At 40.1% G+C, this 133,392-nt stretch overlaps 3 protein-coding genes across 8 annotated transcripts; 1 reads left to right on the forward strand and 2 right to left on the reverse strand.

The window, feature by feature from the left end:
- The first annotated feature begins 17,848 nt into the window (after window positions 1–17,848).
- LOC121857743 lies at window positions 17,849–118,699 on the forward strand. 5 transcript variants are annotated; one of them, XM_042353867.1, is made up of 11 exons: window positions 17,849–17,995; window positions 18,410–18,598; window positions 94,774–95,047; window positions 105,573–105,719; window positions 107,260–107,955; window positions 109,597–110,028; window positions 112,788–113,036; window positions 113,527–113,688; window positions 114,558–114,656; window positions 115,929–116,860; window positions 117,367–118,699. In XM_042353867.1, exons 3-11 carry the CDS (start codon window positions 94,781–94,783, stop codon window positions 117,518–117,520), a joined length of 3,138 nt encoding a protein of 1,045 aa, XP_042209801.1. In that variant the 5' UTR covers window positions 17,849–17,995; window positions 18,410–18,598; window positions 94,774–94,780; the 3' UTR covers window positions 117,521–118,699. The 5 variants fall into 5 exon arrangements, with proteins under 5 accessions (XP_042209801.1, XP_042209802.1, XP_042209799.1 ...); XM_042353868.1 differs by having other exon boundaries at window positions 18,455–18,598; XM_042353865.1 differs by having other exon boundaries at window positions 17,849–18,598.
- On the reverse strand, window positions 40,093–70,630 carry LOC121857744 (cysteine and histidine-rich protein 1 homolog). 2 transcript variants are annotated; one of them, XM_042353871.1, is made up of 8 exons: window positions 70,051–70,630; window positions 56,677–56,809; window positions 56,045–56,150; window positions 53,334–53,442; window positions 52,912–53,014; window positions 51,917–52,077; window positions 43,423–43,625; window positions 40,093–40,406 (listed from the first exon to the last, which is right to left on the reverse strand). In XM_042353871.1, exons 1-8 carry the CDS (start codon window positions 70,255–70,257, stop codon window positions 40,379–40,381), a joined length of 1,050 nt encoding a protein of 349 aa, XP_042209805.1. In that variant the 5' UTR covers window positions 70,258–70,630; the 3' UTR covers window positions 40,093–40,378. The 2 variants fall into 2 exon arrangements, with proteins under 2 accessions (XP_042209805.1, XP_042209806.1); XM_042353872.1 differs by lacking the exon at window positions 70,051–70,630 and adding an exon at window positions 61,485–61,775.
- LOC121857666 (translation initiation factor IF-2-like) lies at window positions 93,314–94,393 on the reverse strand. The gene has a single exon (XM_042353726.1). It carries the CDS (start codon window positions 94,391–94,393, stop codon window positions 93,314–93,316), a length of 1,080 nt encoding a protein of 359 aa, XP_042209660.1.
- Window positions 118,700–133,392: the final 14,693 nt, after the last annotated feature.

Consider the following 133,392-nt stretch of genomic DNA (forward strand, 5'->3'; position numbering starts at 1 on the left):
GCTCTTATCATGACCATTACACTGTATCTTGCTCTTGTGAGACCACACCTGGATTACGCAGTTCAGTTCTGGTCACCGTATTACAGAATGGATATAGAATCCTTGGAAAGAATTCAGAGGAGAATGACAAGACTAATCCCGGGCATTGGGAACTTTGAGTATAGAGACAGGTTAAAGCATCTTAATTTGCACTCCCTTGAGAGACGTAGAGCTAGGGACTGTTGGTTGGTTGAAAATGTTCAAAGGAGGGCCACCAAACTGGTGCCTGCACTTCGGCATCTCAACTACCCCTGAGAGATTGGAGCGCCTGAACTTGCCTAGCTGATACTACAGACGGGCAAGGGGGGACCTAGTTGAGGTTTATAAGCATCTCAGGGGGCACTACTCAGTTGAGTGTCCTTACTTGGAGCTGGCGGACGCTCGCCCCACAAGGGGTCACAGCTCAAGATTGAAGAAGCCGCAAGTCCGGAAAACCGTGAGGGCAAACTTTTTCGGAGTGAGGGTTGTAAACTCTTGGAACAATCTACCAGAAAGTGTTGTGACGGCACCGAGTGTGAGCTCTTTCAAGAGAAGACTTGACCAACACTGGAGCGGGTTCAGGTACATTCAGGAGCCGGTGCATGCCCAGTATTTGCCAACAGTGCGTGATAGAGACGTGACCGATCGCCCGGGCGGCTAGCGAGCCGACCTTTTGGTGAAGAATATAAAGGAAAAGAGACGTGACCGATCGCCCAAGCGGCTAACAAGCCGATCAGTGGCGAAGAGGATAAAAGTAAAAGATAGAGGTGTATAAGTGGAAGGCAGGGCTAAACAAAGGGGACATTACAAAGGTACTCAAACTATCCAACCAGGAGCGAACTGGTAACAATGGTTTTAAATTAGACAAATTTAGATTTAGGGGTGAAATAGGTAAACACTGGTTTGGAAACAGAGTAGTGGATGAATGGAACAAGTTACCAAATATCATCATTAACTCGAATACGCTGAATTGCTTCAAACATAGGTTGGATGCTCATATGAGCAATAGGGGTTGGGTGTAAACGGGACTGCCCAGTATGGGCCAATAGGCCCGCTGCAGTTTCCTCCATTCTTATGTTCTTATGTTCTTATAAGATTCTTATGTCCTTATGTTCTTATAAGTCTTTCTGTGATACATGATGATTTATACACTTCTAAACTGTTTTCCCAATTATGGGATGATTATTGTTCCTTATATGAACGAACAGTGCACTGGTTTCAGATGCTGTTCTAAAATTGTACTTGTGCTGTTTAATTCTGAGTTGCAATGCTTTCCCAGTCTGACCTACATAATTTTCATTACAATTGTTACATGGAATGCAGTAAACACTTCCATTTACATTCATTTACATTTACATTCGCTGGATAGCTTCAAACAGGTTGGATGGATATATGAGCAATAGGGGTTGGGTGTAAATGGAACTGCCCAGTTTGGGCCAATAGGCCCGCTGCAGTTTCCTCCAGTCTTATGTCTTAACTCTGATACATACTTGAAAAATATCACATCATATTTCAGTGTTATTTTTCATCCAGGAAGATTCCGATAAAAGCTTGCATTAATACCTGATTGAGGTGGTTGTGTGCTGAGAGAGTTGACTGAAGTACATCTTAGACTCTGGAACATTCAACTGAAGACGGATATCAAGTTTCCGTTGAGAAGTAAAACTAAACATTACGCCACTTTTTATATGAGGAAAGTTTGAGTCACTTCCTTGGCGCTGGTGAGACTTGTAAATAAAAGAACAAAGAGAAAGGGGTGTTATTTGCTTCACAATCCATAAAAAAACAAATGAAGAAAGCATTCCGTCAGAAAGTCGTGTTTACTCACAACCTACAGTGACCTGATGACCTGACGTGATAGTCACCACTCACCACATTTGACCTAGCAGTGACCTGAAGTTGACCTGAGGTAAGGAGCCACGCCCAAATGCACTCACTCCACACGTATTACTAGACTTTGAATTTATAATTATAAATTTGTATTTGAAAATTAAGAATACTGTAATATGTAGACTTTTGTTCGCTTGTCTAACGTAAACCTGACATAACGTTAATTTGCATGACGGCTTTACTGAATCTATCTATCTACCAGTCCACATATCTATTTTTCTCCAGGATGTTGCGTCAGTTGGTAAAAACCAAGGATTAGGTTAGGACAGTCACATGATAATTTGTATTTTCCACTCTTTATATGTACTTCCTTTTCTCCATTCAACATTATATATATATATATATATATATATATATATATATATATATATATATATATATATATATATATATATATATATATATATATATATATATATATATATATATATATATATATGCAAGTAAATCACTGTAGGTGCGCGTGATCCAGGCATATGCTGATAACCACAAGGAAAAAGAAAACACGAAGTTCCCAAGCGCTTTCGTGGGATTTCATGTAATTTCACGAAAGCGCTTGGGAACTTCGTGTTTTCTTTTTCCTTGTGGTTATCAGCATACGTTTGGTTCGTGTAGATGCAGTCATAAATCATATATAAAACTGGGCCTGAAAATGTGCCCTACCAAGGTTATTTCACAAGATGATTAACCGATGGACGGAAATAAAGTCCACAGGAAAAAAGTCACAGGACTTGAACACATTGACAACACAATATATATATGATGGCATTGCACGTAGGTTAGGTTAAGTTAGGTTAGGTTAGGTTTTTTCCGTGCCTTTTTATCTGACTTTTTTTCTTGTGACCTTTTTTCCTACAACCGATTAACCGCCCAAACGATAACCTAACTTAACTCTGCTTGGTGAGGAGGGCCCGAGGGTAGGTTAGGTTAATGTTGAGGTGATTAATCTTCAGGTTAATTAAGCTAATTGGGGGGCAACCCTTCAGGTGATTTGAAAAATACAGTATACAAATATTCGTTGGCTGTAGCTACCAAACGTATTATTGCGGCCTTTTGCAGGGGTTAAATAGGAGAGTGGTAACCTGACCTGATTGCCACATTCAGGAGATGCTGGGCCAGGATTCTCAAACAAGACCTCACCTGCTGGCTGCTGATGACCCACGACCTGACTAATACCAATCACCATCTAGCTTTGCCTTATTAGCAAAGAGAAATATGCTTTATTTTCTCTATTCTCTAGTATCCCATTCTCTACCAATCTTTACCCCTATTATAAAGGAAACGACTGTAAAAAAAAAGATGGATTACATTGGATTGGGAAATAATGCTGCTATACGACTCATAGCCCAATAACAAATATGAAATCATTCCGAAGATAAAAGAAAACAGTGTTTACATTTTGAAACACAAGAAGAAGAAAAAGAAGCAGCAGCACAAGAGGTTAAACATCAGGTAAAATAAACTGGGTGCGGAGTGGGCCAATCTTCCCGTGACCCAACAGTTCTTCAGTTTTTATGTGGTGCAATAGGCTAAATGAAGTGTTGCAATGGGCTATATGATATGGTTCAAGAAAATAAGGAGTCTGCAATAGATCGGTTGGCCTGTGCATGGCTGCTCCTGTCGAGAGTTACATAAGAACATAAGAACATAAGAATGGAGGAAACTGCAGCGGGCCTATTGGCCCATACTGGGCAGTCCCGTTTACACCCAACCCCTATTGCTCATATGAGCATCCAACCTATGTTTGAAGCAATTCAGCGTATTCGAGTTAATGATGATATTTGGTAACTTGTTCCATTCATCCACTACTCTGTTTCCAAACCAGTGTTTACCTATTTCACGCCTAAATCTAAATTTGTCTAATTTAAAACCATTGTTACGAGTTCGCTCCTGGTTGGATATTTGAGTACCTTTGTAATGTCCCCTTTGTTTAGCCCTGACTTCCACTTATACACCTCTATCAGGTCGGCCCTCGCTCTACGTCTCTCGAGGGAGTGCAAATTAAGATGCTTTAACCTGTCTCTATACTCAAGGTTCCTAATGCCCGGGATTAGTCTTGTCATTCTCCTCTGAATTCTTTCCAAGGATTCTATATCCATTCTGTAATACGGTGACCAGAACTGAACTGCGTAATCCAGGTGTGGTCTCACAAGAGCAAGATACAGTTTTAGGATGACCTCGCTAGTCTTGTAACTAACACTCCTTTGTATGAACCCAAGTACTTTATTAGCCTTGTTACGAGCAAAAACACATTGTTTACTTGGCTTAAGGTTCCTACTTATCATTACTCCTAAATCTCTCTCGCAGTCGGATTTCTCTATGGCATCGTTGTTCATCTGGTATCTGGTTTCCCTGTTTACATCTCCTATACTGAGTACTTTACATTTGTCCACGTTGAATTTCATCTGCCATTTTTCAGACCATTCGAAAAATTTGTTTAGATCTTCCTGTAGTTTTGCTGAGTCCTCGTCAGATTTAATAACACGTCCTATTTTAGTGTCATCAGCAAATTTACTTATGTTGCTGTCTATGCCGATATCTATGTCGTTTATGTATATAATAAATAATAATGGTCCAAGTACTGAGCCTTGGGGAACTCCACTTGTGACGTTGCTCCAATGGGACTTAGTGCCGTTAATGCTCACTCGCTGTTTCCTGTCCTGTAACCACGCCCTAATCCATTTAAGGATGTTACCTTTGATGCCATGAGCTTCTACCTTTCTAATTAGTCTTTCGTGGGGGACTCTGTCGAAGGCTTTGCTAAAGTCGAGATATACCACATCATAATTGTGCCCCTCGTCCACTGATTCGAAAACTGATGAAAAGAATGTTAATAGATTAGTTAGGCAAGAACGTCCGCTTGTGAAGCCATGCTGGGAATCATTGATCAATCGGTGCTTCTCCAGGTGATTTCGAATAGAGTTTGAAATGATTGCTTCCAGTAATTTGCCTACTATTGATGTTAGACTGATTGGGCGGTAGTTAGAGGATAGTGATCTATCCCCCTTCTTGAAAATCGGTATTACATTCGCTATCCTCCAGGATTCTGGTACTACACCTGTTTTTAAGGACATGTTAAACAACTTTGCTAAGGGCATACTAAGCTCTTCCTTACATTCCTTTAATACTCTGGCAAATATCTCATCGGGACCAGGTGACTTATTAGGCTTTAGTTTGTCTATTTGCTTACTAACATCGTTACTAGTCACTACTATCTCACTTAATTTGTTTACTCCCACTCTCTGTCACCCATGAATCTATCTAGCCACATTTTAAAACTTTCCAGCATTCCAGCACTTACTACAAAGTTGCTAAGCTTGTTCCACTCGTCCACCATCCTATTTGTGAACCAGTTCCTTCCTATCTCCCTCCTAAACCTAAACTTATCCAACTTAAATCCGTTGCTACGAGTCCTATCCTGCTCGGATATTATAAGAACTTTATCTATATCTGCTTTATCGATTCCTTTCACCCACTTAAATACTTCTATCATATCTGCCCACACTCTTCGTCTTTGTAGGGAATGCAAGTTTAGTTTCTTAAATCCATCTTGATATGGAAAGTTTCTAAGTCCCGGAATCATTTTCGTCATTCTTCTCTGCACCGACTCCAGTGAATTGATATCCATTCTATAATAGGGGCACCAGAAATGAACCGCATAATAGAGGTGCGGTCTGACTAGCTCAAGATATACAGTAGTTGCAATATGACCTCCGCACTCTTATTACTTACACTTCTAGATATAAACCTAATACTGCCCAGTATGGGCCAATAGGCCCGCTGCAGTTTCCTCCATTCTTATGTTCTTATGTTCTTACTCTGTTTGCCTTATTTCGAACATTAACGCACTGTTTTCCAGGCTGTAGGTCCGGGCTTACAAGTACCCCTAAGTCTCTTTCACAAGTCGACTTCTCTAGGTTGATGTTGTTAAGGCTGTATACATTGACATATTTGTTCTTCCAATATTAAGTACACTGTACTTACTGGTGTTGAATTTAATTTGCTATTTTTCTGACCGCTCCTGCAGTTTATTTAAATCCTCCTGTAGTGCATTTGCATCCTGCCCTGAATTAATCTACCGCCCTATTTTGGTGGCATCCACAAACTTGCTTATGTCACTGCTGATCACAGTGTCTAGATTTTTATGCAGATTAATTAGTTAGAATTGTTAAACAATGTGTTGCAATCAGTTATATGGAGCTTCAACCACACTTCAGGCTGCCCAGTGGATCGACTGAACTCAAGGCACCCCGGGGTGTGGAGTAAATCAACCTCACAGGTAAAATAAGATACAAAACTAAACACACACGCACACACACCCACAATTTATTGTTAGAATGGAAATACTTATGAGATGAAATAACATATTAACATAAACACAATCATTATTGCGACCCGTGCGAAGCTGCATACTTTTACTAATATTAAATAAAGCATTCGCTACGCTGTACGAGGAATCAGTAGTGCTTATGGCAAAAACTGGATAAAGATTGAAATAAAAAACGACCATAACATATCAAGAGAGTATTTGCCACCGCCATCTACAGTAAGTTGAGATTCGAACCGGGTATCACTAAACTGATAGCACAACGTGATAACCATAGCGCCACTCGGTTCATTGATAATTGTGTTTATACATTTACTTTGAGAATATTAGATTACCTAGATTATTTCACCTGAATATTAAACGCCCGAACGCTACCTGAGGGAGTTAGGTTAGTATAAAGACCTTGGGTTAGAGTACATAAGAACATAAGAACATAAGAAAATATGGAGTCTGCAATAGGCCGGTTGGCCGGTGCATGGCAGCTCCTGTCGAGAGCTACTACCACTCTCCATCATCCATGAATCTATCTAGCCTCCTTTTGAAACTTTCCAGAGTTCCCGCACTTACTACAAAGTTGCTAAGCTTGTTCCACTCGTCCACCACCCTATTTGTGAACCAGTTTCTTCCTATCTCCCTCCTAAACCTAAACTTATCCAACTTGAATCCGTTGCTCCGAGTCCTATCCTGCTCGGATGTTAAAAGAACTTTATCTATATCCCCTTTATTGATTCCTTTCACCCACTTAAATACTTCTATCATATCTCCCCGCACTCTTCGTCTTTCTAGGGAATGCAAGTTCAGTTTCTTTAACCTATCCTGATATGGAAGGTTTCTAAGTCCCGGAATCATTTTTGTCATTCTTCGCTGCACCGACTCTAGTGAATTTATAACCATTCTATAATAGGGGCACCAGAACTGAACCGCATAATCGAGGTGAGGCCTGACTAGCGCAAGATATAGTTGCAATAAGACCTCTGCACTCTTGTTACTTACACTTCTAGATATAAAACCCAATACTCTGTTTGCCTTATTTCGAACATTAACGCACTGTTGTCTAGGCCGTAGGTCTGGGCTTACAAGTACCACTAGGTCTCTTTCACAAGTCGACTTCTCTAGGTTGATGTTGTTAAGGCTGTATACATTATAAGTATTTGTTCTTCCAATATTAAGTACGCTGCACTTGCTGGTGTTGAATTTCATTTGCCATTTTTCAGACCACCCCTGCAGTTTATTTAGATCCTCCTGTAATGCATTTGCATCCTGCCCTGAATTAATTTGCCGCCCTATTTTGGTGTCATCCGCAAACTTGATTATGTCACTGCTGATCCCAGTATCTAAATCGTTTATGTAGATTATGAACAAGAGTGGGCCTAGTACTGACCCCTGGGGAACCCCACTGGTTACACGGCCCCACTCAGATTTAACACCATCTACGCTGACCCTCTGCGTTCTATCGGTGAGCCATGATTTTATCCAATTTAAAACTTTTCCTCGATACCATGAGCCTTAATTTTTCTCAGAAGCCTCTGATGCGGTACTCTGTCAAATGCTTTGCTAAAGTCTAAGTAAATAACATCGTAATTTTCGTCATTATCTACTACCTCGAAGACTTTCCTAAAAAACGTTAGCAGATTTGTTAGACAAGATTTTCCCTTTGTAAACCCATGTTGAGAGTCGTAGATTAATTTGCTTTTCTCTAGATGCGATCGGATGCTATCTGCTATAATTGATTCAAGAAATTTCCTCACTACTGACGTCAAACTGATCGGCCGGTAATTTGACGGTGATGCTCTGTCTCCCTTTTTTAATATGGGTACTACATTTGCCTGTTTCCACAACTCTGGCACAACTCCAGTGTCTAATGATTTTGTAAATAAGTTTACGAGGGGTCCGCTAATCTGTTCCCTACACTCTTTTAAGACTCGAGGAAAAATTTCATCAGGCCCTGGGGATTTTGTATTCTTTAGTTTATTTATCTTCTTAAGAACATCCTCTTTTCTGATAGTGATATTCTTTAATTTCTCTTCTTCCTTTCCCTTAAATATCAGTTCCACCTCCGGAATTTCATCGCAAATTTCTTCTGTGAAAACTGATAAGAAGTAGCTGTTCAATGCTTTGCTTATTTCTTCACTGCCATTTATCAATTCTCCCCTCCCTGACTTTAAAGGCCCAACTTTGTCCTTGACCTTTGTCCTATATACCTGGAAAAATCCCTTGGGATTCGCCTTGGATTCTCTTGCTATTTTGATTTCATAGTCTCTCTTTGCTTTCCTTACATTTTTCTTAACATTCCTAGATAGTTCATTATACCTGTTTCTGAGCTGCTCCTCCCCTCCCTTTAATTTCTTATATATTCCTTTCTTTATTCCCATGTCATGTTTAAGTTTTCTGGTCATCCACCTTGGCTCATTCTTATTTGACCTAATTTTTCTGTGTGGTATATTTTGTTCTTGTGCTTTATGTAGTATACTAGTGAATATATTATAGTCATGATCAATTGTTGTGTCATCTATGACCTCACCCCTTCCTACTGGGAAATGACGTGACTGTTCCCAGGTGACCTCACCTAGGTACCTTCTTAACCCCTGATAATCCGCCAACCGAAAGTTGGCAAGTCTATTTTATTTCTAACGCTCCTACTGTTTGTATAGTATACATTTAAACCTACCCTTCCCTGGTCCTGTTTTACCCCTTGTCCTGAGCAACTAATTTTACTTCCCAGGACCTGCTTGTTTTTTGACTCCCACTTTCCCCGACCTCTCTCTACTGGCGAAACCCCCCCTTCGGAGTGACAATTTCATGCTCCAGGGATGCAGACAACGTCTTTACCCCCTCACGAGACAAGTGTACTCCGTCGCTACAGTACAGGTAGTCGTTGCCATAAAATCGTTGCCAGTTATCAACGAATGCCCAACCATTGTTTGCACAATGTTTTTCCAGTCGGCAATTTATAGCAATTGCCCTGGACAGCCATTCACGACCAATCCCTCTTCTAGGCAAGACATCACATAGTATCGGGATCCCTCCCCTATCTCTAATCTTCCCCAGCGCCTCCCTATACCTTTTGAAAAGTTCCTCACTCCTAACCTTACCTATGTCGTTTCCTCCCACACTAAGACACACTACTGGATTGGTATCCTCCCCTGACAAAACCCTGTCTAACCTCTCGGCTACATGCCCTATCCCAGCCCCAGGAAAACACACCCTAGTCCTACGTTTCCTATCTCTCGCACAAAAAGCCCTATCTACAGAGTAGGTTAGATTAGGTCAGGTTAGGCTAGGTTAAGTTAGGACATGTTAGGTTAAGGTAGGTTATGCTACGTCAGGTTAAGTTAAGTAAGGTTAGGTTACATCAGGTTAAGTAAGGTTCGGACTGTTTCCTAAGTCAACATATAACCGAACCCACCCTGGGTAATAGTATACTTGATTTAGTTCTGTCAAACAGAGAGAACCTCATTAGTAATGTCGAGGTAGGGAACGAACTTGCCAACAGCGATCACAAAGAAATAAGATTTCAATTAGAATTTAATGGCAGTGGCAAGGAAAATTCCATTAAAGTCCCAGATTTCAGGAGGGCAAACTTTGCTAGGTTGAAAAGGCATCTGAGAGAAGGGGTTTCACGTTTGGGGATGGATTACATGACCTCATGTGAGGTGACCTCACACAATGTACCCATGGAGGGCGACCTTACTGTACCTGGAAACCTGACAACGATATCCTCACAAAAGATGATGGTTGAGGATGACTGGATCACGAGATCTGAAGTTGAGGAGTTCCACAACAATTTAAATAACGAGTTACTAAATACACAGAGGCAGAACATACCATACAGTAAACCCAAATCAGACAAAAATGACCCTAAATGTATAAATAATTATTTAAAGAATATTATTGGACAAAGGAAGGCTATAGGTAGAAGAATAAATCGTGGTGAAGTTTACCTCCGAGATTATTATAAGGTATTGGCCAGTAAGACCGAGATAAGAAAAGCAAAGAGGAATAATGAACTGAAGGTAGCAAGGGAGGCGAAGTCAAACCCCAAGGGATTCTTTCAAATGTATCAAACTAAAACATGAGAAAAGATTGGACCAATACAGTCAGATACCGGCGAGCTAACTGATAACGACGGAGAAATGAGCAATAATCTGAATATTTTTCAAAATTTTTCACCACAGAAAATTTAAACATGATACCCGAGGCACCGACTCTATACAGAGATAGTGAAGAAAATGAATTAAGCTAGATAGTAGTGACTAGTAACGATGTAAGTAAGCATATAGACAAACTAAAGCCTAATAAGTCACCAGGTCCTGATGAGATATTTGCCAGAGTATTAAAGGAATGTAAGGAAGAGCTTAGTATGCCTAGCTTATACTACAGACGGGCAAGGGGTGACCTAGTAGAGGTGTATAAGCATCTCAAGGGGCACTACTCAGTCGAGTGTCCTTACTTGGAGCTGGCGGACACTCGCCCCACAAGGGGTCACAGCTCAAGATTGAAGAAGCCGCAAGTTCAGAAAACTGTGAGGGCAAACTTTTTCGGAGTGAGAGTTGTGAACTCTTGGAACAATCTACCAGAAAGTGTTGTGACGGCACCGAGTGTGAGCTCTTTCAAGACAAGACTTGACCAACACTGGAGCGGGTTCAGGTACATTCAGGAGCCGGTGCATACCCAGTACTTGCCAACAGTGCGTAACAGAGACATGACAGATCGCCCAAGAGGCTAACGAGCCGATCAGTGGTGAAGAGGATAAAAGTAAAGTAAAAGTATAAATGGAATTCAGGTTTAAACAAAGGTACTCTAACTATCCAACCAGGAGCGAACTCGTAACAATGGTTTTAAATTAGACAAATTTAGATTTAGACGCGAAATAGGTAAGCATTGGTTTGGAAAAAAGAATAGTGGATGAGTGGAACAAATTACCAAATATCATCATTAACTCGAATACGCTGGATAGCTTCAAACATAGGTTGGATGGATATATGAGCAATAGGGGTTGGGTGTAACTGGGACTGCCCAGTATGGACCAATAGCCCTGCTGCAGTTTCCTCCATTCTTATGTTCTTATGTACCTCGACATTACTAATGAGGTTTTCTCTGTTTGACGGAACTAAATCGAGTATATTATTACCCCGGGTGGGTTCAGTTATATGTTGACTTAGGAAACAGTCCTGAACTGTTTCAAGAAAATCCTCTGATTCTGAGTTACCTGTAAGGTCGATCAAATCTATTTGGCTAAAGTTAAAGTCGCCTACTATGCAGACTTTGCTATGCCTGGATGCCCTGCACATTTCATCTCAAAAATGTCGCTCATTAACTCTATCAAGATTAGGAGGTCTATATATTACTCCTGCGATTATTTTTTCCCTACCATCAATTAATTCTATCCAATTTGTTTCTGTATTCAGTTCAGTTTTTATTTCCTTATCTATTTCACACTTCAGATTATCCCTGACATAGATTGCTATTCACCCTCCTTTCCTAATCTGCCCATCGGTATGGAAGAATTTGTAACCTGCAATTTGGTATTTGATAAGAAACTCTTGTGAGTCCAAGTTTATCCATGTTTCGGTGAATGCTATTATATCGATTTTTTTTAGTACATACCAACGCCCTGATTTCATCCATTTTTTTTTCGTACCCCTACTGTTTGTGTAGTAGACATTTAAGTTAGTCGTGTTCTGAGTCCTCTCTTTGACGCATTTAAGTTTTAACTGCCCGCCTAATTTAGTTTTGTCATCATTCCTAGCACTATTTCCCTGTAACCTTTCACTTTGTTTACCCGCTACCACTCCAGTCCCCTCCACCTCCGTGCCCATATGTTCTCCCTAACAGTTTAAAGACTTACACATCTTTTGAAGTGCCCTCTCAAGAGAGCCAGCCAGCCAGCGTTAGATTATTCAACTTCTTTCGGCAGTTTTTTCCTTAAATAAGAGTGGGGAAATTTAATTATCTCAAAAGAACTGGTCCAATACCATCATCAATTCATCCGGCTATATTTTACACATGTGTTTCGGTTGTCAACAGGCAAATTTTACGCAAGTTTTATGGCTGGATGCCCTTCCTATTGTAAATCCACTGTAATCGAGTATGTTTTAAAGAGTGAGAATTGGGCATTATGACTTCCAAGCTACCCTGAGGAATCAAACATACGCAATTACGCATGTATAATGAAAGGCAAAAGTCGTGTCGTGAAATTTGGTGAAACCATATGCCGAAGGGTTAAAACTTTTGGTGAGCTCTGCCTTGTGGTAGGGCTCTCATAATGTTTCACGAGTTATATTTAATCTTCAGACAAAACCGCGACACGACTTTTTTCTTTGATTGTTACAACACAGTATCTGTGAAGTGAAAGCCCTAATATTTATTATTGGATATTTGGAGCCTGTGAGGATGTTTTCATGTTAATCAAAGTTCTGTTATGGTAATCAAAACACACACTGAGTACCACTGATGCAGTTTATATATATCTAATATACTATAGGACTAGGCATGTGTGTGTGTGTGTGTGTGTCTGCTCTGGGCAGCCGAAATGGCACAATCGTTTTTCATCAGACTTGGTGGAAAAATCGCAAAAGAATCGTACAGTGGAACAAACCTGGTTCCATATCGATGGTTTCTTTAGGAAGTCATTACATAACCATTTTATTTACGCTGGAAAACGATGCAAGTCTACGGACTTGGCGTACCCAGCCCACATTGCAGTTGATTGCAGTTATCGTACGGCTTCCTCCTCCTCCCCCCACTTTTTTTCTTAGCCTACTTTTTTTTAATGTTGTTTGGATTAGTAAAGGAAGGAAGATGAGTAAATAGAAGAATATATAAAGAAGGGGAAACAGAAAATAGTTAGAGATAACAGGTGGGGGGGAGCTGAGTTTCATCATGCCTCTGGATATGCAGTTTCAACGTTACCAGACGACCTTACAGCTACAGTGTATACTTATTCCTGTGGCTCATGGAAAAGGAGAAGAGATAAAAAGATAATAACAGGAATGCATGGAGAAGATGACTACAATAGACACAGGATGAATATAGACAGTGAAACAGACAGGAGGTTGACAAAAATAGACAGATTCATACATGCACAAATAGACAATATGGCAACTAACATGACAGACAGACAGCTGACTGACTGGTTCACATTAGACAAAGAGGCAGACACACGCCAACAACAGATAAGACAGACAGATTTGACGACACAAAGAGTACAGACGGGCTTACATTCAAACACCACGCAGACGAACAGACAGTTGAGATGGCAGTAGACAGGAAGGATAGACTTGAGACAGATTAGAAGGCATTTATAAACAAGAATAACACCAAATTGACCATAGCTGCGTCAGTGAGGGTAGGAGGCCTTACATCCACCAGCGTAAATAATAAGACGTATTGAAAACTAACACCCTCGCGCGGAAAGAACATCGATGGTCGGTCAGTCATGTGAGATCACTAGCGTAGCTAGGGGCGGTCCGCCCCGGGCGGCACTTTTGGGGGCGGCACTTTTGGGTCTGCTCATCACCCATATCTGCAGCTACTGGAGACGTTAATCCATCCCTTTGTATCGGCGGCAAGTTAATCCTTGTCGTGTCTGACCTAACACCTGACCCACATCATCACGGCCGTCATGAGCTACACCCTTGCTATGCGCCCCCCCCCCCCGCCACACACACAACCTGTAACCTGTTGAGGATTAAGGAAACTTATAAAGTTTAAGTATGTTTGGTGTGTATTTAAAGCATACTATATTTGAGTATGTGAAAGTACAGTAATATTATAATGGTACACAAACTATTTAATATATATATATATATATATATATATATATATATATATATATATATATATATATATATATATATATATGTATATAAGAGTGAGTCACTGTGCAATATGTATTTTTGTGGGGGCACGGGGGGGCGACAAACTCAAGGGCCGCCCCGGGCGGCAAACTCAACGGCCGCCTCAGGCGGCACACACTCTAGCTACGCCACTGTGAGATGGGCCTAAAACGGACTATGATGACTTAACACAGGTGATGACTTAAGCAGATGGTGACTAATTTAACCAAAATCAAGGTCACTTCTCTTCATAATATAATTTATCTCGGAATGATCATGGGTGACATAATAATTTTTTTTTATGATTTTAACCTCTCCTTATGGCAAATATTTCTTTAACTAATTATTCTAACCTTTATTCTATTCCTTCTTATAGTATATTAGATACTGTAAGTATCACGACCACGACCATGATTATAACAACCACGACCATGGTTATAACAACCACGGCTATGATTATAACAACCATGACTATGATTATAACAACCACGACCATGATTATAACAACCATGACCATGATTATAACAACCACGACCATGATTATAACAACCACGACCATGATTATAACAACCATGACCATGATTATAACAACCACGACCATGATTATAACAACCACGGCTATGATTCTAACAACCACGACCATGATTATAACAACCACGACTATGATTATAACAAGCACGACCATGAATATAACAACCACGACCATGATTGTAACAACCAAGACCATGATTATAACAACCAAGACTATGATTATAACAATCACGATTATGATTATAACAACCACGACCATGATTATAACAACCAAGACCATGATTATAACAACCAAGACTATGATTATAACAACCACGACCATGATTATAACAACCACGACCATGATTATAACAACCAAGACCATGATTATAACAACCAAGACCATAATTATAACAACCACGACCATCTGGAAACGATGTCGCTGCACCCTGTCAGCAGGACGGCGGTTGAGCGCTAGCCAAGCACGAGCGTTCGAACTTTCACGCCTTGGTAAACTGTACCACCGGACTCGCCATTGGGCACGAAGGGCCCACGATCACTTGTAATTTACTAGTCATGTTAAGTCAGGTAAAAAATATGAGACCTACCAATCATCTATCCTACATCTACCTCAAATGCTTTCAAAGCATTTTTAACCTTGGGCCACTGACAAATAAATTTGTGTAACATATTATCAGTTTTGTACTGACCATCACTATGGATTATAGAATTTTTGTTTTTGACCTGACCTCATGTTTTGTACGGTCATCCTGTGTACATGTCTTGAATAAAGACGAAGCTAAGGTGCTCCATTGTTTTCCCTTTTCCTGTGTGATTTTATATATATATATATATATATTTATATATATATATATATATATATATATATATATACAGTATATATATATATATATATATATATATATATATATATATATATATATATATATATATATATATATATATATATATATATATATATATATATATATATATATATATATATATATATATATATATATATATATAATTAAGTTTATTCAAGACAAGTTTTTCAAATTTCTTATTTCAATTCGTTGGTGTTTATCATATTTTCGACTCCGTGAAACATCAGCCCAAAACCAAAGAAATTTACACTAAACTGTATGTTGGTGACGAGAAATGTATTTATTTCCGAATTGAATAAATTTTCCATCAGTAAATGAAAGTACAGTAGCATGTAATGTAGGACAGATAATATGAGCAATAGAGGTTGAGTGTAAAGTGTAAACGGTGCTGCCTAATATGGTACAATAGGCCAACTGCAGTTTCCTCCATTCCAGGGGCGGATCCACGAATATCGAAAGGGGGAGTCCAAGAAGTTGTGGGTGGCGTAACATGGCGAGCAGTGCGAGCTCACCCAGCTGGGGGTTTTTGGGGGGCACTTAAGCCCCCCCAGATTTTTTGTTTTAAATTTGACCAATATCATGGGCATTTTGAGAACATTTTGAAGCCTGAGTACAATACTGCATTAAAGAAAAAGTGTTAGGATTTTCCGATAAAAATCGGAGTCAGGACCTCCAGGACCCCTCTGGATCCGCCCTTGAAAACCCACAATGTAACACCAACACCCATAATGTAACACCAACACCCATAATGTAACACAAAAACCAATAATGTAACACCAACACTCATAATGTAACACCAACACCAATAATGTAACACCAACACTCATAATGTAACACCAACACCCATAATGTAACACCAACACCCATAATGTAACACCAACACTCATAATGTAACACCAACACCAATAATGTAACACCAACACCCATAATGTAACACCAACACCCATAATGTAACACCAACACCAATAATGTAACACCAACACTCATAATGTAACACCAACACCAATAATGTAACACCAACACCCATAATGTAACACCAACACCCATAATGTAACACCAACACCCATAATGTAACACCAACACTCATAATGTAACACCAACACCCATAATGTAACACCAACACCAATAATGTAACACCAACACTCATAATGTAACACCAACACCAATAATGTAACACCAACACCAATAATGTAACACCAACACCAATAATGTTACAAGTCGATGTTCCTCAGAGATGGTAATTTGTAGAAACCCCCAATGTGTGCGTTAGACTGTTAAGTTAGTTTTATCATGGGTGTAACATTATGAGTGCTACTTTTACAATTTGGTTGATTAAAAACATTAAATTTTTATAAATTTAGGTTACTCTGGGAAGTGGTGTGTGTGTGTGTTTACTGTTACAAACGTTCCTACTTGATGTATCAGGAATTCTGTTTAAAATTTTACAATGATTTGATACTAAGTTTTGATTTTGAAAACTTTACTTGTATTTCACAAAGTTTTAATTCTAACAATGTAACGTTGTAAAATATTTCTGATAACATCGATGAAGTATGTTACTGAGAGAAAAATGTCTAATACAAATAAGTGCTGATGGTGGACCCATTTCCCTTCGGTGTGGGGGAGCCACTGTACATTATGTTGCTGTAAGTATTATTTAACGTTGCCGCTGGAGGGAAGATGGAGACACAATACGGTGAAAGAGAAAACATAAAGCTTAGGTGTGTCTATTGGGTAATGATGCATATTTAAAAGCAAACAGGAAACAGTACATGATGGAGGCTACAATGAAAGAACAAACAATGAGTGGTAGCCGGTGAGTACTTGATGGTCAGGGTCACAGTGCATCCCGCCAGCCACCCCTCTCACCATCACTCTGATTTTCACCAGTCCATCGCTCTACTAGTCCATTCTTACAAAGTTTGCCATGACCATATGCTATGTAAGTTCAGATAAACCACTTCCGTATATGAGTTGAAGAAGGTTTGAGTTGATTGATACTGAAGTGAGGCTACTTTGAACCTCACCTCACGACCGGACGCAATTGTAGTGAAGTCGGCCATATTAATCTTCAATGTCCTCTAACTACTAATTACAAGTTCGATATACGGTATAATATGTGACATCTGTATTTCTTGTCTCTATAACAAACTTTCCATCCATTTTCTAGTCTTTCAGATCTGCTCAGAAGTTACGATGTTGGAAAAACTAGTTTGACATTCTGTGAAGCGTCAACAGCGATTATCAGCCCGGGTAGTCTCGTCCCCGAGTTATCACCTTCCTTTACCGACTTTACCCCTGGCTTACTAAGTGTTGTAACCGGACCATCATACTCTACCACTGGGTACCGGGAGTGAAGGATATTTGTTCGAGGCACGACCGCACGATGTCTGGGACAGTGTAGTGTGGTGTGTGGCGGTGTGCGGACGTGTCACTTCCACAATAACAGCTGGCCAACCATCTCCCCTCCCCTCAACCACCTGGCCTTAAAGCATCCTTCTCAACGCCTGAGACTAGCTCAACAAGTGTGTATTTGCTGGATAGTTTAATAGTGGTGAAAAACACGCGTGTGTCACTGAGTTTAGTAAAAAAAAGTTTTTACTGAAGAACCTTAAATGTTAGGGGGCATTACATTAAATGCGCCCTTAAATATCCTAAGGACATTGACAGCGCCACACCAGATATTTACAAAATAAACCAATAAGTGTAATATTATGTTTCTTCGTAAAATGTTTGAAAGTGTCTGAGAACTCTTTATACTGTAAGTGCATATAAAGTGAACAAGCATGTGGCTACATTGTAGTTTGTTGTATGTTATCGAAAGCCATTAGTAGAATCAATTCTGCAATGCTGCAAACAATATCAAACGTTTAGTAATTTTTGTAAATAGAGCGCTGAGAGGATAGTTATGTAATATAAAATAATAATGTTTTAAGTAGAAATATACAATACACCTTTTCGAAGTACTAAATCTATTCAACAAGGAAAATTGTGCGTCAAAGTTGACGAAAGAATGAGTTAAACTAGTCGCTGGACACTGACAACACCTGCGAACAAGGGCAAGTTCTGTATCGTCTGCATTGATTAAACATCACCACGAGAACATCGGCCTTGAGCTGCATATTGAGGTAAGTGTGTACTGCTCTCCAGGAAGTTTGGTTACGTAAGTAGTTTTGTTTATCATGCTAGCGACTCATCTAATACAAGATGAAACCAGCTTCCTCCTGAAGTGGGGTCGTTTTTTATTAAGTTTTAAATACTTCTCAAGAAACACTTACGACAGGAAAATTATTTATCCATATAGTAATCCCCGGTAAATTTTTACAAGTGGAAAACCATGGATTTTTGTTGAGCATGTTTTTCCGATGGTTTAGACAGTGGTAAGAAACTTTTCTTCAATGACGTTTCCCTAGCAAATGACTTAAATATACCAGCGGAACCCCCCCGGTTAGGAGGTTAGGTTAGGTAATTTTAAGTCATAGAAAAAAAGTGTCTCAACATTGTCAAAACTATTGGAAAAACACACTGATCAACAAAAATCCATGGTTTTCCACTTGTATATCCAACCAGGAGCGAACTTGTAACAATGGTTTTAAATTAGACATTTAGATTTAGGCGCGAAATAGGTAAACATTGGTTTGGAAATAGAGTAGTGGATGAGTGGAACAAGATACCAAACATCATCATTAACTCGAATATGCTGGATAGATTCAAACATAGGTTGGATGGATATATGAGCGATAGGGGTCGGATGTAAATGGGACTGCCCAATAAGCCCGCTGAAGTTTCCTCCATTCTTGTTCTTGTGTAAAAATTTACCTAATCCTCAAATATTTGTATAGTATGTATGTCTCAGACATAATCGTGACACCAAGCCGACTTGTGGTTTCAAAAGGTAATAGACCTTATTATGACTGATCTTTGTTTCTTATTATTAGAGGAAAGGTGTCAGTAATATGTTATAAGACTTGGGAAAGTTATACATTTAAAATAAATCTGGTGATTTATGCCGATAGTATGTGGTGTCTTGCCTAGAAGAGGAGTTAGCGGTGAATGGCTGTCCAGGGCAATTGCTATAAATTGCCGACTGGAAAAACATTGTGCAAGCAATGGCTGGGCGTTCATTGATAACTGGCAACCATTCTATGGCAACGACTACCTGTACATAACCTATCTATCTAACCTATATCCTATTAGTATAATTTCTTATTTAAATAATCCTCATGTTCTAACTAAACTAAGTAGGCCCCATGTTTAAACATTTATTTGCCTAAGACTGAAAAAGCAGTTATATAGGCCCCTATTAATCAAGTTAATTGCAATCCATATTATACACCTAATATCATTTAATTTTGGCTAGCCTATGGAAATTTATAGCCTTTCATGTTATCATACTCTATATACATAAGGAAATAGGCTAAGGCTATTGGTTGAATATTAGAAAAACAAGGCGAAGTCTTGGCAGGAATGTTCACTTGACCTCATATTTGGCTTTCATTACTGAGGGATATTGACGGCTATACAACATTAATAAGTTCTATCTGCAAGTTTACTCAGTCATAAAACATATTTTTACCCTAAGTGTGAACAATACAAACCTTCTATTTTGGTAAGAAATACTTTATAATGTGTAAGAAGACAAAAGATGCGTCTCTTCCAAACTGAGACAAACACTCAAGCCACTTATTATACAACAAAAAAGTTACGAAAAAGACAAAGTGAAATATTATATTTCAGTATGTTGATGTACAAAACATTTTCTTCTTTATTCTATGATAAAACAAGTCTAACAAGCATTATTACAACATATATTATTATTATTTTCTATACAATCGGGAATTAGTCACTACTACATCCGGGTTGAGAGTGTTACACAACCTCGGGAGGTGGTGTAAGTTACTTGCATTAACTTACGGAGTTCGATGTCAAATATTGGTTTTGAGTATACCATCTGTGTTTTGAGTATGCCATCTGTGTTTTGAGTATACCGATCTGAGACTGTAAGTCCAGTTACGGGGTAAACAAAGACATACAGTCCCATAAATGTTTTTGAGTATCCAGCCCATTGTCTGCATCCCTGGAGCGTGAAATTGTCACTCCAAGGGGGGGGTTTCGCCAGTAGAGAGAGGTCAGGGTAAGTGGGAGTAAAAAATAAGCAGGTCCTGGGGAGTAAAATTGGTTACTCAAGACAAGGGGTAAAACAGGGCCAGGGAAAGGTAGGTTTAAATGTATACGATACAAACAGTAGGAGCATTAGAAATAAAATAGACTTGCTGAGAGCGGTTGTATGTACCGAGAATGTAGATGTCATAGCAATCACCGAAACTTGGATGAATCTGGCGAGCAAAAACTTTTTATCAGAGTACCACATGGAAGGGTACAACTTTTTTCACAAGGACAGGGAAGGTAGGAAGGGGGGAGGGGTCGCACTCTTCGTCAGGGATACATTAAAATGGTTTTTTAATAATTCAATAAAGAGTGAAATAGGAACCGAGTCTGTATGGGTAGAAATTGCGGAAGGAAGATACAAACTAATTATGGGAGTGATTTACAGGCCCCCAAGTTTTGGGAAAGAAGCAGCTCAGCCCATATGGCAGGAAATGAGTAGGGCAGCAAAATACATGTGCATTATGGAGGATTTCAACTTCCGAAATATTGACTGGGACAACATTACAGTATAGGTGACCATCAATCTGAAGACTGGCTAGACGCAGTACAGGACATTTTTTTTAAACAACTAATTACAGAACCTACCAGAGGTGACAATATATTAGACCTAGTATTAACAAATAAATTAAATATTATAGAGATATCACAATAGGGGAAGAACTAGGGAACAGTGATCACAGAGAATTCAGGTTCACCCTATATTGGGAAACGAAAGACAATGACAATTGTGGTCAGAGTCCCAGACTTTCGATCGGCGGATTATGAGGGGTTAAGAAGGTACCTAGGTGAGGTCGCCTGGGAACAGTCAGGTCAGTCCCCAGTAGGAACGGGTGAGGTCACCGGCGACACAACAATTGATCATGACTATAATATATTCACTAGTGTACTACGTAAAGCACAGGAACAAAATATACCATACCGAAAAATTAGGCCAAATAAGAATGAGCCAATGTGAATGACCAACAAACTTAAACATGACAGGAATAAAGAAAGGAATTTATAAGAAATTAAAGGGAGGGGAGGAGCATCTCAGAAATAGGTGTAATGAACTATCTAGGAATGTTAAGAAAAATGTAAGGAAGGCAAAGAGGGACTACGAAATCAGGATAGCAAGAGAATCCAAGGCGAATAGCAAGGGATTTTTCCAGGTATATAGGACAAAGGTCAAGGACAAAGTGGGGCCTTTAAAGTCAGAGAGAGGGGAAGTGATGGATGATAGTGAGAAAATAAGCAAAGCATTAATCAGCTAATTTTTATCAGTTTTCACAGAAGAATTCACGAGGAAATGCCAGAGGTGGAACTGATATTTATGGGAAATGAAGAAGATAAATTAAAGAATATCACTATCAGAAAAGATGATGTTCTTAAGAAGATAAACAAATGAAAGAAGACAAAATCCTCAGGGCCGGTGCCATCACAACACTTTCTGGTTGATTGTTCAAGAGTTCACAACTCTCACTCCGAAAAAGTTTACCCTCACAGTTTTCTCGACCTGCGGCTTCTTCAATCTAGAGCTGTGACCCCTTGTGAGGCGAGCATCTGCCAGCTCCAAGTAAGGACACTCGACCAAGTAGTGCCCCTTGAGATGTTTATACACCTTAATTAGGTCGCCCCTTGCCCGTCTGTAGTATAAGCTAGGTAAGTTCAGGAGCTCCAACCTCTCAGGGTAGTTGAGGTGCCGAAGTGCAGGCACCAGTCTGGTGGTCCTCCTTTGACCAGACGGGGTGACAGTACTCCATATGGGGAAGCACTTCATTCTTGAAGATCGTTACGATCGTTATCTGAACGACCTTCTTATAAGACCCAATGATTTATTTGCCTGATTTACCTTCTTCTCACAATAGCCCGAGAACTTCAGCTCATTGTCAACATACACACCTAGGTCCTTCTCACATTAAGTCTCAAATAGTGCAGTTTCTTCATTCCGTTGGGACATATGATACGCCTCCTTTCCGTTGGTATGCCCCAGGTGTATCCTGGACCCACAACTCTTCGACCATTCTTGGAGCTCACAGAGATCCTTCTGCAGCTCTTCACAGTCCGCATGGTTCTTGATTTCCCGAAATAACTTGGCATCATCGGCAAACATTTGTATGGAGGAGTGTACAACGTCAGGCATGTCATTTATGAGACAAACAAACAACAGCGGGCCCAATACACTGCTCTGTGAGACCCCGCTTGTGACACAGTTACAGATAATGATTTTGTGCCATTAATCATCACACACTGCTTGTGGTCACGTAGAAAGTCTAATATCCACGCTTGGACATTTCCCCGAATTCCGTACCCTTCCAGTTTGATTTTCATCCTTTCGTGGGGTACACTGTCGAAAGCCTTGGCAAAATCTAGGTATATATTGTCGATATTACCACCCCGTTCCAGAATATGGGTCCAAATATTCAATACCTTGAGCAATTGTGTTAAGCAGGAGCGCCCTGGCATAAAACCGTGTTGCAATCCTTTATAAGGTTGTTTCGTAGTAGATGTTCCATCGCTGCATTTCTGATAATACTCTCAAGTACTTTACATATTATGCTGGTCAGGCTCACCGGTCTATAGTTGTTCGTGGAGTGATGATCACCCTTCTTGAAGATTGGACACACATAAGCCACTTTCCAATCACTGGGGACCATTTGTTCATCCAGGCATTTACAAAACAGGATCTTCAGGGGTTCGGCAAGTACGTTGCACAACTCTCTTAGCACTCAGGGATGCATCATGTCAGGGCTGGGACTCTTATGTACCTTTATCTTTGACTGTTTATTTCTAATACCCTCTTCTGTGAACACAATGTAGGTCAGTGCTGTGTCGAACCGTTTGTCAAACGCAGGAAGGTTAATCACACCCTCTCTTGTGAACACCAAGGAAAAGAAGCTGTTCGATGCCTCAGCTTTATCCTGGTCAGAATCTGCGTAACTACCATCTTTAAGTCTCAGGTCTGATACTCTTACTCGCGTTTTTAATTTCGACTTTGCATAGCGGTAAAACGCCTTTGGGTTTGACTTGACCTCGCTTGCAACCAGCGTCTGGAACTCTTTTTCAGCCCTTCTACACTCTACCTTTGCTTGGTTTCTGGCTCTTGCATACATCCTCCTGTCCTGCTCATCGTTTGACCCAACCCACGTCTTGGATTTCTGGGTTTTCTTCTTAACTTTGTCGACCGCCGCATGGTTCATGTGTAGGGATCACCTCGTATTCCTAGAGGCACTGGGTTTGGTATTGGGTATATATTTATCGATCTAATGGGTCACTTTACTAGTTATGATATTCAGCTTAGTGTTTGCGTTCGTGTGCCTTATTTTTTTTATCATATTCGCCACTTATCAGCTAACTGGCCGTTTGGACAGTTTATCCAGTGTTAGTCCAGGAATGAGTCAGGCCAGTGGATACCCTTCATCTCTTCCCCCATTCCGTTGTAATTTCCCATGTAATATTGCACCTTGCCCACAACTCTTCAATATTAATCAAAATTTTCTCCATACACGGCCATGATCCGCATATTTGCACAGTCTGTACGTGGGAGAAACTCCCTGATTGGTTGTTAGCTATTCGGGCCACTTGGTCGCTGCTCAAGGCTAATTCCTGATCGAGGTGTTAGCTCTTCCTTCTGAATATTCCATGCGCACAGCTCAAAAGCAGCGTCTTACAATAAACGCCTATAGTCACAAACTGTTACCTACACTAAATAGAACCCCAAAACGTTTACCTACACCAATACTCAGAAAGAATATGGACGAAGTTAGAAGACATAGAGATAGGGCCAATCACAGAATGGATGGAAGTGATATATGAAGAAAGAAGAGAACACACGTGGTTTCCACGCAGTAAATGGAGAGCCCTCGAACCGACACCAACTCCACTCTATTAAAGGCAGAAACACAAGTACCTGCCCTAGACTCCCCACCATTAATTGGCAAGGACACAAGACACTAAAATGTAAGGCATAAACTACTTCACTTGTTAAAAATACAAACACCTAACTGTTAGGACTCCTAACACAAATATAATATCTACGACGAAAATTAGCTGAAACACAAACATGATACAACAGAAGCACTTGGACTTAGTCCCAAGATCTCTTTCCAATTTCCTCACCTTTCTTCTTGCACTATCCACCAACCCCAAGTCCTTCCAAAGTCCACCATCATTCTTCAAGTCCAGTTCCCGTACCACCAATCTACGCATCAGCGGATCAATATCTCTTCACACTTTACTTCGCCCATCGATTCGATTCGCGCCCCCACATGTAAAATTTTGGCCTCACTTTTGTAGTGATGCATCACAGTCCCGTTGATCATAATTAGACGAAATTCAGTGTAAAATCATTTGCCTCAACGGCCGCTCACTCACTTCCCCCCTATCTTCTCAACGTCAGATATGGATTTCCACTTTCTCTTGTCTGCCACTATTTATATGGCGTGTATACCAGTAAAGTCCTCTCCCCCATCACCCTGTCCCTTCCGTCTCAGTCACAACTCACGTCACTCTTCATCATATCACTTCTACTCTGTACAAGGCCCGTTTAGATGAACTTTATCGTCACTCGTCTTCATCTCCGCACTTCTCGTCTATGGACCTCCCCTCTCTAACATCTTGCCATCCATTTTTAACTTAGACAAGTGCCATAGGCTAGTCGGCTCGTAAGGGAGATGTTAATGCCGGATACTGAAAACGAAACCTTCATACAGACGAACACGAAGTAGAAGGCATAACAACAATAAATTCTCCCTTTTTTGGCCGAGTCGGCCGACCACATGTAACTTTTAGAATGAAGTACTGTATGTGCAGTACCTTGAAGGTACTGTACAGTACATACAGTACTACATTCTTTTTACTTTTATGCTCTTCACCACTGATCGGATCGTTGCAGCTTGGGCGATCGGTCACGTCGCTGTAACGCACTGTTGGCAGGTACTGGACATGCACTGGCTCCTGAAAGTACCTGAACCTGCTCCAGTGTTGGTCAAGTCTGGTCTTGAAAGAGCTCACACTCGATGCCGTCACAACACTTTCTGGTAGATTGTTCCAAGAGTTCACAACTCTCACCCCGAAAAAGTTTGCCCTCACAGTTTTCTGGACTTGCGGCTTCTTCAATCTTGAGCTGTGACCCCTTGTGGGGCGAGCGTCCGCCAGCTCCAAGTAAGACACTCCACTGAGTAGTGCCCCTTGAGATGCTTATACACCTCAATTAGGTCACCCCTTGCCCGTCTGTAGTATAAGCTAGGCAAGTTCAGGCGCTCCAATCTCTCAGGGTAGTTGAGGTGCCGAAGTGCAGGCACCAGTCTGGTGGCCCTCCTTTGAACATTTTCAACCAACTAACAATCCCTAGCATATCTCGGGGACCAGACGGAGTGAAAGTACTCCAGATGGGGAAGCAATTCACTCTTGAAGATCATTACGACCTTCTTATAAGACTCAATAATTTATTTGCCTGACATACCCTCTTCTCGCAATGGCCCGAGAACTTCAGCTCATTGTCAACATACACACCTAGGCCCTTCTCACATTCAGTCTCAAATAGTGCAGTTCTTCATTCCGTTGGAACATATGATACGCCTCCTTACCGTTGGTACGCCCCAGGTGCATCCTCTTACACTTCGTGACATTGAATCTCAGCTGCCACTTCTTTGACCATTCTTGGAGCTCACAGAGATCCTTCTGCAGCACTTCACAGTCCTCTTGGTTCTTGATTTCCCGAAATAACTTGGCGTCATCGGCAAACATTTGTATGGAGGAGTGTACAACGTCAGGCATGTCATTTATGAAACAAACAAACAACAGCGGGCCCAACACACTGCCCTGTGGTACTCACACTCGGTGCCGTCACAATACTCTGGCAGATTGTTCCAAGAGTTCACAACTCTCACTCCGAAAAAGTTACCCCTCACAATTTTTTTGGGCCTGTGGCTTCTTCAACCTTGAGCTGCGACCCCTTGTGGTCCGAGCGTCTGCCAGCTCCAGGTAAGGACACTCATCTGAGTAGTGCCACTTAAGATGTTTATATACCTCAAATAGGGTCTCCCTTTGCCCGTCTTTAGTATAAGCAAGGCAAGTTCAGGCGCTCCAATCTCTCAGGGTAGCTGAGGTGCCGAAGTGCAGGCACCAGTCTGGTGCTCCTCCTTTGAACATTTTCAATCAACTGACAGTCCCTAGTATATCTCGGGGACCAGACGGGGTGACAGTACTCCAGATGGTTTATCTCATTTTTGGCCTTCCCTTAAATGTAATTTTTTTACCTTCTCTCTTTTTTTTTATCCTTCCGTTCTTCCTGGGTTTGTTTCCCCTTTTATTATATTTCCAATGTTATTTTCTTCTCCTGTCTAAGCTTCTTTGCTTTCCATTTTCCCTGCCCGTCTTTCTCCTCTTACATTTCCCCTCTTCCTCTAACTTTTCTCCTTCCCCAAAATGAGGATTTTCAAAGAATATTTATAAAATATTTCCTCTTGGCATTTGTCAGCTTATTAGTCGGTCAGGCGGTTTAAATGTTAGTCAGTGACTGAGCTCTGTTGTTAATCATTGTTGGCAAGTACTGGGTGTGTACGGACTCATGAATGCATACCTCAGTATATACTGTACTAGTGTTGGTCAAGTTTGGGACCAAGTTACCAGACACTGATACTTTTGTTTTCTCAGTGGAGAACCTCCCTTCTACTAGAGTTATCTTCCCTTTAATCACAACCAATACAATCACATACTAAGATTGATGAAGATTTTGTGTCGAAGAAGCAATTTTTTAAAACATGATTTAGGATTCAAGATAATGGCTTATTCTGGCACAGTTGACTGGTTTAAGGTCACAGTTGGCTTGGGATCAGGCTAAAAGCAGTCAAGAGCAATGCTGTACTTGCCGTTTATATGTCAGGTGGATGTTGTTTTGACATTAAAGGGATGGAGGCTGTGGCTAGCATGCTGAGGGTCGCCCGCTACGTGTCCATGAACTGGATCCCACCTACCTGCCTGTACTATTCTACGCATTGATATCATTCGTCGCCTGGCAGTTGCATTTGCATATAATATTGTAAAATCAGGTGAAAACATAGATAAACTATACCCGAATGAGGTGCCAGTTCATGTTGGATGATGCCATTTCAGCGTTAGTCTAGGTTAGGTTATGATTGGTGCCCCCCCCCCCCACATTTTTTATGCTTCCAGGTAAGAATTGACGAAAATTTTGGATTCAGTTTCCTCAATATTTGTTGCCTTTCAATGGAAAACGGCAGTAGTAACGTAAAAACGCGTTTTTTTTTAACTTCATGATTCACAACTTGGAAATTGAAAAAACTTTTTTTTAGTATTACCACACATAAAAATATACTATCTCCATTGCATTAAGCATCAAATATTGAGCAAAAAAAGGACAAAATTGTCCGCCAAAGTAGCAACAGAAAAGGTCCAAATATTAGCCACTGCTTTTCCTGTTTGATTGAACATTTACATTATTTTATTAATTACAAAATATTAAGGGACACTGGGACCACTCTAATTTTACATAAACTACAGGAGCTTTGCCTCTTGTTCACTCATCAGTCAACAGCAGGTGATCTCCCTCAAAGTTTAATTAATCCAAGTCAACCCACTTCAAGTCTAAAATTCGGCCTTCGCCGTGCACATCATACGGTCGGATGCCCGGGGGTGGGGGGGAACCTCAGGAGCTGGCAGTCATTTTTTTTTTACTTTTACCTTTTACCAGTCATGGTGTGAAGGTCTGTAATAATGCTTGATAAATGCACCATATCTTAATGCATATCAAATTACTGACTACATGATAGATATTTCATCGACTTCCAAAGGATGAAAAACAAAAAAAAACGTGTTTTTCATTGTGCATGCAGCAAGTATATAGGGTGCAACAGGAGGAAGGGCAATACTTGAGGGCCATTGTCAGGTTTAAATTTAAATTCCCTGAAGTGTAATGTTGAGCTCGGAAACCAGATAAGGGAGAGACAAATACCTTGTTGCTTGAAACTGTTGTATAGCCTATTCATCTGTAATACTGTATATCTAGTGGTCATATTGAAATTGAAAACCTCTACACATATACAGCATACTTAAATTCACTGATTTACTCTAACAGCTTGGGGAGAGAGAATGATGATAATTATAATCATTAATAATTTTTAATATTTTATTTAACTATTTTATTTAATTCTTCTATTCTGTCTGCCCACCCCCCCCCACCCCAATAAATAGCTAGCCCATTTGCCTATGAGTACAGTACTTATTACTTTTACACTGATACTGGCAGCAAAATCATAAGAGTATAAATAAAAGTAAAGAGAGGAAGTAGAGTCTTACTAATAATAATTATGATAAATTTTAATACGAATAGGAAAATTATACAAATTATGATTACAAGAGAAGTTCAAGTGGCTAACTGCTGAAAGATAATGTACTAGATGAGAAAATCAGGAAATGTGGCAAGAATATCTTCTAATACAGTAGGGTAGTCTCACCTCTAATAATATAAAAGTCCTCCCTTACTACCGTTCTTTGACTACAGCCTTATGACGTCACATATTAGCTCCTCCTCCTGTGTGTGGCTTGACTTGGTTTGATTTTGAGTAGACTTTGATCACCCTATTCAAATTGTTATTATGTATTTGACTTGTTGCCATTAAAAAAATCCAGGGAATTTTATAGTTGCAATCAATGATTTTGAAAATTCTAAGACACATTTCTCCAATGGTATTACTGTTTCAATTAAATTCAATTAAATTCAATTTTTTACTTATTTTCATCCTCTTTACCACTGATCGGCTCGTTAGCCGCTTCGGCGATCGGTCACGTCTCTGTTACGCACTGTTGGCAAATACTAGGCATGCACCGGTTCCTGAATGTACCTGAACCCGCTCAAGTGTTGGTCAAGTCTTGTCTTGAAAGAGCTCACACTTGGTGCCGTCACAACACTTTCTGGTAGATTGTTCCAAGAGTTCACAACTCTCACTCCGAAAAGGTTTGCCCTCACAGTTTTCTGGACTTGCGGCTTCTTCAATCTTGAGCTGTGACCCCTTGTGGGTCGAGCGTCCGCCAGCTCCAAGTAAGGACACTCGACTGAGTAGTGCCCCTTGAGATGCTTATACACCTCAATTAGGTCACCCCTTGCCCATCTGTAGTATAGGCTAGGCAAGTTCAGGCGCTCTAATCTCTCTGGGTAGTTGAGGTGCCGAAGTGCATGTACTAGTCTGGTGGCCCTCCTTTGAACACTTTCAACCAACTGAAAGTTCTAGCATATCTCGGGGACCAGACGGGGTGACAGTTCTCTAGATGGGGTAGCACCTCACTCTTGAAGATAGTTACGAGGGATGGACCGTCTAGATATCTGAACGACCTTCTTATAAGACCCAATAATTTATTTGCCTGATTTACCTTCTTCTCTCAATGGCCCGAGAACTTCAGCTCATTGTCAACATACACACCTAGGTCCTTCTCACATTCAGTCTCAAATAGTGCAGTTTCTTCATCCCGTTGGGACATATGATACGCCTCCTTACCGTTGGTATGCCCCAGGTGCATCCTCTTACACTTCGTGATATTGAATCTCAGCAGCCACTTCTTAGAACATTCTTGGAGCTCACAGAGATCCTTCCGCAGCTCTTCACAGTCCGCTTTGTATGGAGGAGTGTACAATGTCAGGTATGTCATTTATGAAACAAACAAACAACAGTGGGCCCAATACAATGCCCTGCGGTCAGAGCCCAGGGCAATTCATACAAAGTAAAAAAAAAATGCAGTAAAGTACACTTACTTTGAAGTGTGTATGTAGAAGGTTCCTGGTTGATGATGATGATGGGAATTAGAAGTGGGGGTGGAGGAGAAGGGAGAAGAGAAGGAAGTGGGGATGGAGGAGAAATCACCTTTCAGGGGACCCATGCTTGATGCAGTCATTTCACCAATAAAATTTTAAGTTCACTAGGTGTAATTCAAGATTATTTTATTTAAATCAACACTGCACTGCTGGTGGCTGAGTCAAGCAGCTGATGGGCACACATAAAACTAGTTCCCTGTACTGCATATATTATCAATATGTTAACTAAATTTTAAAATGACTAATAATCTTAATATAAAAAATGCAAAAATATTAAAGAGCACAACTTTCTTGATATTTACTCCACTGGAAACGAATATAAACATAGAACAGATTACTGAATTGGCAGACTTGCCCATCAGCTGATGCTCACAGCAAAAAGTGTTTGTAAGGATTTCGTTAATCGAAGTTTTATTCGTTAACCGAATTGAAGATCCTTATGGGAGGTAATTCGTAAACCGAAATTTCGTTAATCGAACCGTTCGTTAACTGCGGGACCACTGTATATCTACACATAAGTATCGTAATTAACTCGTTACAATGTACAGAAAAAAATTTGTAAATTATTTATGACATGGGAAGAAGGAATGGAGAATTAATAAAAAATAAACCGTGCTGTATGACATTCTGGCCATAATGGTCGCCAGAACTTAAACACTCACCCCTTTATGTACTGCAATAGACACCGATGCCAGACACCTGCGCCAGGTAGGGTTAAGGCATACACTGTACACCCCCTGCCTCCAAGCTAACAGCACTCGACAGTAATAAAAAAAAAATTATTCGCTATGAGCTTTTAGTGTTCTGTATCAAAACAATGGCAATTTAAAATCAATGGTGTAATTGGAATAATGTAAATAGATAAAATGATTAAAAAACAGACAGATGGATGGAGAAATGAAAATGATCCTTCAAGGAAACCCACATCCAGAGAGGTGTAATAATCAGTGCTGGGGTATGTACTGTGGTAGTCTAGTTGCAGAAACAATGCCAGTTTTCCTACGCTGTCTATGATTACCAGTACCTTTATAATATATTATGTCAATATAGATCACCTGAAGATTAATCACCCTAATTTTACATGGAGGGAGTTAGGATGGTTAAACTTGCCAGGTAAGTAAAATAAGTTGGTGTCTAATCACCAGGTGATCTATCAACATTATTTAGAGATTTACAAGATACACATGATAGACTATATCTTGGATACAATGTTGATGTGATGGGCATGTTGACACATGGACACATATATGAATGGGTATACTTCACCTTTCCATATCTTCCTCTCCTTAAGAGATATCAGACAATAAAGATTAACTCTGTCAGTGATTCCTGGTGCCCCTTGACCTACAATGGTCTCAAACCTTCAATTAAAGGTCAGAAAAAATCAAAGCATGTCCATGTGCAATCAGTTGGTCAGTAACCATATCAAATTTTTAAGTAAAGTGAACAAATTCATAGATAAGAAGAAAATGGGCCATAGGTACATAGCAAGAGCACTATTTAACTCACTCTACTGGTATGTACTGTAGCAGTACACAAAAATGAAGTCTCACATAGTTTGTATAAATAAACTCATGAAATTTTCACACTTTCTGATGTTCAAGGAAAATAACTGAAACTGAATCATTGGGCATAGTTGTTCACGCTTTTAATGGTCAACACATGGACAGCTCAGTCAGGTACAGGGCTAAAGCTTTAAAGGGAAATTGCTCTTTTAAGTTCATTTTACACTATGATTGATTATACTGTATAATAAAGTTGTTATTTACAGAAAGGTAAAATGCATAAGCTGCTAAGGAAATAATTATAATTTTTAAGCTTTTCGAACACATTTAAATATTTAAAACTCGCATAATTACACAATAAAATTATGTTTTCATTATAAAGAGTCATAATGTATCAATTAACAATGTAGAGATCTTTCCTGAAGTTAATGATAAACATAATCTGACACATGTCACTCCATAAATGAACTTAAGTTAGGGTTACCATAAAATATGGTCAAAAGTGCAGTTATAAAATAATGTAATCTAGAATATCTGTACTGTACTGATACATCATATTGTAGTATCTGCCTCTGGCAAATCTACTTCATTTGCAATCAGTAATTTCTATAGTACTTTTGATTTTCACTTTAAACAATATAATTTTATATCTTATTTAAAAGAAATATATCCTCCAATGTTAATCTAACTACATATATCCAATATCAAACTTTTGTACAATAAAAGCTATCTCGTCTCAAAGCTACATGGATAGAGTCTGTGCATTATTCCCTTTATAATGAATAAACCAGAAACATTCCTATATATCTTCACAATTGAAATTGAAATTACAGTTCTCTATATTTCAAAGAGCATTACCATTATTAATTCATAAATAAATTCATAACTTTTTCTACAGTAACATAAATAAAATATAACTGTTAGATCAATGAGATTTTTTTAAATTGAATATTTTTCCAGATACTTGAGTGACTCAGTTATTCATTATTTTTTTTTTAATTATGCAGAACAATTTTGCAATACAGTATCTGTATTATAAAAAAAGCTATACATAAAGCATATTAAGTTGAAATTATTTTGGCAATGATAGAATTTCAAACAATGCCTTAACTTTATCAAAGCAGCTTCATGCAGAGTAAGCTAACAATATTCTTATGACTTAACTGACAAAATGTGAAAAACCAGCCACACAGTTCTATCGGTATGAGTGGGTGAAGCACCCTTCATTTCTTATCATCATACAGCTTTTAATTATCTTGTAGATAAATGAATCTACAATATCTTCAACTGGTAAGCACAATTTAAAGTTTAAATGTTCCTTAATTCAAAAAATATCATAAACATTTAAGAATGACATTCTCCCTTTACTTTTGTTAAAATTAAATGACATACCTTACAGTAATGCATCTTAATACAGCAAAATCCATTCTCTGATAATAATGATGTTAAACAAATGCTGTCCTAAAATAAATCTAAAATGACTTCTCATTGAGAACCTCAAAAACTAAGGCATTACAATACAGTACAGTACTTAAAAATCAGGGAAAGAGAAGATAATTTTCATAGTCTTGAACTATTTCTTCAAATATGTATTCTCTGCCAATGAACTGATGAACTATCTCCTATTAAGTAACTGAGTTTTTACCAATGTTCTGGGCGTTCACAATCTCTTGATATTTGTCTTTATAATCCCATGAAAAGTTACACACTGAAGCATCTATAATTTTCAGCACATAACTGTGTTCTTAACTATATACACTATGACTTAAAATTTTATAGAACATATTATCAGTTGTCTGTCATGTGTTATTTACAATTCTGCTTGTAAATCTTATAAAAATGTCTTAGTAGACATGGTGAAGAAAAGTTATGAGAGAAAATGATGAAGTACTGTACACACTGATGATATATTCTGTATGAGTAACTTCCTCACAGGACTCATTAAACACAAACAGGAAGAGACTTTGTAACTGCCTGCCCTGCATTTGGAAAGTATACAGGCTTGCTGAAAACACACAACTTTTTACTCACAAAGGTGTCATAGTGAATGAAAAAGTAAACTCATTTCATTTTGAGAAGCCAGAAAACTGGTGAAACCCTACTAAAAGGTTCACCATAAGAGTATCATTGTGTATGATACCACATGATAGCTGCATAAGAGAGACTTAGAACATGGAAGAATAATTTAAAAGAATTGTTTCTGGAGGAGAATCATCAACCATATTATGTTTATTATTACAGTATGTACAATAAATTGTTAAGCAACTAAACTGAGAATGTTCAACTACATTAACTTTTAGACAAGACCTTTTCATCCTACAAAATATACTATAATGGATGAAAAAAAAATTAGCTACTGTATTTGTACCAACAAGAAAGAGAGGAAAAAAAGCTGAGCAAGAATCTGTAAATGGGAAGTGAATGAATGAATGAATGAATGTATATGTATATACAATATGTGTGTGTACGTGTGTGTGTGTGTGCTCTCTTTTTTTTAATACAGCATTTTTATAAAAATATAGTACAGTATTAAAATAAAAAGATGTGATGACAGGGGCAACTTGAGATTACTAGTTACGAGAGAGATGCACATATGAAAGTTACAAAAATAAATTAATATGGGCCAGTTTTGTCATCTGTGTTGTAATGTATGGCTGTAATTCAGAGAAAAGTCCACCTAATATTTGTAATTTTGAGATACAGAGTATTATAAATTTAACAATGTTGCAAAACCATAATCAGTACAGTAGTATTACTGTATATTTTTCTTGTGCACGATACAATAGTTACCACAGACTATTTGACCTTTTCTAAATTGAACTTTCCAGTTGTTGCATATATGGGGAGGATTAAGAAATCCTTACCTGATGTTTAAGGGCTAATAGAAGAATTTATGAGACAAATTTCTAAACAGTATCTTAAATTAACATACAGTATTCTCTTTTTTTGTCAACAAAAGTGTCATTTCATTTCTACCCATCACAAATTATTTTGTAAATGAAGAAAAGCACTAAAGCCATATTTGGGAAACAGTATCTACCATGTGTCAACCCTTCAAATGGAGAGGGAATTATACATGCGACATGAAAATTAAAAATACAGTACTGTGGTCCAAATTATAGGGTGAAAATTTGAAAATTGTTTGAACCAAGCAATCACATGGTGCCCTCGTTGCACTTCATGTACACTAGCTTTGTAGAAAATTTGAAGAAAATTGGTTGATATTTTGGGGTCCCGCAAAACGTTTTGTTATTTTAGTCTCATAAAAAATCTAGCTCACCTCAGGGACGATTACAAGGAACTCATTGTCCTGTCATACACCTTCTTGGGGGAAATTCCAGAGGGAGGTGTGAAGATTAGGGCACCTGGGGCCTTCCACCAAGCCAGATGGATGACAAAGGCCATTTATGCTCTTAAGATCTTCCTCTTCAGAGAGCAGTTCACCCTCACTGCTCACGAAATGCGGGACCCCTGAATATTGAGATAAGTAACTGAAATTTTGCCTGAATACATGTTTGGGGTAAAGGTATTAGGGCGACATGTGCCTAAATTAAAATTCCAACTTTTAATTTTTGGACCACCCTACTGTACAGGTATACCATAGTTATATAACTCAAATTAAAGAGTAAAAACTCTGCTAAATTTTACAGCACTTTCTTTATAGTAGCTACAATATATCATTATATTACATTCCTTTTCAAAATTAACCTTTGAGTGTGTATTTATATCAACAGAATTCAAAGCAGTATTTGATGATAAAAATGAGGATCCAATTTGATGTCAACAGTATGTACAGACCTGCCATTATTTGGTGATACACTGTACATCTAAGGAAATTAAAAAAAAAATCTATTCATTGTCATTTTCATAGCAGACCTACAAATACAATAATGGTCAGAAGAATCTAGAAATAGAATGAACATTCATACCACCAGGGTTTTCACAGAGTTTTGAAGTTATTTAAGAAATAATTCAATGGCAAAATATTTAAATAAATTTAAATAAATATAAGTTAATATCTATCCAGAATGTACATTTCCCAACAAATGACCCTTTTTCAAGCTTGGTATACAGCTACAATGCAGAAGTCCAGTATAGTGTACAGGGAGAATAGAAAAAAATTCACAGTACAAAACTGATTGATTTATAGTACCTTTACAGTGTAGGCTACATGTGATACCTGTGGCACTGTTACAGAGACACCTTGAGTGTTTAGTTATAAGTTAATGGAGATCTTGGTAGTGTATCTCATTGAGTTCTTATCAGTTACCAATATGTTTTTAATCACACAGCTAACCAATTATAATTCAGTCTTCTTACTAACAATTCTACTACAATTAATATCATAATACATGTACTGTACTTACCATAATCATAATTACAAAAATAACAATAAAATTATTATCAAATGATATGATAATACAGTGGTTTTTAAATACATAAAACATTCATCCGTGATACATGTAATTTCATAAACAATACATCTCTATGGTAATATACTATAAGGAGCACAACATTACTTACACTGGAGAGAATTCTATGTAAATAAATAAAACATAATAGATACACATTATACCCAGGTGATGCAATCATACTAAGAACATGGGAAATGAAATACTGTACAGTACAGTACCGGTAAAAATAAAGTGTATATAATTCAGACGGAAGAGGAGAACACCAAGAAGGACACCGAAGGATGGGGTGAAGAATTTAACAGGCATGAAGGGCCTGGAAGCTGTTATGTGCTAGAATGTCTAAAGAATATAGTGTAAAGGGTTTTTTGGAGATGAACATGTTGTTGATGGGTGAAGCGAGGTTGTGTAAAGTGATGGGTAAACTAAGTGGATACACAAAGTCTTGTTGTGGAAGAGGACTACCATACGAGAATGCAACTATTACAGCAGTAAAAATGAATAAGTGACAATGATTGAAGAATGAGTCAGTATTTGCCCTTCATTCCAGCTGCTCTGCAATTACAGAGAAAAAAATGTGTTTCATCTACTTATAATAAAAACATGCATAAAGAAATTTGATGCTCAGAAAATATAATAATCAGATTGTTTTAAAGTGACACTTTCATTAACAAAACTATTTATAGGATGAATTGACCAATGCTAAAGTTTAAAACAAGTTTTTGAGTGTTACTGTCTCCCAAAACTACACTGCTGTGTAGTGATAAGATATTCTTACAAATTTTCCTTAAATTTTGTTTGTTAATATTGTCATATACTGATGAAGTGGAAAGTTAAACATTATTTGCTCAAACACATAAATCTGAGTTGTAATCAACATACAAACAAACAGCACATCTTGTTATAAACAACCCAATACATCATCAAGCATTCATGGTAACATGTGTATCTCTCACCAATACGGCATGAGTTCAAGTCCTGCTTGGCTCGGACACACATAGGAAGGGTGTTATCCAGTGTGACCCTACCAAACATCACAGGTTTCCTCCTGTACTAACACTGGACAGACCAACTGCCTGAACAGCTAGTAAGCTCGTAAGTAGTGAAATGATGATGAAAAATAAATAAATTAATAAGTAAAACTTTTCTTGGCTAGATTTAGAAAGAATTCTTTTGGAAATTGACAAAGTAGTTAAGAGTATCATCTTGTCCAAGAACCTTTTGATGAATGAAGGAGTTTTTTGAGTCCTATTAGGTACTGTACTGAACTGCTGTGTGGATATACTTCATGATCTGGGTTCATAACTAAGCATCATGCATCATTAAAGTTAATATTATTATACATATTCTGTTTGAGTATGATGAGGATTTTCATCATAATTGTATGACCATTTTCTATGTTTGCTATACAGTTTCTTGCAGTCAAATTTAATTCATATTCACCTTTGCATCCAAAGCAGTTAATAAATGTAGGTGTTCAATGAAATGAATAGGTAATTTCAGTTGCTTATTACAAGTAAATTCACTTATGCAGCACAAATACTATGTTGCAGTACAGTACTAGGGAGCTCTTGTTATTCACAAAGTAAATTACACAGCCTAAAAACTATTGTACTGTATATCCTTGACTGCATCAAGCTCAAAAATTAATTGGTTACGTACAGTATCATAGGCAATGACCTCTTTATTTTCCTTATACAAAGAAAAATCAATACTTTCCCATACAAGTAAGCAGTAGACAATCTCAACATGCATTCAGTTCATTACCATTCCAGATCATGAAGGATGAGTCATCTTTCTCTCTATTTTTGCATTCATTATATAGTAGGTGGAACACTTGTCTCACAAGCAAATAGTCATGAATTTTATCCCTAACTAGATTGGATGTTTAGGTTTTTTATTTGTACATTGACTTGTGCACTCAACAATGTACAGTATACATTATTCAGTGGATACTATCGCACTCGCTTGCCAATGACAGAACAACCTTTTGGTGGACTAGCATCCTGGCAAGAGGATGGGGTACCCCACTAGCTGTTGAGTGCTAAGGATTAGGGAACAGCACTTATCCAGCTACCCTGCATCACAGCATATATGTTTGAGAAAAATATATAATCACAATTGACATGGACATATCTATGCTTGTGTGTATTTTGTGTCAACAAACACAAATAATATTTGTATGTGTGTATGTAGTAGATATAGCCATACAATACTCAAAATTATATAGTGTGTGAAAGTATAGGAATACTGAGAGCATGTGCCTACTTATACGAGTGTGCACTTGTGTGTACAAGTACAATATTTGAAATTATACCTGTATAGTGTGTGTAATTGTTCCAATGGAGGTACAAATCTGTGTATCTCAGTACAGTACCTAGTAATACCTGCAGTATACTGTATACCACATTTGAAAACAACTCTTATGAAAAACAAATTTCTATTATAATACATAAACATAAGTATGCATGATAATTCATCTCGTGCACAATGAAATATGTTAAATACATAATTTTCTTTTGGATTAAGTTTCCATGTAAAACAGTACAGTATGCTCATACCTCGAAATTATGACCGAGAAAGGTGAAATTATAGACAATACAAAAATACACATCAAAAGCCATATAAATTGTAATTTGTATACAGTATAGTGTGAACTGAAAGTATTATTTTGTTCAGTTAAATGATAAGCAGACTTTTCCCGTTAATTTTGTAGCCCCACTAGTAGACGAGAAAGGGAGAGGAACACTGTGTAGTATTACAAGATATTAATATGTATGAGAAAATGTCTGAACATTCACATTCCCTTAAAATAAAGTGATCTACTGTTTACTGGGATGTTGATGAATAAGGATATGATTGATATCTACCTAATATAGGAGAGTAGCCATAAACTGACTGACACATGTGTGCAGTCCTTAGTTATTTCTTTGTTGAAGATAAGTTTTTCTTTTGTCAAAGAAGAAAACAGATATACAGATAAAGATGTAAATATTGCAGAATTTGTGAGCTATATTCAGCAAACATATCTGCAAACCATAACACACACATCTACAGTACAGTATATATATATATATATAAATATATATATATATATATATATATATATATATATATATATATATATATATATATATATATATATATATATATATATATATATATCATACTTGCAGTCACTAGAGATGAATAGCATGGTTTTTATATAAAATTTAGTTTTTTTTTATAGTACAGTAACAATAACACAGCTGGAATCCACCAAAACTAAACTTGTAAATCAAGCTCTAATTTGCCTAACCCAATTGTAACTTTACCTATAATAGTCATGTTTAGTTAGCAATGGTTAGCATAAGTAACTCTACTCCTTTCACCAAGGTTACACAAAATTTTCATTATTACAGCAAGTAAATTATTTTTTCCTTACCCATTCACAAAGTTTGTTACTGATTAAAGTTAGAGGAATTTTCATATACGTACTTTGCACCATATATATATATAAATATATATAATATATATATATATATATATATATATATATATATATATATATATATATATATATATATATATATATATATATATATATATATATATATATATATATATATATATATATATATATATAAAATAAAACGGGAAAATGGAAACAACGGAGCACCTTAGCTTTCGTCTTTATTCAAGACATCTTCAGAGGCCTCTGAAGATGTCTTGAATAAAGACGAAAGCCAAGGTGCTCCATTGTTTCCCTTTTCCCGTGTGATTTTATCAAGATTTATCTTATCCACGTTTTCATTGTGGATCTACATGAAATATATATATATATATAAAATTTTAGTTGGTTTTACAAAAACCATGATGTTTTAAAACTTAAACAAAACAAATATATCAGTAAATTAAAATGTTGGGAGAAATTGAGCGTACACGTGTTAGGTGAAGATGAGTTTTTCCAATAGCACGAGTAGTGGACAACTTCCTACAATGGTGGTGCTGTGTGCCACACCGAAACACCCTCAACTTTTACTTGGTCACCATCCCCATCATCAACCTGGCAAAAGTGTAAATTAACATCTAACATATGCTTTGGTATAGTTTGATGCTTGCTTTAGAAGTGATTAGTTTTATGAAATATGGGAAACACAAGCCTAGTTCTTTTATCTTGAATGTCTATACAGGGTATGAGGTTGCAGAGTAGTAAGAGTACACTGTACCCTTGTTAATCTGGATCATTATAATTTAGAATTTAGCTTAATTCGTATGTTTGTTTTTCAAATATGAATTAAACGATTTGAATTCGGAATGAATCTGAAATAAGCGAGTGGTTCCAAAAAGTCAATAATTATTATAGGAATATATTATGAAATAGATCAAGATGAATGAATTATAGGAATAGAATTATTAAAATACTTTATAAAACTACATTTGGGTGCGTAGCAGTGGAAAGGAGATGGCGGGTGGTGGAGGAGGAGGGAGCAGAGATCAACTCACCACCTACCACTTGGCAGCCCACAATCCCTTTATAACTGAATGCAATTTCACCCACAATTCTCATATTATTTAGGTTCATTTGGTGTCGGGTTAATAAAACATTATCCAAAAATAATTAAATCCCCCACTCCCCCAAATCCCACACTCAATCCCAGATGAGCTATTGTGCTGTAGTATATTCCTCTCTTGTTTACAGAGCGGTAACAGATGATTGTTCCCGCTGATCCACTCTCCCTAATAATGTGCCAGCACTCCCCATCTCTCAAGCACCATTGTTATTACTGCTCAAGAGGGTTGGTGCTTACCACATGATCTGTCTTGAGCACTTAGTAAATAATATTGTAGAGTATTTATCAGAACTTAATAAATATTATTGTAGTGTATATACCGTTTCCATATGCCCTGGTTTATTCACTGATCGGTTGTCTAAGTACAAAAGTAGCCAATTGAGCCGTCATGTACCAATTAATTTTAAAATTGAAATTCTGAATTATAACGTTATAAGACAATGGTTTAGTAGTGCTGTTAATGTATGTGCTGTGTAAGTGCCTTGTTATTTCACCTAACCTCATCAGCTCACCTCAGTGTTACATTTATTTATTAATGTATTATTTACTTTAATATTACTGTACAGTATGTACATTTAAAAAATAAATATTTATGTTTGCACAGTAATTATAAATAGATTATCTTGTGGCAGCCAAAGCATGGCCTGGTGCAAAAACTGAACAGAAACAAATAATCGAACCCAAACATTCAGAAATTGTCAAATACGTAATGTCAAAATATTCTGAACTAGGTTAATTCAGATTTTTAGGTAATTCGAGTGACCCAGAGCCCCTTTTTTGTTGGTTTAACAAGGGTACAGTGTAATATCAAAAAGTAAAATTGGCAATGAGTTCTTTCAATTGTTTCGAATAACAAATATCCTGTACTCTAACTATTGAGAAAGGAAAAATGCAGAAATACAGTACTATTGAGCTAAAAGATTTTAAATGAGATTGAATCTTTTCTTTACAGAAGCTTGTCTGACAGTTGTAAATGCCTTATGTATTTTCTTATAAATACTGTATGCTGAAAACATTAATTCTCAATCAAAAATAGTGAAAAATGGAAGACAGATTCTGAAATCCTAATATTTTACCAGTTAGTAGCCAGGCAGCAGGCATTGCTGTGCTAGCTAAATTTAGGGTCTCGGCCATCATGCTATATCTCCTGTCCAGAAGGGAAAAGACACAGAAGTCCTATTTTTCATTAAGGCAATTATAGACATGTTGTCAAGAAAGTACAAAATACTCATCTAAAGAAGGTACAGACTCCCCAAGTCAAAAGAATAAAAGAAAAATATGGAATACCTATACTTGGTAATTGAAAGGAATGGAATCTCTTACTATTCTGGCTAGAGAACCCATGCATGTCCATTATTTGGCAACATTAACAGAAAATTGAACTGAGCAATTGCCTGACTGGCAAGTAAGCTGGCCAGTTTGATTCATCTGTTCACCCTGATTAATCATAGTGCTGAAGCAGTCATATCTTGACCTTCCACCATTTCAAGGTAGACTGAAGCCAGGATGGTAAATAGTAGCCTTCAGAGACTGATTTGTTCACAATGACACCAAATTTAAGAAAAAATAGCCCAGTGCAAAATCTATCTTATCTTCAGTTCTCTAAAACTGCCTTTATGAAACAATCCTTCTTGAGAGGAGTAAACATTAATCATCATACAGAAAAAAAAATTTTCAAGTAAGTACAGTCTTCCTTATAGGTCTGCAGTAAACATTACCACTTCAACTCTTGGTCAGAATAAGTCTAAACTTTGCCCAATTCACCAAGAACCCTGCCTGACAAGGAATAATGCCCAACACTATCTCAATAACCCAGTACATTGCTTCTTTAGTAGGACACAAAACTAACCACAGAGACAGAAATAGAGTACTGTAGTTCCTTTTTTTATTAATCAAATTCAAAACTACTCATGATAGTTTTGTGAAGACCTTTGATGTTACCTTCAAATCAAAAGAAGGGCTTTGAGCTGGGTTTTTTGTTTTTTCAAACTGAAAAGTTAAAAACCTAATATTCAATGAGTGGAATGTGCCAATAAGCATCTGTAAAGTTAACTGACACTGGCTGTCTTCAGAGGCTCAACCTTACTAAACGAATCCTGACCATCAAAAACTTCTCATTAGATATACTCATGATACTCTTTCAGCTCTAAACCACTCAACGACCTCCTGAAGCCTTAGGACACAAATTAACTTGGTTCTAACCTCTAAAAAGCCCGCTTTTCTAGTATTTAAGAAACAAAATCTATCAGGACTTCCAAGTTCTGGTGATCCATAACTGATGAATGAGACATCTCCTTTTTCCATTTAAGACCTTTCTGAACCACTTGAAAAAGCAGGATCTCAATTCTATAATTTTTGGAACTAAGATAAAAGTAATTAAAAATACAAACTAACAATGTTTCAAAGTAACGAACTGAAAAAAAGTTCATTTTACAAATTATTATTATTAATGGTGAAGTACAGTATACAGTAACTGAAAAAATCAGGAACAAAAGGTCAAAGACTTACCGGAAATCAATGATGCGTGCAGCCAGAAGTTTATTACATTCGGCACTATCAGGCAATGGCAAGGCAAAAAAGGGACTTTCGGTGCCATTCTCAGTGAATTCAAACTGACATATGTGAGGATCAACTCGCATGTCTCCAAATGGTCCTCGTAAGATCATGAAGTGCACCATCATGGGATTGCTGGGTTTACTCTTCACAATCAACTTGGAAAGAAAAAGATATAATATTAGTCCATCAATTAGTAAGCTGACTTAAGCTATATAATCGTGTATTCAATAAGGAATATAAACTACCAATAGAAACTCTACAATTTCTACTCCTGACTATGTCTAGATTGGTAAAAATTGTGTAGTACATGAATTTTCATTAAGATTGATTGTGTACAATACTTAAAATACTGTAAGCAGTGTTACATTTATTTATTACTGTATTATTTACTTTATTATTACTGTATGTACAGTAGCTAAAACAACTATCTGAATACAGTACATACTTTGTGGGAAACAATATGAGACCATGGACGATAAATATTGGTATATGAGGGCTGTCACTAGTCACACGTAAAATTTCGGAGCATATCGACCCCCCACCTGCACAGATAGTTGTTTTAGCTACTGTACATTAAAAAAAATATTTTTGTTTGCACAGTAATTATAAATAGCTCATTTTGTGGCAGCCAAGGCATGGCCAGGTGTAAAAACTGAACAGAAAATGAACGAATCATCGAACAAAAAAAATTGAAAATTGTCAAATACAGTACAGGTATACTGTACTAACCTGCCAATTTCAATTTTGCAGCATATGCCGGTAAATGCTGAAAATGCCATTAAATATATTTCTTACAAATTTTAAGGTTAGATGTGAATTTCCGTTGTATGGGTTGCTGTTGAATGGAAGCACAACCGGTACTTCACTTGGAGTTAAAACATAATACAGTAAATAGAACTACTGCAGCATAAATTCAGAGTTCAAAAGCACAGCACTATGAGAGGCCAAGTCCCCAGGCAATCTGTATTTTCTGGCAAAACTCCTTGGTACTGGCAACCACTGCATGTTCACTGAGTCTGACCTAAGACCTGTGGTAGCTTCAATTTTATTTATGTTGTGTTGTAAGTGAATGGTAAGGCGGAATCTTGTAATTTAATAGTACAGGTTTGACCTCGTTAGTCCGGGAAGTTTGAGACCATCGAAGCCGAGGTTAAAAAAAGAAAAAATAATGCATCACATGTACTATTACTGGTACCAATACAACTTACATCAGCATACAGTACAAGGTCCGACACAAAAATAACGAGACTGACCCTATAACTTGGGAACCATGAGCGGGAGGGGAGGGACAAAAATATGGTTATCGAAAATGTTCTAACCTGTCACAGTGTGACAAGGCTCAACTCGATCGCTTCACTCAGTACAAGTGGATGCGTGTTGAAGTACAGACGTGTTCTTACGCTCGGTCCGATAATGTCGGACTGCAAAACTGAACGAGTTAACATCAAGTTTCTCGCTAAACTTAAGAGATCCGTGACAAAAACTTTTCAATTATTGACTGAGGCTTACGTTGAAGATTGCACGTCTCATGCACTCTTTCTTGAATGGCACAAACGATTTTCGGAAGGCAGAGAAACCGTGAAAGATGATGACCGCCCAGGCCGTCCACGCACAGCAGTTGCCGATGAAGACAGTAAAAAAATGCGAGTTGTAATTAGAAAAAAATGTAGGTTGGGTGTTCGAGCAATAGCTGAGAAAGTTAATTTAGAAAGGGAAAGTGTTCGACGCATTCTAACGGAAGAACTGAACATGACAAAAGTTTGTGCAAAAATGGTTCCAAAAAAGCTGTCAGATGAACAATAAGCCAGCCCACAACGCTTTGTCTGTGAAGCAGTTTTAGCCAATAAAAACATCACTGTGCTTGAGCGCCCACCCTACTCGCCAGACCTGGCTCCCTGCGACTTTTACCTCTTCTCAAAGATCAAGTCTGTGCTCAAAGGAACCAATTTTTTGTTGGTAGAAGAGGTGAAAGCAAAAACGACGGAGCTCCTCAACAGCCTTACAGACCATGATCTGCGGAATTGCTTTGAACTGTGGCAGCATCGTATGCAGCTGTGTGTCTACTCAGAAGGGAACTACTTTGAAGGCGATAACAGATGATTTTTTTAATTTGGTAAATAAGAAGCGCTACAGCATGTTTCGTTTTATCTATTTTTTTTTTTTTATGATTTATATTTTTGTCGGACCTCATAAACCTAGCCCAGGCTAAATGGACTTCTTTATGACAAAGTGTTAGTGCTATGGCACAAGTTTACTGTATACTGGACCCTTGGTTTATGAGCATTCACGATATGGGAATTTGCATATATGTACAGAACTAAAAAAGGATTTATTTGAAATAGTCCAACATTCAATGCCATAATATCCTGACCACTTGGGTTAATTATACAGACTTTTTCCCTGTGAAAAAGCCACAATTTTGAGCAAAATTACTGTATTCACTTTGTACTCAAATGTACTAAGCTTAAGGACTAAAATTTTTATATCTTGTGCAAGCTATGAGAGGTTCATACTCAAATTAATTGTTATCTTGCAAGGATTTCAGCAATGCAAATTATATTCTGCTAAGTCAAGTCAGTGACTTTTTATAAGAGAAAACTTTAAGCCTAAAACCACCTTTACCCTCTAAAATCCTTAGGCCCTTCTAGCTGGGGGAGGGGGGAGGTGAGGTGTTGACAGCCAGGAAGGGTGATTACTGGGTGTGTAGTTATCAAAGGAGGTGGGAGGGGTCTGGGACTGAGGCTTATACAAAAGAGGGAGTTTAAGTTTTTCGCTTATTAAGTGTCATTGATTTGACGTACCAGAATTCTTGCAAGATAGTGATTAATTTGAGAATGAGCATCCCATAGTTTGCACTAGAGATAAATATTTTAGTCCTTTAGCTGAGTACATTTGAGTACTAAGTGAGTACAGTAATACTGTATGTTGCTCAAAATTATGGCTTTTTATAGAACTTAGTACAGTACATTTGATTACAGGTTGTGATAATTGTAAAGATTTTTCCACAACTTTTATAGCATTACTGTTGACTTTTAGTAGTTGTGGAACATATCCTAATTTTTCCCCATAAGATTAAGTACAGTTGTACCCCACTTAACGCGGTCAATAGAACCCAGAGGGTCCCGTGTTAAGTGAAATCCGCGTTAAGTGAACAACAGAACATATGGGATTAATTCCAATAGAAACCGGCCCGACCCCCAAACTCCACTTTTTGAAGGCACATACCTATGTTGTAGTAAAAATAACATCTTAATTTTATGATGGTACATGCACACAATTAATACTTAAGAGAAATAGAGAAATACAGTCGCCAAGTTAATGTCCATTCAAATAATGGACTCAACTCCCTCCCCCTCTCACACTACACTGCCGGCTCTTCCCTCTCAGAGAAATTTTTGGGGGAAAACCACTAAATTTTAATAAATAATACCTCAAACTAAAGTTAGGATAATACAATTGACATTGCTGGATTCCTTGTAAGACCAGGAATATTTTGAATATAAATGTCATATATTTTGCACAAAAGATAACATAGTTACCTAGAGAAAAAATTTTATCTAAAATTTGTATGTTTAATGCAAAATATATGATGTTTATATTCAAAATGATCACCAAATTATAAGAATTCCAGCAATGTAAATTATATTCTGACCGGGTAATTTGTATGAATTTTATGAGCTAAAACAAATATCTTCAGTTAATAAAAAAAAAAATAATCTTCACAACACTATCTGTCAATCAAAGTACCCCACCTTGCCTCCCCCCCTCTTCCAACCGCGCGGTCAGTCCCAACCCTCCCCCCCACCCCCCACCAATCCTCCCTTCCAGAGTTTTTAACATTTAGTATTAAATAATACCTCAGATTAAAGTTAGGATAATATAATTGACATTGCTGGATTCCTTGTAAGACCAGGAATATTTTGAATATAAATGTCATATATTTTGCACAAAAGATAACATAGTTAATTTGAGAAAAATTTTTATCTAAAATTTGTATGTCTAATGCAAAATATATGATGTTTATATTCAAAATGATCATCAAATTATAAGAATTCCAGCAATGTAAATTATATTCAGACCGGGTAATTTGTATGAATTTTATGAGCTAAAACAAATATCTTCAGTTAATAAAAAAAATAATAATTCTTCACGGGGTAACAGATGGTCGGTCGGTCCCTCCCTCCCCCCCACCCCCCACCAACCGTCCCAAGGAGATGTGTGGGATAACCACTAAATTTTAATAAATAATACCTCAAACTAAAGTTAGGATAATATAATTGACATTGCTGGATTCCTTGTAAGACCAGGAATATTTTGAATATAAATGTCATATATTTTGCACAAAAGATAACATAGTTACTCTGAGAAAATTTTTTATCTAAAATTTGTATGTCTAATGCAAAATATATGATGTTTATATTCAAAATGATCACCAAATTATAAGAATTCCAACAATGTAAATTATATTCTGGCCGGGTAATTTGTATGAATTTTATGAGCTAAAACAGGCAGTCAGGCAGGGTGGCGGGTGGGGCAAATCTAAAAATAGCGTCTCGAGCCAGACACTCACCGCGTATATGTGGAAAAAATCCGTGTTAAGTGAAAGTTCAGCTCTGGCGAGGCACCGCGTATATGATAAAACGCGTTAAGTGAAACCGCGTTAGGCGGGGTAATACTGTATTCACTATATGCGTCCTGAACTAGTGAAGCTGCCGGACTATCAGGTCCCAGATTAGCGAGGTCCAACTTGTACTCTTTTGTCCTTGGCAGCTAAAGTGGATAATCAAATTTTTTTTCTGATACAGGGGCGCATACACAGTCGTCATGCCTGACGGTCAGGTTGACCATCGGGAGCGGTCATTCCAGAACGTGCTTCGGGCACTACGATGGGATGGGATTCCAAGGAATTGGGCAGGGGTACCAACATTTCATAATCGGCTGGATAGTCCACTGTTAACACAACCTAGACGTCAAGTACCCCAATAATATTTCCCTCAAACATAAAAAATGTAACCAACACAAAAAAAAAGTATTAAGAGGATATCAATGGGATATAGAAATGATTTTTCTCTGGTGTTTGTGAGGTTTGTTTTAAAGGTTATATTTCTCCAGGTGATGGCCACACTGGGATGGTTGACAGTTGGCATACAGCGATTCAGCTGACACAACAACACAATGGGAGAAAGTGCAAGAAATATGAATAGTCATGAATGTAGCATACAGCTATCCTTTAACTGCACGGTGCTCTTGTTAGCCTTATTCAAGAGAAGGGCAAAATTATGCAATATCTGGCCTTACCTTTTAGCAAATGGCTATTTAGGAGAGAATTCCTAAACTAACCTCATCACATATATTCTGTAGCTTCGTCAGCATTTCACAAAATTGTTATAGTTTGTAAAAGATTTAATTTTTCAGAATGTTAATACTGTACTGTATTATTACATTCTGTTTTACTTCATTTCTGTTGCCCATCCTTGAATATTGTGCCCCGGTTTGGTTCTCAGCTGCAGTGCCACATAAAAATAATTGATAAGGTTTTGAATAGAGTCACATTCCTCTGTGATAAGGCTGACTCGGTTGATCTTAAACATCAATTATCGTGTACATAAACATGCAGGTGCGTTGACATATCTCTACAAGTAGATTTTTTTTGTTTCTTCTCTAAAATACTGCCTGCAGTTCACAAGTATTTAGTGGCACGGTGTTGGTTACACACGGCTGCACGCTCACGATCAGCTGGGATTATTTAACACTTGTAAATAAGACAATCTTTAAATGTACAGTAGTATATGGAAATAACATTTTCTGTCACCAACAAACCCATTTTCTATCAGTTTTGAATATATATTCTATCTCAATAGATCAAAATTTGGAGGGAGAAAAAGGTTTTTATAATCATCGCCACTGCCATAGGGCGAGTATCCCCTCCCGATGAAATGCTCCAATGATTGTGATAACAAACCCAATCCCCTGGGACTACCTTCGGATCTGGGAAGATATTGGAAGCATAATGTGTTGTCTAATGGTAGATCCTGCTGCCATATGGCATCACGAAAATTGTGACCAGGTTCCAGGTTGCTGATCTGACTTTCTGCTTCATTTACACACAATTGCAGGGTTTCAATTGCTTCTCTTACTTTGGCAACACAACTTACATATATCGTTTCTCACTATTGATCGATTTTTTTATATATTTATTTATGGACCTTTATTATTATTATCATCATCATCATCATTATTATTATTATTATATTGTATTTTTATTAAATAATTTTTTAATTTTGTTTATTAATTTTTATTAATAATTATTATTATATTTTTGCCCCTCAGGCCCTGATGTGGGTCATTAACCTGTGCCCTGGTGGGCTGACCCCATAAAAAAAAAAAAAAAAATGCTGTTCCTGATTGGTAGGGTGGTGTAATGACTGTGAATATGGCCCACAGTGGCCATGCCCAAGGACTGAAAGAGAATGGTTGAAGAAAGCGATTTACACGATGGAGAATGCAAAGGCAGCTGGAAGTTCTGGAATAGTTAAAGATACCCATATACTAAGAGCATCAGATGATGTAGGCATGTTGATGGGGACCAAATTGACTGATGCAATCATGATGGAATGTACTGTTCCAGATGAATGAACATAAGAAAGTGATTGTGAATACCTACAAAGGTAAAGGTGATGCACTCTTAATGTGGGAACTACAGGGGCGTGAAGCTGTTAGATCAGGTTATGAAAATTGTGGAATGAGTGATTGAGAAACTGAAAAGGGAGAGTGAACACTAATGAAAGTTGTTTGGGGACTACAGAGGCAATATTAATGGCTACATATCTACAAGAGAAATATCTGTGGAAGGAGAGAAAGTTGTACTTAGTATATGTAGACTTAAGAGAAGGCATTTGATAGAGCACCATGTGAGGCAGTAAAGTGAACAATGAGAAAGCTAGGGGTTGGGGAGTGTCTTGTTCGAGTGGCTATGGCTTTTTATGAGGGTTAAAAACTGCTGTGAGAGTAAATATCGAAAAAAGTGAAAAAACTACTGTGAAAGTAGGGATTAATCAGGGCCCTCTTCTGTTTACCATGGGGCTAGAGGCAATATCATAGGTCTTTAGAACTGGTTTGTCATGAGAGTTGTTGTATGACTTAGTGCTGACAGTTGATTGTACTGAAGAGGCAGAGGAGAAATTTAAGAAATGGAAGGATGGAATACATACACTGCAGTCAAAGGGCATGACAGCGAAAGTGGCAAAACAAAGGTATTGATTAGTGCCATGGGTGAGGGACCCATGTTGAAAAGTGGAAAATAGTCATGTGCTGTCAGTAAGAAAGGTGTTGGCAGCAACTCAATAAAGTGAAGTGAATTTGGAACGTGGGTACACAGGAGGTGCAGTGAAGTAAATGGCAGACTGTTGGATGTAACTGACTTTAAATGTCCTTCATGTCCAGATAATCATAGGCCTAGCAAGGCTGGAGAAACTCAACATTAAGGATATATCCCTGGACTAAGTTTATGAGTTGTTACCTGGATGACATGATCAATGCTGGAAGGGGTGTTGAAGCTAACTCATTTGCATGAGTCAGAAGTGGTTGGAGGAAGTTTAGGAAACCTTTACCTTTATTGATGGCAAGAGGACCTTCCCTCCGTGTGAAAGTAAAGATGTCTGCATGTCCTGAGAAGTGTGATGTTGTATGGCAATGAAACATGGGTAGTTAAAGAAGATGACATAAGCAGACTTGAGTGAACTGAGAATAGTGAGGTGGATGCGTAATGTAACACTGAAAGACAGGAGATCCAATTCAGAGCTATGAAGTTAGCTAGGTACTGAGAATACAGTATTGGCAAAGTTCTGCACAGAGACAGCTTGAGATAGTTTGGCCATGTGGAGAGAATTAATGAGACCAATTGGGTCAAGAGCCTAAATGTGGAGGGAAGGAGAGTCAGGGGTAGACAAAGAATGACATGGGGAAAATTTGTAAGGAATAACATTAGTTAGGTAAGAACCAAACAAAAGAGACTGTATAGCATGGAGAGCTGCCATCAGGTAACCCACGCAAGCAGGGAAAATGGCCTTAAAATGATGATGATGAGTTTAACTCTCAACAAACTTTTAAGGACCTCTTTATCAGGACTCTAGTGTAACTGGATAGAGTTGTATTGACAACAAAAGCATCTTCATTTGACTAATGTGTTCTTCTACTGAACAATCATTATCCAGAACAATGGTAGGTTGAGTCACAGGATATTCAGCATAGGAGGATCTTATTGATTACTCTCCAAAGAGTATTGCCCACACGGAACCAAATAAATATTAATGTATTTTTTGCCTAATACTGCAAACAATAGCGAAACGCAATACTTCTTTATAATTCTTTAAACGGTATTTTGCCTTTCTTCATGAAATAAAGCTTATGTCAAATTCAATATATTCTGATGAATAAGCATAATTACCTGGTATGTGATGAATCTGTTACACGTCAGGTGTGGATCCTTCTGGTTGTCATTGAGCCGCGCTTTGATCACCCATTGATAGCCGAGAGCCGAGAACCGACTTGTTTCATAGAACAGCTTGTGGATAAACTCATCTGTCCGGTAAGGTTTCAGCTGCAAATCTTTTAAGAAAATGCAATTTATAATTTCTTACTGGTTCTCTAAAATGATAAAACAATAATACCTTCAGTATTTATGAAGATATTTGCAGTACCACTATAACAGGTATTTTTTATTTCTACAATAGTCTAGCAAAATGTAAGCTTTACTCAAGCTGGTAGCATAAAAGCATTAGAGCAATCTTTAAGAAAGTACTGTATCATTAAAAACATGTTTGGTTATAATAATCAGATTTAGAGTTCATATTTAACCCTTAGGCCCCGGGTGACGTTGCAGACCATCTGCCTATTTTCCCGCCAACGATTTTATTTATTTTTATTTTTTGAAAAATTTATTTCTTTTTTATTTATCCCTGCAGGGTGGGAGGGGGGGGGGTGGTTACTGCCAGCAGCACCCTAACCCAGGGCTTAAGGGTTAACTTTGGTTGTTACTTATGTTGGCTTATATTAATGTTTATGGTGCATCTCTATCTCTCTCATACACACATGTATACACACACATACAGTACCTACACATATGCATGTTCAATCTTAAGATAAAGGTCAATGTAGTCTGCATTGATAATCCATATTAATTTTAATTTCACATTTCAGATAGTATTTTGGGTATGTGCACTTGTGTGTGTATTCAAAATGTCTAAAATTTGAAGTTGAAATGTATAAGCACGACTAAATGACCATACTGACTGCTAAACTTTACCTAAAGAACCCTACTTCCTATGGGAATGTAACATACCCAACACTAATATACATCTTAAATCCATACAGTACAAGAAATGGCAGTATGTAAATGTGATTATGAGAAACCTGCAGGTATTCTGGACAACTGGTCCTCACCATTAAAAGTGATCTTTTCAAATGAAAGTACAGACATGATTTGATTGAAGGTCTTGGAGGCCTCCTCTGCAGTTTCTGACTGTCTTTGCAGGTGTGAAAACACCTGCATAACATAAAACATTAGTTTGTCCTACACATTAAAAGATAAGCATAATAAATGGTAATTATTTAATATGTACCACAGTACTAACACTGTTTGACTAATTATCTGCATATGGAAGCATATTCCACATAACTAATGATTTGCAAATACTGTACAGTATTTCTAAAATAAGTTCATACAGATATTGTATTGTATATCACTGCTAGACTTCCATGGAATATAGAAATACATTTTAGTTACAAAATTATGGGTGACTAATGGAGGTTGAGTCGCAACATATTTTACTAAGCGAATTTAGCCACGAACTTGACTTGCTGACCTGTGCTCCAGTATGAGTGGGTTGTTGACACTGTTGCTCATGACTGCTGACATCATGATGTGGCCCGCGCCATCCACAACCCAGGACATTGTACTGGCATCGCACTGGCCTGTAATACACAAAAGCAATTAAACCATGTATAATACAAGATAGTGTAGATATAATATCTTAATAATTTGGTGGTCCAGGTTGTTATATGATTATATACAATACTTATATAAGGAAAAAATACAGAGAAGTGATGGTGCAGTCAGATGAGATACTTCTCCAGGTTAGATAAAGGTTATGGACAGGGAGCTTCTCTCACTATGTCCCCCCCCCCCCTTTATTCCTCATTTGGTTATCTCATGTTAGTTGCAACCATATCTTTTGTGTTTTTTAATGTTTTAAAATCCCTCACCCATACTTTCACCTACATGGGTAGTGTGTGAAACTAATCAGGTTGATAACAAATACAGTAAGTCCGCGCTTAATGTCGTCCTGCTTATCGTTGTTTTGGTACTACGTCGCTAAACTTTAGAGACCAAAAATTCGTTTAACGTCTTGATGATCCGATACTATGTCATTTTGCGTCGTCACAGACTACATTTTATGGTGCATTAACCTCTCTCGTCTGGCCGCACTATGCTCTCTCGGCTTGGCGCAGAGTCTCAGTGACTCACCGCCCTCCTCCGCTCCCGCCATCCGCCTCCTCTGCTTCACTACCCACCACACTCTCGCTCTACCACCTCCGCCCATCGTTAAGTATCAATACAAACTTAGTAGTTGTATAAGTATGCATTATTTTCTATAGAAATGGCAAAGATTTTCTGTATATGTACAGTAATGTATTTCATGGGGCAAAGGGAGGCTCAAGTTAACTCCCGTAGTTTATCTATTTCTTTTGGGGAAAATTGATCAGCTTAACGTTGTTTCGTATAGCGTTGCGTTTTTAGGAATGTAACCTCGACGTTAGGCGAGGACTTACTGTACTGTACAATGAAAATCTGGATTAGATAAATTGCTTATATTTTCTTGTTAATTTTCTTAGGTGTGGCCTTCATAACTGAGAAAGCTTTTATTTAGACTACTGTGGTCCAATCCTAATTATAATATACAATGTTTATAGCTTTACTATTAATTCTTGTGACAATAATTTACAAAGTTATGGATTCAATTTGCAAAAGATAATACATGCACAGGTATTTATTTGCAATACATGCTGATGATTTCAATTTCATATGTTCCTGTACATTATATATCCAACTTGTCTTGATGTCATAAACATCTTCTGATAACTTCTGCATATGGTATTTCAGCCTTGTCAGTGTACAGTACAGTAGTTTGCAAATTATCAACTTCATACTAAGCATCTAAAAAAAAATTCTAGAAATCCCTGTACAGTACATTATTGGATAAATATGCTAATCACATTTGAAAAATAATGGGGCAAGTAAAAGTTGTTACATGAAAGCAGTTAAGCATTCAGGTATGAAAATGATAACTGGAAATCTCTCGACCATTCAGATCGCAGAAAGTTTCTGAAAATCAATGTGCCACAACCACATGCAAATCAGGTGTGGAGGTAATGATTGGAAACTATTGTGAACTATAACTACCTGTAGATGAGCAAAATTGGATGAGTGAAGATTTTAAAAATTATTCTGGGAATTGGTATGTTGTGACTTTGTGACCATATCCCAATAAGATGTGAAGAACCATGGGTTGAGTATACAGTACATAATGATATAATATGAAAGAAACCGAGTCATCACTTTTGTAAAGATAATGACGGTAACTTTTCAAGCAAACAGATGACAGAAAATCCCTCAAAACCAACAAACTCTGACCACAAGTTGATTTTGTCTGAAAGACTATGGAATAAGCATACTATACAAGAAATCTGGCCATCAGTTGTAAAAGCAGTGATGGAAAATTATAGCTAGCATGATATGTAAGCTGTCTAAGCACACAAGGTTGACTTCAGTGATTTCCTACCTCTACAAGGCAAGTTTTGCATTCATTCTCTCCTTTTAGGATGATATCTGTGGTGGAGGGTGATGAGATGAGCCCTTATCAGTCACTTGGGAAGTACAGTAATCTACTGTCTTAAACCCCTAAAATTAGCTGTAACATCAACATGAGCTGTTTGGTAAAGGTGTCAAGGTTCACAAAATTGGATATTGCTTAGACAAAACAATTAAACATGAGCCATTCTACAAAGGAGTTAAATGTAATTACTATTTTTCAATACAATTCTGAACTCTTAAAGATGCAAAGAAACAATGGGGGAAAATCTTCTTTGAGGATACCTCAGTCACCACACTTCCTGTAAAAACCTAGAGGGTCGATGGCCGCATTGTTTAAACCCGCGTAGTTTAAGGGTTTACTGTACAAACTAACAAACCAACTCGATAAGGTCATTTATGTGACAACACCATTTCCTACAGAGATTATGTCTCCCTTGGGGAGACTCTGCTTGCCAATCTAAAACTGTGACTTACATATGATTTAAATAATGCATTCCATGATTAACAGCATCTAACAATTCAGTCTAACACTTACAATTAAGGCTGTGAATGACTACTAAAGGTATTATAATGTTAATACTGTACACTGTTTGACAATAATGGCATATCTATTTTTATAAATGTTTCACCACAATACTGTATAAGCCTGGATAGTTGCATCAGAATACTGGGTAACTAAGAAGAAAGGAGACCAGTTCTTACCTTTCTTCACAAAGTTCTACCTCATGGCGATCGAGGGAATTTCGAGGATACTTCTGTCCACAAAACTGACATTCTGCTGGCAGCTCTGATACAGCTTTCTCTACCGCTATAATGGAATAATTGTCTAATAATTAATAATACTGAAGACACATTTCATATACATTTGTGGAATACAATGAATACTGTACAAAGTCCTGATGAACTTTTTGTCTTTCACTAAGGGAAGAGCAGTAAAATCTACTGAGAAGTGAAAGAAGCAGATTTTTGGTAGCCACCAGTGCTTCAGTTCACTAGAATTTAGCTTTAAAATACTGGTTATTATCATAAAATAATTTTGACTGGAACCTTTGCATAAAACCTGCTTTAAATTGTTAAATGAACAGATCAAAACCAATAAACCAATACATGTACCCAGATTAAGTGACACCTAGAAAATGACATCCTTTGAATAATGTTACCAGAGACTGACATCTATGTCTTGTGTACATCATGGTTTTAAAGTTTGATAATGGATGAGTAATAAAAACAACAAGCAAATTTTATAATGTCAATAACTTTATTAATAATACTCCAGACATTATTGATCCTCTGCTGCTTGTCTCTGGACCCAATTTAGCCAGAATAATTCTTACCCAAATTCCTTGTGGCGAGGGACCGAGATATTTCCACACGGCAGTTGGGGCATGTGGCTGTCTCATCCCGAATGCGGGCATCAGCAAGGAGATGGGTGAAGCATCCAGCACACATGAGATGTCCATTTGAACACTGACAAAGAATAATGCTCTATAACAAAAATCTTTGTGATCCACACTGATGTATGGGATCAGTGCATGCACAGCCTAATGGCCAGGCATACTCAAAGACCAATTCCAATTTGACAGTATCATCTTTATCAAAGAAAATGAAACAATGAATGGGATTATAACTTTAAAAAATTTATATTTATTAATATGTTAAATTTACCATACAGTTAAAATTTTATCTTTGGTTTCTCAATGATTTTGTCTGTACCGGGGTACCCTTCATACAATTTAGTTAGTACAGTACTGTAACATTAAATACCGGTACAGTGGTAACAAAATATCCATATATTGCAATACTGTACAGAAATATATATATATATATATATATATATATATATATATATATATATATATATATATATATATATATATATATATATATATATATATATATATATATATATATATATATATATATATATATATATATATATATATATATATATATATATATATATATATATATATATATATATATATATATATATATATATATATATATATATATATATATATATATATATATATATATATATATATATATATATATATATATATATATGCATTAGTACAAAATCTACAACTTCTGATGAGAGTAAATGCAATAATAATAATAATAATAATAATAATAATAATAATAAAAAAAATGGACCTTGTACCTAAAATTATTTATAGGCATCAATAGATCAAACTGTTGATGAAGGTACATTATGCATTGCAAAACTTTCAGTCAACATTCAATCACAAATAAAATTTTGGTAACCAAGAAGCACTTGATAAGGATCATGATGAGCAAGTATATAAACTTCAGATGTTTACTACTTGTTAGTGTATACTGTATTGTACTGTACTATACTGTATATACAACTTCCCTGGTATACTGTATCAGGCTTTGGTGTGAAGTTTCTAAAATAAAATATGTACATAGTCATTACAAAAAGTTCATGTCTCCATATACACATACAAATGGGAAATATAAATACCATATCAGGAATCTACTTTGAAACTTTGAGATCAGAAGTCACTCCATTCTGAATGCTTATACACTATGTGCAACCTCGACGACCTAGAAGTCTTTGACAGCGTAAAAAAAAAGTTACAAACTATTCTTCACACATCCACATATTAGAAGATCTGTACATACACATTACTATATCCATAATGTTTCTGCCAAATTACTATTTCATAGCATTTAATTTCTGAGGTACTGTAATACTAAAGAGTAAAAATCAATCTAACTTCTCTTAACATTTTTCACTATGGAAGGAACCAGAGTTTTCTCAAAAATCATCTGCAAGTGACATGCATAGAGAAACTGTGTCAGCACTTGAGCAAATAATATTCAGTGTAAATTTACCAACTGCTCTGCACTGAACTTATATGCTTTCATGCATTATGTACACTGTACAAGAGAGTTAAAGGAAGCTAATACCGTACTATATACCAAGGAACTGTGAAAAAGGTAAATATCATCATATTACAAGGGCGAGCCCATTATACATGTATAAAAAAATATATACAAGACACTGTCCTCTAGGACATAAGGTATGGTAATGATACAAATACTGTAGTACAGCACAAGAAAATAGTTTGGATTTCAGACCATCAATGTTCTTCACCGGAAAATGTTACTTGCACCAGCCATAGAAAACAGACCAGTACAAGAGAAAACTGTTTGGTAAATTTACTGACCTGGAGGTGAATGTTATAACAATGCACCAGAAACATTCATTGCATAAATGAGACAAAAAATGGTAGAGGCAATGAATGCATTATGAGTGAAACTGGGTACATCAGAGATGCTAGATAGCTGAATAAAAGCCTCTAGCCTGTTCACCTTAGTATCAATCTGTATTACACAAACAGCTGAAGATCTGAACACAAAAGGTGTGATATCTTCATCCACAATGTACAGAAGTAAGCTATGATGCACAAATTGGAAGGGAGTGAGACAGAAGTGTTGAGGAGAGACAACCATATGTATCCAATAACAAATTATAAAAATACTACATAGAAGAAAAAACTGAAAATAACATGTGGCTGATAAAATTACAGAAATGGTCACTGAGTTTCAAGTAAAGATGAAGAAAATATGGCAAGTAACACAAGAAAAAAAAAAGATTACGGTATTTCTACAATTATGATTCACACTGAGAAAGAATGACAAATCATGCATTATGATGAAATGAAAAAGTGGAAAAGGTCTTAGGTTTAACTACCTATATATTTGAATGGTTAATATCGCTATTGTATATGGATGGTGAATACTTGAACAATAGGACATTGAGCTACCAGTACTATACTGTTTTAGTACATCCCTGGAACTAAAAAAAGAAAAAGAAAAGTGGAGATACAGAAAACTATTGTGGCTATCAAATATACTGTACTACTATTGTGTGTGTGTGGGTAGTAATCTGCAACAGACTAACAGAGTTACAAGCAGATAAAATGAATTTCAAGAGATAAAAGGTAATGAAAACATAGTGAAGAATGGAGAAAGATGTGACAGGACAGATACAGTAATTACTTTATAAATTGAAGATTTTTTTTTATAGGAAAACATGGCTATTTAAGAAAAAAAGAAACTATATGGCATACCAGTTACTGAGGCAAGATACACTATATTAAATAGAAAAAATAGTGAAAGAGCATTTATAAAACAACACAAAAGGTTAACTGTAAGTACAACATGTGGGAACTTGAGGATGTGTGAGTAAGAAGGCCGCCAATATGGGTAACAATAGAGGAGGATCGGTTGGAATGATACACGAAACCTGATGATGTAAACCGAGTGACGGCATACTGAAGGTAAAAAGAAAAGGCAAAAAGCACCAGAATATAAGACAACTTGTGCATTTATAAATAGACGGCAACCACTAAAATATTCCAATATTTATGGTCAAATCTTAGCCATTAAACTATAGGTACCGGTATTAATGTTTTAAGTCATGTCCCAACACCTGGAAAAAATCAAGTTTATGTAGATCAGTTGTCCCATTTATTTAGGAAAAGTTGTGGTTTTTACATAACACAGTATAGTTCAGTACAGTACACTCTGAGTCCCATGGCCGTGAGAGTGGGCTGACTTCAAGGAGCAGCTACACTCGGATGGATGCACAACTCTTGAGAACCAAACCACAATGGATGAACTTCAGTCACTTGTCCTCAGTAATTCCCATAAGATTTTTTAACCTTTTAGCTGCATGTGGCACAAACTGATGAAACAAAATTAACATCTTAAATGCACACAACACAATCTACATTTCTTCTGATGATTACTGTATATCGGAGGTGTTCTGTATCATTTCAACTTGAGCTCACTATTTCACACCTGACCTGAGGAAAGCAATAATGAAAATAACAATACTGGCAGACAAGAAGTTAACATATGTACTAATTAAGTACTGACCACGGAAAGTGAAGTGCAAATAAAATATCCCCACTTGTATGCTTAATCCTCCTTTGCATCCCAATTCCAACATCTCCAATTTTACACCCTTTATCTGAAACCCAAATTTTTACTCTTTTAAACTGATAAAGCAACGACCAAGGCTTGCACTTTTTGCTCATATTTTCATATAAAATAGTTATACCCAATACAGCATTTACACGCATAAACAGATGCATACACAACAGCAAGTATGCATGTGAATGCATATATGTACTGTACAACACACACATGCAACAAAATATTCATTGGATTAGTAAATGAACAGTACCAGTGCCGGATTTAGACCTGTGGAGGCCCCCCTCGTTATAACTACCCAAGAGGGTTGGGTGATGAGTGAAGCGAGCCTAAACATCTGGGAGTTCCGGGGGGCGCTGTAAGCCCCCCGGGAAAATTTTGAAATTTGAACACTTCTTTGGAGAATTTTGAAGCCATATGCAGTTATATTGAGGAAATTAGAACATTGAGAAATTTTTAATTAACTGTATATTTATTGATAGTGTACAAATTCCCAACACACACACACACACACAAACGTGAGACATGACTGGAGTCATTCATGTGGTTTCAAGTCGACCAGCCCTGATATACAGTAGCTACTACCGCACATGTCAAAAATTTTCAAGAGACTTCACAGAAAAGAATATATTATTAGTTATTACAGAGAGATGATTCTTTGCATAATTAATCAGATAAACATGAATTTTAAAGAATGAAAATAAAAATAATCCAAATGAATAAACAAATAAATAAAATATTGTAATATGTGGAGGCCCCCAGATTGTGGAGGCCCCGAGCAGCTGCCCACTTTGCCCACTCCTGAATCCGGCCCTGAACAATACGTATTCATATTCAGAGTTATCAGGGTTGAGGTAGCTAGGGGCTGGGAAGGGATGTCTTACTGGAATGTTTGCATATAAAATACAGGCAGTCCCCAAGTTATGACTGTCCTACTTACAATCATCCGCACTTACGAATGGGATCCCAATACAGTACATTCATCTAAAAAAAAAATAATTAAAATAATTTTTTACATTATTTTTATTATTCTATATTGTTTAACATTACTTTATTTACAGTATTTACATTATTTGTTATGTGTGGGATATTATTGTTGTTCTGTACCGTATAGGCAGAGTTGTGCTTTAACCTTACCATAAACTATAGAATTAACAGTGTTCTAACTTACAATCAGGGTCCAGGAACGTATCCCTGTCGCAGGGCCGGATTCAGGAGTGGGCAAAGTGGACAGCTGCCCAGGGGCCTCCACAATCTGGGGGCCTCCACATATTACAATATTTTATTTATTTGTTTATTCATTTGGATTATTTTTATTTTCATTCTTTAAAATTCATGTTTATCTATTCCATCATGTAAAACTATGTTCAACAAGAAGCATGATAGAAATTAGGCTAGCTACTCCTTGAAATTCATGAATACCTGGTTTTCCTATGAACCGTATATTTTTAATGAATGCTATTGTTTGTGTTGCTAATAATATATTTAGAATTCCACCAACATATATTGATTAAAAATGAACTACATGGAATAACGAAATTGAGATTATAAAAAACAAATAAAATATTTTTTTCATTATCACTTCCATTACGAATGCCATCAGGGCGCTGTGTTTGTTGACAGTCGGTCGGAGGGGGTTGGGTCGTGTAGTATCTGCACATCGGTTGTCATGTGTCTGTCGATTAAAGAGGAGACTTGCATCGCTCACGTATAAAGCTCTCAAAATATTACTCTATTTCTCTAGATTCCACCCCTGATGAAGGCCATATTGATGAACTAACTCTGATAATCAGATACATGGAGCATGACACACCTGTTGAGAGATTTGTGAAATTCTTGCCAAATCAAGGACACAAGGTTCAAGAAATGTTTGAAAGTTTGATGAAGTTTCTTGCAGACATTGACATTCAAAATTGTCGTGGGCAATCTTATGATAATGCAATATCTATGAGTGGGAGGTACAATGGTCTGCAAGCCAACGTTGTAGCTGAAAATCATCATGCAAATTGGATACCATGTGCTGGTCATTCATTAAACTTGGTTGGAAAAGCTGCAGCTGAATGTTGTCAAGAAGCTATCTCATTTTTTTATTTTCTTGAGGCAATTTATGAGTTCTTCTCCACATTGTTATGCAATTCTTAGTGATTTATTGAAAACTGTAGCGTCTGGCCCGGTATCTGTGCCAAAGAGGATTTCCACAACAAGATGATCCTGTCGAGCAGTTGTAGTGAAAGCAGTTGTTCAAAGTTATCTCCCAATCCATGAAGTACTTGCTAAAATAGCTAGAGATGAAAATGAGACGAGCAAAACATGTTATGAAGCTAATGGTCTCCATGATAAGATGTGCAAGTTAGAGACTCCTATTTATGCTGTGTTTTGGCATGACATTCTTGGCAGAGTTGATGCAACAAGCCATGCATTGCAAGATCCTAAACTCGATTTGAACACAGCAGTAGCAATGCTGAAGTCCTTGGGATGTTTTGTATGAGAAAAAAAGAGATTGCTTCCATGTTTATGAGAAGAAGGGAAGGGAAATGTCAGAAACTGGGGATTATTCACAGACACGCAAGCGTCAACGTAATGTACGACTCAACCCATTGGATTATGGACGATCAGAAGAAGCAGCCCTCTCAGTCAGAAAAATTTCGGGTTCAGAATTTCCTTCCAGCAATTGATCGGTTCCTGAGTTCACTGGATCAACGGTTAAAGGCCTATGAGGAAACCTGTTCACTTTTTGGGTTCTTGTCTAAACTGGAGTTCAATGAATTGTGTTGAAATTGAAGCAGCTGCAGCAAAATTGGTTGCTGAGTACAAAAATGATTTGGATCAAACACTTGGAGTTGAACTTGTGCAGTTTACAGCATTCTTCACTCAATTTCTTGAAGACAAAGATGATGAGAAAGGGAGGGCACATTACCTTTACAAGCTGTTGATAGACAAGAAAGTTGTAGATACATTTCCAAATGTTGAAATAATGCTACGGATGTACTTGGTGCTCATGGTCACAAACTGTTCTGGAGAACGTTCTCTCAGTAAAATGAAGTTTATTAAAAACAGACTTCATACTACAATGTGTCATGATAGACTCAGCCACCTGACTTTGATGAGTATCGAACATGACATCCTCAGAGAGATTGACTTCGAAAAGTTGATCAAAAACTTTGCAGCGGCCAGGTCACGTAAAGTGCCTCGTCTGTAAATAAAGGTAATGTTTATTTTCTATTTTGCAATTGATCAATGTTTGTGTTCAATATATCCATTATCCATGGTCGATGGCAGTTATTTTTATTAAAATTCTTGTTTTTTTCCAACATGTTCATACTTTTGTTATAATTTTATTTTCCAACATGTTCAGATTGTTGTTATAATTTTATCAAATTCATTAAATTGTTTATTTGTTTTACTATTGGATGCAAAACTTCAATTTTATTTATAGTTGAGTTAATACTTATTCTGGATCTATCTGACCTTGGACTTAAAGAAGCCTATACATGCATCCTTGGACAGAACCATTATTTGAGTAGAGGTTTATCTGATTAATAATGCAAAGAATCATCTCTCTGTAATAACTAATAATATATTCTTTTCTGTGAAGTCTCTTGAAAATTTTTGACATGTGCGGTAGTAGCTATATCAGGGCTGGTCGACTTGAAACCACATGAATGACTCCAGTCATGTCTCACTTTTGTGTGTGTGTGTGTTGGGAATTTGTACACTATCAATAAATATACAGTTAATTAAAAACTTCTCAATGTTCTAATTTCCTCAATATAACTGCATATGGCTTCAAAATTCTCCAAAGAAGTGTTCAAATTTCAAAATTTTCCCGGGGGGCTGAAGCGCCCCCCGGAACTCCCAGATGTTTAGGCTCGCTTCACTCGCCACCCCACCCTCTTGGGTAGTTATAATGAGGGGGGGGCCTCCACAAAGAGGCTGCTCATGGGCCTCTACAGGTCTAAATCTGGCACTGCCCTGTCGTAAGTCAGGGACTGCCTGTATAATCAATTTTACAAACTAGAGAAATTAATGTTCACCAAAGTATTTCTCCTGAAATTAACAAGATGTGGTTTCCTTAGATCTTAGTCTAACTAAAGGCTTCTTTGGGATGATGTAATATGATGGAGCATGAGCCTCGTAAGTCACTCCTCACTGTACCTGTTTTTACTAGATTCAACCCTGAAACTAAGAACATCATTCACCACCACAGTATTACCCCTTTACTTACCAGTATGTGGACTTTGATGAATCAAAAAGACATAGCATTAATATTTCAGTATTTTTATGAAGTCCTTTGAAGGTAACACAATAATTTATAATTTGAACGAGAAGGACTAGGATGTCAACTTCCCAAACTATAGCTACAGAGTATAATATACTGATAATCCAATCTTCTTTGGTAAAAGAGGGTATGAATGGAAACAGATCATCCACAAGAAATTGTGAACATGCTGAAGAGATATGACTGCAACTGTGCCAGTGTAATACTATATTTTATGACCTTTTAATAGCCTAAACTGAAAAAGTTACTCGTTTCAGTAATAGTTTGACTACAGAAAATATGTTCAAGTTGAGATGGAAAGGGGTAGGTGGGAGGAGGCAACACTAAAATGGTCACAGTAGAAGAATATGACAAAATGTTCATCATCTAAAATAAAACACCTGATGTCATTCAGCTCACAATCCATATTCTACACAACCAATCTAATCATTTTCACAACCAGTCTATCTTTATCAAACATTTCATCCCCCCAAAACCTACATGATAATCCATACAAAGTTTCCCCACAAGATAACTCCACACTTCGTAATGCTAACATCTTTACCCACATAACCCCTATATTAATCCTTCTGTCTTTCAATTCCCTGGCTGTCATCCTGTACTGTATACAGTATTCCATATCTCAAAAAAAAAAAAAATTGGAGAGAGAAAGGGGGAAACAGCAAGGGAAGTGGCACATACTTGGAGCAACACATTATGACACATCTGTTCCATTTTTAAGAAAAGCTGGTTTTGCATCTTGTACAATAATTCCCATTTATGGATATTGGGTGTTTATATGTCTGCAAAAAAGAAGAAAAAAAGAGCTTGATTGGAAGCTCTGTTGATATTTTTTCAAGAAATGAGTAAAAGTTCTTCTAAGTTAAAGAAAGCTATCAAAGTTCAGTTGAGGGAAGAATCAGAATCATTCACGAAACAGATTCAATGAAACCAATGAAATGTATAACAGACTTACACTACTCAAGGTGCTGGAGAAGGTTTTATGATAAGTTTCTATAACTTTTATGAGATGACTGAGGTTAGTGCTGTGGGTCTATAGTTTCACGAGGAGAAAAGTTTTGTTCGGATATACGAGTTATATTTCAGATATTATTTTGGGTAAGAGAAAGTGTGGAGAGAAATGTTGGGGTAAGGATGCAACTTTTAAAGTTGCTGGAATCAGAGATTTGCTTTTCCTGGGATATATTGGTAATTTCCAGGTATATAAGAAGGGGAAATGACCAGCTTGGAAATGTCACAGAAAATATAAATAACCGAGTCAAGGACTGGACAGGTTAGTAACTGCTGAGTTTGCTTGTGGAGAGGTGGTGGTTTTATGCACAGATTTTGTTTTGACTACTAAGATGATGTACAGTACAGTACATAAATTGGCTTTAAACTTTGGTGTATGTCATATGCATGTCTTTGTTGGGGTATGTATCCAGACTTGTTTGTAGTTTGTTTTTATGACTTTCTTGTATGGTATGTAGTTTGAATCATGAAGAAGACAACAGGTATACTGGTAAAAGGAAGATGGGAAATGAATAGTTCCAGTTAAAGAATGATAGTATCAGTAGTGCCTTTGGTTTGACTGAAATCTTTATTGTTGAGATTACAGGAAGCTAATCAATAAACAGTAACTACAAAAAATATATTCCATCAATTTAACTTAGTACTAGATGGTGTGAGTTTTATGTGGGATCATTTGAGACCACACAGTGAAAGGGATGCAAAAAAGATGATGCTGAGAATATCTTACAAGTGGAGATTTAGTAATGGTATAACAGCTTGAACGATTTAAGAAACTGTCTTAGTTATTTACCGTAACTTTAATATCATCAATTTAGTGGGCACAGTCATAAAGATTAGTATGGGAGGAAGGCTTGACCAGTTGCCATTATGAACACTGACATCTCCAATAACAATAAAATTACAGAAGGGTGTGAAGAGAGAATGCGTCCAACTTTGTTGAAAAACAGTAGTAGACCTAGATGGGAGTGGCACCTGGCATGAACTCAGGGTGTTGGTGACAGGTGCACCCATTAGAAATTTCTAGGTCCACTACTGCCATAAAGTGTGGTATTATTTAACATTCCTTATTCTACTCAGTATGTCAATCAACATTTTCACTTCACACTCTATCCAATATCTTTTTTCAACATTCAGACCATAAAACATGCACCGCTAACTACTGTACTGTACTTGCATTCTACCATTAACATAGTAATGCACATCAATCTTTCACTTCCTTAAGTCAAGAGAGAAAGAAACACCTTTATTAATTTACTTCAAGTTAAACTGCCTGTGAAAATTTAGAGATTGTGTACCTAGAATAAATTTCTTTGCAAAGCTGTTAATTACATTTAAAAGAAAAAAATACATATCAATATAATATACTGTATATCTTCATGTATTTGCAACATGTTTAAGGGTAGATAAATCAAGTTCCCATAATGGTACTTGATTAATCTGGGTCTGTAAATTTGGGGGAAGATCATAGGGTAAGGAATATCCCTTAAAACAAGATCCAGTACCTTATGATAAACCTAACCCGTCAATGCTCTCAGCAGTGTCAGTTTAGTCCCTCATCATCAAGTCCAGCATCTAATGTGAGGAATAACCCAGCTAATCATGACCTCCAATGTAAGCACTGGATAATATTTAATATGACGTTCAGTATCTATTGCAGCATGCAATAAATTAACTCTCGGCTTCCAAGTTGGCTTGTCATTACGTGTACCTGAAAAAAAGACGCTGAGATACCGTACTGGTAAACTTCTTCACAATCAGCTTTAGCATTAAACCCAGAACCAACATACATAGTTTTAAAAAAACTATGACTTTTTATTGAGCAACAATTCTTTTTCTTAACTGTAATTATCTTGACATTTTTTCATGTACGTAATTAAATCACCTTCCAGTCAATTCTCTTCTAGGAGTCTGAAGCAAAACCCCAATCTTTACAAATACAATAACATATGTGAGAACTTCCTGTAATGTGAAAACCAAGTGTGAGTACTGAACTGAACTTTGGGGCAATTTTTCAAAGCATGAATATCTCTATTTCAGTTAAGATATTAAACTGTAAGCATTTCATTAGGAGGAGGAGGAGGGAGTGATGATTGGATGGTATGCAGTGTACTGTATCAAGTAATACTTTATCTTCCCCTGCCCGATGAAGAACACAAGCAGTTAGTTCAGTTTTACATATTCAAAATTCTGTACCAGAAGTTAACAGCAACCTAACATAATGTTTCAGAGATTATAAACTATCGTGTTTGTTAAAGTTTGTAGTTTCTTAGGGTCATACCCAGTACTGTTCAGATGTAATACCTGTCTCTTAATACTGCTTGCATACACTATCTTTAAACGTCAATAAAAATTGGAGATTGGCTACACTTCTGTTTACATTGTTGCAGAAAAATCTGATACATGGATTTTGGGTAATATCTAAGAGTGCGAGTATAATAATATAAAATATTTAGAAGGCAAACCTTACAGTTTTAACTATCGCCTTAAATATTAAATGGAAGTGAAAACTTGCCCATGAAGTATCGCACCTACTCACTCCTAGATGCTTCAATATATACTCATGTGATCACTAGAATGTCATTTGGATATATTCAAAATAAAGCAAATTTCTTATAAAATTTTATTTAAAAATAGTATTCATACAATGTAGATTGTCATTACATGAAACACCTTGAGACAAAGACCATGATACTGATACGCTATCATGCAAATGGGAGTGAATGAATGAAATGTCTGATAAAAAGTAACTTGGAGTAAATAGTGGTGTAGCGGGTCTTTTACATTTCTCACAATGGCTAAGTACACCTAATAGTTTGCAAATATACTGTACTTGTATCTGAGGATTATCTGCACCATCAACACTGAACCATTTACTCAGTAAACAACAGTCGTGGTCACTGAGATGTCAAAACAATACAATTCGGCACAAAATTATTCATTATATTGTCCACACCAAAAACAATGCTAATAAATTAAATAGTCATTTCATATCTCCCTGTATGTGATCAGAACAAAATGAGTATTCTGTCTGATGGGATTTCATCAAAGACCATTTTCTTACTTGATAAACACACCTGCATTTGGAATATTTGAAAAGAATATACAAAAGAAAAAAATTATAATAAATAAATAAAATAAACATTACACTAAATAATAGTATCACTATTAAGGCGCACTGCAGTTTCCTCAAGGTCAGTATATTAGCTCACAAAATAAATTCAAGTATTGTCTGTACACATTGGTCCAAAAATTAATATTGCATAAAAGTCACCCAAATGAGAACTTTTATAAACAACTATATGTCTTAACTAGAACTATATTCCATACACTGAGCCTAACAGATTACTACTACTGTACAGTATAAAAATTCTTTGTTAAATGACTCAATGTTCTCTTCAGAAACAAGTGACGACACTGTTGCTACATACCAACAGCTTCATCATATGATATGTAGTGTATTACTAAACCCGAGGATGAATATTCTTTAGACTGTTTCCAGTACCAGTGTTTGCTGATTTTATTTCTTGCAAACACTAGCAAAATGAAAACACAGCTTAGCAGTAATGTTATTATTCATCCTTGTAGATAAAATCAAAGAATAGAATACATCCAAAACTTTTTTCAAGCACATTGCTCTGATATACAATCTAGTCTTTAAGATTTAATTCAACAACCCTATTAATTTATATTTTAAAGATGGAACTGTCCAGCTAAAATCAGAAACACTGTACCAGCTTGTAGAACTATTGCAATTAGATTTCTGTACTGAAACTGAAGGCTAAGTTGTTCTTAAGATTAAAATGGCTTACATTATCCTTTTGTAATGATGAAAACAACTTAGTCAAAAATATTTCCAAATACAGAAACTATCATTTCAAATTTTCTATATTTAATATCTCATTATTTTGTAACAGCTAAAAAAAATGCAATGAGAAATTACCAGACTTTTGAGTACAGTATTTTGTTTTCTTTTTTGCTATTTGATAATATTGACAAGTAAATCTGTTATTATATTTAAGTTAGAAAATCAAACCTGAAACTTAAAAAAATAAAACAAAGTACACTATTCCTTACTGAAAGTAATATATGTCCAACCTAGAACTATACTAGATGTTACTGCTACATAAAAAAGTATAATTCATTTCTACACTGAAAGAGATAGCAGGTAAGATCTATATAATGCTTCTATTAAGTGAACTACCTACCTTAACACTGTACTGTACTCCAAACCTAATGAATGTGAGAACAAAGGTACCTTGACCAATGACCATTTACCACAACCACTGGCGGTATTTTTTGATATAAAATTCATGAGCTTACTATATATATTTCACTAATTGATTTAATACAATAAAACTATACTGTATCAAAAACTTAATAATTCACATAAATATATCATCAAATCCAAAAAACAACAATAAAACACCAGTAAAGAAAACGCACTGACCTGATACACTGCTGACCGAGGGAGGTCGAGACATACAGCGCAGCATAAAATGCCACCAAGGCGAGCCTCTAGTTTATTGTCAGTGTCATCGCGATCACAGGACTCAAGTCGAGGTTTCTTTGAGGTCACTTCATCTCCTTTCGTCTCCTCACAACGTTTTTCAGCCACAGCTGGGGCGCCAGAGGAGGTTGAGGCAGGTTCCGTCATTGTTCCTGCGAGTCTGGCACTGGTTTGTTGTCCTCCGATCAGCTGTTCGCACAGGCGTGTCTGGCGGCGCAGCTCGCCCCTCCGAAAAACAAAGTAGTTCCTCAGACAACCGTCTAACTTTTACTTACACTTTATTTTTAGGTGCTTTATTTTAATTTCAAAATGTTAATGGTTTTATAAAGTTTTTGTGTAAAGTAACGATATTACTTTGTAAAAAATATAACGATAATGACCTACATTGCTTTGTTAGGGATTGCGTAAAAGCAGACATTGGAGAAGCTTTCGTCGACGTCATACTTCGCGTTGAAGCAAGTTATTTCTTGCATCATGCCAACCAATCGAAATATGATCTATTTCCTTATAAAACTGATATTTATCGTCAAATACGCAGTGTATAATTTATTTATTTTTATGAATTGTGCTAATGTTAGCGTAGAGTAAAGTCCGTCAAGACCTAAAGCTCCCCTACGGTAAAGTAATGACACAAAGGAGATGAGCCCCGATATAGTGAATTTCAATATTATTCTACGCAGTAATTTTTTTAAGTATGAAGCTCGTAGCCCGGTTAGTAAAGTATGTTTGCAGCTTCATCCAGAGGAGGATGAATCACGACGCAACATTAAAGATCATCTGTGAATTTACAAGCGCAGGGTAATGTAATGTACGTACAGTATTATTTATCGTACTGTACAGTACGTACAAGACTTATTATTTAAATCATAACTGTTAGAATAATTCGTATAATCAAAGAAACCTGTATAACTATTACTTGGCTTACATTTTAACTCGTATTAAAACTAACGGTCTGTTAAGATTAACTACGTAACGTTTTGAGTAAATCGAAAGAAAATTTGGTCAGACCAAAAACACTAGATAAAAAGATTATGGAGCTCCTACGCGTAGATATACGCCGCGTTACAAATAAATCGGTTTCTTATTCGTACCTAAAGGCCTTGGTTACACCTACTAGACAGCGAGAGAACAGCTTTCACTAAGCGCTAGGTAAGGTTGCCTCACACACCTTGTTCTCAAGTTACCGATGCTCCTGTGGGTGGTTGTTGTCGAATCATGGACCAAATCAGCTATCTTATGAAGTTAAAGATTATGCAATTTTATGTTTTGCTACTTTTACAAATACAGTACTAGAGTGTGACGATAACGCGACGCACTGATGAAGTATTCAGAGGTCGAGTCGTGCACTACAGCATATTCGTACCCAACATTGTTATTTGTTTGTTGGTTCTCTGGCTTGTGTTTAGGTGAGTCTCTTTTTGATCACAGTGAAAAGCTATACAGGAAATGATGTGTAATGACAGATTGTGCGTGTTCTGTGTAGGTGTGGATGCAAAATCAGAGGAGTGATGATAATGACAAAATGCAGTTATTTATTTACAAGTGCAGTACTACATTTCTCTGATATACTATTAACTAGTAACCTCGACTTCTGTTTACATGCCGAATCAAAGTAAAGTTGTAGGTTGATTTTACTGAATCTATATCTATTTATCTATCTACGAAGAATAGCCATCAAAAATACTTTTGTAAGCTATAAAGCTATCTCTTTATAGCAACAGAGTGACTCGGGAACCATACTTTCGCTTGGCAGCCAAACAATGATAAACGAGAAACTCCACAGCTGATCACCATTCAACATTCCTGTAACACCAGTAGCGTAAGATTCCAACATCACATGTAGCTTGTCAGCCCCTTTGTAAATTATGAGCAGGGTCGTGTGATAACAGGAGGCAGGGGTCAGATGAGGATGAAAGGAGGCAATGGGAGGGGAGGGGAGGGGAGGGATGGGTAGCCTAGTTAAAGGGGTAAGGGGAGGGACGAGTGGTGGACGGAGGGAACAGGTCGTAGGCGGTGGAATGTGCAGCTGTGTTCCTCGTGTTCCATCCTCGCTCTTACCTCCCCCTCTCACTATTTCCTAGCCTCACTCCACCCGGTGTATTGTCTCACCTTCCTGCAAACCCAATTTACCTCATAATTCTTTCCTCAGCCGTTTATTATTTGTTAACACCCTGATATACGTAGAAAGGATTATAAACATAGGTATTTATAAACCCAGACGGTTTGTGGTCTGCGGAACACCTGAGTGGACAAAATGGCGGGAGGTGGGGTGAGGATCGTGAGGTACAGACGGAGAGGGATAGCTGGCTGCGTTGATAAAGTTATCATTTTGAATTTTTTTGTGTTAAGTGTTGAAGTTGTACCTGTACTGTTAATCTATTTTTCGCCTCTACTTTACTTTTTTACTTCATCCTCTTCACCACTGACCGGTCACGTCTCTGTTACGCACTGTTGGCGCACTTGCCAAGTTGACAGCATTGTATAATCCTGACCCATTCCATGTTTTGTTGATTATGGCCGCCTTTTAAAAGACTTTATTGGGTCACAGCCCTATTGGGCGCTGTAAACTTGTAAACTCTTTGGCGCTTCGCCTTGCAAAGGATGCAAAGGGGTGCTCAACAAACTAGCCTCTTGTGGTGCAAATCTGAAATCTGATTCTAACGCTAACCTAATAGTAGGGTGAAATAAGCTGGAGGTTAATATTTATGTGATACAGACGCGCTACAATCAGTTAAATTTTAAAATCTCAGAAATAACAATGCAGATCAAGGTTAAATACAAATACAAATCTGGAGGACATAAAAATAAAGTTACAAATATATTACTCAGGATTATATACAAGGCCATCGAAATATAATGCCCGTACTTTAATATATAACCATTTCAAGTTTAGGCATTCCTATTAGATGTCCTTGTATTATATTTAACATTATTTCCTACACAATGAAAGCAGAAGTGGATAATATTTCACTCTTGTTGCCACGAGTTTAATTATAATCTCAGGTAGCTGTTGGTCATACACACACACACACACACACACACACACACATAAGAATGGAGGAAACTGCAGCGGGCCTATTGGCCCATTCTGGGCAGTCCTGTGCATGGGCGTCCGCAGAAAAAAAAATGCAGGGGGGGGGGGGGCAATGTTATCCTGAATTCGACGTGTGAAGTGTGAAGACATCATTGACAATTTCGGAAGAGATCCCCGACGGCTCCAATTCCTGTTCCAAGAGTAGTAACCTGCTCAAACTGAATGAACTGTTGAGAAATGTTTATGTTATTTTATTCATTTTGTATTTTCCATGTAATTTTTTCAAATTTTTTATTTTCCAGGGGGGAGCAAATGCCCCCCCTTGCCCCTCCCTGCGGACGCCCATGGTCCTGTGTTCACCCAACCCCTATCACTCATATATCCATCCAACCTATGTTTTAAGCTATCCAGCGTATTCGAGTTAATGATGTTTGGTAACTTGTTCCACTCATCCACTACTCTATTTCCAAACCAATGTTTACCTATCTCGTGCCTAAATCTAAATTTGTCCAATTTAAGACAATTGCTACGAGTTCGCTCCTGGTTGGATAGTTGAGTACCTTTGTTATATCACTTTGTTTAGCCCTGACTTCCATTTATACACCTCGATCATATCGCCACACATCTGGTAGGTTAGTAACGCTGTACCCATACCGGAACTCTCAGCATGTAAACTTTGTGATAAACCTTTAAGGCATACACTTGAACACTATATTATTGAATGTAACTGTCAAAGACTTCAGGCCACCTGGCTTATTGTATCATGAACTTTGTAATTACTACATTGAATAAGGGGTGCTTGAGGACATTCTTGCTGTTTATCCAAAATTTGCTAGCGAATATGATGTACTGTACTTCTTTGTGTAAGAACCTCTGTCCTGCATGGCAGTGAGCAGTGATATCACCCACATGACTCTGAACTATATATACTGTTAATGAATATGATCTATTCCTTTGTGTATGAACCTCTGTCCTGGGTGGCAGTGAGAAGTGATACCACCCTCAATGTCAAGACCTGACTGAATTATTCAGAATAGGCAAATTGTACTCCAAGCTTTGTCAATAAATTTGTTAAACTAAAATCAAAAGCCCCTCACTCTACGCCTCTCTCGAGAGTGCAAATTAAGATGCTTTAACCTGTCTCTGTACTCAAGGTTCCTAATGCCCGGGACGCTTTTGTGATTATTCATATCTTCAGCAGTACAGGTTTATGAATAATCAGTAAAACTCATGGATCTTTTCGTGTTCCTCTTGGTCAGTGGTTACCTGCATACCTTACAAGGACGACGGCAACGATTTCGTTACGCTCGAGATAGATGACTTCCAAGTGCATAAAACAGAGAATATGGAGTTGCCGACGAGTGTGCCGATATTGTTACACTCTACTGAGCTTATTTAAGGGGCGGCAACACCTCTGGTTGGCAGTGTCTGCACTGTCTGGCATCCATGCTTTCATGTTTAACAGAAATCAGCTTAGCAGGAGACAGAGTAACATTGCTATGTGTTTGAAGACCCATATCTACTGTTACAGATAATTAATATGCTTTGTTAAATTGCATTTATTAGGTAGTATTGTAGTGGATTTCTCCCCTACAAACGCTGTTTGTCGCTGAGTAGCCGACCCCGCGAATTCCCCAGTGTGTGCCTCGTGGTCTGGGTCAACCAGCGCCGCCATACATCGCGGAGGTCAACTACTAAGCCACGCCTACCTCCGCTATTTAAGACCTGACCTCGTAGTGCCCCCTCTTTTCTTCTAGCTACAGCCGCAGCAAGCAACACCACCTCCTCCGCTCCTGCCTGGCGGCCCTCGCTCCCGCCGGCGACCATGGCGACCCACAAGCTTGTCCTCCTCTGGGCACCCTCACCAACCAGCTCTCTCTAAATCACGCTTGTAACCACGCTGCCACTTCCCAGCACCAAGCTGCATTGTACATCCAATATAACATGTATACAGAGAGCACATTGTGAGTTTCCTTTCTCCATCCCATCCTGAGTGTGAACCCAAACATCCCATACCCCACAAATGGTGACCCCCGGAGATTCGCACTCACACAGGATGGAGGAGAAACCGATCACGCTCCCAGTCTTCAAGCAACATGGAAGACTGGCTTATCCACCCAGAAGCAGCTCTCATCGGCTCTACAGCTACTGTCTCTAAACCGCAGGTTAGATACCCTAGAGCAGCACTGCTTCTCTAAGCAGACACCAGCTCCTCTTCCTGCCCCAAGCACCACGTCCTACCGACCCCAGCACACCCGTCCTGCCTCAGACGCTGCCCCCGGCCCAGCAGTACCCCCTGCCGCTCCTCCTGATGCAGCCCCTGCTCCCGACGCGGTCCATGCGCCTGAGTGCGGACCAACACACTCCTCTTTTCTCCCTCAGGCACTCCCTGCTACTGTCCTGCACCCTGCTGCTGTCGTGGACCCAGCTGCTGTCACGAGCCCTCCTCCGCTTCTGCTGACGCAGCCCCTGCTCCTGACCCAGGCCCACACACCCCAGCAGGCGCATCTGACGACTCTGTACCTGCCGAGAGGGAAGCACAACATTCATCGCCTCCACGCACCCTTTTTCTCCCTCTCTACTCCCACAGATATTGTGTATCTAGACAGTTGTCTCCTCTAGCGGCCGGCTTATCCACGCCATCGCCGTTATGGCTCACATGTGGCATGCACCGCCCATTCTGCCTCACATGTGCCATGCAACCCTGCAGACAACAAGTCTCCTACACCGCCTGGAGGGAAGGGGGGAGTATTGTAGTGGATTTCTCCCCTATAAACGCTGTTTGTCGCTGAGTAGCCGACCCCGCGAATTCCCCAGTGTATGCCTCGTGGTCTGGGTCAACCAGCGCCGCCATACATCACGGAGGTCAACTACTAAGCCACGCCTACCCCCGCTATTTAAAACCTGACCTCGTGGTGACCTTTCTCTTCTTCTAGCTACAGCCGCAGCAAGCAACAGCACCTCCTCCGCCGCTGCCTGGCGGCCCTCGCTCCCGCCGGCGAGCATGGCGACCCACAAGCTGTCCTCCTCTGAGCATCCTCACCAACCAGCTCTCTCTTCTTCTAGCTACAGCCGCAGCAAGCAACACCACCTCCTCCACCGCTGCCTGGCGGCCCTCGCTCCCGCCGGCGAGCATGGCGACTCACAAGCTGTCCTCCTCTGAGCACCCTCACCAACCAGCTCTCTCTACTCAACGCTTGTAACCATGCTGCCTTCCCAGCACCAAGCTGCATTGTACATCCAATACAATATGTATACAGAGAGCACATTTGAGTTTCCTTTCTCCATCCCATCCTGAGTCTCGAACCAAACATCCCGTACCCCACAGTATCCCACTGATTGCGTAAGTGTAAAAAACAGGCATAATGCGCATGACATAAACATATTTATCAGTGGTTGTTCAAGCGTGACGAACTAGTTCACACTGTCTTCTAGTCTGAACATACACTTTACAACAAGTACGGACCCCCACAGATTTTATGGCCTAAGGCGTGCTTTGCAGGGCGGAATTTTTACCCAGATGCCAATTCATCAGACAAAGAGAATGATGGTGAATGTCCTGATTATGGTGAGTATTTCACTGATGTTTACATGCTTTTTTTTTTGGTGATGCTAATAATTTCTACTAGGTTCATAGCTAATGTTTTTACCGCCGGCTTATGATTATTATGTTTTGTCTTATTATAGGGCGTGATTATATGCCTAATGAAGAACTGTCAGAGAAGGCAAATTTGATGGATGAACCAACATCACATATGCTCGTACTTTCTATCTTCACTTCATTCCTTCTGTAGTTGTCTATCATGCTTTCCATCTTGTGACTATTCAGCCAAACAACTCAACAGCCTTGAGGTAGTGCAAAATGAAGCCATGCCCATCATTCTAGGATGCCCAAAATCAACCAGAATTGTAAACATGAGGAAAGAACTCGGACTGCCCTCCCTATCTGAGAGGATAACTCTACTTAATACCATGTTTTGTGTCAAAGATTTGAAGAACAATGGTCCCCAAACTACAGCTCAAACTGAGTTGATGATCTATCTAAGTAATCCCGACTATCTCGCGAACCTTCCACAAAAGACTCTTTGGGGCGTGGCTTCATAAAAGTGTTGCAGATCTCTTGAAATGGAATGTCCCAATCACCCCAGAGGAACCCATTAATGCCATTCCTCCTTGGCTGGAAATATCAGTTCCTATTAATTACACTCCTGTTGGTAGTAAGCAAATGTTAAACACTGATATGATGAAACGTGTCACACTAGAAACTATTAACAGACACATAGAGAGTATTAAGTCAAGTGAATGTTATGCTTTTACTGATGGTTCTGTGCAGACAAACACAGGTAGAACAGGCTGTGCAATTGTAATATATAAAGAAAAAGAGACGATAGTGTCAAACAAGCAAAGGCTGAACAACTGGGCCAGCACAACACAAACTGAGCTAACTGGAATCTACTTGGCCACAGACGACCTTAACAGCCCGTCAGGTTCTATGTCTAAAGTTGTATGTGATATTAAAAGAAATGATAACTGTCAATGAGAACAACTCTCGTATCTAATTTGTGTGGATTCCGACCCATGTTGGAATTAGGTGTCATGACCGTGCTGATAGACTGGCCAATGAGGCATGTAAGAAAGAAAATGTTGGCTGTGACCTTGGCCTGTCCAATGCTGTACTTAAAAACATTCAAGTCAGAATCATGAACTCTGATCTAGAAGAACTGAGAAAAGCAGAGACCTTGCAGTTGTAGCATTAGTAAATACAAGTAATCACGGGCACCTTCGTGCCCAGTGAAAGTTTGAACGCTCGTGCTTGGCTAGCGTACAGCGAATGAGGGTGCGCCAAGTCCGTAGACTTGCATGGTTAATTAGGATGAGCCAAGTCCGTAGACTTGCATCGTTTTCCATAGTAAATAAAATTGTTAATTAATGCCTTCCTAAAGAAACCATTGACATGGGACCAGGTTTGTTCCACTCTACGAATTTTTTGCGATTTTTCCACCAAGTTTGATGATAAACGATTGTGCCGTTTCGGCTGCCCAGAACAGACACACAGACAGACAGACAGACAGACACACGGCTAGATGACAAATTTTGTGATGAGAGGTGCAGGTATGGCCAGCATAAGGACAGAACCAGACAATGTGATGTAGTCGTGGTCAGAATTAGGCTAGGATACAGACACATCTGGCAAGTTAGCAATGCTGTGCCCATACCGGAACACTCAGCATGTAAACTTTGTGATAAACCTTTAAAGCATACACTTGAACACTATATTATTGAATGTGACACTGTCAAAGACTTCAGGCCACCTGGCTTATTGTATCTTGTTGTTTATCCCAAATTTGCTAGCCCACACTGATTAATCTTCAATTAGAATATGACGTCCAATGTATATGAGCCACTGTCTTGCATGGCAGCGAACAGTGACATCACCCACATGACTCTGACCTAAATATACTGTCAATGAATATGATGTATATCTTTGTGTACGAACCTCTGTCCTGCATGGCAGTGAACAGCGACATCACCCACATGAATCTGATCTGTGTGTGTATATATATATATATATATATATATATATATATATATATATATATATATATATATATATATATATATGTAGGTATGTGTATGCATATGTATGAGTCTGTGTGTTTGTGTGTGTATATATATATATATATATATATATATATATATATATATATATATATATATATATATATATATATATATATATATATATACACTTACGTGTTTCGGGTCTAATGTAGGACTTATTAACTCCCTGACTTGATAGTTCACTGGACGGCTGGAGACTGCTCGAGCTAGTCAGCCGGAGGCAATGGCCAGCTGTTTCACACCTCAGCAAAGCTCGTTGTCAACACTCCCTCTGTCTCACTCCTGTCCCCCCTTTCTCTCTCTCTATTCCTCTCTCTCTCTCTCTCTCCCTCCCTTCTAGTTTATTCTACTGTGACGGTAACACTCCCCCTGTTGAGCTTGTTCGAAACCCATTGTCTGCCTGGAGTCTCACTCTCCGACTCCCTCCAATAGGCAGAGCTTTGTCACTAGACGTATTAACACTGAGTCCTTCGTCTTTACTTTGGCACGCCTCACCAGGCCGTCATCACCCGGTACTGCCTTCAATATCCTTCCCAGCATCCATTAGCTCCTTGGGAGAGGATGTCCAGATATGATGACGATGTCCCCAGTGCGGAAGTTGCGGTGTGCCCGGAAGTGCTTCTGTCGCTGCCGGAGTGTCGGAAGATATTCCTTAACCCACCTCTTCCAGAATTGGTCTGCAATGAATTGGGCATGCTTCCATTTTTGTCGGTACGCTTCTGCTATGGACTGATAGCCTCCGGTGGGCAGGGTTCCTGCGTGCATTCGCAGTAGGTGAAGTGGAGTGAGTGCTTCTAGGTCTCTCGGGTCGTTGGATACTGGGGTGATGGGCCTCCCGTTGACGATTTCTTCCACGGCACAGAACAGGGTGTTGAGTCGCTTGTCGTCTAGTACCTGTGTGCCCATCACCCCCTGGAGAACCTTCTTCACCGTGCGGATCTGACGCTCCCATACTCCACCCATGTGAGAGGCAGTCGGAGGGTTGAACTCCCATTCTATTTGCCTCTGCAAGACTGTGTTCCTAACATTGTCACTGCTGTTCCACTTACTCACCGCTTCCCGAAGTTCTCTGATCGCTCCAATCATGTTGGTTCCATTGTCGGATCTGATGCGCTTGGGAGGTCCTCTGCGGGATGTGAACCTCGTCATGGTGTTGACGAATGAGTCTGTGTTCAGTGAGGTGAGGACTTCCAGGTGTATAGCTCGGGTGGCCAGACATGTAAACAAGCATCTCCATCCTTTCGCCTGGGCCCAGCCTTGTTTAATCATGAAGGGACCAAAACAGTCAACTCTGGTGCAGGTGAATGGCCGATCTTCTGGATGTACCCAGTCCTCTGGCAGGTCAGCTTGGCGTTGGTGGGAAGGCTTCCAATTGCTTCTACAATTTACACACCTATGTAGTACTCAGTCGATCATTGATCAACTTACGGCATTTGGGTTATAAGGGCGAGGATTTTCTTCTTCTCCCTTATATTCTTATTTCACTTCTTTCTAGGTCTTAGTTCCTTCAGTTGTTCTGTCTAAATATTTATTTTCATGGTTACTTCATCACCTCAGACCTTTGGTAGCATTGCGAGGGTTAGGGCACCTGGGTACTGTAATTCTGGTATCAAGTCACTGGACAAAAATAAATGTGGCTACAGAGGGAAAATGATACTCCTGATAGACTCTAAGAAATGGTTTATTAATATGAAATTAAATTAGGTAAAAGATGTCATTAACATACAACTACAAGGTTCAACTCCTTGGCTTTACTCATCTGCAATTCCAAGTGGATACTTTTACTTCTTACAACATTACTGGTGGTACATTATATTAACATACAGCTACAAGGATCAACTCCTTGGCTTTACTTATCTGCAATTCCACTTAGATACTCTTGCTTCTACAACATTACTGATGGTACATTACAAAGACTACACCACATGACAAACTTACATATGGTACCTTCACTAAAACTGTTGGTAGTACATATGGAGGATGCACTCACAACACATAACACGTTAATACTGATACTAACAATTTATATGGGTTCACTACCCAACAAGGGATAATTATATTCCAGTTTATTATCCCCAATCATATATAACAAATACTGTGGACCAAATAACTGTACGGAGTGTCCCAGGGCATAACACTGGTGTCTCAACAAATGAAGATCGCTGTTATGGTCGGTTGTAGTCTTACATGTGGCGAGATTCTGGGGTCTAGTTCCCAAGAGGCAGACTGGAGCAGTTTAATCCTGCCGAATCAGCGACATCGTCCAATACAGCTAACTGTTAGGTATCCACCGACCCCGGGCAGCCGGTGGGGTGTTCAAATAACCCACACACTGGACCTGGGATAATTTGGAGACGTCAAGGAAGGGATGATGATGACTCAATCACAAACAATCTTTCGTCTAGCAACGATCGACGACATTTACGTTATAGTAATTCTTACACTGGGTAAATGACAATTTCACTGTTACAACATGAACACTGTTATTCACAAAATTGACTAAGTTAAAGTGAATGACTATATCGGCGGGGAACACTCGCTCATATACCTGGGATAATTTGGAGACGTCAAGGAAGGGCTTTCTCCTTCTCGCACAGGTTTATATACGCCGTGAGTTGCCAGAGGTGGCTACTCACGCAATGACAGAAATTACATTCAAACCAACTGCTACACATTCAAAGATGACCCTCAGTTGACACAGGTCTGGCGAATTTCTCAGGTTGACTTACATAAACTAATTCGAGATTGAGCTTGCCAGGAAAAAGTGGAATATATACGTTGACAACTGTTAGTACCCCAAATGGGCGGGACTTACGGACAAGGAGCCTTTGTGTATATACGTTGGGATCTTGGAGAAAATGGCTGGCACCTAAAGAGAGGGAAAACGCATTTCTTCCTAGGAATAACTCATCAGTTATCCACATGTTTTGCGGGCGTGGAGTATAATATGAATCATCAGGTTTCAAACAGACCAGCCGTCATTGTGACCATGACAGGGTATCCAATATGTCTTGCGTAGCGCTGCTAGAGTGTGCTCGTGTCCTGAGTGGCCAGCCCTGGTTGAATGTACCTCTTGTATGATAAGTTCTGTGGTTTTGTCCCTTGGGTAATAGTATGGGGTTCCTTTGGTCTGGATGGAGAGCAGCACGCTTCAGTCGGCCGCCTACTCTGATCAGGTCGTCTGCACCCAGGTAAGATTCCAGACTGCTTACGTCACCAGTCCTGATGGAGTGTCCTCGTTCCAGCGCATCCATCTCGTGGGGAAATCCCTTCCTTTGTATCAGGCTCAAGACAGCTAATCTTGCCTCATCCAACTCGCTGATCTTCAGTCGATCTTCTTGGTGATGTTCTTCCTTTGGACCGTTGAAGCGCCACTGTATGAACCTCCTGAGCCACGCCACACCTTTCAGTAGCTTATGCCACCAGAAGTACCTTACCCATAGCCCTTTTAGGGTACTCTCCCCCTGGTCAGTGCTCGTTACCAGTACTGTTACTTCTCTTTTTACCTCTGGATCTTTATCTGCAAGGTTAGGAATCGGCTTTGGGTTCTTTGGCCAATATTTTATTTATTTATTTATTTTTATTTTTATTTTTTTCCCTTTTTATTTATTTATATTTATTTATTTATTTTTGTTTTTAACAAAAGAAAGGGGGGTCCCTGAATCCATCTGCAGTCCTTGTTCAGTTCTGCCCCATGCAGTCCAAGGCTGGCATCATCGGCTGGGTTTTGGTTGGAGGTCACATGTCGCCATTGTTCTGCATCAGAATTCTCATGTATCGTTGCAATTCGGTTTGCCACAAAGGTATGGAAGCGCCTGTGTTTCGTATGTAGTGAAGGGTGACCATGCTGTCTGCCCAGAACACTGATCTGTCGATCTGCAACTATAGTTCTTCTCTCAGTTGTTTGTCTGCTTTGGCCGCTAACACTGCCGCACATAGCTCGAGCCGGGGTATGGTTTGCTGTTTCAGAGGAGCTACCTTGGCTCTGCCACACACAAAGGAGGTAGAGTGGGCTCCGTCTCCACTTGTGGTCCTGAGGAAGGATACAGCCCCGTATGCTTGCTGGGAGGAGTCACCGAAGTGGTGCAGTTATACTGTAGTTATTGGATTTGCACATTTAGGCTGGTAACATCGAGGGATGCATGCTTAAGACAAGTGGGGAAGTTCATTTAGCCACTGCCGCCAAGCAGCTCTGTTGTGTTTGGACATTTGCTCATTCCACCCGATAGTTGGTCGTCTGTCCACCACAGGAAGCGCAGGGCGTCTCTATGCTCAGGCAGTACTCGTACCTGGTGGAAACATAGCCTCGATATCAGCCATGAGTGCCACCCTTTCTTGTCAGAACCTAATGAGGACTCCCATCAATTTGTTGTTGAGGTGTGACCCTTGCATCACTTGGCTGTTCAGGGACACCAACTCATACATTGCTTCAGTCAAAAACTATTCTCAACTTCCCGGGCTTATTTTGGTTCAATACTGGGTGATGTAGGAGATACTGGCCCATTTATGGTCCATCCTAGAAGTGTGCACACCACGAACTGCTCTCCGTATTCACCGGTCCTTACTTCTAACATGTTAGGGCTTGTGGTATATCCAATCATATCTGGAGATCCAGTCCTTTGACACAACCCACCTACAGAGGCGTCACGTTTCTCTACATACACATAATTTTGAATGTTGTACACACACTCAACCCACAAACCCCTTTTCGCTTGGGTTAACTATTATATATAGGGATCACACTTTAGTCGATGATTCACAAATTCACACAAAGGCGTCCCCGCTCTGCTGCTGCAAAGTTGCAGGGTGTCGCGCCGGCTGAAGGTCCGTGCGTCGACTGTCCAGTCACTCGCCAGTTCTCAGTAGACTGTATTCCGACTGTAGGACCCACGTTTTGACTTTAACCGACTAATGAGCGACTGTGGGATAAGGAGACCCTTGCAAGTAGAACTCGATTGTTCTTTATTCGGTCAAAACCTGCAGAGTACAAATTACATGTGTTACGTATGAGATAATTAATTCAACCGTATGCTCCATCACTATTAACGACTACATATAATATATTTGAGTAGAGTAGGGTGTTAAACCATATAAAACTTACGTGTTTCGGGTCTAATGTAGGACTTATTAACTCCCTGACTTAACAGTTCACTGGACGGCTAGAGACTGCTCGAGCTAGTCAGCCTAGTCAGCCGGAGGCGAGGGCCAGCTGTTTCACACCTTAGCAAAGCTCGTTGTCAACACTACCTCTGTCTCTCTTTTGCCCCCCCCCCCCTCTCTCTCTCCCTATATATATATATATATATATATATATATATATATATATATATATATATATATATATATATATATATATACTGTTAATGAATATGATGTATTTCTTTGTGTATGAACCTCTGTCCTGTGTGGCAGTCAGAAGTGATACCACCCTCAGTGTCAAGACCTGACTGAATTACTCATAATAGGCTAACTGTACTCCAAGCTTTGTCAATAAATTTGTTAAACTTAACTAAAACAGACGAGCTCCACAAGGGGTCACAGCCCAAGATTGAAGACGCGGCAAGTCCAGAAAACTGTGAGGGCAAACTTTTTCGGGGTGAGAGTTGTGAACTTTTGGAACAATCTACCAGAAAGTGTTGTGACGGCACCGAGTGTTAGCTCTTTCAAGACAAGACTTGACCAACACTGGAGCGGGTTCAGGTACATTCAGGAGCCGGTGCATGCCCAGTACTTGCCAAGGGTGAGTAACAGACACTAGCGTAGCTAGGGGGGGGCGGGTGGGGGGGGGGGGCGGTCCGCCCCGGGCGGCACTTTTGGGTCTGCTCATCACCCATATCTGCAGCTACTGGAGATGTTAATCCATCCCTTTGTATCGGCGTCGACCCAAAAAGAAGAAACATATGTTTGGTGAAGGATCACGAGATGCTGAATTGCCATACGACATTGAATTGAGGAGAGAAATGTTTTCTTCGCTGGACAGAGTGATCCAAGAAATAACTTTGAGATTTCAACAGCTTCATGAACTTGCTGAGAAATATGCCTTCCTTACCCCATTGAATCTTTTGGATGATAAATATGAGTGTCAAATAGATCACGATCACGACGACATTGATAAAGAGGAGTTCCTCGTTGAGAGAAAAAGACTTCAGCATTTTGTTGCTGTTGCTGCTATAACTATTAAAGACAGAATACAGACGTGGAAAGAAGGCCCCCTTGAACTTTTGCAGTTTATTCAAAAGTATTACCTTAGGAACTCGGTTCCAAATATAGTAATAATGCTGAGGATTTTCCTCACAATTGCTGTTAGTGTTGCTACCTGTGAGAGGAGTTTTTCGAAACTAAAACTGATCAAGAATTACTTAAGATCTACTATGAGCACCTTGCGGTTGAGAAATCTTGCCATACTGGCTATAGAGCGACAATTGACAGATGAAATAGTTTTTGACAATGTCATTGAAGAATTTGCCAACAAAAATCAAGAAAAGTTACTTTGTAGAAAGTTGTAGTTTTCATTTCAGAAATAAAGATGGTCCTAATTTTTTACACTTTTTTACTTTTTTCCCTATCCTATATGTCGTTTTTGCTTTTTGTTTAACTGTTACTTATAAAGTTTAAGTATGTTTGGTGTGTATTTAAAGCATACTATATTTGAGTATGTGAAGGTACAGTAATAGTATAATGGTACACAAACTATTTAATATATATATATATATATATATATATATATATATATATATATATATATATATATATATATATATATATATATATATATATATATATATATAAGAGTGAGTCACTGTGCAATATGTATTTTTTGTGGGGGCACGGGGGCGCAAACTCAGGGCCGAGGGCCGCACACACTCTAGCTACGCCACTGGTAACAGAGACGTGACCGATCTCCCAAGCGGCTAACGAGCCGATCAGTGGTGAAGAGGATAAGAGAAAGAAAAAAAAAGTGCCTTCAAACGCAGCCCAAGAGTGTAGGAAGGTGTCCCAGCCAAGAAAACGAAGCGAACTGCCTCTCTGGTGTCAAGTGGGAAGCATGAATATTGCGTTCAACATACCTGAATGGTTGGGTAGAAGTGAACAAGTGAACTTGGTACTACAGTAAGGTGTCCTGTGGAGTATTTAAGGATTTTTTCTTCTGATATTATGGAGCACATTGGAGAGCAAAGTATCCTTATGCAGCACAAAAAAGTGTTGACAAAAATCTGAATTTCAGTGTCCTTGAATTTGAAAAGTTTTTAGGAACATTAATTGCAATGTCTTTGGAGAAGCTGTCAAACTCATGCCTCTATTGAAAAGGTAAACTCCACAGTCCAAACTGCGCCGCGGTTTCAGAGGTGATGAGTAGATAGATGGGAGCAAATAAAATCAAATGACCACTTCAATAAAGAAAATTTATCAAGTAATGACCCCAATTATGATAAACTTTTTTAACAATGGACGAGTTGTCGGTTCTGGGGTAAACACAAGAAATACACTCTGCCACGTTCGTAGAGTGATACGGTAAATATAATTTGTAGCCTAATAAAAGTTTAAAGTTCTGCTATAATAGTCGAGTTAAGTTTATTTCTCTAGAAACAGGGCCGCCATTTGCAATGACGTCACCACCTTCCCTGCAAACGACGCAGGGATGGAGATACAAGTCAAGTGAGAAGTGATGACATTGTCTGGACTTTGTTTTAAGAATGCCCGATGCTAGATAAACATGACAACATAGTGTTGTTATTGTTTTGATGATTCACTAATGAACCACTGGGATATATCATCATTTAATTAATGGGTAAAATCTTACTGTAACTACCGTAAGTATTTGGATGCTTAGATTCGAGATAGGCTATACAATATTAGGTCAATTTTAAGTTTTGGTCATCCCTGTAAGATATGCAGACTGTTTTTCTGGTGGTTTGCGATGTGTTATGAACGATTTAGACCATTTCTAACGGAAATCACTAGTTTTGAGTTACTACCCCCCCCCTCCTTACCGGTGTATGTTAAGCTAATCTTATAACTTATAATTTAACTTATCATACCCTAACCTAACCTAACACATGACCTGTATTTTCTTATGCGATCGAGAAAAAAAATGCGACAGAAATCCTTTAGAGATCATGTTTCTTATTGTTTTAAGTACTTAAACCCATAGTTAGAATCTTAAGGTTCCCAGATGACCAAAACCAAAATAATACCAATATTGTTTGAAATGTTTATACTATGAAATTTGTAGTAGGGGCAGCAAATATCCATTGAATTAGTTAATGTACTTAGTAATATTTATATATTCAATATAGTATTACTGTATTGCACAGTAAAGCCGATCAGCCGAGAAGGTTGGACAACTACTTCCAGGGTTCATCAAAACAGATGAAAGAAAATTTACCAAAAGTAGATGTCTTTATGATTGTAGAGTATTATCAAGAACTCCGCCATCTAGTTATGAAGTACGTCAAATTTCATCTGTCATCTGGTCATTTCAAGCCATTTCCTGGCCAGGGTCGTCCCTAGTCCTTCCACAACATTAAATATAGACATCAGTGACGAAAACTTACATTCCAGACATGAAATAGGGAACAGTGATGAAAACTTCAATTTTGGAGTAATCGGCCTTTTGCATCATTTTGGCACCCAGCATACCGAATTTAAGCGTTTTCTTCACCCATTGACTTGCCATCTTAAGAAAAAATTCCGACTGACAACTCGTCCATTCGACCACTGCTAACCCATCTTACAGCCAAGTTTCGTGAAATTCATAAACCAGACTTTGTGTAGATGAACAGATGGTCCCATTCAAGGGGGAGTCTTCTTTGAAGCACTACTTCTTGAAGGGAAAATCCCACAACTAGAAAAAGAGGCCGTCCATCCTCGGCTGGCACCATTACCTCAGAGTTTGGAAAGAAAAGGAAATTCTCTTGCCACTAAAGCCATTCCTGGGGATGAGATCAGAACTGATGGACATTCACCAGGACCCAACCTGCATGGTGTGACGTCACACATGCAATCTGAGGCCGACCCCGTCAAGTGAATGCTTTGTACCGAATGTACACGTGGAGTGCAGTGTGGTCTAGTGAAGGCAATGCTGTTATTTTGGACAACAATTATGCCAAGTGTCTGTGCAATATTTGGCTGTCCAAACACCAAAGTTAAGACAGCAGGCTCAGAAATTAAGTACGTACTTAAGTTTTCCAAAAAATGAACCCTTCAAGAATGTATGGATAAACTTGAGTCGTCGTGCTGATACCATCAGTCCCCAAAATGCTGTAGTTTGTTCTGTACATTTCACTAAGGACGACTACATTGATGTTACGAAGAGTCGCTTACTTGGGATTGAAAGCCCCAACAGCAAAAGGCTCCTAAAGGAAGTAGCTGTGCCCTCCCTTTATTTGCGTAATGGTAAGTTGAATTTATCAAGATACCGTGTATAGATTCGTCAGATTTTATGTAACACTAAAGCAGCCAACACTGAAGTTCATTTGGAATACACATGAGTACAGTACCGATATCGTTATGATTTATTTGTAGCAAATATTTGGAAGGTAGATAGGTCATGTGTGTGTGTGTGTGTGTGTGTGTGTGTGTGTCCCAACGATGCCACATTTTCCCGCCACTACTGTCCAATCTGCATATTTTACAATTCATTGCTTTTTTTTTCATGGCTAATTAGAAATTTTATTGGTACTTGTCCCAGCCTAAATCTCTGTTTTCTTTATGATTAGACACCCAAATAAGACCATTTCATACAACAAGCAAAAGGATAATGCGTGCAGAGGTTTCCTAAGAACAAAAAAAAAAAAGATGAAAACAGTTACACTTGGAAAGTTGGTATGAGTAAGTCAGTAGTCATGATGAAAATATGTATTACATATATATAATTACGTGTACATAGCCAATATACTATCAGTATTATTATTTCTTTATTATGATATTAATATTTAAATGACCAATGGGTTCTCACAGTTGAATAAAATCATCTGGCATCAGCCAAAACAAGATAATAAAAGTGAACTCCACACCATAAAGCTGGGGTTAATATAGATAGATTTAACATTTGTTCATTTTCAGAGATCACTGAGATCACTATGTACTATTTTAAATGTATTGTGTAAATTATTTAACATTAAAAGTACTGTGCTGAGAAAATTATTTAGTGTCTGATATATTTTTATCGGTCCTGAATGAATTATAGTGATCACTGTATATACAGAGTTAATTTCAATCAAAAGATGTTCATCTTTATTATCAATTTTGCATAAATATGGTTATCTCCGAAGGAAAGAAAAGAAAATGAAAGAGGTCAAAAATGGAAAAGATTGAAATTGTAAGTGCGGCGACGTGGAAACGAGTCCTATGCCTAGCCTGACGTCACTGCGCGGGCTGTGCTTATTTTGGTCCTTAATCTGGCAGACTTGATATGGTTGGGTCCTGGATATCACCATTATCCAGTAGTGATGACGAGAGAAAGGTGAAAAAATCCAAACTGCAAAGCTGTTCCTGTGTTCTACTGTAATAACTGTAATGTACGCCTATGCATTTCTACGGGGAAAAAAACAAATTGAGAATTCAGGCAAAATATTTTTTGTTTTTGTACGGAGGTCTGTGATTATTTTAAATGAAGGAGCGAGTTTCCATATGAGCGAAAATGAGTAGTTTTTCGTATACTTAGGCTCATTGTTTCATGTTTTCTGTAGATATTTACACTTAGTTTCTAAACTTTGGGTTGATTATATGCTCAAGTAAACACTTGGTCACTTGATTTTGTATTAGTTATTTGCTGAAAAAAAACACGGTCACTTGTTTTGGTGTTTCTTAAAATAGCTCTTTACAAACTGACATTTGTAATACACTAAAAGGCAAGAATTTGCATCTACTTAAAAACAAGGCATTTTTGTCTTACAGGACGACCGTGACGATTTTGTCACGTTTGAAAATTTTCTATATTATATAGATTTTTTTAAATCTGAATGAATCCATGCCTTATTTGCAACACAGAAAAAGAAAAAAAAGCTAATTTTCGCGACGGAAAAATTCAGGCGGTAAAAGGTTAAATGAATACCATGTCCCATGTGATATTTTACACACACTTTAGTCATTCACCTTTCTCTCTGATGTTTTGTACCGTGGGTTGTGTATGCAGCGCGTGTGTGTGGTGTGGTGGCAGGTGTGGTGACTTAAGCTAGGGGGTGCAGGTACCCAACCAAACTTAACTTACCCAACAAATTTAACTTACCCAGCATACTTTAACTACCCAAACAATCCGAACTTACTTAAACTAACCTAACCTACCCAACCTAACTTAACCTATCCAACCTAACTTAACCTACCCAACCTAACTTAACCTAACAATCTACCCAACCTAACTTAATCTACCCAACCTAACTTTACCTACCCAACCCATCGTAACTATTCTCATTTAAGCAACCTCACCTAACCTAAACTATCCACCTAACCAAAACTAAATTAACCTAACCTAACCTAACCTAACTTACCCAACCATACCTATTTCCCTACCTTGATATGAATAATAAAATATAATCAATTATAACCTAACCTAACCCATCTCAGTCTGCCTACCTATGCTAATCTAATCATCCTAATCCATCTACCTACCTACCTAACTTGACGAGGAAAGGCATGTGTGTGTGTGTGTGTGTGTGTGTGTGTGTGTGTGTGTGTGTGTAATAATAATTAACGGTTTATTGAAAAAGTTCACGGCCAGAAAGGCTGAAAATATACATTGGACATAAATGACTTATTACATACATTGGTGGTTTAACAAAAGCCTTCATTAGAGATAGGTAAAGGAACATACAGTGAACATTCAGATTAATGTAGGTGTTGAACAGCAAACACGTAGTGTAGTAACTCTCTCCCAGATGGTGTTAGGAGGGACCTATGTGGTGTAGTAGTTCCCTCAGATGGTGTTATGAGGGACCTGATGTGGTGTAGTAATTCCCTCACAGATGGTGTTATGAGGGGCCTCACGTGTAGTAATTCCCTCACAGATGGTGTTTTGAGGGGCGTCACGTGGTGTAGTAATTCCCTCATAGATGGTGTTACGAGGGGCCTCACGTGGTGTAGTAACTCCCTCACAGATGGTGTTATGAGGGGCATCATGAGGGGCATCACGTGGTGTACGAATTCCCTCACAGATGGTGTTATGAGGGACCTGACGTGGTGTAGTAATTCCCTCACAGATGGTGTTATGAGGGGCCTGACGTGGTGTAGTAACTCCCTCACAGAGCGGTGTTATGAGGGCATCACGTGGTGTAGTAATTCCTCACAGATGGTGTGTTATGAGGACTTGACGTGGTGTAGTAACTCCCTCACAGATGGTGTTATGAGGGCATCACGTGGTGCAGTAATTTCACAGAGGGTGCGAGGGACTTGACATGGTGTAGTAATTCCCTCACAGATGGTGTTATATGAGTGAGGTGTGGTCCCAGGCCTTCCTATCGTAGACGGATTAACACATCGCTGGTTGTTGGGTCTCACGGGCCGTTATCACTGGGTACCTGGGACCTCACTGTGTGAAGGTTAACTTGAGTACGACTGTTACTGTTGAGTTGTTCTCACTGACTTAAGCACTGTTCACCAATGTTCACCTCTGTTTAACACTGGTTCCATTTCTTTCCCAAATGAAATTGTAACTTCTGGCGAGAACTTGTTGATATTCCGGTGGGGAGAAGTGGTTCAGGGGAGGGGGTTGGTATGGGCCAACTTAACAGTTGACCTGGCCGCTCCGAGAGGAGCGCCAGGTACGTCTTGACCCTTCGGTGTGAGTGTGTACGTGTGTGTGTGGGGAGGAAAGTTAATTGCTCTATCAAGTAAAAGTTATTTGAGGAATAATTAACCAGGGTGTAAGATGACGCAGGAGATGGGATTGAAAGGTTAGTATCCTGTGTAGCTGCGTTTTCGTGTCTTTGTGTAAAGTGCATTGTTTTGACAGGTGTGAGCGAGGTGGTGGTGTGTTTTGGTCCGGAACAGCTGATTGTGTACAAGTCGACCTTTGAAAGCGAAGGTTGTTCGTGAATCCTCTTCTCCTTATGTATGATGAGGAAATGGGAGGGGTGGGTGTGGGTGTAAAAGTGTGTATTACCTGAAGATAAGCACCCCCAGATTATTTCAGCTTGGGGTTAAATAGTCTAACGCTATCTGGGGGTAAAGTTAGGTTAGGTTAGGTTAGGTTAGGTTAGGTTAGAAGTTTATGTATGGGTGATGCTTTTCCTGACCCTCAACACCTTGGTTATGAAGTGGGGAACAACCTGAGGTTTAGGCCGTCTGGTGCTGTAGGTGAGTCCATGGTGGCTGCCTCGTGCTGTAGGTGCGTCCTTGGTGGCTGCCTGGTGCTGTAGGTGCGTCCTTGGTGGCTGCCTGGTGCTGTAGGTGCATCCTTGGTGGCTGCCTGGTGCTGTAGGTGCATCCTTGGTGGCTGCCTGGTGCTGTAGGTGCATCCTTGGTGGCTGCCTGGTGCTGTAGGTGCATCCTTGGTGGCTGACTAGTGCTGTAGGTGCGTCCTTGGTGGCTGCCTGGTGCTGTAGGTGCGTCCTTGGTGGCTGCCTGGTGCTGTGGGTGTGTCCCTGCTGGTTGCCTGGTGCTGTGGGTGTGTCCCTGCTGGCTGCCTGGTGCTGTGGGTGTGTGTCCTGCTGGTTGCCTGGTGCTGTGGGTGTGTCCCTGCTGGTTGCCTGGTGCTGTGGGTGTGTCCCTGCTGGTTGCCTGGTGCTGTGGGTGTGTCCCTGCTGGTTGCCTGGTGCTGTGGGTGTGTCCCTGCTGGTTGCCTGGTGCTGTGGGTGTGTCCCTGCTGGTTGCCTGGTGCTGTGGGTGTGTCCCTGCTGGTTGCCTGGTGCTGTGGGTGTGTCCCTGCTGGTTGCCTGGTGCTGTAGGTGTGTCCTGCTGGTTGCCTGGTGCTGTGGGTGTGTCCCTGCTGGTTGCCTGGTGCTGTGGGTGTGTCCCTGCTGGTTGCTGCTGGTGCTGCAGGTGTGTCCCTGCTGGTTGCCTGGTGCTGCGGGTGTGTCCCTGCTGGTTGCCTGTGCTGTGGGTGTGTCCCTGCTGGTTGCCTGGTGCTGTGGGTGTCCCCTGCTGGTTGCCTGGTGCTGTGGGTGTGTCCCTGGTGGTTGCCTGGTGCTGTGTGTGTCCCTGCTGGTTGCCTGGTGCTGCAGGTGTGTCCCTGCTGGTTGCCTGGTGCTGTGGGTGTGTCCCTGCTGGTTGCCTGGTGCTGTGGTGTGTCCCTGCTGGTGCCTGGTGCTGTGGGTGTGTCCCTGCTGGTGCCTGGTGCTGTGGGTGTGTCCCTGCTGGTTGCCTGGTGCTGTGGGTGTGGTTGTGGTGCTGTGGGTGTGTCCCTGCTGGTTGCCTGGTGCTGTGGGTGTGTCCCTGCTGGTTGCCTGGTGCCCTGCTGGTTGCCTGGTGCTGTGGGTGTGTCCCCTGCTGGCTGCCTGGTGCTGTGGGTGTGTCCTGCTGGTTGCCTGGTGCTGTGGGTGTGTCCCTGCTGGTTGCCTGGTGCTGTGGGTGTGTCCCTGCTGGTTGCCTGGTGCTGTGGGTGTGTCCCTGCTAGTTGCCTGGTGCTGTGGGTGTGTCCCTGCTAGTTGCCTGGTGCTGTGGTGTGTCCCTGCTGTGCTGCCGTGGCTGCTGGTTGCCTGCAGTGGGCGTGTCCCTGGTGGCTGCCTGGTGCTGTGGGCGTGTCCCTGGTGGCTGCCTGGTGCAGTGGGCGTGTACCTGTTGCTGTGGGTGTGTCCCTGGTGCTGTGGGCGGTCCTGGTGGCTGCCTGGTGCTGTGGGCGTGTCCTTGGTGGCTGCCTGGTGCAGTGGGCGTGTCCCTGGTGGCTGCCTGGTGCTGTGGGCGTGTCCCTGGTGGCTGCCTGGTACTGTGGGCATGTCCGCGGTGACTGCCTGGTGCCGTGGGCGTGTCCCTGGTGGCTGCCTGATGCTGTGGGCGTGTCCTGGTGGCTGGGTGTTGCTGTGGGCGTGTCCCTGGTGGCTGCCTGTCGCTGTGGGCGTGTCCCTGGTGGCTGCCTGATGCTGTGGTCGTGTCCCTGGTGGCTGCCTGTTGCTGTGGGCGTGTCCTTGGTGGATGCCTGATGCTGTGGGCGTGTCCCTGGTGGCTGCCTGTCGCTGTGGGCGTGTCCCTGGTGGCTGCCTGTTGCTGGTGGCGTGTCCCTGGTGCTGTGGGCGTGTCCTGGTGGCTGCCTGGTGCTGTGGGCGTGTCCCTGGTGGCTGCCTGGTACTGTGGGCATGTGTCTGGTGGCTGCCTGGCGCTGTGGGCGTGTCCCTGGTGGAGGCTTGGTGCTGTGGGCATGTCCGCGGTGACTGCCTGGTGTCGTGGGCGTGTCCCTGGTGGCTGCCTGATGCTGTGGGCGTGTCCCTGGTGGCTGCCTGATGCTGTGGGCGTGTCCTTGGTGGCTGCCTGATGCTGTGGGCGTGTCCTTGGTGGATGCCTGATGCTGTGGGCGTGTCCCCTGGTGGCTGCCTGTTGCTGTGGGCGTGTCCCTGGTGGCTGCCTGTCGCTGTGGGCGTGTCCCTGGTGGCTGCCTGTTGCTGTGGGCGTGTCCCTGGTGGCTGCCTGTCGCTGTGGGCGTGTCCCTGGTGGCTGCCTGTTGCTGTGGGCGTGTCCCTGGTGCTGTGGGCGTGTCATGACGCAGGCACAATCTGTATCATTGGAGCAGGACAGATAAAGAGGGAGAGACGATGATAAGGCGATATACATGCCAGTATCTCAGTCGACCTCCAAGGTGCATACACACATACACAGAAACATATTATTCCTCTCTTGTAATGTTTATGTTAATATAGGGTGGATTTAAAACGAGAACTTATAGATCACAATCTTGTTCCGGTATAATCAACAGGGCTGGTATTATAAGTGTCCCAAGGTAGTGAGTGAGATTATTTGAGAAAGCCCTTGAACAAGCCTGAAACTAAGTGGTTAAGTGCTGGATGTGAGGGGCTGAATATGTACCCAGCAACAGGCAGGAGCTAAGAGTGCTAAGAAGGGAAATTTTCTTTGTGGTTCAGGAGGAGTATGGCAAGACTGGGTGAGAGCAGCGACATCAAGATGGTGAGGGTGGCGACGTTGTTCGTCATGGCACTGTTGCTACAACTCGCCACTACCACGCCTACAGACTCCATCCTTTCAACCACCCTCACACCAGAAGTAGAAGAAGAAGACTTGGCCGCCAGCAGTGTCGCGCCTGAAGATGAGGGGGAACTGGTAGTGTCCATGGGCAGCCCCTACTGCAATTGGAAGATCGTCATGGGCCCCGTCTGTGTCTACAACGACACCAACCAGGTAAGAGTCCAGTGATATGTTGTGTTTCGCCAGTGAGGAAGAAAAACGTCAGATTTGTTGAATTACAGGATGATGAGAGCCCATCTCCCCCTTTTTTTGTACTTACAAGACGTTTAGGGATAAATTTGTCGGCAATCAAGGGGAGAAGCGACAGACTTGTTGATTTACAAATTCGAGTAAACTTCTAAACATTATTTTCTTCTCTCTACCGAGAAGTAACTGGGTACCTTTATGTTCCGAGGTACTAGTTATCCAGTATTACTCCCTACAATAGATGTCCATAGTGCCTGCCACCCTGAATCAAGTAGGGACCATCATTATTTAACCTCGATGGCGACTGTACACCGACACAATTGCACCAGCAGCAGCAGGCGTGCACCACTGTCCACCCTCACCCATACCTCCCACGTTAAGAAATGAATAAAAAATAAACACACAAGTCATAATAAATACAAACCAAACACACATATACCTAAAAGGTTTTATTACTAGACAACCCCAGAACTGCCTCACCAACCTTATAAAAGTATAAAATAATTGTCCTTACAAACACCTGATGATATCTACAAAGATAAGGTTATTTAGGAGTTAGATTAATGGTTATAATATAATAATGACAACACATAAATGCGTATAAGACAACAGAAAACTATATACAGTACAATTCTGTACATATATTAGTACCTAAGGACACATAAGTTGACCTTATCAAACCTTACTTATTCTTAATTAAATTATCAATCCCATTCTTTTCATCAGTAGCCTATACCATCAACTTAATTAATTCAGTCTTATCCCTAATATAAATAATAAAACATGGTACAACGTTTACTGAAGCAGCTCAGCATAGCAGTATGATATTGTTATTCTTATAAATTTTGATCAATATCGGTTACGAAAAGTTGATAACTGGGGGTATAGGGGCAGCTGGAGGTCACGTGACCAACACGACCTCCAGGTGAGATTGATTACTAACATGGAGCTGCATTTATAAAAGTTCGTAGGTTAATTTTCCCTGTAAATATTACTCTTAGATCGTCTCTAACGAAATAAAGATAACAGCCATATTAACGTCAAAATTGTACGCCGGTATATCTAGCTCCTCATCTGCTTCTCAAACGTTACCTATATAGTCTTCCCACCCCTTTGCGTCTTCTCCCAACACAACAGACAGGCTCTTATACAACCCTGTACTCGACCATAACATCTTGATATGTCTCATCTTTTTCTCGACAGTCAACACCTTTGCAGATATGACCACTTGCTTAGGTATGATGTTCCGAACTTCCACGAGGCACAGTTGTTTTTATCTCAACTTGGTGTATGGACTTATCTCGCCCAGCTTAAAATTATTACTGATATGTGGTCCTACTGGCAGGCAAGTCTTTACATCACTTTTGACAATCTCGATTATACCATTACATATTAAATTGCATATCCTAAAGTACGTCGATGGTGATGCCTTAACTCTTTAGTAACTCGGCTTGTTGCCCTCCTCTCAACACCTCTGGATACCTCCATTCTCTATACACATACTGAATCAAAATAAACTTGTATTATGATTTTACTGATTATCTGTGTGAATGTCTCTCCCTTTGTAAGGCTGCCATGCTGTACTGACAGACTCTTAAGTGTTCTTACATCAAGGGCTTGTAAAATAACCTCAAGTATTCAACATTTCAATGATGGAATGATTAATTAGATCTGACCCATCAACAAGTTCACCTTATCAAGCTTATCGTTCATATGATCTTCAAATGTTAATCATTTGTCAACTATCACTCTCTTTGCGTGAATTAAATAAATAATAAGGATTAACTAACCAACAAAACTACTTATCTAAAGATCAGCTTGACAGATCATGCACCTAAAAGATTAAACATAACATTTTGTCGCCCTTTGTGCAGGTCCATATACTGTATCGCCTGGGGATAGACACTGGCTGGCCTACACACCTTGTGACCGAGTCTCAGGTTGCTTATCTGACTTTCTGCCTCATTTACACACAATTGCAGGGTCTCAATTGTTTCACTTACTATTGACAACACAACATACATATATTGTTTCTTGCTTTTGATCTTTTTTCATTTTTGTATTTCTTTGTGGTTCTTTATTATTATTATTATTATTATTATTATTATTATTATTATTATTATTATTATTATTATCATTATTATTATTATTATTATGATGATGATTATTATTACTATTATTACATTTTCGCTCCCCAGGCCCCGATGTGGGTCAGTGACCTGTGCCCGGGTGGGCTAATCCCCATAAAAAAACAAAAAAAAACAAAAACACTCTCACTGTGTAGGCTACCCCGTGACCCAGATAGCCAAATACAACCTGCACGCCAACCATTATGTATACAGTACACCACACTACACCTACTCCCGTCACGTGCCATCTGTCCTGCAGAATATTGGAACTGCTTTACTGATGACTGGAGACCCTTTATATTACTTTATTTTAATATCTTATTAAGATATTCCGTCATATTTATTCCAAGTAATGGTCCCGTCCATACTGACACTCGCAAAAAAAAAAGTTAAACCAAAACAGGGGAGGCATTTCGTGGGTTTTGCTCACGAGTTTTTTTTTTTTTTACTTCTTGACGTTGATGGCCATATTAAGACGGATTATATTGAATATCTATTAGTTTAATTGATAGTTAATTGAATGACGATCGTTAAGATTGACCAATATAATGATCATATCTTGTTAGTTTGTCCTAACTTATCCCAATTCCAGGTTCTTTGTAATAGTTTTAGTGGAGATAGTCTACCAAGGTTCCTACCAGGAACGATTTTGTAAACTTGCGCGAAATTTGGGATCACTTAAAGATTTGCCCCTCGGCTTATTTCACCTTATGATTAAAACCCAACGTTACCAAGGGGGATAGGTTAGCGTGGATAATCGTAAGATTTGAAAAGCTCGGGGAGCTATTCTCCAGGTGATCCCAAAATCATTCAGATAATGTACTACAAGTAAAACTCTATTTCCCTGTCTGTCAATTATCGCATACGTATATACAGTACCTCTACAGTCTACTGCCTAATGGTGGTGTTAGTGTGCCCGTGAACCCTCATTACACACACACACACACACACGCGCGCGCTTTACCCCTCCCCCTGTGGTAGTGGTCTGTTCTTTTCATCTATTGCAGAGTTTTTTTTCCGTCTATTGAAGTGGTTCGCTGAGGTGGTCTTTTGTTGGTCTAATGGTGGTCGGTTATAGTGATTTGCTGTGGTGGTGTAACGCTACCTGGGGGTTAGGTTAAACTGGGTTATATTTTGTTATGATAGGTTTACGCTAGGGTGAAATAAGCTAGTGTCTAAACTTCAGGTGATCCCAAATGTAACTTACAAGTTTAATCCACACAAACACACACACACCACAACCGCATCCAGCCCATACGAGCACGAACTGGTCGCTATAAGAACAGCCCAGTCCCAACCATTGTAAAAATTATCACTAACTTGTAACCAACCAGTGTATTCACTCTCAGTCAATCTTACTTTTTGCACTGTCACTATGTTGAAATGCCCTGTAGTTTGAGCTCCTCCCCACCTAGTTATTATATATCATATTTGTATCACTTATGTTACTTGTATATTGTAAATCAAGAGACCAATTCCCCAATTATGTAACTGTATATTTTCAGCCTTCCGGCTGCCATGCTCTTTCAATAAACCGTTAATTATTAATTATTATTATTATTACACACACACACACACACAAAATCACCCGTACGTGATATTAAGTTAACAAAAGGGTCTTAACTGTACACGTCTTGTCGCAGAGAACACTCGTGACTTAACCTATATTATCAGTTCTAGGTGTTGTGTCATTATCTGGTGACGCTTGAAACCTTTAGTGAGTCACGAAGGGGTACTGGCAATTGTAACTACGTCAGCACAACATAGGGACTACGACCTAACCCAACCTAACCTAACCTTACTTAACACGAAAAATGTAACCTAACCTAACCTAATTCTACGTATACAGTATATACTTTATAGTTTTTCCTTAGCCAGCCAGCCAACCGACGTGAGTCACGAGAGAAAAAGGAAGCCACAGACAGACCTTCTTACAAAATGGATAACAATGAATGACTTGAGATAAATATGAAAGACAGAGAGATAGAGAGTAATGGATGACAATGGATGACTTGAGATAAATATGACACAGATAAGATAGTACAGTAATGGAAAGGTGAAGTGACAGGTGTTATGACATCACATGTCATGGGTTACCGCCACTGACAATATTTAGACAAACACAAGTGATCTGAGTTGATATACACAACAAATTTGAGTCTTTTAAGATGTTTATGTAACCTTTTCCATAAAATATCCGGCCAGGTAAATTTTAAAAGTCACTTGCCCACATAATCTGCACAGCCTAATGAAGACCTAAAAAGGAGAGAGAAATTAAGACATAGACGGATGGTAAAAGGACCTTGAGGCTCGTTGAGGCTTGTTGTGGTCTTTGAAGGCTTGTTTTTGGTCTTTGGATGCTTGTTTGTGGTCTTTGGAGGCTTGTTTGTGGTCGTTTGAGGTTTGTTAGTGGTCTTTGGAGGCTTGTTAGTGGTCTTTGGAGGGTTGTCAGTGGTCTTTGCAGGCTTGTTAGTGGTCTTTGGAGGCTTGTTAGTGGTCTTTGGAGGCTTGTTAGTGGTTTTTGGAGGCTTGATGTGGTTTTAAAAGACTTGTTAGTGGTCTTTGGAGGCTTGTTGTGGCTTTAGGAGACTTGTTGTGGTCTTTGGAGGCTTGTTAGTGGTCTTTGGAGACTTGTTTGTGGTCTTTGGAGGTTTGTCGTGGTCTTTGGTAGCTTGTGGATTTTAATCTTGGGGCTTTTGGTCTTTGGAAGTTTGCAGTCTTTGGAAACTTGTGGTCATTGAAGCTTCTGGACTTTGAGGCTTGTGGTCTTTGGAGGTTTGCGGTCTTAGGAGATTTGTGGTCCTTGATAACTGTGGTCTTTTGAGCTTGTGGCCTTTGATACCTGTGGTCTTTGAGGCTTGAAGTTTTGGAGGTTTGTTGTCTTTGGAGGTTTGTGGTCCTTGATAACTGTGGTCTTTGAAGCTTGAGGTCTTGAAGGTTTGTAGTCGTTAAGGCTTGAGGTCTTGGAGGTTTGTGGCCTCAGATCTTGAGACCTTGAGGCCTCAGGTCTAAAGGTTGGTAGCGACCCCCAACCTGGACTTTGTCTCAAGACTTCACACTTCACATTATCACCTCTGATGCCTGTTTTTTCTCTCTCTGTAGCTATTTCATTTAATATCCTCTCTCTCTCTCTGTTTTTATTTTCCTCTCTCCTCTCTTTCTCCACAAGGGTAAATTATCACCCTATCATACTCCTCACTTAAAACACGTCTTATCCGGCTCCACCTGCCCCTCCTTATCAATATCCAACCTTATCTTATCCAGTATCGATAGTCCAAGCCTCTCCGCTACCGGCTGCGTCACAACCATTCCCACCCACACACCCATACGCCCGCCTTCCCTGCCTCCTCCAGCGACACCTCCCCACGGCAACAGACTTGTCCCCCCTCCCCCTACAACGAGGACGTTGTTAAAGAAATACATAAGAACATAACAACATAAGAACATAAGAATGGAGGAAACTGCAGCGGGCCTATTGGCCCATACTGGGCAGTCCCGTTTACACCCAACCCCTATTGCTCATATAAGCATCCAACCTATGTTTGAAGCTATTCAGCGTATTCTAGTTAATGATGATATTTGGTAACTTGTTCCATTCATCCACTACTCTGTTTCCAAACCAGTGTTTACCTATTTCACGCCTAAATCTAAATTTGTCTAATTTAAAATCATTGTTACGAGTTCGCTCCTGGTTGGATAGTTTGAGTACCTTTGTAATGTCCCCTTTGTTTAGCCCTGCCTTCCACTTATACACCTCTATCAGGTAGCCCCTCGCTCTACGTCTCTCGAGGGAGTGCAAATTAAGATGCTTTAACCTGTCTCTATACTCAAGGTTCCTAATGCCCGGGATTAGTCTTGTCATTCTCCTCTGAATTCTTTCCAAGGATTCTATATCCATTCTGTAATACGGTGACCAGAACTGAACTGCGTAATCCAGGTGTGGTCTCACAAGAGCAAGATACAGTTTTAGGATGACCTAGCTAGTCTTGTAACTAACACTCCTTTGTATGAACCCAAGTACTTTATTAGCCTTGTTACGAGCAAAAACACATTGTTTACTTGGCTTAAGGTTCCTACTTATCATTACTCCTAAATCTCTCTCGCAGTCGGATTTCTCTATGGCATCGTTGTTCATCTGGTATCTGGTTTCCCTGTTTACATCTCCTATGCTGAGTACTTTACATTTGTCCACGTTGAATTTCATGTCATTTTTCAGACCATTCGAAAAAATTTTTTAGATCTTCCTGTAGTTTTGTGGAGTCCTCGTCAGATTTAATAACACGTCCTATTTTAGTGTCATCAGCAAATTTGCTTATGTTGCCGTCTATGCCGATATCTATGTCGTTTATGTATACTGTATAATAAATAATAATGGTCCAAGTACTGAGCCTTGGGGAACTCCACTTGTGACGTTGCTCCAATGGGACTTAGTGCCATTAATGCTCACTCGTTGTTTCCTGTCCTGTAACCACACCCTAATCCATTTAAGGATATTACCTTTGATGCCATGTGCTTCTACCTTTCTAATTAGTCTTTCGTGGGGGACTCTGTCGAAGGCTTTGCTAAATTCGAGATATACCACATCATAATTGTGCTCCTCGTCCACCGATTCGAAAACTGATGAAAAAAGAATGTTAATAGATTAGGTAGACATGAACGTCCGCTTGTGAAGCCATGCTGGGAATCATTGATCAATCTGTGCTTCTCCAGGTGATTTCGAATAGAGTTTGAAATGATTGCTTCCAGTAATTTGCCTACTATTGATGTTAGACTGATTGGACGGTAGTTAGAGGATAGTGATCTATCCCCCTTCTTGGAAATCGGTATTACATTCGCTATCCTCCAGGATTCTGGTACTACACCTGTTTTTAAGGACATGTTAAACAATTTTGCTAAGGGCATACTAAGCTCTTCCTTACATTCCTTTAATAGTCTGGCAAATATCTCATCGGGACCAGGTGACTTATTAGGCTTTAGTTTGTCTATTTGCTTACTAACATCGTTACTAGTCACTACTATCTCGCTTAATTTGTTTTCTTCACTATCTCTGAATAAAGTCGGTGCCCTGGGTATCATGTTTAAATTTTCGGTGGTGAAAACTGTTGAAAAATATTTATTCAAATTATTGCTCATTTCTCTGTCGTTATCAGTGAGCTCGCCGGTGTCTGACAGTATTGGTCCAATCTTTTCTCGCGTTTTAGTTTGATACATTTGGTAGAATCCTTTGGGGTTTGTCTTCGCCTCCCTTGCTATCCTTACCTCAATATTCCTCTTGGCTTTCCTTATCTCGGTTTTAACCCTACTCGCCAATACCCTATAATAATCCCGGAGGTGAATTTCGCCACGATTTATCCTTCTACCTATAGCCTTCCTTTGGCCAATGATGTTCTTTAAATAATTATTTATCCATTTAGGGTCATTGTTGTCTGATCTGAGTTTTTTGTATGGTATGTTCTGCCTTTGTGCATTAAGTAACTCACTATTTAAATTATCATGGAACTCTGCAATCTCAGATCTCGTTATCTGGTCGGTGTCATCTGTCAGGTTCATGGCCAAGAGCGACACCCACTCTCTCAGCTGCCTCTTTAAACTGTCAAAGTTTGCCCTTCTGAAATCTGGTACTTAAGTGGAATTTTCCTTACGTCTGCCCTGAAAATCTAACTGGGATCTAATTTCTTTGTGATCGCTGTTTGCAAGTTCGTTCCCTACCTCGACATTGCTAATGAGGTTTTCTCTGTTTGACAGAACTAAATCGAGTATATTATTACCCCGGGTGGGTTCGGTTATATGTTGACTTAGAAAACAGTCCTGGATCGTCTCGAGAAAATCCTCTGATTCTGAGTTACCTGTAAGGTCAGTCCAATCTATTTGGCCAAGGTTAAAGTCGCCTACTATACAGACTTTGTGTATGGAAGCCCTGCGCATTTCATCCCAGGTAAGTCGCTCATTGACTCTATCAAGATTGGGAGGTCTATATATTACTCCTGTGATTAATTTTTCCATACCGTCGATTAATTATATCCAAATCTAAAATTCTTATCACCACCTGTAAGCCAATCACAGGTAAATGCAAAATATTACCAAACGTCGAAGAGAATTTTGGCTACACCTTCCTATGCAGTATTAAATTTTGTCATTGTCGTGTTTGATTTACATGACTAATAACGTCCACATGAATCTGTCCGGTGTAAGAGGAATCCTTCAATTATCGGGTCAGACTGTTGGTCTTCTCAGAATAATCTTGGACATCTAGTCCAAAAGGTTTTAACGCTCAAGTTTTCCTCGTAATCAGGCGTCGATCTGGAGGTCTCAAACTGTCTAATTTTATGTCCATTTTAACTTAACATTTGATTTACTTACTTCTCCTAACATTATTTAATTAAAAAAAAAAGCCAACGTACAAAATTCTTGTACATCCGGACCCTGGGATGGCCTCAGGGCCTGGGCGCTTCAAGGGTACCAGTAACCTGTGTAGTCAACACGGCCAGTAATTGTGCACTAGAATACATATGCCACACAGACGTTTGCCACAAAACAAAAACTTCAGACATTATTCAACAAAATTAGCACCTAGCAATAGTACACAATACCCTGGTAATAGCAAAGACCGCACCGACGCGCCACCATATGCCCTGTAACAACAAATATAACGTAACGATATGATAAGAGAAAAAAATATGTAAACCGTAAATAACACAATTTTATGCCTGACAAAACGAGAACACACATGGCAGCACCAGATATCAACCAATTATATTACATAAGAAATTGAAACAAAAGATAACACAATCAAAACAGATAAGAAAGCACTACGCATTATGGCAAAACCACACGGCACACAACACAGAAAATTCGACCTGTACTGTATGTATGTATATTGTGTATGTTGTATGTATATTGTGTATGTTGTATGTATATTATGTATGTTGTATGTATATTATGTATGTATTCCATTTATATATACTACTTATTGAGCCTAGCCAGCAGCGTGTGGCAATGCCTGTACCAGGTACCACACGCTTAGATAATGTGCCTGGCGACATCTGGAAGCTGCTAATGTATCACTTGCCACATGTCGCCTGAGTTGACCCATAGAGAGAGGTCAGTTGACCCATAAAGAGAGGTCAGTTGACCCATAGAGAGAGAAAAGGACGTACCGGCTCTTGTGTACCTCTGCAGATCCAGCAAATAGAACCTACAAAAAACTCTACAGGTGTTTGTGTTCGCTCCTGTAGTTAGAACTGAGTACCCAGAACATGTACACTGTATATGTCGAATACAACAACAATCTCCCTTGTACAGTACCCTTTTAGCAGCAACAGATGACTTACACTCCCAAACTACTTTAGTCATTCACGAGACTACAAAAGTTAGAATACAAGTACTGTATATTATACCTCTCTTTCTCAACAAAATATGTATGTATATATCAGTCGGTATTTTTTGTCAGATAAAGGAATACTTTCTCAGATAAGTAGCAACAAAGCCTTATTATTGTTTGATTCCTGTACTTGTGATGACATCATCCTATAACCGTGGTGACGTCATCCAATAACCAAACGGAGTTCTATGTATTTATTAAATTTTCTCTTTATTTCTTCATTCTTAAAACTCAGTAACAGGCCACAATACAAATTGGTAAACACAAATTTATCTTATAAAGACAAGCATAAATCATCAGTACGTACTTTATGAATTTGTCTTTCCTATTTCCGCCATAAAGAACTTCACAACTTCGAGTGTAAAGGTTTAAAACCCCAGAGATATTAAAGCGTCTTGTCAAGTGTGTGTGTGTGTACTGTGATGGAGGACAACATGAAGGTGACGTAATTTACTGATCATACTGTACTGTGACAACATTCTAAGACAATCACTGATACAAAAATTTTCGGATCACCTGAAGATTCGCCTCCTACCCAAAGCATATTCCAGTTGAAGATTATCCACACTGACGTTACCTTGGGGTTTAGGTTAGGTTTGGTTAGTCTCTAGGGGCTAATCTTTAGGTGGAATAAGTTGGGGCTAGTCTTAAGGGGAGTCTAATTTTCTAATCAATATCATTACTTCGTCAATGTTTACCTTGCCGTGCCTTGTATTACTCACCTCTAAGGAAAACCAGAAAAAAGAATAGGTCATCACATAAGTAATAGTAATAATAATAATAATAATAATAAAGTACTGGAGAAAAGTTATTATTAAGGTGGTGGTGATGATGATAAGTGGTAAGTAGTGGTGGTGGTGGTAAGTAGTGGTAAGTGGTGGTAAGTGATGGTGGTGGTGGTAAGTGGTGGTGATAGTAGTGGTAATGGTAAGTGGTGGTGGGAAGAGATGCTAACAACCATATTTGTTTTTAATTTGGGCAGCTGGTGGTGGTGCCAGCTGGACTACGCCTTACCATGGGCCAGCTGGAAGTGGAGATCCATGAGGCCAATACGGTGCATGTGTACCCGACGTGTGTCTCCTGGATACAGATCTTCAACGCTGGCCTCGTCAACACTCTGCCCTCAAAGGTACTCTCTCTCTCTCTCTGTGTCTCTCTCTCTCTCGCTTCTTTCTCATAGCTCCACTTATTTCGGATTTATTCTCCTCTCTCATTCACTTCCATTTTCTTTCTTTCTTCTTTCTTGCTCACCTCTCCATCTCTCACCTCCCTCCTCTCCGACTTATTTTCATTTCCATTTCTTTTTCGCTCCCTGTCACTTCCAGTCTTGTTTACCCCATCCCCCCCCCTCTCTCTCTCTCTCTCAAAATTTCTTTCTTTCCTCTCTCAATCTCACCCTCTCTTATTTTCTATCGAAATTTCGCTCATACTCATACTAGCGGTCTCTATTGACCATCTCAAAATGGTTTGTACATTTTCTAACACCCGAGGAACACTGTAACACCACCAGGGAAACTTTCTAACACCTGGAGAACACTGTAACACCCACATGGAAACTTTCTAACACCTGAGGTACACTCTAACATCCACAGGAATACTTTCTAACACCTGAGGCACACTGTAACACCACCATGGATACTTTCTAACACCTGAGGAACACTGTAATACCTCCAGAGATACTTTCTAACACCTGAGGCACACTGTAACACCCCAGGGATACTTTCCAATACCTGAGGCACACTGTAACACCATCAGGGATACTTTCTAACACATGAGGCACACTGTAACACCACCAGAGATACTTTCTAACACCTGGAGAACACTGTAACACCCACATGGAAACTTTCTAACACCTGAGGTACATTCTAACATCCACAGGAATACTTTCTAACACCTGAGGCACACTGTAACACCACCAGGGATACTTTCTAACACCCGAGGCACACTGTAACACCATCAGGGAACCTTTCTAACACCCGAAGAACATTATAACACCATCAGGGATACTTTCCAATACCTGAGGCACACTGTAACACCACCATGGATACTTTCTAACACCTGAGGGACACTGTAACACCACCAGGGATACTTTCTAACACCTGAGGCACACTGTAACACCACCAGGGTTACTTTCTAACACATGAGGCACACTGTAACACCACCAGAGATACTTTTTAACACCAGAGGTACACTCTAACATCCACAGGAATACTTTCTAGCACCTGAGGCACACTGTAACACTACCAGAGATACTTTCTAACACCTGAGGCACACTGTAACACCACCAGGGATACTTTCTAACACGACAAACTTACACCCGAATCTTAAAATAACTCTTTGAAGGTCAGCTCCTCCCATGTCCACACCCGGACACACAGGTGATAACACGTATGCTCCAGAATTTTGCTAAACCCGGGAGTTCATCTTAAATTTTCACTCATGTCTACCATTTTCTTCTCATGATTAGTTTCGCAGCCAATAGATGGGGATGAAAAGTTCTTATGGCTATCTTGAGCAGTGTAGGTGAACATTGCTACATTCCATCAGTTTTTCCAAGCTTCCTGTCAAGTGATGTAGAATTTGCTCCTGCTTTTTAAATGTATATGTTAGTGATACCCAAAGGAGTAAGTATATCTTTCCTCACTACTCACGTTGACTGACTGTTACAGGAGGAGATGCACTGCAGGACGTGGCTGAGGATCTACAATTCCAGGGTGGACACAGTGGCCCATGGAGTCAAGGATCTCACCATCGTAGACGCTCAGGTTAACACCATCAATCTCGTCGACCAAAGGGACTTCATGGCAATCAACTCGACCATCAAATCTATTGAGGCTCTGGACTGGGAGGGTTATCGCGGTACCATACTAAACACGTCCATCCAGCGCGTGAGTCATGTGGTGGCCAAAGACAGCTGGCACATGGTAGAGAGTCACTTGGGCTACGTCACAACTGATGGCATGCGGTTTGATGCTCGTGAGATGTCAGTGATCAACAGCACCATCTCACACATGGCTCCATATGCCTTCACAATCGTCAGCGGTGCCGTTTCCCTCATCAATGTCACTATCGACTTCCTGGAGACTATTGCCATTGTGATGACGAGTCCATCGGGGTTTCTGGCTCTCACCAATGTGACCATCGTGACGGCCATGACTCCATGCATCGTGCTGCCGGATAAAGAGAGAATAAGCATCAGTAACGTCACCATAGGGGGCGTCCCTCTCAATATCACCTCCCCATACTTGAAGTACCGCGACGAAGAAATTATCTCCAAGGACTCAAACATCAAGGTAGCGAGTGAGCGTAAGGGATGTTCAACCAACGACACCACCATGACCTGCGACTTTGCCAACGTTAACGAGGTATTGTTCACAACCTGTATCTGACAGAAAAAAGTACAATAGCATATATATATATATATATATATATATATATATATATATATATATATATATATATATATATATATATATATATATATATATATATATATATATATATATATATATATATATATATATATATATATATATATATATATATATATATATATATATATATATATATATATACATATATATATATATATATATATATATATATATATATATATATATATATATATACATATATATATATATATATATATATATATATATATATATATATATATATATATATATATATATATATATATATATATATATATATATATATATATATTTCATTAATAATAAAGCACGCGGACTCTACATACAATCATGGCGGGTTGAGGTGTTGATTATATATATATATATATATATATATATATATATATATATATATATATATATATATATATATATATATATATATATATATATATACATATACATACATACATACATACATACATACATACATATATGCAAGTAAATCACTGTAGGTGCGCGTGATCCAGGTAATATGCTGATAACCACAAGGAAAAAGAAGACACGAAGTTCCGAAGCGCTTTCGTGTAATTCACATCTTCAGGGGTGAGCACAGACTAAGGAGAAATACATAACAAGGCAAATATATATATACAGTAGAGGAAGGTGAGAGCAAGTCCACAATAGTCAGGTTATTAGGTAGTGACCCTACTAATCTTCAAAAAGCACAGCAGCAGTCGGTAGTCAGGTCAGAGGGTAAGATGACCCAACCTTGTTATGTATTTCTCCTTAGTCTGTACTCACCCCTGAAGATGTGAATTACACGAAAGCGCTTGGGAACTTCGTGTTTTCTTTTTCCTTGTGGTTATCAGCATATAAATATATATATACAGTATATATATATATATATATATATATATATATATATATATATATATATATATATATATATATATATATATATATATATATATATATATAATCATGAAGCTAGCAGGCTGTCAGGCTGTATGTTGCAATTCAATACAAATGTCTTTAAAAATTTATTAATGCGTAGAAAAACCGTCTTAGCATGAAATAAGAATAAAAAGTATTTTGGGAAATGAGGATACAGCACATTGTTGTGACTTAAAGATTACTATCAATGCGGTAGTGTGTTCACTGGAGTGTGGATAGTAAGATAAAAAAATAAAACCATGACCTAAAGATTTAAATTATTAGGTAATAGTATTTTTTTAGAATAGAATCAATTTCATAGGCTTTTATACATAACACTGTCATTAGTCTGTGGGTGTCGACACCCCAGGTTGTTGATAGGTGTGCTAGGCCGCGTTGCCTCACACACAATCATGCTTCACCTGGCTTTGTCACTTGCTTCAATGTTGTGTAATCACCACCACGCCCGTTCCTGTTGTATTGTGTCATCACCACACTACACATTAACATTATGTTGTATTGTCACACATCTTATTAGGTTGAGCACCACCGACACACTTGCCTATATAGTCACACGATTATATCTATGTTATGTGGTACGCTACACCGTAGAGTATTTGAAATATTTTGGAGTGATAACAAGGTTGACGTGTACAGACCATCGAGGTGCAGGGGGAGAACATCCAGGGCTACAGTGTGGTGGACATACGCAATGCGCGCCGACTGCAGGTGATGTCTACCTCCTGCGGGGTGAAACTCCATTTGAACCGCGTCACCGCCACCCTTCCTCACGTCACCCCCGTCACTTCGGAGTCCCACTGCAGCCTCGCCCTCAGGGTTTGGCAGTCACAACTGGACGTGGTCTCTGTCAAGCACATAAAGACCATGAACGTCTCCCACAGCAGCATCAACAGGTTGCACGGCGGCCAGCTGGAGAACTTAGTGCTGATCAACACCACGGTGGAGAAATTGGACGGGTTGACGTTGACGGGGCTGGGAGGCTTCTGGCTGAACACCGAGGTGGGTTCCATGTTCAACCTCACTATCAGGGCCGCCTTCGTCGCCAATGACCTACATATACGCAACAAGGTGAGTCATAGTCTACTGTGTGAGTCCCAGGAGTTGTTTATGTCGTAGCCATTTTTCTTTAATCACTTCTGTTTTGACTTTCTTGATAATGATTGTCGCTGATGTCTCACTAATGACCCCCGCTATTTACTCCTTCACACACGCTGTCATTCTCTTGTTAGCAATCGCTGTCAATTATTTTGTTGTCTTTTACGGCTGCTTGGTTTTGGTGAACGACAGCTTGTAAATAAAACCCGCGTGGTTGGGAGTCCAAACCCAGTGCTTCTAGGAATACGAGGGGATCCCTACACATGAACCATGCGGCGGTCGACAAAATTAAGAAGAAAACCCAGAAATTCAAGACGTGGGTTCGGTCAAACGATGAGCAAGACAGGAGGATGTATGCAAGAGCCAGAAACCAAGCAAAGATAGAGTGTAGAAGGGCTGAAAAGGAGTTCCAGAGGCTGGTTGCAAGCGAGGTCAAGTCAAACCCAAAGGCGTTTTACCGCTATGCAAAGTCGAAATTGAAAACGCGAGTAGGAGTATCAGACCTGAGGCTGGTGGATGGTAGTTACGCAGATTCTGACCAGGATAAAGCTGAGGAATTGAACAGCTTCTTTTCCTCGGTGTTCACAAGAGAGGATACAACTAACCTTCCTGCGTTTGAGGACAAACGGTTCGACACAGCACTGACCCACCTTGTGTTCACAGAAGAGGGTATTAGAAATAAACTGTCCACGCTAAAGGTCCATAAAAGTCCCGGACCTGACTTGGTGCATCCTAGAGTGCAAAGAGAGTTGTGCAACGAGCTTGCAGAGCCCCTGAAGATCCTGTTTTGTAAATGCCTATCTTCAAGAAGGGTGATCGTTACTCCACGAACAACTATAGACCGGTGAGCCTGACCAGCAAAATATGTAAAGTACTTGAGAGTATTATCAGAGATGCCGCAATGGAACATCTAATACGAAACAACCTGTAAAGGATTGCCAATACGGTTTTATGCCGGGGCGCTCCTGCTTAACACAATTGCTCAAGGTATTGGATATTTGGACCCATATTCTGGAACGGGGTGGTAATATCGACAATATTTACCTAGATTTTGCCAAGGCTTTCGACAGTGTACCCCACGAAAGGCTGAAAATCAAACTGGAAGGGTACGGAATTTGGGGAAATGTCCTAGCGTGGATAGAAGACTTTTTACATGATCGCAAGCAGTGTGTGGTGATTAAAGGCACGAAATCGTCATCTGTACCTGTCACAAGTGGGGTACCACAGGGCAGTGTATTGGGCCTGCTGTTGTTTGTTTGTTTCATAAATGACATGCCTGACGTTGTACACTCCTCCATACAAATGTTTGCCGATGACGCCAAGTTATTTCGGGAAATTAAGAACCAAACGGACTGTGAAGAGCTGCAGAAGGATCTCTGTGGGCTCCAGGAATGGTCGAAGAAATGGCTGCTGAGATTCAATGTCACGAAGTGTAAGAGGATGCACCTGGGGCGTACCAACGGTAAGGAGGCGTATCACTTGTCCCAACGAGATGAAAAAACTGCACTAGTTTAGACTGACTGTGAGAAGGACCTAGGTGTGTATGTTGACAATGAGCTGAAGTTCTCGGGCCATTGCGAGAAGAAGGTAAATCAGGCAAATAAATTATTGGGTCTTATAAGAAGGTCGTTCAGATATCTAGTCCCTCGTAACGATCTTCCGGAGTGAAGTGCTTCCCCATCTGGAGTACTGTCACCCCATCTGGTCCCCGAGATATGGTAGGGACTGTCAGTTGGTTGAAAATGTTCAAAAGAGGGCCACCAGATTGGTGCCTGCACTTCGGCACCTCAGCTACCCTGAGAGATTGGAGCGCCTGAACTTGCCTAGCTTATACTACAGACGGGCAAGGGGGGACCTAGTTGAGGTGTATAAGCATCTCAGGGGGCACTACTGAGTTGAGTGTCCTTACTTGGAGCTGGCGGACGCTCGCCCCACAAGGGGTCACAGCTCAAGATTGAAGAAGCCGCAAGTCCAGAAAACTGTGAGGGCAAACTTTTTCGGAGGGAGGGTTGTAAACTCTTGGAACAATCTACCAGAGAGAGTTGTGACGGAACCGAGTGTGAGATCTTTCAAGATAAGACTTGACCAACACTGGAGTGGGTTCAGGTACATTCAGGAGCCGGTGCATGCCCAGTATTTGCCAACAGTGCGTGATAGAGACGTGACCGATCGCCCAAGCGGCTAACGAGCCGATCAGTGGCGAAGAGGATAAAAGTAAAAAAAAGTACTTTTGTAACGCCTTTATAATGAAACCCACGTAGTTAAAAGTACACGTACATCAATTTAACTTTCATGTATGTTACAATGAAAATACTGCACTGTAAAAGTATGTTGAACTGTACATACGTCTTTGGGTCTTCTGGCTATTAAATGAAAAAAAATTACAGTGTACGAGATACTGTACTGGGGAGGAGAGAAAAAGATAAAAAAGGAAGAGGTGGCAAAGAAGGGGAGAAAGGAGAAAAGAAAGAGACGGATGCTATCTCTGTCGGTTTTGTCTGTTTGTCTATATATGTTTTTTTATCTTTACCTGGCATTCATTCCAATGAAGGAAAAAGTACAAACGTAACCTTAAACTAACTTTATTTTAGCTATTTAAGAGTATCCTATAATTTTTTTCTTTGCTAAAATTTAGATTTTTTGTGACTTTTTTCCCCGGTCACCGAAAAGAAAAAGATCACCTCACTATTTACGTATGTTTTATTTCATGGTGACGTGTGTATGTGCTGCAGGTAGAAGAGGGATGGTTGACGGTGGACCACGTGAACAAAACAAGCATGATAACGCTAATTAGGGTGTCAAGGCTGGAACGGAAGAGCGTGGTGGTGCGTAAGGGCAGTACTCTTGTCATTACCGATATACTGTGTACCTCAGCAGCCAAGGAGGCCATTTACGTGGAGGTTGGTGGCATGCTCAAAATAGTGAGACCCGGGTTCCTCCTGCCTTCTTTCGGCGTTATCTCCGTCGCTACAAGGGACCAGGTGTGTACGTTATGTCATACTTACTTTGATTTACCCATTCACATTTATTTATTTACTCATTTATTTACATTTACTTATTCACCCACTCACTCACTCCTTCACTTACTTACTTTTACTTGTTTTATCACTCGCATTGTTACTTATTACTCCCACACACACAATCATTCACTCACTTTACTTGCCAATTTATCCTCTTCGCCGCTAGCCAGCTTCCTACCCGATCGGGTGGACAGTTCTTTTTATTATATTGAGTATATATTGACTTAGGTTAGGGTAGTTCTGGTTAGTCAAGTTATGTTAGGTCTGATTAGGTTAAGTTATGTTATGTTAGGTCTGATTAGGTTAAGTTAGGTTACGTTAGTTCTGATAAGTTAAGTTAAGGTTAGGTTAATAAGGTTGAGGTTAGTTCAAGATTGCTTAGGTTAAGCTAGAAGATATTTTGCCCCTAACAAGTGTGTGACTGATCTGTCCGTTCCTGGTGGCGAGGCAGGTGATGGCCCGTCATTCAGAAGGGGTGCTGATCCACGTCAGGAGGCCGACACCCACCGTCGACGACCTCAGCAACCTCACCGTCACCACCATGCACAGGTCCCCTTACTGCCGCTCCCTCCCGCTCTTCCTCCAGATCTGCGACTTCTCACAAGCCCCAGAGGTACGTAACCACTACCCTGCCATGTCCCTCTCACAAGCCCGAGGTACGTGGCCACTACCCTGCCATGCCCCTCACAAGCCCCAGAGGTACGTGGCCACTACCCTGCCATGCCCCTCACAAGCCCCAGAGGTACGTGACCACTACCCTGCCGTGCCCCTCTCACAAGCCCCAGAGGTACGTGACCACTACCCTGTCATGCCCCTCTCACAAGCCCCAGAGGTACGTGACCACTACCCTGCCATGCCCCTCTCACGAGCCCCAGAGGTACGTGACCACTACCCTGCCATGCCCCTCTCACACGCCCCACAGGTACGTGACCACTACCCTGCCATCCCCTATCTCACACCCCACAGGTACGTGACCACTACCCTACCACCCCCTCTCACACACACATACTCTGTAAACAATGTAACACTGTATTGTACTAATAATGTTGTATTACTTATTAGTGTATGCGCTCACTGTAGAACAGCATATCACCTGAGCACTACATAGCATTAAGTTGTATGAAAAGACTTTTTTTTAATTCGTCCTGTTGTATGCCCGTTGTAACACCTGGGCAATGTCTAATTTTACTGTAGTATTATAAAATTGAGTTTAAGCGATGTCGGGTCACCTGAAGATCAGGCCCCAGACTATTTTTACCTCAAGATTAACCACCCGCACACTAACCTAACACAATCTAACTTACGGTGGTTAAACTTAATGTGAAATAAGCTGGGGTACGACTCTTCAGGTGATCTGCAATGTCTTCCTTTAAAATTTAACAAACTTTTTATTTGGTCTTATTATTCAAAATAGCGTATAACATTAATATGACGCGTATAACATTAATGTGACACTTATAACATTAATGGGACGCCTTACAGGGGGTAGTGAGTGTGGACTTGGCCGATGGACAGCTGAGCCACCGAGCCATCATCAGAGAGGCCGAGAGCGTCCTACTATATCCGTCATGTATTGAGAAGGTTCGTGGAGAGAGAGATAGAGAGAGAGTTTACAAGGTCATAAATATCAAACTAAGCGAATGTGTTTATCTTCTTTTTTTTTAAAGGGGGTCCAAGATAAACTAAATACCAGGGTGTTTACAACATGTCATTATGATTACGGTTGCATTTAAAGGAAGCATGACTAATATAGCTCTGAGCTAACAATACAATCTTTATTGAGCTTTTTCTTGTGGCATGATTATATACTCCTAAGATTCTCACAAGAAATGAGCTTTTCAGATTCACAGAATATATTAATTTTACTATCCTCGGTAAGTAAATATTTGATACTCAAATAAGAACTTCAATCACACGTCATTTACTAGTTTCTGAGTCGAGGATTATGAGCTTTGATGTGCCTGTACAGTAACTTTAATTGTAAAAATATCCAACTCTTTGCCACTTCTTACAACAGATTGTTAATTGCCAAATGGTTGGGTGAGCGAGCAGTGCTGAGGTTCTTCCAGATGTTGTACTGAACTAATTGTTGTTGTTAAAGCACTCATCAATTACTGGGACACTGCTGTTGCTACACACGCTGAACGTTCATGGTTGTGTACTACACACTACACAGCCATGACTTCCGTCTTTACGGCGTTAACTATGCCTATATTCTTCACCTTTTTCCATTAATCTGTTGTCCATTTTTTTCGGGGTAGGGGGGGGGGGTGCTTCAAGTGGGAACCAAAGACCATCAAGAGAGGAGGATGTGCTGTATCCAAATGGCTGCCTATTTCTCATCAAACTGTAATGTCATAACAGTCATATACTGTATTGTCGGGTGGCATGTGGTGTAATGGTCAGCATGCTTGCCTCGCAAGCGAGTGGACTCGGGTTCGATTCCCAGCCAGGGTGAAACTAAGGGAGTTTCTTTACGCCATTTGCCTCTGTCTACCCAGCAGAAATTGGGGATCTGAATGTTAATCGATTTGCGGATCGTATTCTGGGGTAATGGTTAGCCAGCGCAGTTGGTGAGTTGTCCTGTCTTCTCGGACTATTCCTAGACACTGGGTCATGCATCTCGTTAAATTAGGGTGTGGTTGTTGTGGTGGCGACAGCTTTTACACCTTAAATAAATTCACGCTAAGGTGGCCCTTGGGCCGGCCATCGTTACACGAGGGATAACCATTATTATACTGTATTGACACTGAACGTTAATGGTATAAGTATAGCAGATGACAACAAAAATATACTGCAAGTAATAATATATATATATTTGCTTCTAGATCAACCTATATTTATGTCGTTCAGTTAATCCTGATGGAGGTGACCAACGCTACGACGGTGGAAAACGGGCGTGACTGCCAGACGTGGTTGGAGGCTACGGGTGTACATTTTACCAACATCACATATGGCGTGAATGACGTCACCCTCATCTCTTGCACCATCGACCTGCTGGCCCCTGACCGCATACTGAGGGACGTGGACGTGGAAAGCAGCAAAGTGGCCAAAGTGTCCGGGGTCCACTGGGCCGGCTACACTGGCGTCTTCAACAACTCATACTTCGGGCAGGTGGAAGGTTTGCAGGCCGACAGTCGAATGATAATGTCTAATTCCAGTGTTGACACCTTCCTGGAAGGCGGCCTCACCATCATGGCTGAGGGCATCATCTCCAACACAACAATCAAGGAAGTGAAAGCTGGCGGGATTAACGTGAAGGGACTGTCTCATATGCAAGACGTCACCATCGGTACACTGGCCAAGGGCGCCATCGTGGTCACCGAAGGCTTGCTCATGCTCTCCAACGTCAAAATAGAGGCAGCAGACGAGGCTAGCATAGTGGCTGATATAAACGGCGGCGTGTCCTTCCAAAACGTGACAGTATCCGGCAAACAGGTGCACTGGCGTGGCTACCTCGCTGAGCCTCGCACGCCCCTCAACCATTCCCTCATATTCCTCAATAAGCCTTATAGTGAAAGTAGCGAAAATGTTACCCCTCAGCCGACTACAGCACCGGAAAAAAGCACCACAGTTATGAGCAAACCAAATAAAACATCACCGAAAGCGTCGTCTATGGTACAAACTCAGACGACGATTTCTGCGGAAGGAGTCATCAGCTCTATCTCCCCGGATATGTCGGTGGCCTCTACCACCTCGTCCTGGAAGTGGGCGGGAGCGGGTATTGGCTTCTTCTTGGGACTCATTGCTGGCTGTTGCATATTTGTCACTGTCAAAGTCATTAAGTAAGGCTTGTCTTTGTTTTTATGTACAGTTGCCCACAGGTATAGTGTTCCACCCCTCGGCGGCCTTCCGAAAATGTGCCGGAGTCGGAATCAATTTATGAATGAATCAGCAACATGAGAAGAGCACTTTCCTCGTGTTACGGTCATGCATAAAGTGACTCCGACGATGCCACATGTTCGGAAAAGCCACCGAGAGGTGGATCACTGTTCCTGTGGGCAACTGTACGTACAGGGTACAGTATATGAGAAATAACAATTGCATATAACATAAAGAGATCGTCATTAAATAATACAGAATAAAAGCTGCCCAAGATACAATTCGCTCCAAAGGGTATCTTTGCGGAGGGGTCTGGTGAATTTCAAAATAAATATTGGGAGTTCTGTTATCTCGGTCAGGTTGTCAAAATCCTTCGTACGTTGCATCATACTCTCTCTCAAAAAACCGTATAGATACTTTTGGAGCGAGCGACCTACAGTTATTAATTTATCTTTATGTTTATTTTCAGGCCAAACAAGGGTCGGTTATCAATGCCAACAGTTTTCTGGCGAGTGAAGGATGACCATCACGAACTGCTGCAGGAGGAGCAGCCTACCGAAGATCTTCCCACTGTTCGGAGGGAAGAAGAATACCAGCCAGTCCCAGGCTCTGATATCTTGTAGCTTAGTGTTAGTAAACCGTAGCCCCGAAAGTTCCTAGTCTAGCATCAGTCATCGCCATCGTTCCGTACTATGGGCTTCATCGCCAATCAATACCGGGGTCCAAATTGTTCTAGCCTAGTATCAGTTTATCGTATTCGGATTCATGGTCTCTTACCGAAAATTAAGTCCCCCGTCGTTCAGGATTCGAGGTCTTTGTAACAACTACAGGGGTATTCGTCAACTTTCATGGCAACCCTTAGACACTCCCTACTCTAAGTATTAATTGTCTTCCAAGGCTCCACAGCCTTCAAAACTACAATGAATTAAACTTTAAGGTCTTTCCAGCTGGTATAAGTTAACTATTTCTCTGGGCTACGAGGTTTTCTAGCCTTGCATTATCCAACTACTGTACACACTTTGCAGCCAAGTGTCCTTTGCAAGCTTGGCTGGAAGATTAGACCATCTCCGTTACTGGTTCTAAATACTGTACATCGTATGGTTAAACCTGACTAGCCACTGCTGGTATCCTAAAATGCCCCTACTCTTACTAGTCAAAAAATTATAAATTTAAAATTAGCCCCTCCCCTAGTTTATTTTACCTTAAGATTAACCACCCAAATGCCTATCCTAACAACCTGATCTAACCTAACCCCCAGGTAGCATTTGGTTGGTTAATCTTCAGTGAAATAAAATGTAGTGTCTAAGCATTAGGGGGTATTAAAAAAACCTCCTCAGCGCCAAGACACAAGGAAGTCACACTGGGATGGTCAGCGTCTGATTTGCGATATTTTGCTTCTCGTTATCATTATAAAATACTGCAGCCAACCAACCTCAACTTGCCAGTACCCTTGTTATGTCCACTATTTTGTTCGGTAATAATTAAGTCTAAATATTAATATGTTCTTGTTTTAATTTAATCAAGACAATTTACCTGGTCCAGTCTGTGTGTCACTAAAGGTAAAGGAATACTGTAGTGGAGAAGTGATGTACAGTACAGTATATATGCCAACTTGGTGATTAATTAATAAGTATATTATATGCATTTTCTATGATAAATTAAGTATACACACACCTGACATTGTACCAAATAATACAAAAAACAATAAAAATTTACACAAAACATTCATGATAACACATAGAACACTAAACATATATTGTACATATGGAGTAAAGTGTAAACGAATAAAATACTTAATAAAACTTGTGTATCAATAATAAAAAATGAAAATAAAATATTAATTATACTACTTAGGAACTTCGGGTCCAATTGCCAAGGTAATGTTGTGGGGTACGTGATGTTTGGGTTCACACTCAGGATGGGATGGAGAAAGGAAAATCACAATGTGTTTCTCATATATATATTGTTGCACAGCACAGTGTTAAAGAGATACTAAGTCGGGCGAAGCTTGCTCAGGGTTCCTGTAGGGCGAGGAGCTTTCTGAGGGAGCGTGTGTATGGAGCTGTTGAGAGATGTTGCTTGCTGGTGGCGGTAAGTAGAAAGAGGTAGATCACCACGAGGTCAGGTCTTATATAGCAGAGGTAGGCGTGGCTTAATAGTTGACCTCCGTCATGTAAGGCGGCGCTGGTTGACCTACAGTAGACCACGAGGCATACACTGGGGAATTCGCGGGGTCGGCTACTCAGCGACAAGCGTTTGTAGGGGAGGAATCCACTACAATGTCACCAACTGCTACTGACAGTGACAAGACACAAATTTTCAAGCCGTTTTCCCTTGTAGCACACTCAAACACAATCTTATGGGATGCCACCAGACTGTTAGTACAAAGGGGTGAGGGGAAGCTCAGCCTCACCAGTACATTCGCCGAGGCTGACGAGAAGCCATTTGATCACAGTACATGCAGTACCCTCTTGTCTGTGGAGTAAGCCCAGTTGTGAACCTCTTCTTATTTGGAATTTTATTACAAACCAATAATTGGATGCCTCAGTACAAGATAATCTTAAAAGTTTAAGACTCGGCTGTACTGGGTGGTGACGTTGTAGTGGATACTCTTCCCCACAACTGCCAATCAGCTTACAGGTAGCACAAGCCCCAGCGACATCCACAGACTAGGTCTCAGGTGCGGGCGCAGGAGTACTACTGCTCACTGATTTATGACCTTCCGCTTACCAGCCAAGCAGCGACGAATTCAGCACACCAGGCCTCTCTTGCGAACTGCACGGTGATTGGCCCCGCACATTTCACACCTCACTTCTCTGATCCTGAGCAACCGTATAAATACGCGTAGGCCTCACTGCCAAGCCAGCCAGCCTTCGTCGTGATTGGACCTTTCTTCTGATCCTTCACCGCCAAAGCAGCCAGCCTTCTTTCTACTGTTGACGACCTGACTACAACTCGACCTCTCTGTCTACCACTAGCCTTCCCAGAAATCTTTTTTGGGGCAACGCCCCTTGGGGGCCTCCGCCTTTGGAAACGACCACGACTGCCACCGGACTACCTCACGAGCGTTCAGGACTGTCAACCCTAGTTAGCCCTCCCCACGGGTAGAGTGAGCGACCCACACTCCTGCTGGAGGGCAGCTATTGATTGGCGGTACTGACGTGGTTTGAGGTCTTTCTCTCTTGCTGAAATCCTTCCACACTTACCCTGGCCGAGGCACCTGCTTATATTTAAGTATTCGTGCTAGAGCCCCTCCAGTGGAGCACACCTCACAGTAGGTGGGATTGTGTGTGTCCGTTGGAGGTCGGGGGAACGCAGGCCAATCCGGCAGTGGAAAAACAGTGATAGTGCAGTTACACCACTGTCCGGGGGTCGCCTATAGGCACACTAAGAAGGGTCTTCAATAACCTTCTTTATCACCCACAATTATTATATGCTAGGAAGACACAAACAAATAAACCATGGCTACCTAGACGATCGCACGGCACAAATACAAATTGGCAGCTATATAGGACCACCCATAAAACTGAAAAGTGGAGTACCCCAAGGCAGTGTCCTTTCACCCACGCTGTACAATATCTACACAGCAGACCTACCAGAACCAGCTCCCTACAGTGAATACATAAGTTTTGCAGACGATATCGCACAAATCATCACATACCCTGGCAAATCAACAGCAATAATGGCACAACATACTGCCAACGCAATAGAGAACATCAACCAGTACGAAAAAAAGTGGAAGATACAAACGAACACCAACAAGTTCAAAATAATCCCAATCGCTAAAAGGAAAAAAGACCCCATTATAGTAGACAACAAAGTGATTCCATATGCCATGGAAGGCACTGTCCTAGGGTTGAAGATAACAACAAAAGGCTACAAAACATTCATCACCGAAAAACTTGCAAAAACCAGAAACATGGTAATTAAATTAAAACGCTTCAGAAGCCTGTCAACAAAAAAACAAGTTAAAGTTATATAGAGCCTTTGTCCAATCCCGACTAGTATATCCACCAATTCCCCTACATGCAATAAAACAAACAAACATAAAGAAACTGCAGACAATTCAAAACTTAGCCCAAAGGGATGTGTATAACATCAGATATCCTGACATAGTCACCAACCGTCAACTACACCAACGAGCGCAAATAGAACCCCTAAACGTTTACCTACACCAACACTCAAAAAGAATATGGACAAAGTTAGAAGAAATAGAGCCAGGACCAATCAAAGAATGGATGGAAGAGACAGAAGACGGAAGAAGAGAACACTCGTGGTTCCCTAAAAGTAAAGGAAGAGCCCTAGAACCCACACCAACTCCACTCTATTGAAAGATGCAAGGTTACCCCAGTGACAACCTTGGCAGCCCTACCACTTACAACATTAGATCATAAAAAGACAGGATGTTCTTAGCAGAAACACAAGTACCTGCCCTAGACTCCTCACCATTGGCTAGGACATAAGACCCGAAAATGTAAGACATAAAATTGCAATATTTGCTAAACATACAAACACCTGACATAAATATAACACCTAAGACGAAAATTAGCTGAAACACAAACATGAGATAACAGAAGCACTTGGGTTGAGCCCCAAGACCTAGCATTCTACTACTATTTTCCAATTTCCTCGCTTTTCTTCTTGCACTATCCACCAACCCCAAGTCCCTCCAAATTCCACCATTATTCTTCAAGTCCAGTTCCTGCACCACCAATCTAAGCACCTGCATCAAGATTTCTTCATACTTTACTTCACCCATCGATCGATCGATCGGAGAGCACTCATTCGCCAACCAGCCTTCGCCGTGAACGGACCTCTCTTCTGACCCTTCACTGCTAAAGCCTGCCAGTCTGTCTTTAACCGTTAACGACCCGAACGAAAACGACCACCTCACCACCATTACTCACACACCCGGGAAGCTCGTTCCAGACAACGCCCTTTCTGTGCCTCCCCACTGATCAGGGGTGACTCCTGATCAGAGGCGGCCCTGATTGGGAGATCTGTAACGGCTTTCTGCAGCGGACTTGGGCCGCGATCCCACTGGTGTCACTTGCACCATTGGTTGCTTTTCTTTGATCTTTCTTCTTTTTCGCTCTGGCCTGGGGACCTGCACCCTAGAGGTGTATTCGTCCTTGGGTCCCCCCCTGTAACTGTTAACCTCCACTGTAGGAGATTGTGAACACGAAAAGGGGTAGGAGCTGAACCCACCCCTCCGCCGAGCCTTCCTGGGAAACCGTGATCGTGCGGGTCCACCTAGGAAGGGGGTCGCAATCCTTAATCCTCCACCCCTCCCCTGAATAGGTACACTTTAAGCTCACGCCTATAAGTGAGCAATCACCAACAATAGGGATATAGGTTTCCCTAACGGGGCTCCTGGGTGAGTGACACAGGAACCACTCCACGACCACTCGACCAGCAAGTGGCGGTGGGGAGTGCTGTAATTCCTGTGTTTAGGTTGCTCGCCCGGAATAGGTAGGGTGCCTGTAACTTCCGTAAAACCACAACAAGACTGATGCCACGGAGAACGACCAAAGCAAATGACTAGGACAACTGGAAACAGGATACGGGTACGCTCCCTCTTGGGGGGGCGTATCCGAAAAACGCAAGGAGGAACTGGGCATACTACTATGTGTCCAGCTAAACATCAAATTTGCCGCCTTGAACGAAACAAAGGACTCCTTCATAGTCCTGTGCCTGGAAGAAAAGGATGTAGATAATATGCTCTCTGCCGACTCAACAAAGAAATTAAAAGAACGAGGATTTGAAACAGTAATACCACCACAACTACGTGCAAAAAAATCCGTAGTAATTAAAAGGGTAGACAAAAATATACTTAAAGAAACACCAAGCTACATTGCTAACAATATAGAAGAGAAGAACCCATGGGCCAAAGTTGAGGAGGTGGTGCTAATGCCTGGTGCTCCCACCATGATGGTCAGGTTTGGAGAGATCTCCATGGCACAAAAAGCCCTAGAGAGTGGCCTCTGCATCTCCCACTACCATCTGTCAAAACAACAAATTGAGCAGGAGGAATTTTACGCAATAACACCGTGTTGGAACTGCTATAAATACAATCATCTAGCCATAAACTGTCCCCAAAAAGATAAGAAGTTCTGCTCCGAATGTGCAGCAGAGGGCCACACATTCAAAGAATGCAGCAATAAAGATAACCCCAAATGCCTGAACTGCAATGGGGACCACCGAACACTAGCAGCACGCTGTCCCATAAGGAAAGAAATAATCAGGATTCTGAGAGAAAAAGAAAAGACAAATAAGAAGATGGAAACAGACCCTAACAAGACATATGCAGCAATTGCAAAGCTGCAAGATACCACCTCCAAAGTCCTGAAGAAAGCCAAAGAAAATCCCCTCATGCAACCTACATACCTCAATCTGAGCGAAGGATTACCTTTCACAATTCTAACCAGTATTATTCATGCACACATCAACAACATTGCAAAACCAGGAACCTTTGGAAAAACGATCAGGGAAATGTTTGCTGCAAACAATCTGCCGGAGGTGAAATTTCCAGACGACGCCCCCTCAACAGAAATATTTAAAATTGTCACCAAGAGTAGCCTGGGAATAACCAAACCACAGGAGCACATAACCAAACTAGGCAAAGAAGAAAACGTCATGGAAATAGACCCTATCACCCAAGCAGTCACACCACACCGCAAATCATCAGATTCCACAACTCAGCAAACAGAGAAACCACAACCTGTAAAAGCTGACCCAACCAAAGCGAAATCAAGAAAAGAATCCCACTCTGGCCATCGTGCCCCCCTCCACCCCATCTTCACCAAGCGATGTGCAGCCAGCAGACCTAGGCAATGAGATCGGTATCCGCTTCTACTCAGTCAACACACTACCTACAATAACAAATGACAGACTTCTGCAGGAAATCAAGGAAGGCACAGTCAAATTCACCTACGAAGATGATAGGGGAGAAGAATCCTACATAGACCAGTTGATAAATGCAGGACTTATAAACACCAAATACAGTATTACCCCGCCTAACGCGGTTTCACTTAGCGCGTTTTATCATATACGCGGTGCCTTGCCAGAGCTGAACTTTCACTTAACGCGGAATTTTTCATCATATACGCGGTGAGTGTCCGGCTCGAGACGCTATTTTTAGATTTTCCCCACGCGCCACCCGCCTGCCTGCCTCTCCCTCCTCCTCCCTCCGCTTGGGCAAGCCGCGCGGTAAGGTTGCGCAGTGTGTGTCTTTGTTGCGTTATCACTGACGTCATATGACGTATCGGACTGTGATTGGCCATGCATCCCTACCCCCCTCTGCTGCTAGCTGTAATTGGCTTAAAGTATTATGACGTGACCACCCCAGGGAGGGAGGGAGGGAGGGAGGGACGGAGGGAGGAGAGACGATGCTTGACCTAGCTGCAGCAGTTTCATCCCTCAAGGCCACACCGTGTAAACGCGCATCCATTGTTCCGTAAAATGGCTTCCGCCGGACCACCACCGCCCCCAGAGAGAGACCTTTCCTTACCTGGACCCAGCGGCACTAAGCCAAAGAAGACACGACGTTCCTTAAGCTACGAGGTGAAGTACCAAATTGTTCAAGATTTGGAGAAAGGAACACGGCAAGTTGATCTCGCACGCCAGCATCGTGTCAACGAATCTACGATTCGCACGATCAAGAAGGATGCAGCCAAGATCAAAGAGCACATGAAAATCACAAAGTCTGCAGGTGCTTCATCTATCAGGTATTGCCAGAACAGGGTGCTGGCAAAAGTGGAAAATTTGCTGGCGAGTTATTTGGTTCGTCAGGCGCGACGCAACATGGCGGTGGACACGCGCTCAGTGCAGGAGTACGCACGTGAGCTATACGCAGCAGTGTCACGTAAGCTGGGAATTGCAGAGCCCAAACCCTTCAATGCTTCCTCTGGTTGGCTGCATAGGTTTAAGAAGAGGAACAAGATCACCAACATCAACATTGGTGGTGAGGAAGCGAGTGCTGACCGTGTGGCGGCTAGAGATTTTCCTCCGTTCTTACGTGAGATTATGGAGGACAGTACACCGACGACCAGGTGTTTAACATGGACGAATCTGGTCTTTTCTGGAAAAAGTTACCTTCCAAGACCTTCGTTGTCCAGTCTGCCAGCAAGGTAAGGGGTCGGAAGTTGCAGAAGGAACGCATCACCGTCCTGTTTACCACCAATGCCTCCGGTACCTGTAAACCAAAGTTATCGGTGATTCACACAGCCCGCAAGCCGCACGCCTACAAGAATATGGACATGAACAAGCTTAATGTCCACTGGCTAACCGCACGTAAGGCGTGGATGCCCTCTTCTCTGTCCCTCTTCTGGTTTGACAACTGTTTTGTTCCCGACGTGAAGAAATTCTGCGAGCAACAGAATGTTTCAATCAATATTTTGTTGCTCCTTGACAACGCACCTGGACACTCGCCCCTACTTATGGATCGTCACCCCAACGTAAAAGTGGTCTTCCTTCCTCCCAACACTACGTCATTAATCCAGCCCATGGACCAGGAGTTGATCTGCAATGTTAAAGCTGCGTACTCTGCAAAGAAGTTCAAGCTGCTGAACGACTCTACCAACACCAAGGATGAGTTGCGTAAGCTGGGTGACACCGACAGCGAGAGCAAAAGCGACGAGGACAAGGAACAAGAGGCGGTGACTCAAGAACTTCTCGTCAAACAATTTTGGAAGAAGTTTAACGTTAAACAAGCTGTAGACTTCTTGGTGGAGGCATGGGATCTGCTGACTATTGCTACGATTCGTCACGCATGGAGACATGTGTTGCATGGCATACCAGGTGAGAGGAGGAGTGAACCTGTGACTGGTCAGGTTCAGACTGTTGCAGTAGCAGTGGACCTTGCCAGAGAAGCTGCGCTCAATATTACAGCTGAAGGCTTCTCCGAGACCACCAACGAAGACATCCTGGAGGTGATCAGAGATCCTGAAGTGACTGCCGACGAGATGTTGGAAGAAGAACACGCCAGTGAAGAGGAGGAAGAAGGTGCGTCATTCTCCGAAGAACCTAGTTTAAGTCATAGTGATATTAAGTGTGCCATAGAGTTTGCAGAGAAAATTAAGTCCGTCCTTTCCCGCGACAATGACGATGAACGCTATGAAGTCTTCCATACCCGGCTGGTGCAGGCTATGGAGCCGTACATCACGGTGTATCATGACAACATCAACGCCAGCCGTCAGCAAAGCATAACCGAGTTCTTCGCCCGCAACCCACCACAGCCAGCCCAAGCCAGTGATAGTGAAAGTGAAGTTGACTTTGAGGGATTTGTCAGGGAAGCCCTGACAACTGTAAGTGACAGTGATGGTGATTCACCTAGTAATGGTGATTCACCTGAGGGCCAGTAATCTGCCCTCTGCCTCGGAACCAGCCTCCATCCCCGTATGCCGACCCATCTCTTCTACAACCGTAAGTGTTACATCTAACTTTTAGTTTCTCTAACTTAACCTTCATTTTTCCTATGTTAACCTTTATCTTTCCTAACCTAACCTCTTCTATATTACTTGTTTTTTCATACCATCATAAAGTTAAGATAGAATTTTTACTACAACATAGTTATGTGTCGTCAAAAAGTGGAGTTTGGGGGTCGGGCTGGTTTCTATTGGAATTAATCCCATATGTTCTGTTGTTCACTTAACGCGGATTTCACTTAACACGGGACCCTCTGGGTTCAATTGACCGCGTTAAGTGGGGTACAACTGTACAATAAAATTGAAAGAGTAGATATAACTAAGTTTAAGAAAATCAGAACGGGACTAAAGGAGGAAAGGAATAGACACTCGCCAGGAGATCCACGAGCCAGCAAACACCCTACACCAAGTTCTCGGGATCCACGACTACTCAAAACAAATCATTAAAGATAATTCAGCACAACGTCCTTGCCTGGAATCTGACGAGGAAATCAGAACTTACTAACATATACAGCACAATAGACCCAGACATCATCCTTATCAACGCACATGGTCGGAAAAACAGTGACAAAATCAAGATCTTTAACTACCATGTACATCAAATGAACATACACGACGAACCACATGACGGAATAGCAATAGCTATAAAACGCAACATACAATACAAAATCATTGACAACTTTCAAAGTAACTTTCTTGCAGCCGAAATAAATACAACAAGAGGCCCAATAACTATTGGAACTTCATATTTAACATTCAGAAGGCCAATATTCCCTACAGGGGACATCTTAAAACTAATGAGGCAAAACAATCCAGCATACTTCATAGGAGACCTCAATGCAAAACACACAACCTTAGGAAACAATATTAGAAACCCGGGAGGAAAAATCCTCCATGCTCTCATCGAACACGGGACAATAACACACCTCGGGCCCGACTTCGCAACTTACGTATCAGCCGGTAACTCTGGGAAACCAGACATTGTTTTAACCAATAGGCATCACCATCTAAACGTACATCTAAAAGCTGGACCCACAACAACCAGTGATCATCTACCCATAATAGCAACTCTATCCACATCCCCGATACAAATTCCATCAATCCCAGGATTTTCACTCAATAGAGCAAATTGGGAAAAATTAAAATCGGATCTTAGCAACAACGAACCAACACTCCTACACAACAAAGACACAACAGAGATTGACAAAACACTGGATACATGGTACAATGAAGTAACAACAGCAATGAAAAACAACATACCGTACATTATTACCACATGCACAATTAACATATGAAGAGAAAATGATCCAAACTAGATTCACCACTCTATATGAATACACAAAAACACACGGGTGGAGCAATGACAACAGAATATTATACAGGAATCTAAAAGAAGAACTGAAAGACATAAGCAAGAACAAACACAATGAAACATGGAACAAGCTGATCCATGATACACAAGCAGATTACAAAACTCCAAAAGCATTCTGGAAAAAAATAAAAAACCCAATGGGAACTAATTCGGAAGAAACTAGCTGCATAAAGGACAAAAACGGTAGAAAGGCAACAGAACCACACGATAAAGAACCAATATTTAGAGAATACTGGAAAGACATATTCAGAATCAACGACGAAGACGACAGAAGCTTCTGCCAAGAAACAGAACAGGCAACTAGAACATATTTGAGCCAGAACACAGAGAAATGGAAACCTACCAGGAAAATCAACCTCAATTCATTAAACATCAATAACCCAATAATTGCTCCATTAACTCAAAATGATATTGAAAAAACAATAGCAAGCTTCAAGAACAAAGCACCTGGCATAAGCCAAATTAATAAAATCGAACTACAAAACATTCCTCAGTCTATGATCGAACAGCTTAAAAATATATACAATGCCTCACTTGCAACTGGCTTCTTCCCTACCAAATTTAAAATAGCCAAAATCACTCATCCCGAAAGCAGGAAAGAACCATACCCAAGCAGAGAACTACAGACCTATCTCACTACTGGAAACACCCGGTAAAATATTGGAAAAAATAGTCGACCAGACTCAGAAATTTTCTAGACCAAGAAAACAAATATAACCCGAGACAGCACAGCTTTCGGAAAAATCGAGGAACCAACACAGCAATAGCACTAATATACGAATCAATTGCAAATGCTGCAAGCAACAGAGACCAATGCAATATAATTCTAAGAGATGTGTCAAAAGCATTTGATAAAGTCTGGCATGAAGGACTGAAGTTGAAAATAATCAAATTGGACACGCCTACCAATATCACAACACTACTATGCAATTTCTTAGACAACAGAAAGGCAAAATTAATCATCGACAACCATCTAGGACAAACTTTCAACCTTCATAGTGGAGTTCCCCAAGGCAGTAATATATCGCCGACAATATACACTGTATACACGGCAGACATGCCGCAACCACGGCAATCAGAATATATAGCATACGCAGATGATGTCACACAGATAGGCAGGTACCCAGGAAAATCCAAACAAATGATGGCCATTAGAACAAGCAGAGAAATAGAGATAATAAACAACTATGAACGAAAATGGAAGATAAAAACCAATGTCCAAAAACTCAAAATAATTCACATCGCAAAAACAAACCCATACCCTATTATTGTCAGCAACCAACAAATACCATATGCTGCCAACGGAAAAATATTAGGACTCAAGATAACCAGAAACGGAATAATCCCCCACATCAATGAAAGAATAGCTATGGCAAAATCACAACTTACAAAGCTCAGAAGATTCCGCCAATTAAACACCAACACGCAATTGCACCTATACAAAGCACTGATCAGACCACACTTAGAATACCCTCCGATACCTCTGAACACAATCGCAAGAACAAATCAACTTAAATTTCAAGCAGTGCAAAATACAGCCCTCAGAAGAGCGGCAAAACACCAATCACCATACACACAAACAGCACAAGACATACACACAGAACACGGCATAGACCCACTCAACACCAGAATACACACCCAAGCAAATGCAATATGGAAAAAAATCCAGCAAGAACAGGACCCCATACTAAACCAACTAATTGAGGAAAACAACAACACATCGCACAGATGGTGGCCTAGAAGTAAAAAAAAATTATAACGAAGAACCGGAGCCTCTATATACACACTAAAAAAAAGAACCAAAAGATGGGCACAACTCACCAGTCACACAAGGACCTGGAGGGACCCCACAAATAAACAAAGACCTAAATAGTTCACAAACACCCACAATAAAAAACTAAAAACGAAAAAGATGGGGATCATCCCTCCAGTGCCACAAGGACCTGGAGGGACCCCCCCCCCTATCATAATATGCCCCAAGGAAACATCAAATAGAACAACTTAGCTTAGCTTGGCTGAGACCGGCCTTCCCTAACCGCATGAGTCCTCTAATGCAGCACTGTTGACGGAAGACAAAAAACCCCGTCTCCGCAAGGTGGATAGCCCACCTGCTGTTAACCTCCTCCTCTATTTCCCACTTCTGAACTTTACCTTGTACTGTACCCTTCTTGCACCCACAGAGCAAATGCTCTCTTCTCTCCGTATCACCGACCGACCGGAGAGCACACACAGAGAACTGCACCCCAGCGAGGCAAGATCTTCTCTGCTCCCGAGGTGCTGCATGAACTTGACGATGCTGACCTGTGACCAGGCAAAGGTCGTAAGACTGTACCCAGTCACAAGCCCTTCGCGCAAGCAACTAAACCTCCTCGTCCTAAGGAAGTTTTTTGACTCCTTAGAAATCAGGGGGGTGACAAGGGTAGCCTTATGGTCACCTTCGCAGAATGGGGACAGGCCCAGCAAATAGCCAACATAACAGAAATCAACGGGATTCAGATACATGTGCGAGCTCACCCAGAGGACAACTTGGTGTTGGGAGTCATCTCCCACACCGAGATAGAACACCTTGAAGAAGAAGAACTGGCTGAGCTGATCGGAGACCAGCTCACAATAGTACGGAAGCTGACCAGTGGAGTAGCACCGGTTAGCTACCCCACGAAGCTACCAAGCACCGTTTTGCTGGGATGGGAGAACATCTCAGTAAGACCGTATGAAAGAAGACCAACAAGATGTTACAAATGCCAGAGGTACGGCCATCTGGTGGGGAAGTGTCGTGCTCGGGAGGTCTATTGAAGATGCGGAACACCCGGGCACCAGGACACCAACTGCTCGGCGGCCGACAAGAAATGCGCAGTTTGTGGAGGCCCTCGCTCCTCCTCCGACCGGGAGTGTCCCTAGTGGAGGGAGGAGTGTAGGGTGGCTAAGCTACGAACCAAGAAAAAACTGAGCTACAAGGAGGCTCTCCTTGTAGTGAAGACCGAAGAAAAGAAGTACGAGAATAATTTAACAGTCACCAAGAAACAAGAATATCACGAGACCCCAGGGGCAGAACCCCAAGAGACCACGCTCACCCCCTCCGTCCTCTTCCACATCTACGAACACCTAGGGCACGACGACGACGAAGAACTGGACCCCAACACTTCCGAATGGACAGTCCAAGAGAGTAAGGAGAGCAAGAAGAGGAGGAAAAGAAAAAAAAATCAACTTCAAGCAAAAAAGAATACAGTGGTACCCCACTTAACGCGGTCAATTGAACCCAGAGGGTCCCGCGTTAAGTGAAAACCGCGTTAAGTGAATAACAGAACATATGGGATTAATTCCAATAGAACCCAGCCCGACCCCCAAACTCCACTTTTTGACGACAAATAACTATGTTGTAGTAAAAATAACATCTTAATTTTATGATGGTACATGCACACAATTAATACTTAAGAGAAATACAGTCGCCAAGTTAATGTCCATTCAAATAATGGACTCAACTCCCTCCCCCTCTCACACTACAGTACACAGCCAGCTAACAGATGGTCGGTCGGTCCCTCCCTCCCCCCCCCCACCCCCCACCAACCGTCCCAAGGAGATGTGTGGGATAACCTCAAACTAAAGTTAGGAAAATATAATTGACATTGCTGGATTCCTTGTAAGACCAGGAATATTTTGAATATAAATGTCATATATTTTTCACAAAAGATAACATACTTACTCAGATTAAACATTTTCTCTAAAAATTGTATGTTTAATGCAAAAAATATGTTGTTTATATTCAAAATGATCACCAAATTATAAGAATTCCAGCAATGTAAATTATATTCTGGCCGGATAATTTGTATGAATTTTATGAGCTAAAACAAATATCTACAGTTAATAAAAAAAAAATATATTCTTCAACACTATCTGTCAATCAAAGTACCCCACCTTGCCTTCCCCCCCTCTTCCAACCGCGCGGTCAGTCCCAACCCTCCCCCCACCCCCCACCAATCCTCCATTCAAGAGTTTTTAACATTTAGTATTAAATAATACCTCAGATTAAAGTTAGGATAATATAATTGACATTGCTGGATTCCTTGTAAAACCAGGAATATTTTGAATATAAATGTCATATATTTTGGACAAAAGATAACATACTTACTCAGATTAAACATTTTATCTAAAAATTGTATGTTTAATGCAAAAAATATGTTGTTTATATTCAAAATGATCACCAAATTATAAGAATTCCAGCAATGTAAATTATATTCTGACCGGGTAATTTGTATGAATTTTATGAGCTAAAACAAATATCTTCAGTTAAAAAAAAATAATTCTTCACCGGGTAACAGATGGTCGGTCGGTTGGTCCCTCCCTCCCCCCCACCCCCCACCAACCGTCCCAAGGAGATGTGTGGGATAACCACTAAATTTTAATAAATAATACCTCAAACTAAAGTTAGGATAATATAATTGACATTGCTGGATTCCTTGTAAGACCAGGAATATTTTGAATATAAATGTCATATATTTTGGACAAAAGATAACATACTTACTCAGATTAAACATTTTATCTAAAAATTGTATGTTTAATGCAAAAAATATGTTGTTTATATTCAAAATGATCACCAAATTATAAGAATTCCAGCAATGTAAACTATATTCTGGCTGGGTAATTTGTATGAATTTTATGAGCTAAAACAGGCAGTCAGGCAGGGTGGCGGGTGGGGGGTGGTGCGAATCTAAAAATAGCTCTCGAGCCGGACACTCACCGCGTTGCTGTGGAAAAATCCGCGTTAAGTGAAAGTTCAGCTTTGGCAAGGCACCGCGTATATGCGAAAACGCGTTAAGTGAAAGCGCGTTAAGCGGGGTAATACGTACCAAGATATTTCTTTGCCCAACCGGACACGCACCTGACATTTGACCTGACGCTCACCTGATTCAGGGTCCGGCCACCTCCTCGCCGAGTCCAGACAGGTGGCTGCTGCCTCCAACTTAAACCCAAAATAACGCAAGCGGTGTTTAGCCACTGCACCATTCCTCTCCTCAAATTCACTTCAATTCGCCCTTTATCCTTCCCGACACTAGCCTTTGTTCAATTCAGTTCTGCGGAGCTCATTCTACTCTACTCTCCAGAACCAGCAAGACTTTCCAACAAGCTCACCCAACAGAACCTCTATGCAACTCCTCAGCACCGCACTATACATACAATATATATACAGAAAATGCATTGTGAGTTTCTATTCTTACCTCCATCCTGAGTGTGAGATATCTTACATGTAAGTACGTATGTGAGCCCATACAAAGAGAAATAGACAAACAAAGATAACTTGACAACGTGCCACATACAGTACGCTACAACGTCATGAGCCTTGGATGGTTTCATGTTCTTGAATTTAATCACTATTTTCAATATTGCTCTGTTGTAACGAACGTCATTATGTGGCAGTAAAATTTTTCTTCGCCATATTTTCTGGTTTTCCGTGACTGTAGTCATTGCCATCGATTTACAAAAAGAATCCCAGGACGAAGAATTTGGGTATTGTGACAAAGCTTCGAGGTTTGAATCTGAATGGAGAACTTTACTAAAACTCGTCTTGGGTTTCTGAACCTTGGAAACAGTAGGTGTAACGTGAAATTTCTCTTTGAGTCACTGTACTGTGTAATTTTCTTTTCCTCTGTAACTCTCGTGATCTATGGGCGTTAATTTTTCCATTATTATCGTAATGATATTT

This window comes from Homarus americanus, unplaced genomic scaffold (genome assembly GCF_018991925.1).
Source record: "Homarus americanus isolate GMGI-L3 unplaced genomic scaffold, GMGI_Hamer_2.0 scaffold16712, whole genome shotgun sequence".
Taxonomy (NCBI): Eukaryota; Metazoa; Arthropoda; class Malacostraca; order Decapoda; family Nephropidae; genus Homarus; species Homarus americanus.

Coding starts and splice junctions, on each gene's coding strand:
- LOC121857744 (XM_042353871.1), bottom strand. CDS start 70,257: ATGACGGAACCTGCCTCAACCTCCTCTGGCGCCCCAGCTGTGGCTGAA. Junction 53,443..56,044: donor GTAGAACTTTGTGAAGAAAG/GTAAGAACTGGT, acceptor TGTGTATTACAG/GCCAGTGCGATGCCAGTACA. Junction 43,626..51,916: donor ACAGATTCATCACATACCAG/GTAATTATGCTT, acceptor TTTCTTTCCAAG/TTGATTGTGAAGAGTAAACC.
- LOC121857666 (XM_042353726.1), bottom strand. CDS start 94,393: ATGACACGCCCACAGCACCAGGGACACGCCCACAGCAACAGGCAGCCA.
- LOC121857743 (XM_042353865.1), top strand. CDS start 94,781: ATGGCAAGACTGGGTGAGAGCAGCGACATCAAGATGGTGAGGGTGGCG. Junction 110,029..112,787: donor ACCTACATATACGCAACAAG/GTGAGTCATAGT, acceptor TATGTGCTGCAG/GTAGAAGAGGGATGGTTGAC. Junction 116,861..117,366: donor GTCACTGTCAAAGTCATTAA/GTAAGGCTTGTC, acceptor GTTTATTTTCAG/GCCAAACAAGGGTCGGTTAT.